Below are 144179 nucleotides of genomic sequence, written 5' to 3'. Positions count from 1 at the left end.
TGGCTGGAGACACGCTTTTTATCGGTGCTTTCGCAAGTGAGAAATTATGATTAATTGATCGCCGCGTACATTGTTTTCAAAGAGCGCTTGTTGGCAGGCTCAGACAAAAAAAAAAAAAAACAGCATGAACGCGAATTCGGTACTCGAAGGCAGAGGCAAGCGACAGGTATATTGAAGGACTTGAGGCGGCACCTCTTGATGTCACTTCCATGTTCAGAGAATGAAGGGTCCAGCCTTCTCGTTGAGAATTGATACGCGTGTACACAGCGACGAGTGCTCCGGGCGCTGGTTGGGGAGCTTCCTTTCCATTTGTGACTGCTCACTTGAAAGGAGCCTATTAAACTCTTTGTGGACAGACTTTTTAGGCGATTCTGCCGGCGCCGTAGTGCCTGTTTTCGGCGCGTTTAGGACGCGTTCTCTACAAAGGCACAAAGCATGCCGCCTTACCCTTTGGCTCCTGCTGACAGCGGTCAGGGGGAGTTCGCTGCTGTGGCGCTGACATCCGAAATCAATGACTTATCTCCCTTTAACGATGATAGGTTTCTTAACGACCTGGATCACTGACGAGAAGCCGAGGCATGCCATTTTTTCGGCAGTTTCCTCTCTCCGCGAGACGAAGAGCGAGGAAATGCCTGACGACTTTTCATGCAGGCGGGCGACATCTCTCCAAGTAAAACTTTGTCTTCTTAATTCCACAGCTAAGCTGTGCAATCCCTAATGCAGTTATCTCCTCTAGCGAATGCGCAGTTTTGAGCTCCCGAAGCGATTGACGTATGTGTTTTCCCTTTATAAGCGCCGAGTGATGGCATTAATGACATATATCTGTTTCTTGAGGCCGACTTGGTTCCGCGATGGCTGCTGCGGCACCGCCAGTTACAAACAGAGGTGCGAGGTGCGAGATACGAGCGGTACGAGATACCTAAAAAAAAAACCGACAACCATCGTTTCAACACGAAAGAGAGAAGAGAGATAAACACTTTCACGAGTTTTGCGAAAAAGCGCGCCGTCACTTTTTCATTCCAGTTTTTTTTTTCTTGCCCCCTTTGACGCACAGAGCGGCGCAGCGCCCCCTGGCCCAGGTTTTCTCCATTATACCTTGGTAAATGAGCGTCCAATCCAGTCCAAGAAAACAACTGAAGGTCAGCGCCGCCTAGACGAGCCAGCCGAAAACAGAAAATCGTCACCATGGCCTCCGAGATCACCTTAGCGCGCTTGTTTCTCTCCGGTCGTTCCAATCGGCGCGCGCCCCAGCCAATTCATTCATTCATAAACCTTTATTCATGAGGATGACCTGAGGCCTAGAGGGGAAGGGGGTGGGTTAGGTGAGGTTGAGGGCGCCAGACTCCGACATGAAGTCTATAGGGCACTAAGCTTGCGCTTGGCGTTGGTGTTGGGGGCTGTCCAGTCTTCGTAGCTCTGAATGTGGTGAGCAGATGTGTAGCGTGCGCGGAGGCCAGCCGTGCCAGGACAGGTCCAGACCAAGTGCTGCAGGTCAACGGAGTCAGCAGGGCAGTTGGGGCAGCTGATCTTGGTTCGGCGCCATTGACTCAGGATGTCCGGTGTGTACGCTGCACCGGCTCGCGCCTTGTGAGTTAGAACTTGGGCTGGACGAGAGAGGCCGGAAGGGATCGGAGGATTAATACCGGGGACAAGGTCCCGCAATAAACCCCTCCGCTCATGTTTAAGCCGCGTGATGACAGAGTCCGTTATGATGAAGGAGACGGGAGAACAGTAAGGGTGGTCCGAGTTGGACGGGCTCACATCAAGGCTATGCCGGCGGTCTTCCTCTAGCTGCGCGCCAGCGGCCTCGTGGGCCATTCTGTTCCCAGTTCCTTGTGCGTGATGTCCAGGTGTCCAATGTATTCGTACCGAGGCTTGTGAGGTCTCTCGCAGGTATTGGCAGCGCTCTTTGATGCTGTGTTGTACCGAGGTCTTGTAAGAACGGGCTTTCAGGGTTTTTATAGCCTCTTGACTGTCGGTGTAGATGTGGATGAAACGATCTGTTCCTTTGGTGCAGTGTTGAAGGGCCTCGTCGATGGCTGTTAATTCGAGTTCAGTTGCGGACCAGTACCTGCGACCACTGTGGCTAGTGGCGTGCAGCTGTGAACCCTCTTGTAGTAAGCAGTGGTTGCAAACGTGATGCCGGTGTCATCGACATGATATAGGGCGGCGTCGGTATAAATGCGGAGACCGATGTGCTGGTCTTGTGTATCAATTATGTGGCGTTGTCGGTGATCTCTTCCTGGTCCTTTGGTGTTGGTTGGAATGGGTTTTGGATCTGTTACCAATGTTTCTGTCCATGGTGCTGTAAGGTGGTCTAATATGGGCAAGTGTAGGTTAGCTTCGTCAAAGATTCGAGTGAGGAGGCGATGCCCGTTGGGTGTGTGACGCAGGCGAGTTTCATGATTGGCTCGGTGCGTAGCAATAAGTGCATCCACTGGTGGGAGCTGAGCGAATCTGTGGAGCTCCGTGATGCGCGTGTGTACGGGTAGACCAGTTATAACCCTCAAGGCAGAGTTATAAAGTAAGCCAAGTGTCTTGTAATTGGCTGCGGTCAAGTCAAAGTAAGGGGCACCGTAGCGGAGCTTAGCGAGCAGAATAGCGACGGTGAGGCGACGCGCTACCTCCGTCCCTGCGCCCCCACTCTTGCTGCTGAGCCGTTTGATTAAGTGGAGCGTTGGCCTCCATTGAGATTTTAGCTGAAGGATCCAATCCTTAGCAGTACCATGCTGATTAATGGGAACGTCAAGTATCCGGAGATAACCTTCGGGGGGTTGTGCGATGTTTTGACCGCCGAAGTGAAGGTTGACGTCCACGCCGCCAGGCGGGGGATGTATGACCAGAAATTTAGTTTTTTTCTGGGGCTGGACGCATGCCTGTAGAATGAAGTTCAATCTCGATTGTATCTAGTGCTAGTTGCAGCGTCTCCGTTTGTTCTCGAGCCGTATTACGGTACGTGGTCCAGAGCGTGATGTCGTCCGCATATATTGTGAACCATAGGCCATCGATTTTGTCTAGTTGCCATGCGATTTTCACTATGACGATATTAAATAAGGTGGGGGAAATGACTGAGCCCTGAGGCACACCCGTGCGGTTTGTAAAATGTTGTGCCGTGTGATTGGTATCGATTTGAATTTCATAGGTTCTATTACTCAGGAAGGATTTCACAAAGTTGATGACGCGGGCTCCAACTCCAGTGTCGATTAGCGCGTCGACAATGGCTTGATGGCTGATGGTATCGAACGCCTTGTGTAAATCGACAGCTACGAGTATGTCAGGACGGCCTTTGCACCATCGGCGTGCTCTGTTCAGGTTGGTGTGTAGAAGATAAAGGCTGTCCTGTGTTCCTAGCTGAGGGCGGAAGCCAGTCTGGAACGGGTGAAAGTAATTTGAGGTCTCAAGGTAATGTGTAAGTCGATTGGTGACCATGCGTTCCATTAGCTTACAGACGGTTGATGTTAGAGAGATCGGTCGCAAGTTGGCAAGTTGCGTGGGGTGTTTTCCAGGCTTGGGAATGGAGACGACTACCGAGTGTTTCCAATGTGGTGGTAGGCAGCCCGTATCCCAGTGCTAGTTGATGAGGTCAAGCAATTTTTCCTTAGTAGGTGTGCTGGAGTTCCGGAGCATGCTCCAAGTGATGCCATCTTTGCCGGGAGCGCTGTTCTTTTTAACTTGTGAAAGAGCATATTCGAATTCAAATGTGTTAAAGGGGGCGTTAATGCCAGTAGAGTCTGTGGATGGAACAGGTGCATAGGTGTCAGGTGGGGGTGGTGAGGCGGGTTGCGGAAAGAAAGTGCGGGCTGCCTCCTGTTCAAGCTCGGTAGCAGTCTGACTAGTGCGGAGGAGAAGGGTTTCTCCGGTATTTGCGGATTTGCTCTTGCCGTTCATGGCCCGGAATACTCTCCACAGCTTGCTGGTGTTGGTCCTATAGGATAAAGTGCTACAAAAGTCAAGCCATCGACTTCTGCTAAGGCGTTTGCTATAGCGGCGTGCCTCAGCAGTGAGGCGACAAAGTTTTAGAAGCTTTTTGTATTCTCTTCCAGATTGGAGATAATCGAGTTCGGCTTGTTTTCTGCTTTCCCATAGATTAAGCAGGTGAGGGACGGGCACAGGAACGTCTTCTGTTACTTGTGTGATTGCAGTTGCTGAATCACGGGCGCGTTGAAGGAGTGTTTCGACTGGCAGTTCGGCGAGATGATCGTCTAAAGCCTGTCGGAAGTTTTTCCAATTGATGGTACGAGTATTTCGTTTGCGGCGGCGTAGATTGGACTGGAGCTGTATCCATATAGGGTTGGTCACTGCCCATTGTTTCAGGGCCACATCGCCAATCTTGGATAATGTTGTTGGTGTGCCAGGTCAGATCCGGAGACGTATCATGTTGACCAGGATGCATGCCTCGTCGTGTCGGATAATCGGTGTCATTGCCAAGGTATAGTCCCGCTACCTCTGTGGATGTGATGTGCAGACGCGTTCCGAGAAGATTGGAGCGTCTGTAACCCCATGTTTGATGCTGCGCGTTGAAGTCCCCGCCAATGAGCATCTCGTCTTTAGGATGAGCGTCGCGAAGTTTCCGTATCCAGTCAAAACTGACTTCATGAGGCTTTGCGTGGGGTCTGACGTATGCGCTGACAACCACAAGATGTTTGCGGTTGTATCGCACTCGCGCTGCTACGATTTTTTGGTGCGATGAGCAGAACGCGGATGTGTCAAGTTGGGCATGGGGAGTATTTTTATGAATAAATATAGCAGCCTGAGCGCGGATTACAGGGGCGTTTTGGTAACGAGGCGTATGTATAATACTTGGAGAATAAAGTGCCTTGTAGTGACGGATTCCAGGGGATGTTCCGTTTGTTTCTTGAAGAAGGAGAATTGGGGGGCAGCCTATGCGCTCAAACAAGAGATTGAGTTCGTGCGCACAGGTTGCTAGGCTTCGGCAGTTCCACTGAAGGACATCAGGTACGGTTTCGATTGAGCCGGTAGCCATGTTAATCGGTGGGGTGAGGCGGATGTTTGTCGACCGCAGCTATGTTGGGACGCTTTGGAGCGGGAGGGCCGTTTTCTAGAGCGTCTAGGCGTTGTGCGAGGTGAGCCTGGTCATTCCGTATAAGCTGTTGTTCGGCTGTGAGTTGCGTTTGAGCATTATTCAGTTGCTTAAGTTGGCTGCTAATAGTGTCGAGGACGGTAAGCTGCGTCATGACAGTTGCAAGTTGTGTTAAAATCTTTTCTTGTGCGGCTTGCTGTGCTTCGTAAGCGTCAACTCGTTTCGTGAGAGCGGCCAGTGCTGCAGATACTGTGTCGACTGATGTGGTGGTGGGCGAATCACAATTGATCTGCGTTGCGGAAAGAGGTGCTGCCTGGTTTTGCGGTGCGCTAGGAGGCGCTGTCTGATTTTGCGGGGCGTCTGGCACTGGAGAGGCTGTTGAAGAAAACTGAGAAGGTGGGGATGTGCCAGTCAAAGGGGCAGATGTTTTAAACCATACTGAGGCTTGACGAAGTTTCGCCTCATTGTCTTTGACCTGTTTGGCCTCGAGGAGCTGTTGGAACGCTAACTGCTTGTCCAGCATGAGGGAACGCGCGCGTTCGAGATCAGCTTGTGCTTTGGCGAGTGCCTTGTCTAGATCAGACGCGACCTGTAGATCCAATTGTTGTAATTTCTGTTGCGAGTTGCTTGAGGCGGATTCTTCGCTGTTTTTTTGAATGTTATGTGACTCTTTGAGAGTTTTTTGGGTGAGTTGTTGTGATGTAGAACAGGTAATCTCAGATGAGCCGGTGTCATTGCCGAGGTTATTGCTGTGTGACCGGGCCTGCGTCGGCGGCGGGACTGACGATTTCTTAGAGGGGCATGTTGTGCTGGTAGCAAGATGACCCTGTACTTTACACCTAACACAGTATGGCAAGGTGCAGGCCGCATGTTGTAAGTTTGTCAGTTCCTCCAGGCGTCACCAGACGGCAGTGCGCACCTAAGCGTCGATGCATCGTCCAGCCCGCTCGCGGCGTATCCATGGCGTATCTCCGCTGGCGGTTCTCTCGTTTTTTGCACGTGTACATTGACGAAAAATTTGTTACGAACGTGTCACGTAGCCTTTCATTTTTAGCTGGTTTTCCAGCAAAGACTGACCGCAAGTTGTGTCCAAAATGCTTCACAATTTAAGTGTTGTGTTTAGTACCGAAACGGAGGGTTGATGTTCTTGCTGCGTTCACATAATGCGTTCCGTTCTACTTATAATTTAAGCATTGTGCTTCTTTGCTTGCGAAACAGTTACTCGTCAAGACTACGTCGTGTAGGCGGTAGTCTTTGAGTGTCTAACGGTCACTCATGAAGCTGGCAGTCAATCAACGTTACGAGCGTATGCTCGAGTGGTCAAAGGCATGCATGTTTCTCAGCTGCAAGGTCTTGTTGCAGTTTGGTGAACTGATGAGACATTCGTTTTCCTCCCCATTTTTAATCCAAAGGCTTCTGAACTTGCTTGCAAATATAACAAATTCCAGTGGCGCGTACATCGCTACATTCCATGTGTAGCGTACATGTCGCTAGCTTATGTTGCTTGCTTCGAGAGGTGCTCTCTTGTAGCTTTGTGCAGCAAGGAAGGACCACGCTACTGAAACAACAAAGATAATCATAGAAAAGTTGCTTAGGCCACAACTTATCAACGCAGGAAAATGATCAAGCAACTTACCTGAAAACAAAAAAAAAAGATGCTGAGCAAGATAGGAGCTGCCTGTTTAGTTTTGCGAGTATTATCTTTGCGAATGGAAAACTACGCAAGTAGTCATCATGTGGTGATTGAACTTTGTGAATAATTAAATGTTTGTGTGTACTTCTTGATTGTGCTTGCCCATATTGTTTTTCTCTTTGTCCACCTCATGAGTTTTGTAAATAAAGAAACATGTCTTTTTTAAATTGCTCAGTGTTTGCCTCGTAGTTTTGTTCAGAAAGTGGCTAGTATCCTTACAATCGGCGGAGGTTTAGTGCCAAAAATGTTCTGATAAGTTTCGCGTATCATTGACAGTTATTGAAAAATTGCTAACTAGTGTGGCAGGCGTGTATGATAGTGCCATTATTCTATAGTCTAATCATAATTCGTTTGAATTAACCCACTTGCTCGGCTTAGCCCTCTGCGTGTATAGGCATAGGAGGAAAAATTAAAAATAAAATAACTGCACTCAGTCTGTAGCATATGCAAACAAGTGAAAACAAGAAATAACTCGCGTGATAATTGCGCACATTTATGTTGTGGCTGACCGCGTATGTTTACAAACGAGGTCATAGCTTCTCCTCACTTTCGATCGTATAAGCTGATCCGTTTTTAACGGGATCACTTCCGAAAACCTCGCATATACTCATATGACGGCAGAGGTGCCTGAACGTGCAACGATTACCATTCACCTCTATCGAACTTGCGTGCTTACGATCTTCCAAGGCTGCTTTGAAACCGTTCGAGAAAAAAAATAGCTATCGTGACATGCATCCGAGTCAGCAATAATATTGTGGCTAGTGGCGGAACCATTTATAGAATTGCATTCATGCGAGGGATGTTTATGTAAGTCGCCACACTCGTAAATACTGTGTTTACAAGTGAATGAACTGGCACATGCACGGCATGTATATACACATTGACACACACACACACACGCACAAAAAAAACGCGGAACTGCAGCAGACAGCGCTAGAGCAGGCATTCATGCTTCAGCCAGGCATGCAACTTCGGGTAGTCGCTGCCTAACATTACGCATGTGGGCCTCATATTGTAACGTAACGTTACACTGAAGGCGCTCTGGCACTCTGGCACCGAAGAACACCAACAGCCAGTCAGGGCAGCACGAAAGCGGAGCACCGTTTCGCTTCGTCGTCTTCTCCGAATCGCCGGTTCAAATCTTCGTCGTCTATGAATGGCATGTGTCATTGCCCCCCTTCTTGGCAGCATCGCCTCGATGCTGCAAATGCTGCTTGATGCGATGAGCTGACAGATGTTATGTTAGGTTGGTGTGGGAGACCACAACACAAAACGGGGCACCATCAGTCTCAAGAATAGTCAGCGGGGCGATCGTGGTAGGGTTTCATCCGGACGACGTGTACAACATCAGTGAACTTGCGTCGTCTGCGGCTTGAGGGATCTAGGGTCGCGGATTCAACTTCGTAAGTAACGTCGCTGAGGCGGCGGAGGACACGATATGGGCCGAAGTACCGGCGCAGCAATTTTTCAGACAGCCCACGATGACGAACTGGCGTCCAAATCCAGACATAGTCTCCAGGCTCGTAGGCAGCGAAGCGCCGTCCCTTGTTGTAACGGTCAGCGTCTAGTTGCTGTTGTAGGTATATGCGCTGCCTTGCCAGCTGCCGTGCTTCTTCCGCACGCTGGGTAAAACTAGCGATGTCCAGGTCAAGCTCATCTTCGTCGTCGGTGTATACGGGCAGCATTGTATCCAGTGGAGTGGTCACTCGACGGCCGAAGACAAGCTCGAAGGGTGTGAGCCGCGTCGTCTCCTAAAGTGCCGTATTATATGCGAACGTGGTATATGGGAGGATTTGATCACAGGTCTTATGCTCTATATCCACGTACATAGACAGCATGTCGGCCAGAGTTCTGTTTAGCCGTTCCACCAAGCCATTAGTTTGCGGGTGGTATGCCGTGGCCCGTCTATGGCTAGTGTGCGTAAGGTTCAGTACAGCCTTAGTCAGGCGGGCCGTAAAAGCTGCCCCGCGATCGGTAATGATAACAGCCGGAGCGCCATGACGCAACACGATGTCGTGGACAAAAAACTCTGCGACTTCGGTGGCAGTTCCATTTGTCAGCGACGCGGTCTCAGCATATCGGGTCAAGTAGTCTGTCGCGACAACAATCCAACGCTTTCCATTACTTGACTTCGGGAAAGGACCAAGAAGATCCATCCCCACTTGTTGGAAAGGAGTTTTCGGTGGAGCGATCGGCTGAAGAAATCCAGCTGGTTTCACGGGTGGAGTCTTTCGGCGTTGACAATCACGGCAGGTTTTTACGTAAGATCGCACTGAAGGTAATAATTTCGGCCAATAGTATTTCTCCCGAATTCTTGCAAGCGTACGACTAACTCACAAGTGGCCGGAGGACGGTTCGTCGTGACAAGCGCTTAAGATGTCAGGCCGTAGGTGCGTAGGCACTACGAGTAGAAATGTCTCTTTGGATCTTTCAAAATTGCGCTTGTAGAGAACTCCACTTCGTAAAGCGTATGACTGCAAGCCACGACGAAAAACAAGCGGTACTCTACCACCGTGTCCTTCCAGATAATCGATGAGCGGCGCCAGCTCCGGGTCCTTGCGTTGAAGGTCAGCCATATGGGATTGGGTAATGGCCCCAATAAAGGGAAAATCGACGGCGTTTTCCACTGCAGTGGAGTCCAATGGCGCGCGTGACAAGCAATCCGCATCTTGGTGTTTATGTCCCGACTTATACACAACAGTGACGTCATACTCTTGAAGACGGAGGCTCCAACGAGCTAAGCGTCCAGACGGGTCTTAAGGCTTGCCAGCCAGCACAAGGAGTGATGGTCGCTGACAATACGGAAGGGTCGTCCATACAAATATGGTCGAAACTTGCTGATGGCCCAGATTACCGCAAGGCACTCCTTCTCCGTTGTCGAATAGTTCGCCTCTGATCGTGAGAGTGTTCGGCTCGCGTAGGCGATGTTCTATTCCGCCTTGCCACTGAATGAGTATCGCGCCGAGGCCAGCGTTGCTGGCATCAGTATGTACGTCGGTTGCGGCGTCTTCATCGAAATGGGCGAGTATTGGGGGTCTGTGTAGGCGGCTTCTAAGCTCCTGGAAGGCTTGTTCTTGATCGTCTCCCCACAGGAAGGGTGTGCCTTCTCTGGTTAGTGCTGTCAGTGATTCAGTTATCTTAGAAAAATCTTGGACGAAGCGTCGGTAGTATGAACAAAGACCTAGAAATCGTCGAAGTGCCTTTTTGTCGGTGGGGCGTGGAAAATTTGACACTGCGGTAGTCTTCTCGGGATCAGGGAGAACGCCCTGTGCACTGACAACATGGCCGAGAAAGCGTAGTTCATTGAAAGCAAAGTGGCATTTCTCAGGCTTGATCGTTAGTTGCGCGCCTTTGAGTGCTTGAAGCACGATGCGCAACCGGTCCAAGTGTTGCTCGAAAGTAGGCGAGAAAATAACATCATCTAAGTACACCAAGCACGACTGCCACTTCAGACCTGATAAAACCGTGTCCATCATACGTTGGAACGTGGCCGGTGCAGAGCAAAGACCAAACGGAAGCACCTTAAACTCGTATAGGCCGTCGGGCGTCACAAATGCAGTCTTCTCTCGGTCTCTCTGATCCACCTCGATTTGCCAGTATCCGCTTTTGATGTCTAATGAGGAGAAGTATCTGGCGTCGCGTAGTCGGTCGAGGGCATCATCAATCCTGGGCAGCGGATAGACGTCCTTTTTAGTCACGTTATTTAACTTTCGGTAATCGACACAGAATCTCAAGGTGCCATCTTTCTTTTTGACAAGGACCACTGGCGATGCCCATGGGCTCGTCGAAGGCTGGATCACGTCGTCCGCAAGCATTTCATCCACTTGCATTTTAATGGCGTCACGTTCCTTAGGAGAAAGCCGGTACGGGCGCTGGCATACCGGTAACGTGGTCTCATCGGTGATGATGCGGTGCTTGGCGACAGGAGTACGACCGACCTTAGAGCCTGTGGCGAAGCAGTCTGCGAAATCGCTCAGAAGAGCCGAGAGAAGATTCCTCTGATCGGGCCTCAAGCCGGGGTTAATTTTAACGGTCTGCAGAGCATGACAAGGTGCGGCCTCTTCTTTAGGGTTCGCTCCGGTGGTGCATAAATGAGGCAAGGCAGTAACATCGTGAAGGACGGCAACAGCCGTGTCCTTGGCGAGATGCCGCATCTCCTTAGCAAAATTTGTCAGGAGGACAGTAGCACAACTGTTCTGTAGTTGTACGAGTCCTCGAGCAACGGCTAATTCCTTCTCGAGTAGTAGCGGAAGGTGCCCATCCGCGATGCCCTCGTAATCGTGGAATAAGTCATGCTTTACAAGAACCAACACACTAGAACGTGCCGGAACCCTCACGTCATCGTCGACTATACGCAAAACGTTCAGACCCGGATCTTCGTTTTCAATGCGCGCCACGGCTCGTTTCGTCGAAAAGGAAACACGCGCTTCTTTCAGGTCAATGACAGCGCCGTTGGTCTGCAGGAAGTCTAGACCAAGGATCAAGTCTTTCGAACACTCAGGAAGCACGATAAATTCTCCGTCATACACAAAACCACGGATGCCGACCCGCGCTGTGCACTTGCCTGCAGGTTCGATCAAGTGACTTCCCGCCGTGCGAATTTTCGGGCCGGACCAATATGTCAAAACTTTCTTCAATTCTCGGGCGAGACCACGGCTCATTACTGAATAATCGGCACCAGTGTCGAGTAACGCGGTGACATCCACTCCATCAATCGTTACACATAAATCGGAGGTAGTGTGCCGGATGCTGTCGCTACCTGACACAAGCGAAATCTCGTCGGGTCGGCCTGACGATGACGGAGGATCTTCACATTTCCCGACATCAGCGACCCTGCCTCCGAAGGCCGCTGGTATTAGTTTTCCCGGCTAGGGCTGGGAGAGGAGCGGCGTCGGGAAGAGTGGGGACTTGTCGAACGGTAGCTCGTCGGGGACGTAGACCGACGCTCTTGGTAACCGGACGTGACGGGATACTGTCGCGCTGCAAGGTCGCTTGCAATCTCAGTAGGCCGTTCGTCATTCCGAGGGTGGAGTTCCTCCGAGGCGAATCCCCGCATGTTGACGCGGCGGTACGGGCACGCCCGGTAAAAGTGACTGGCTTCCCCGCAATGATAGCACAGGGGGCGACGGTCCCGGGGCCGCCATACTTGACGGGGTCGCTGGTAGATTGGCGGAGGGGAGTAGTGAGGCCCCATGCGGCTCCATGCGAGGCCCTCCATGCGAGGACCCCGCGGCTCCATTGCTGGAGCTGCGGTGTTGATACTATGGTCCGGCGGGGGAGCCCTACTTAAGACGGACGCGTAGGTGGGCCTCGCGTCGATCGTCTGGTGGGGAACGCGCTGCTGGGGAACGTCAGCAACTTGCTGAGCTGCCATACGCACCTCGTCCCGGACGACTTCAGCCAGTGAAGGAAAAGCTGTTGTGTTGCAAGGCATCCGGAGCACTTGCAGTTCCTCCCGCACGACAGAACGGATGAGATTTCGTAGTGCGTCCATGTCGCTGCCGATATGCACAGGAGGTGCGTCGGACCCAATGATGTTCACGTCACGGTTGTACTGACGGGCTCGGTGTTGCAGCATTGTCTCCATGGTCGCTGCCTCGCTGAGAAACTCCGCCACAGTGCGCGGTGGACTGCGCACCAGTCCCGCGAAAAGTTCTTGTTTAACGCCCCGCATCAGGTGACGCAGTTTCTTATCTTCAGGCATTTGTGGGTCTGCACGCTTGAAAAGGCGTGTCATGTCCTCAAAGAACATACGCACGCTCTTGTTCTGGCGCTGATTGCGCGAGTGTAGCGCAGCTTCTGCTCGCTCCCGGCGGTCGGCGCTAGGAAAGGTGGCTTTGAAATCACGACAGAAGGCTGCCCAGGATGGGAAGGCAGCCTCATGGTTTTCAAACCATGTCCGTGCAGACTCTTCAAGAGCGAAGTACACGTTGTGGAGCTTGCGCTCATCAGTCCACCCGTTGTAACGAGCAACTCGCTCGTAGTTCTCAAGCCAGTCCTCGGCGTCCTCGAACACATCGCCATGAAAGGAGGGGGGTGTTCGCGGCTGATGACACATGATGACAATATTATTAGTACTTTAACAATCGCGAAATTGTTGGCTACTGTCTTGCCCGTGACATTTTAAAGCTGGCAGCTCAACACTGGTGCGAGCGCAAGATGAGGAAACTCGTGTTTTATAGTTGCACAAAGCTGCGGCGGAACACTTGATGCATAGGTGGCGAGCGCCGCGGTTCGGCGAAAGATGCTGCCACGCCCCTTTTCCAACTTACGCTCTCTCCGGTCGATTGGAACGGCCGGAGGGAAACGTGCGCGCGGAGGTGATCTCGGAGGCCATGTCGTCACGCGCATGTGCCCGCCTCCTGCCGGCGCGACCCTCCCTTTGTTCCGTATGCCTTGTCACTACCCAAGCAAAAAAAGGTGTGTGGCAAAAGGTAGGGCCGACCTTTCTCGCCGACCGAAAAGTGGCCGGCCGACCTTCGGCACCCGAATGAGGGCCGGCGTCGGGGATTGACATTAACCTAACGTCGGCCGATTTTCGGCAATCGACTACGGCCCGACCTTTTGGCCCAACGTGACCGACTACCTGCCGCACATGGGCCGGCCATTTGCCAGCGTTACTGATGGTAGGCCGCTCATCTGCCCCAGCTATTTTGCTGACGAAAGACCGTAAGTCGGCCGGTTGCTTCCCGACGCCGGTTAGTGGCCGGCATCGCCCCTCGTGCAGGTATTCATGCCATGCATTTAATATATCGTGGCCCATGCATATATAACGGGGTAGCACATACAAACTCATCAAGAAAAGCAATAGCTTTTCTGATGCCATGAAGAAACAAAAGCTGCAGTATTTGGTGAAAAATTTATTTGTCAACAGCGTTCAGAAAAAGTTCGCGATTTGCTTTTTAATAAGCGTGGATATATGACTGACTATAGTACACGCGTGTGCCACATATGGAAGATAGGCTTGAGGCTTGGTCTTCTTCTTTTGGCAGCCTGTCGATCACGTGATGTCTGCGACTGGTCGGATCTGCGGCAGGTTCCATCTTGGTCAGCTGTACGAAGACAAGTGTTTTAATTAAATATTTCATTTTCGCCTAGACTTTTACATTGCAGGCAAATATAAGGTGGAAAGGTAAAATAAATAATGCCTGCTCCCTGCCACCAACTGCACTATCACATCACTATATTTTATGCGCCTGAATTTCATGCGACCCTACTGAAAACGCATTAGCGCAAAGCCGCAATAGGTAATCAGGATCCGTGAATCCGCGAAAAAGGCGCGATCACTTCGTTTTGCTGGAGTCATGATGTTGCAATTTGCAACCGTAGCGTACTCAAACCTTATCGTCCCGAAGCGCGTTCTTGCATGCTAATGCTGCAATTTAATAATTCTAGCTAAGCCAAGTGTCCGCGCTTGTCATAGAGCGCGTATGAGGGATTCCAACGCGGCAGAACAAACAGTTTCCGCGATATTTACATGAAACCTACAATAAGTTTATTCCGTAGAATACAGCTTAATTTTCTCAAACTAGATGGAACTTTTACAGAAAAAGCGACCGGATATCTAACAATAAGTCATCTGATATATTTTCGTTATTTAACAACCGAGCATTATTCAAAAAATTGTCTTACCAGCCAAGACGACTATTTAGACAGCCCAACTCGTAGAAGCTTATAGAACCCGTTGTAAATTTTTAAAGCTTGAAAAAAGTTAGCTGAACACCTCATGAGCATGTGAGCACCAGGAAATAATCCGCACGATGAAAATACAACTGCTTGCCCAGAAAGCAAGCGCACAGAGCAAAATCAATGTGAAATGGCTCAGATCTGTGTGCATCACATATATAATTCCAAAATCCACAAAATGAACGCGCTGGCTCACTTACCTTGCCAGCATACCGCATCACTCAATCATCAATTTTCACGTATAGCATCATTACAGCAGCAAAAAATAATAATAATAATAATAAACACGACATAAATCTTGTACTCAGTCCTGGCACGAGCTTGCCTGGCAGCAGCGATGATGCTTCTGATCGCTCCTATGGCGAGGGGTGCTGTTATATTAATATTAGTGATAGCATTTGACATTTAACTGGGTTGCATTCGTCCCATCGATGTGAGTCGGATAATCGAATTTTCCTAACAAAATCAGCGCTAATACCTGTCCGGCAAGTGCACCGCCATAAAGAAGTGAAAGGCCAGCGTTTTAGTGTAGAGGAGACCAAGGACTTCGGGCTTCGGCGAAAAGAGCTTCCACTGTCGCAGCCAGTTTCCAGATCAGCTGATATCGCCTCCCTGTACGATCAGCGCAAGGCCCGCACACCAATTACAAAATATGCATTTACAGTAACAAGATGTGCATAAGTCCCAAACAATACATAATTAGTTGCAGTACATTATCGTATAGAAGAAAATCAGCGCTAATTTGACTTACCTGATCGGTGTACATGTCAGTGCATGCACTTCGATATGAAGAAGTGAAAGACGGGCGTTTTGGGGCAGAGGAGATCGGACCTCAGACTGCAGCGAAAAGAGCTAATTCCACCGCCGCAGCATCGTTTCCGAGTCGGCTCAGCACGTCTTCCTGCGCAATCAGAGCGAAATGCGCACAATAAAAAAATGTACGTAGTAACAAGATGCGCATATATATATGCGCTCCAAAAACAGTTGCAGTATATTGTCGTATCGAACAAAATCTGTGCTAATTGGACTAACCTGATCGGTATAGTGAGTGTCCCTCCATAATAAAAGGCGAGCATTTTGGGGCAGGAGATACCCAAGGACCCAGACTGCAGCAAAATGAGCCAATTCTGCCACCGCAGCCAGCCGCAGCCTTGTTTCTAAACGGCTCAGCAAGTCTTCCTGCGCGATCAGCGCCCACACCAATTATATATATATATATATAAAGAAAGATGCAAGGAGTATATAACAAGATGGACATATGCTCCAAAACAATACGTTATTATGTTTAGTATAATATCGAATCGAGCAAAAAGCTCCTCTGATCAAGACCGAAAGATCATGTACTTACGCATGTTTTGGTGAACTTTGGCACGAAGAATCTGTACAGAGCGGCTGCAATCATCAGCTGCATATGTGGGCTGTTCTTTTCAAACGCTGACTGCCGCAGGAGATTGAGACAGATTGAATTTGCGCGAAATAAAAGCGGACGATAAAATTAGGCAGTAGGCATCGCGCCCACACGGAGGCTGGCCGTCGACTGAGTGGCGCCGCGCATCTTAGCTCGCGTGGGATGTGTTTTCCCGCCATTTGGCCACGTGACCTCAAGAAGGGGGAGGGGGGGGGGAGAAGCTGCAAAAGCAGCGAGAATCTCTCTGTGTGCGGTGCTTGCAATTCTTTTTTTTTTGTTTCTGTTTTCGCCGCTACTTGTCTCCGCTTCGGCATTCCTGTCGCCCCCACGGTAGGGTGCCTGGATGCCTTTCGCCTCCCCGTGGTTCTTTCCGCTTTGCCGCAGGCAGAAGAGATGGACCGATGGGGGGCAGCGGGTCCCGCGCAGCAAGAAGCAGTTTTCTTTCTTCTTTCCTTTCAGCTTTCCTAATCCCGTGTTTTAACTGAGGCGGGCAAATATTTGTCCCAAGCTGTTCCATTTATACTCATGTCGGCAGTATACCCGAGTTTCGTCTATCGAGAGTGCAGCATGTATATATGCGAAGCGTTACAGCTCATTTGGTCCAAACGCCACCTCGCTAACCCGGTTTTCGCTTGAGTATTGTCGAGTTTTGCCTGAAATATTCGGAATGTGGTAGTAAATATGGAGATGCGGTCCAGGTTCCCACCGGGATCTGTGACAGATGATGCGCCTTTACTTTCATATAACCAATTTACAATTAACTGCGGTTGTCCACCGAAATAGAGAGATAGAGAGAAGAATGAGAAGGCGTTGTATCCCGTCAAATGTTAAGGGGAAGCTTGAGCGTCCCTGTTATGACCGCGCATGGTCCCCACTTGCGCGCACTATTGTTCGCCTGTGGGCATGGATATGTGCTGTGGATATGTGCTGTTGGTGCAAGGGCTCTAAGTGAGCCTGTTTCCATGAATCTTTTTGCGTGAGCCTGCTTTGTTTTGTCGAGACCCTGCAAATGCCAAATTGGCCCTGTCAAGGGAACGTCAAGAAAAATACAAAGAAATGTAGCCCTGTGGGAAATAGCCGGAAGTGCTTTTGTTCAACTGTTCACCCTTCCCGTCGAGAAGCGCTATTGTCAAGTGAGGATTCCCTATTGTCCAAAGGAGACGACAGAGTGACACGTCCGCTGACGTACAGGACAAGAAAGGAGCATGACGAATACGGCCATTAGAGGAATTCCCGGGAATGCAGGAAAGATTTGCAATTGCCGGAAAGGGACAATGCTGGGAGCAGTATTCGTGGCGCGCACGTACACTTGGGTTTCTGAGAAGGAAATCCACTTGCCGGAACCACCATATCGGATCTTTGCAGAAGAATAGAAATGTACCTCCTCGCCGTTCCCAACTCTACCCGCCAACAAGCGACCACGCCCGACGAAACAATACCGGACCAGTCAGTGCATCAGACCATCAGTGCAGTGATGTGTTCGATTGGATGCCGATATCTGAGGGGCGTGCCCTGGAACTGGTTGGTCAGCATCTTCAGAGAGGGGCTGGACATAGGGGGTTTTAAGGACGTTGCAGAGCACGAAATGACGCTCTGAGCCCTGGGTAAACGGCTCATCCAGACGCTTCTCACTATGAACTCTTAACGCTTGCCATTTTGCTGATATAACCTTTTTTTTCATGTAAATACGTTTTCTCAAAGTGCCATTAAACCTGCTTGTATATATTTTACCAACTTCGAAGATTCAATCCTTCATCAACCCGGAGACTCTGCACGCTACCAAGTGATGGCCGGGTCAACTTAGTTCCAGCGTCACGACAACTGGTGACCAGCGTTGGGATCTGAATCTACAAACCACAACATCTGGTGTTTGGAGGTGGATCAGAATCTACAAGCCACAACATCTGGTGATCGGAGGTGGCATCTGAAGCTACAAGCCACAACATCTGGTGATCGGAGGTGGCATCTCAAGCAACAAGCAGGTGCAACAATCGGCCAACAAGAGAGCAGCTCGGAACATCGATCGCATGTGTGGGTGAGTGCTTGGCTTTTCTTCTGATGTGGGCCAGGTTCTAGAACAGGGTTAGATTTTAGAACTGGTAAAGAGTGTTGAAACGCCTTTAGGTTTGAGAGTTTGCACAGTTGTTTTGGAAGTAGCCGACACTCGGAGCGATCATGGACCTACAAAAGCTGCAGAACCCGGAACTGTTGCTATTGTGTGAGGAATTGGGAATTGATACAAGTGGTTTGGCACGAAAACCCTTGATTATAAAGGCAATCACTGATTTGGGAACCGATGATGAGGAGCTCAGTGAAGCATGGGACCTCATCGGACAAAAAAAGGAGGAGCAGCTCAGACAGCAGAAAGAGCGGGAAAAAGAGGAAAAGAGGCGTGAAATTGAGAGAGAAGCAAAAAGGCTGGAGCAAGAAACTGAGCTCCGGAAATTAGAATTAGAGTTGAGCAAGAGGTCGGGCAATTGTCCCCAGCTAGCGGTACCTCTTCTCGACAAGGAGGCAGATTTCAAGATGTCAAAGTACATGCAGCCAAATGTGATATCAGGGGATATCGGTCTGTATTTGGCTAACTTTGAGCGAACCTGCGAAAAACTGTCTTTCCAGCGAGACTCTTGGTCTCAGAGATTATTGACGGTTCTGCCCTGCGAGGCAGCGGAGGTTGTCGCGCGGCTAAGCAAGGAGAACGCGGACAACTACGAGAAGGTCAAGGCTTGCCTTCTGAGAAAGTATAGGCTTAGCGCCGAGGCGTTCAGACAAAGTTTTCGGAATGCTACTAAGTCCAGGGACGAGAGTTACCCTGAATTCCTGAACAATTTAAGAGTCAATTTGGGCGAGTGGCTAAAGAGCCCTGATTCCTACAGTGATAGGGACGCTGTAGTCGAGCGAATTCTTTTGGAGCAGTTTTATAACTGCCTCCCAGTAAAAGAAAGAAATTGGTTACAGGACCGAGGCGACATTAAGTCGGCAACTGAAGCTGCCGAACTCATTGAGGAGTACGCTTCGCGCCGACAATTCAGCAACCCAGCAGTGGATAGGCCGCGCAATCCCAAGTTGAGTGTGAATAACCGTCAGGAAAGACACTTTGCTATAAGTTGGAAACGAAGAAAGGAAGGCTTCTTCAGGCAAACTCCCTAGAAAGGACGGCAGTGAGAAAAGTGGGGAAGTGACCAACGCGCAGAACACAAAGAACAAGCTTGAGGCTAGGAAGCCGCTCAAATGCTTTAGGTGTAATGAGCAGGGTCACATAGCTGTGAACTGCCGGAAAGAAAAGATTGCTTTCTCGTATGTCAGTGACTGCGATGAAAACATGAAGCTTTTGGAACCTTACATGCATGACCTAGTAGTCAACGGGAAGCCTTGCAAGGTACTGCGCTATTCGGCCGCAACGATGGATGTTGTCCATCCGGCGTATCTGTCGCCTTCCGACTATACAGGACAGTGTGCATGGATCCGCCAGGTAGTGAAGGAACAGAGTATGTGCTTGCCAATCGCAAACGTGGTCATTGAGGGCCCTTTCGGCGAATTAACAACCGAAGCTGCCGTTTCAGGAAAGCTTCCTAAGTGCTACCCGTAATTGTTTTCCAACAAATCGGACATGTTGCTGCGAAAGAGGGGCATCCTTTTCGGAGACATAGTTGTGCAAGCCTTAACACGTTCAAAGGCGCGAGAACTAGCTACACTGCTCGTTCCAGAAAATTCCACAGCGGAGGTAACAGCAGTTAAAACAGTGGTCGATGCGGAAGATAGCGGGTCAGGAAACTGAGAGCGAGGCATCTCAGATAAGTCAACTTGAAAGTGAGCTTGATGAGACGCGGAATGAGGACGTTCTTGAGAGTAACCTCTTGCCGCCAATGTCTAGTAATCTCACGAGACTTCTAAGTGTAACCCGAGAGGACTTAGCTATGGAGCAAGCCAATGATCCCAAGATACAGGAGATAAGAGAGCGCCACCGCGCCACTAAGACAGCAAAGAATATTTCTTTCGAAATGAGAAAGGGAGTGCTGTATCGCTTATTCAAGGATAAGTGCGGAGTAGAGCGGGACCAATTAGTCGTTCCCCAAAAGTACCGCGAAGACTTACTGCGACTTTCCCATGGCAGCTCGTGGTCATGTCACCTTGGAATAACGAAAACAAAGCAGAGGCTGTTGCAAGAATACTATTGGCCTGGATGTTTTAAGGACACGGAAAATTTTGTACGGTCATGCGACACGTGCAGCGTGTTGGAAAGGCGCAAGATAAGTGTAAAGCTCCGATGGTGTTAGTACCAATCATTACCGAGCCGTTTCACCGGTTAGTAATAGATGTAGTTGGGCCACTTCCTGTGACAGAGTCAGGGTACCGTTATATCCTCACTATGTTATGCCCAGCCACAAAGTTTCCAGAAGCTGTTCCGCTGCGCGAGGTGACGTCCGAGAGTGTAGTGGATTCGCTGCTGTCAGTGTTTGCACGAGTTGGATTCCCTTCCGAGGTCCAAAGTGATCAGGGTAGCGTTTTCACAAGTATCCTCACCACCTCATTTCTCGAGCGATGCGGCATTAAGGTAGTGCATAGCTCGATCCACCATCCGCAGAGCAACAGCGTAGAAAGATGGCATTCTGTTCTCAAACGAGTCCTGAGGGGACTGTGCTATGAAAACAAGCGCGAATGGGATACCTGCCTGCCTGCAGCACTTTTCGCTTTTCGGTCAGTGCCGCACGAATCCACTGGACTTAGCCCAGCCGAGTTGGTGTACGGAAGGTCACTGCGCTCACCTTTGCGAATGGTGCGCGAAGCCTGTGAGGGGCGCGGAGAAGACCCAACAGTAGTAGAATTCATTCTGAAACTCTTGAATCGCTTACGTAACACTAAGGAACTCGTTGAGGCCAGCATGAGGTCAGCCCAGGCTCGTTCCAAAGTGTACTATGATAAGTCAACCCTTCAAAGGACGTTTCGTATCGGGGACCAGGTGATGTTGCTGAGAGGTTCAAGGCAGAATAAGCTCGAAGTACAGTGGGAAGGACCTGCTGAAGTCGTTGCAAAGCTTTCTAACACCCACTACGCAGTGAAAATCCCCGGTAGGAGTAAAGAAGTGCGCATTTATCATTGCAATCTTATGAAGCCTTATATGCAGAGGGAAGCCGTGGTAAATCTAACGTTAAACCTTACCGAGGAGATTGGGGACAACTTGATTTGCCTCAGCGGAAAAGAAAGCAACGCTCAGGAGCTTCTCAAAAAGACGGAGCAGAAAGGAGAACTAAAGAAATCCCAGCTGTCTGATCTGGGCGAGATAATAACAAAGTTTGAGGCCTGCTTCGTGGACAGGCCAGGCAGGACTGATTTGACTGAGCACGATATTGAGCTGACTTCAGACGTGCCAGTGCGATCAAGGTGCTATCGATTTTCTCCAAGGCAAAGAGAAATTCTGGATAAGGAAGTAACTCGCATGCTGGAATTGGGAGTAATAAAATTCTCGGAAAGCGATTATGCTTCGCCTATGATCTTAGTAGAAGCTCCAGGTAAAGACCCTAGGCCTGTGGTAGACTACCGAAAGCTAAATTCTGTCACCAGGGATCAAGTGTATCCTATTCCGAATATCGAGGAGAGAGTAGAACAGGTCAGTAGAGCGGCATATGTGACTACGCTGAACCTTACTCGAGGATACTGGCAAGTACCGCTCACTGAACGCGCCAGCAGATACGCGGCTTTCGTCACTCCGACGGGCAGCTACCAGCCAACAATGATGAGTTTCGGGCTCAAAAATGCTCAATTTTGTTTTTCCCGACTCATGGATAGGGTTTTAAAGGGGTGTGAAACATTCGCGGTGCCTTATTTAGGTGACTGCGGTTTTTTCCGACTCATGGGCGGACCATATGGTACATCTGCTAGCTGTACTGAGCCTTTTGCGTCAAGCTGGGCTAACCGTAAAGGCCGAGAAATGTTGCCTGGCAAGGGCGACCGTGGACTACTTGGGTCACAATGTAGGTCAAGGTTTCAGGAAACCCAGCGAGATTAAGATTTCTGCGGTAGCATACTACCCGCGGCCGGGCACGAAGACGGAAATTCGGGCATTCCTGGGGCTAACGGGATACTACAATCACTACATCCCTAACTATTCAGCTTTGGCTAGCCCTCTGACCGACACTCTCCGCAAGACAGAACCGACAAATGTAGTCTGGGACGAACAAAAGGAAGCCTCCTTCGTAAACCTGAAGGCTGTGCTGATTAGCCGTCCGGTATTGCGAGCTCCAGACTATGACCGAGAATTCACGGTCCAGTGTGATGCAAGTGATCGAGGGCTAGGTGCTGTTCTCTGCCAGAGAGATGACGACGGTAATGAGCACCCCGTGCTCTACCTGAGCAGAAAACTGAGTTCTAGAGAGAGGGCTTATTGCGCGTCAGAGAAAGAGTGCGCTTGCATTGTATGGGCCATTCAAAAATTGCAGTGCTATATTGGAGGGGCCAAATTCACCGTAGAGACGGACCATTGTCCCCTGGATTGGCTGCAAACTGCGACATCGAACAGTCGCCTTCTGAGGTGGAGCTTGATTTTACAGCAGTACAATTTTGAAATAAGATACAAAAAAGGGAAGTTAAATGGGAATGCGGACGCACTTAGCCGCTGTTTCTAAGCGGTCCCAGGTGCTCCTCACCATGTATCCAAATTGATACTCAGGTTCTTTTTTTTCGTGCGCTTGTATATATTGCCACCTGACGGTTCGAGGTAGCGCTTGAACGACGAAGAAGTTAGAGACTCTCGCGCGCTTCGGCTAGCTAAGACTGTGGACTCTTGAGCTTGTGTCTTCGTGTTGCCATTTCCCGGGAACCTCTGTTTGACTGTGTGTATCTGCCCCAGTTGTCGATACCCATAAATCCCTGTCTTCGTGACAGTTTTGGTGGAGGTGCTGGGTGATTGTCCTCTCAATGTCGCACACCCCTCCGCGAACCAACGACACCGAGCTTTTGCCTGTGGACACGCCAGTTCATCGCGTCAGCCGGAGGAACCTGGGCCTTCCTCCCGAACACGGGCCTTTGGAGTCCACTTCAACAACGAGCCTCCGGCCAGCCACGCAAAGCACTATGTCGGTCATGCAAGGTACTCCTGTTTACTTGCAAAACCCCCGAGTGCCGAAATCGTTCCATGGCACTGCGCATGAAGACGTTGAGGATTGGCTAACTCAGTTCTAACGAGTCGCATCCTTTAATCAGTGGGACGGCAACTTAAAGCTACGGAATGCCATTTTCTGCCTGGAAGACCATGCTTTGACATGGTATGAGAACCGAGAAGGCACAATAACATCATGGCCTCAGTTCCGCCGTCTTATCGTAGAGGCGTATATCAGCCTGGATAGGCGCGAACGAGCAGAACGTGCTCTACAATCTCGGAAACAGATGCCAAATGAGTCCGTCATGATGTATGTTGAGGACATGACGAAACTATTTCGACGTGCGGATCCCAACATGTCTGAAGAGAGAAAGCTGCGTCACCTGATGCATGGGGTTAAAGAACAGCTTTTTGCTGGTCTTGTACGTAGCCCACCAAGTACAGTTACCTCATTTTTAACAGAGGCGGTCACCATGGAAAAGATCCTACACCAGCGCGGCTCGGCGGTCTACGACAGCCCAATCCTCGCTACGACTGCTGCCGAGCCTCTTACAGCTGCTGTAAGCAATACTGAACAGCTCCGAGATCTTATTCGTGCAATTGTACGCGAGGAACGTGGCACGTTCCAACCCAGGGGTGATTCTCTCGCACATATGATCCGCGAAGAGATTCAGCAAGTCACGCACCCATCCTCTGCATGTTGCTGAAGCTCAAAGCACCCCTGTTCCTGATTATTCTCGTCCGACTTACGCTGACATTCTCCGACGCCCAGTTCCCGTCCAAGCTCCGTTGTCTACGTTACCACCAACCCAGTGCATGCCCATCCAGCAGCCAACGCAATACATTCCTGTACAGCAGCCAACGCGGTACGTGCGGCCATCGCGATCAAACATTCGACGAACGGACGTCTGGCAGGCCTCACGAAGCCGCCGCCTTTGCTACCACTGTGGGGAACCTGGTCACATTTTCCGGTGGTGCCCTTATCGGGAACTCGGACCGGAGGGTTTTTACACCAACGCACCTAGACGCACGTTAGGACAACTACCTCGTGATATTGGAGACAACCTCGCACAAGAGAGCCTCCGGATGACGCGCCGACAATCCAGGTCTCCATCCCCACGTCGGCAAACCCCTTCAACAACTGGTGACTTTCCGCGAGCACCGCCTGGTCGCTCGCCAAGCCCCCACCGGGAAAACTAAGTAGAGCGACCTCCGGGGGCGGGGCCGCTAAATGTCAGCACAAAGAAGTCCCCCCAATGAGAACAGATATGGATTTTGGAGCAGAAATGACGGCATTTGGTTCACGAGACCGGCTATCGCTGGACATCCCTGTGTGCATCGATGGTCATAATGTCAGCGCTTTAGTGGATACCGGAGCAGACTTTTCGATTTTGAGTGGGAAACTGACAGCGAACCTTAGGAAGGTTATGACACCATGGTGTACGCAAATACGCACGGCTGGGGGTATGTAATTACTCCTATTGGACAGTCCACGGCTAGAATCCAGATTCGTACGTCAACGTTCGTTGTCAGCTGCGTCGTTCTTCGGGAATGTTCTCGTGATTTCATTCTCGGTGTGGATTTCCTGCGGGAATATGGCGCCATCATCGATCTCCGACAGCGAACGGTCTCGTTCTCAACGGAGAAAGCGGCTGCCAGCCCCACCGATGGCCAACGTACGTGCGCCCTACGGGTTTCAGCCGAGTGTGTTTCAGTGCCTCCCCGCTCCAGCGTGTTTGTGAGTGTTGTGTGCGACGGGCTTCGTGACGGGCCGATAATAGCTGAAAGCAACCGTTCGCTTTTATTTTCTCATGGCATCTGTGCAGCTCAAAGCTTAATTATTCTCAGCAATGGTCACTCTGAGCTTCTCGTCACGAACTTCACGAATGAATCTCGCCACCTCTATCGCTCTACTGCCATCGCTTTCGGCGAACTGTTAAAGGAAGTTTCTGAATGTTTTACGTCTGACATTATTGATACTCCCAGTGTTCTAGACCACATCGATGTTAGCAGTGACCTTTCTTTCTGTCAACAACGCGCCCTGCGTGCCTTACTGCTGGAGTACGCCCCGTGCTTTGCCTCATCATCGAAAGTCCGGCAAACTTCTATCACCAAGCATCGCATCTTAACGTCTGACGATGCCCGACCTATTCGACAGCAGCCGTACCGTATTTCGTCCAAAGAACGTGAGGCAATTCGGACTCAAGTCCAGGAAATGCTTAATGATGATGTTATTCAGTCGTCTAAAAGTCCGTGGTCGTCGCCATTCGTGTTGGTTAAGAAAAAGGATGGCACGCTGCGTTTTTGCGTTGATTACAGGAAACTGAATGACATCACAAAAAAAGATGTATATCCGTTGCCCCGTATCGACGATTCACTCGATCGACTTCGCAACGCCAAGTTCTTTTCCTCCATTGATTTAAAAAGTGGTTATTGGCAGATAGAAGTGGATGAGCGCGATCGGGAAAAGACTGCCTTTGTGACACCCGATGGCTTATATGAATTTAAAGTATTGCCTTTCGGTCTGTGTTCAGCGCCAGCGACGTTCCAGAGAATGATGGACACCGTACTTGCTGGTCTTAAATGGCAAACCTGTTTGGTTTATTTGGACGACGTCATCGTGTTTTCAGAAACGTTTGACCAACATCTTAAGCGGCTGCGAACGGTATTGGACGCTCTTCGCTCGGCCGATTTGACACTCAAACCGGAAAAATGTCACTTTGGATATCAGCAGCTAAAATTTCTCGGCCATGTGGTTAGCGCTGACGGTGTCCGGCCTGATCCTGATAAAACAGCCGCTGTAGCCAATTTTCTCATCCCTACCACGAAGAAAGCAGTCCGACGTTTCTTGGGCCTGTGCGCGTACTATCGCCGTTTCATTGCCGATTTTGCCAAGATTGCAGAACCTTTGAAGCGCCTGACACGTGATGACGTCCCGTATGTCTGGTCTTCCGAGCAGCAGGAGGCATTCACCGAGCTGCGCCAACGGCTGCACAACCCTCCCGTTCTTGCACACTTCGATGAGGACGCTGCCACCGAAATTCACACCGATGCCAGCAATGTCGGTCTGGGTGCTGTTCTGGTCCAGCACCAGCAAGGCGAGGAAAAAGTGATCGCTTATGACAGCCGCACACTTTCTCGGGCAGAATCAAACTATTCAACTTCTGAAAAGGAGTGTCTCGCCGTCGTTTGGGCCACAATGAAATTCCGACCTTACCTCTACGGCCGTAAATTTAAAGTTGTGACAGACCATCATGCTTTGTGTTGGCTAGCTAGTCTTCGAGATCCATCAGGACGTCTTGCACGGTGGAGCCTTCGTATGCAGGAGTTTGATTACTCTATCGTTTATAAATCCGGACGTAAACGTTAAGATGCTGACACTGTTTCGATCACCCGTGGAGTTGGCCCATGACAGTACGGATGAAGACGCCCATTTTCTTGGCATTATAAGTTCCTCTGATTTAAAGGCCCGGCAACGGGCCGATCCAGACCTCAAAACTGTGATCGATCATCTGGAGGGTTTCGATCCTACAGTATCTCGACTGTTTGCTAAGAACTTATCATCTTTCTGTACGCGCGACGAAATCCTCTACAAGAAAAGCGCCCTGCAACAGTGACCGAGCCTATCGTCTAGTCATCCCTGCAGATCTCCGCGATGAAATCCTTCATGCTTGCCATGATTAACCCACCGCTGGACACTTGGGCTTTGCACGCACTCTTACCAGAGTGCGCCAGGCCTACTACTGGACCAAACTTACCGCCACTGTTCATCGATATGTTAGAGGTTGCCGCGAGTGCCAACGACGCAAGACACCGCCATTGAAGCCAGCGGGTTTCCTGCAGCCTATTCCCCCACTGCTAGTACCATTCGACCAAATTGGTATGGACTTTCTTGGCCCTTTTCCTCTATCGTCAGCTGGCAATAAGTGGATTATCGTGGCTACAGATTATCTGACACGTTACGCGGAAACTATGGCGGTGCCACGTGCAACATCCTCCGAAGTGGCACAATTTTTCATGACGCAGATTGTCCTCCGCCATGGCGCCCCTTCATACGCCATCACTGATCGTGGCAAGGCATTTACAGCGCGTCTTCTTGAAGAAGTTTTACAACTAAGCCAGACACATCACCGAAAGACTACTGCTCACAATCCTCAGTCTAATGGCCTTACTGAGCGACTAAACAAAGCAATAGCGGACATGCTCGCCATGTATGTCGATGTCCGGCATAAAACATGGGACGAGATATTGCCTTATGTCACATTTGCATATAACACGGCCGTCCAAGAAACAACTCGATTCACTCAGTTTCGCCTAGTATACGGACGCGATGTACAGACCATGCTCGACGCAATGCTGCCATGTGCGGCTGACGACCAGCTGCTTACCGCTGACGCAGAAGAATTCACCAACTACGCTGAGGAAGCTCGCCAACTCGCCTGTAATCACATTACAAAACAGCAAGCAACAGATGCACGCTGATATAACGACCGCCATCGCTATTTCGTGTTCCAGCCTGGTGACAAAGTCTGGGTGTGGACACCTGTCCGGCACCCAGGCCTGTCAGAAAAACTTCTCAATCGTTACTTCGGACCCTACAGAGTGTTGCGTCGCCTCTCAGAAGTTACGTACGAGGTTATTCCAGACGGAACTGTACCGAGTTCTAGTCGTCAGTGCTCGTCTGACCTGGTGCATGTGCGTCGCATGAAGCCGTATTTTACCCGCTGAAAGTCGTATTTGCCATCCGGAGCAGTTTTTTTTTCTGTGAGCTTGCGGTTTTTTTTTTCTAGGGGGGGTGGGGAATAATGCCACCTGACGGTTCGAGGTAGCGCTTGAACGACGAAGAAGTTAGAGACTCTCGCGCGCTTCGGCTAGCTAAGACTGTGGACTCTTGAGCTTGTGTCTTCGTGTTGCCATTTCCCGGGAACCTCTGTTTGACTGTGTGTATCTGCCCCTGTTGCCGATACCCATAAATCCCTGTCCTCGTGACAATATGTTACTATGTAAAGCAGCACGTTTGGTTTTCTAGGCATGGCTCCTGAGCGTCTTGAGTGTGGGCTTTTCTCGGACAACGAAGGCAGTTTTTTTTTACCTGGTCTCTTCAGACGGGAGCCGAGTGCTTGCTTAGACACGTGGTTGAGTTTCAGACAGCTCAAGCAATTTGGCCTACGACAATCAAGACAACGCGACAAGCAACAGCGAGCTTCAAGCGTTCATCTGCAGGCCATTAAGTCGTCTCTTCATGCAGCAGCTGCGACTGCTGCCCTCCGTGACTCTTCTGGTGGGGGAGGAGGCTGTTATGACCGTGCATGGCCCGCACTTGCGCGCACTGTTGTTCGCCTGGGGGCATGGATATGTGCTGTGGATATGTCCTGTTGGTGCAAGGGCTCTATGAGAGCCTGTTTCCATGAATCTTTTGGTGTGAGCCTGCTTTGCTTTGTCCAGACCCTACAAATGCCAAATTGGCCCTGTCAAGGGCACTTCAAGAAAAATACAACGAAAATGTCGCCCTGTGGGAAATAGCCGGAAGTGCTTTTGTTCAACTGTTCACCCTTCCCGTCGAGAAGCGCTATTGTCAAGTGAGGAATGCCTATTGTCCAAAGGAGACGACAGAGTGACACGTCCGCTGACTTACAGGACAAGAAAGGAGCATAACGACTACAGCCATTAGAGGAATTCCCGGGAATGCAGGAAAGATTTGCAATTGCCGGAAAGGGACAATGCTGGGAGCAGTATTCGTGGCGCGCACGTACACTTGGGTTTCTGAGAAGGAAATCCACTTGCCGGAACCACCATATCGGATCTTTGCAGAAGAATAGAAATGTACCTCCTCGCCGTTCCCAAGCTCTCAAATTCAAGCATAAGTTCATGACAACTCGCGATCAACTCCAGAGTGTACCATACCCGCCGCGGCTCAATTAGCGCGCGGTTAAAGCTTTATTTCAAAATATGTATAAATAACAGTTAATTTCACCTTCTGTTGCGCAATGTATAATTCTATCAGCAGGCTCAAATGATATAGTGTCAATATATATCATGCACGCGGTATAATTCAATGTTGCATAAAAATAGCTGTTTCAATGATACGAATTTTCCGCTTTTCTCCTGCTAAGCCGACTGCCTCATGGAACGTATAGGGGAATCCTGCTGTATTGCAGGAGACTTTACTTTGATAGGCACAATGTTATTTAATGATATATTATAGCAGCAGTGAATACGCGGCTGTGGAAAAGGGGATTTGAGGAACTTTATATATATTATGGCATTTCATACCATATTTCTGCGTGTGAGGCTGACGTTGAAGAATTTAACACAATGTAGACCGCCACTGGTGCAGTAGCCGATCGATCCTCGTCATGTTGCGAGGGATTCTCAAAACGCAATCCCTTTGAATTTTCTCAAAAGAACCAAAGGGAACTTCTTGCACAATGCTTGTGTTCGCAGGTAGTTACGTTCGACAGGCGAATCGTCCGGGCGATCGGCTCTTTGCGTGCCTTTCATTTTTATTTGGAAACTATCAGGACCACATTTGTGTTCTGGATAAAGACAGTCGGCCTCGGCATATTGATATATCAGGAATAAAGCTTTCCTAATCCCGTGTTTTAACTGAGGCGGGCAAATATTTGTCCCAAGCTGTTCCATTTATACTCATGTCGGCAATATACCCGAGTTTCGTCTATCGAGAGTGCAGCATGTATATATGCGAAGCGTTACAGCTCATTTGGTCCAAACGCCACCTCGCTAACCCGGTTTTCGCTTGAGTATTGTCAAGTTTTGTCTGAAATATTCGGAATGTGGTAGTAAATATGGAGATGCGGTCCAGGTTCCCACCGGGATCTGTGACAGAAGATGCGCCTTTACTTTCCTATAACCAATTTACAATTAACTGCGGTTGTCCACCGAAATAGAGAGATAGAGAGAAGAATGAGAAGGCGTTGTATCCCGTCAAATGTTAAGGGGAAGCTTGAGCGTCCCTGTTATGACCGTGCATGGTCCGCACTTGCGCGCACTATTGTTGGCCTGTGGGCATGGATATATGCTGTGGATATGTGCTGTTGGTGCAAGGGCTCTAAGTGAGCCTGTTTCCATGAATCTTTTTGTGTGAGCCTGCTTTGCTTTGTCGAGACCCTGCAAATGCCAAATTGGCCCTGTCAAGGAAACATCAAGAAAAATACAACGAAAATGTCGCCATGTGGGAAATAGCCGGAAGTGCTTTTGTTCAACTGTTCACCCTTCCCGTCGAGAAGCGCTATTGTCAATTGAGGAATGCCTATTGTCCAAAGGAGACGACAGAGTGACACGTCCGCTGACGTACAGGACAAGAAAGGAGCATAACGACTACAGCCATTAGAGGAATTCCCGGGAATGCAGGAAAGATTTGCAATTGCCGGAAAGGGACAATGCTGGGAGTAGTATTCGTGGCACGCACGTACACTTGGGTTTCTGAGAAGGAAATCCACTTGCCGGAACCACCATACCGGATCTTTGCAGAAGAATAGAAATGTACCTCCTCGCCGTTCCCAACTCTACCCGCCAACAAGCGACCACGCCCGACGAAACAATACCGGACCAGTCAGTGCATCAGACCATCAGTGCAGTGATGTGTTCGATTGGATGCCGATATCTGAGGGGCGTGCCCTGGAACTGGTTGGTCAGCATCTTCAGAGAGGGGCTGGACATAGGGGGTTTTAAGGACGTTGCAGAGCACAAATGTCGCTCTGAGCCCTGGGTAAACGGCTCATCCAGACTCTTCTCACTATGAACTCTTAACGCTTGCCATTTTGCTGATATAACCTTTTTTTTCATGTAAATACGTTTTCTCAAAGTGCCATTAAACCTGCTTGTATATATTTTACCAACTTCGAAGATTCAATCCTTCATCAACCCGGAGACTCTGCACGCTACCAAGTGAAGGCCGGGACGACTTAGTCCCAGCGTCACGACAGTCCCCCTAATTTTTATTTCCTTCTTTCAGTTATTATTAACGACTCCATCGTACCACTGTGTAAGGTCGTGGAACAATTTACTCTGTGCGCCTGCAGACGTGCGTAAGTGCGTGCGTGCGTACGTGCATGCGTCACACGCGGCTTCGTGCCGATGTCGGGATAGACTATTAACTCAATAACCTCGGACATCTTGTTCATCCTAAAGTTATAGCTAATTAACGTATGCGCGAAACTTCTGATAAAGCCTAGTGCACACAGGTGCCAACTTTCCCACATCTGTGTTCCTTGATTGTTAATTGATACAGCCTCCCAATGATACGACCCTGCATGGCTTAGCACGTGTTTTCTTGTGTATTCCTTTTGCAAAGTCAATCTACTTTGATTATATTTTCGCTGTAGCTAGGTGGTGGCGCCTATTTGGGTTCCGCCTTGTCTTCATTCTGCCCTTTGTTGTGCGCTATTGGGTATCCGAGTTAGTGGATCACATAGGTTACGTTGGGCGGCCTTAACTTTTATACTGGCTTGGAAGTAGAAGGCAGATGTTTGTAGTGCATGGTCAGGGGAAAGACAGGCGCACGTGTTCGCGTAGTTAGAGGAGATGTTTGTAGACGAAGCATGGATAGCCATAGCAGTATCTAATCTCTGCGAAGCGCTCTGCTATTCTGCGCCCCTAGACATATGTGCCAAAGGTATATGCGAAGTGGGAGACGCCTGTTACACCCAACTCCAGCATGCTGTAAAATACTTTCGGTGGCGCACTGAGTGTGGCGTATTCGATCCCCACCAAATTAAGACAGGCTTTACAGCTGGTATATTGATCCGCACTGTATCAACTTTGGTCAGGTCGAGTCTCACACACGTGTCCTTAAGGACTGCGTCGCAGCTTGGAAATTCCGCTGCCTAGCGCCGTGAGCTTTTTGGTCGCACAGTGGAAGGCCGCGCGAAGCGTTCGAACAACGTGTAGTGAAGTCCGTGGGATTGATCATTTGGCAGAATAGGAACGCGGTCGATCGTATTCTTTCGGTGACCCCGTTGTCTACTGTTCCCCATGCTAGTCCGTCTCACCTAGATATAGCCAGCTGTTAGCTCTTGGAGAGCAAAGCGTTATCCGGTGGTTGTTGACGCAGCACATCCACCTCAGGAAGGTCATTTGTACATCGAAGTGATTTGAACTCGGTTCTGGTCTTGAAAGGCGTATATGTGTGAGCACAAATGATCGAGCAATCGACTGTCTGGAAATTTGTTAGATAGTCAGAGCTCCCGAGGGATTCCTGTTGCAGCTGCGCATTATTGATATACAACGTGTGACCAGAAACCCACTGCATTATATATTTCTTGCCGCTACCTTATATGTTCGGTACTGTTTGCTGTTTTACTGAAACATTATTTATTGTCCCAGTGTGCTTTGCTATTTCCATGTTTATCAATAAGATTTCTTTAGTTCCCTGCTATGTAAATGGTTGAAGTTCACGCCTATGACGTCATGATCGTTTCTAGTTTCTTATCCCGGTACTTTTCAAGCAGAAGTCTTAAGTTTCTGGACTTATGCAGCATTCCTTCCATATGCAGGGCTATTATACAAGCGATCTCTCGGCTTAGTACGTACGACAGATAATTCGCTTTAATCACTTCCGATACATGTTCACGCCTTAAAACTAAAAGTTCTCCATATTATTAGTCTGCAAGCCACAACAAAAACCCGAAATTGCGGCAGCTGCTTCAGGAAAGAATTCTTTTCAATTAGCTTCTTTTACTGCGTGTACCTCGTGTAGCTCTCAATAAATATTCCTAATTTTCAATCACTCTGTATAACATAGGGGTCTCAAACTCATATTGATATGCAGGATGAGTTGAGAAAATATAGAAGCAATAATTCAAAACAATCTGTAAAACAAAAGCGAAATACTAATAAAATAAATAAAAATAAACTGTTTCGTTCCTATGGAACCACACTCCCATTATTTGAGCAAAAAGAAATAAAAAACAGGAAATGCGAAGCATCTTCGATTTTTTGTGTCCAAACGTGCCGGAGGAGCGCGTTACTTCAGGATGGCTTGGCGGAGTTACTGAAAGGATAGAGCGGTTGAAAACTACTACAGTCACTTGTCCTGACAGTATATAAATGCGAATGAAAAAGAGGTCTGGTTGTCCAGCGCCTAGTTATTGAAGGTAACAAAGTTGACTGTCTTGTAATTTTAACTAATAACGCGCAACTTTGGAAAACGTGCTTACATTTCCAACATTTCGTAAGCACGTACAGCGTCCTCGCGCTCTCGAGATCGTTTCTTGGTCGCGCTCTACACTTCTGCAATGAACTTGAAAGCACGCACCCACGAGCACAAGCTGCCGAGTCTTCCAAGAACTGTTGACAAGAAGCGGGGGAGGAGAGGGGGTAGTTTCCGGTCCATTGTAGAATCGGACCGCTCGCTGCGAAAATGCACCTCTCCGACTTCCGAAAAAAAATTAAAACAGCCGCCCGTCCCACCCCGGCAGGTCGTAAAAGAGGATGAATGGGCCACAAGCAAAGAAACAAAACCAAATGACAAGGACGCTGGCCCGTTTTCTCGCGGCTCTTAGCTTTACCAGACTGTTCTGAGAAAAAAGTATGCGATTAATAACCTGGACAATAATCATTTTTCTTCGTTTTTTTTTTCTTCATGTATTTGATCGTAAGACAACTTTGTTCGAAAAGAGCTCCTTCAAAAATAGTATACAAATACCACAAAACTGCATGCTCTCTTCAAAGTCGGCGTGTACACATCTCTTCTCTCGCCCAGTCAGGAACGCTCGCCACCAACTTTCGAGCTGCGGGGGTGACCCAGGTGTCCCGCCCTTCCCACCATTTCCCCCCTCTTTTCCGCCCTTCCTCCGAAACGTCCGAGCACGCGGTCGGTTTGTGTCGTCCGGGTCTCGAAACCCAAGCTCAAGTTTCGCCGCGCGATGGCAGCGCCGCATTCCTGGCATGGTGGCGAAATGTGAAACGATGGGACGTCGCCGGAGCAGACGCTCCGCTAGCTTCCTGTGCACGTGCGGCGATTGAGTTGCGCCTGGAGGTTATTTGGCGATACAAAAACGCTTCCGCTGATGCGAAACGGAGGTACTAAGTAGCATTGTGTCATGGGATAGCCACAATAGTAGGCGAAGCGCCAAAAGACTAGGCTCATTTGTGAAACTTTGCAGATTCCTTTGGAAGCATTTCCATAACACCTGTTTCTCAACTGCATGACAGCGTTCTGAGAAGACTCGCACTCTTTGTGGGAACGAAAAGAGCCAATTTCCCCCTTCTCCATAAACTCGGAAATGTGGGCAGTTGACAGAGACGTCTTGGAGAGGCATCAAAAGAGTACAATGGTTTAACACCATGCATACAAAGTGAAGGGGGTGGAGTATTTTCATGCTCTTAGCTCCGCGCGTGTCTTGCTTAGCCGATTTTCTGTGCTATCTCCCTGCTTTGCGAGTGCTCTGAAAGCAACCAAATCAACAGATATCCAGCGTGCGACGTCCGCGATCGACGATGATGTGTGAATGTGCCCTAGGACCAAAAAAATATCTAGGAACGAGGCCTTTTTTTTTCTTTTCGTGGGGGGAGGGGGGGGAGGGTGGAAAACATGCCTTGCTGAGACGCTTTTACAGATTTCCGCATATTGGCCAATAAATGAACCAGCATTATTATTATTATTTATAGCGAAAATATGTTGGAAGGGCAATACAAAAGCAATCCTAGTTACGGCTCGATTGACACCACTCGCACGGAGCACCCTATTCGAGTCACAGGTTTTGTGAATGCAAAACAAATATAAATGAAGCACTACCATTGAACAGGAACCGGAATAAAGCAAGAATGTAGTACAAGCTTGGATTTCACCTGCCTTCCGAGCCAGCGAGCCGGTTATGTCGCGTGCAGCGCGCGGAGCAGGCATGGACTTTTGAGACTGCTAACGTTCATGCCTTTGAAGAAACACCTCCTTCGGACTATAACTTATTTTTCTACTGTAAGATTTGCCTTAGTAACTTGTAATAATAAAAACAAAACCGTTTATAGATCTCATGCTACAGGCCAAAACGATGATCGAGTAAGCCGCTTTATTTCACAGTACTGGTAATTTTTTCATAGGTTTTGAACATATTATATACGACAATATAATTACATAGCAGATTTACCTTGAGATACACTTCCTACGTTTTCGCTAACGTGGGAAACGCATTCACAATCAATATTTACAACATCGCCATCTGTCGTCTGCTGTATACAGTGCAGACGTGAATAAAATTTTTCACGCCTATAACTACGTTTACTCCATGGATATACGCGGCAGGTTATCCAGTATCAAGACGGAATGCGCAGGCGGCATGTCACGATGCGCCTGCGGGGGCGCGTGAGGGCGCGAGCTCATGCGAGAGAAAGCGTGCGGCGCACGCCGCGAAGGCAGCGATCCGAGCCGGCCGCACTCCAGTGTGTGTTTTTCTGCTACAGATGGCGCTGCCCATCAGAAGCCGCAGCGCCGCCCAGCGATGCTTTGGGAGCCTATACGCATTTCTTCTCCGGCTGCGAAGTCGTGTTTTTGGAATTTGTCTCTTTGCTTGCCTGCCGGAGCGTTCGCCGCGGCCAAGGCTTGCCAGTGCCCTACGCATAATGTCTGCCCCCGTGTGCTTTTTCTCTTCTGTCCGCTTCTTTTATTTTACACAATAGCCTTTTCCTCCCTTACAATGCGAAGTTGCGTCTACTCAAGTGCCCTGCCATATAGCGGACGAATTTCAGTGAGTGATACGGGCTGAATGGGGTGTACGGGAGCTTGTGCGCCAAAATATAACTGATGTTACATCACCTACTGCTGCGCTTCGTAACAAGCAAACAGTATAATGACACGATCTACACATGAAATCGCGGTCACCTTGTGGCTTGCTGTTTATCAGAACTCGGTAAATAATTTTACTAACAGCTATAGGGTTCACTAAAAATGTGAGCGACAAGTTAAACAAACAACAGCATTAATTAATGTAACAAAACATTTACACTAAATAGCATGTATCATTTTGTTCCATACTAAGCGCAAATTACATAACATCCCGAAAAACCAAAGCCAAGTAACAGGCAAATTTAAAAAAAAAGTAGCAGTCGTGCTCTTCATAACTTTTTTTCAATGTACCGCCTCAACAGTCGGGCCGACGCATTGCCGCCCTCTTGCCATTAACCTGGCGCCGTGCGCGGCATTTAGTCTGCCCGAAAAATCGGGCCAAATCCCGCTGCGAACTACATGCCGAAATGGCTGGCGGCCACCTCCGGGCCGACCGCTTACCGTGGTTTACTAGCCGGCTAAGTAGGCTGCCGACCATTTTCCGAACGTCGGCCATAGGTCAGCCAAGGATGCTTGGGTATCGCTGTGTCACTGTCGCGATAATGATGATCATGATTGAATGGTCGCGCTCTTCAAGGCGAGCGGGTAGAAGATGCGCGGACGGCTACTTTGAGACAACGTTACTAGAACAAACTCAGTTTTACTAGAGTCTCTAGAAGTATTTGCTAGTCTGCCGTCCGAGCGGGGTTCCCTACGGAACCGGTTGGCCGCTTCCCGGATGAAAGCGCAGGGGGCGCTGCACGCATTCGGAGCGTGGTCGCGTTGTGTACGTGGTGCTGTGGCGGTTGTGCTGTGGCAAGGCTCGTGCACCACGTGCACTTCTTTTCGCTCGCGAACCGAAATGCGCGCAAATTAGCTAGCATGTGTGCAAGTGTGCCTTTTTTATGGATATGTGATCGCGTCATGTCCAAAAAACGGAGTAAGCGTGATAGAACGTGTTTCTTGCCCGGGTTCAAGAGCGGGTAGCGCTCGTGCAAGGTGAAATGCTCTCTCTAAGACGCAGGGAAGAGGCAAGAGTGGGAGCGCAGCATCAAGCGCAGCGGCGAAGGCAATAACATTGTATATTGCCTCAGTTAGGGCATAAAGGAATATGTAAAACGAAAATTAAAAGGCGTAATAAATGAAAGAAAATAGGTTGGCTGTGTTCTAATAAAGTTCAAGAGAGAACGATGATAAGACCCTTGCGTGCAAGCAATGTACGAAGATGGGTTGCTCGGCGAAAGGCCCACTGCCGTCAGGTGCCGATATTATCGGCTTCAGTGGCGGACAAACCCACAAGTGGTGAATATCTTCCTCATTATTTTGTGAGTTGCAGACAGGAAATCCTGGACGTTGATATAAATATCGGTATATATAAATATCGGAGGATCCGGATCGGGGTTGCCCTCACATTACTGTAACACGAACAAACTAGGGTCGACGTTTGTGAGCGACACTTCAAACCCTGCTTTATTGAGCGAAGTTCTAAGACAGGTAAAGGTAACTGAGATTCCCCGGGATATTACGCAACTCACGAAGGATACCATGTCAACGCTGTTTCCTGACACTCCAAAATACTTGTTGAAACCCCTGCCTCTCAAGAGAAAGGAACGCAACTTGTACGAGCAAAAACAGTCAGCAGGGAGACCTGCAGAGAAAGAAAAAAAGCGCACTGATCCTGAAGCATCAGTGGAGCCAATTGAAGAATACAGCGGTGGTGGATCGTGTGACGCGAGCCTGCTCCAGGAATGCAGAAAGGTGCATGCCACCGCCACTGGGGTCAAATGTCGATCTTTCTGATGTTGAGCAATTAACATTCGCATAGTGCCACTCAAGCGAGGACGAATCTCCGGAGGCAATCTATACAAATCGGCGAGTTCTGTTCCATCGCAATGATACAGGTGAAGCTGCCATGAATGTTGCTGTGTGCATTCGAGGAAACAAAGTCATGGAGATAGCTGTAAAGTCGACTGAAGAGGTAATTAATCTTCTTCAGGACATTGCGAAACTCAGCTTGTGTCCTGGCAGCGGATTGAAGCCTATTACCAAGACCTTTGCCTCCTACAATGGGCTTTACTTAATTTACGAAGAACTGTGCCATTATTTCTGATATAGCCTGAAAATACTTGCGAAAGTTTACTCAGAACACCCTGTCAAGAAGAAGAAAAAATCAACAAACAGACTTCTAAGTCTCGAGCAGTTTGTCGTACGAAGGACAAGGTGGCAAAGCTGGTAAAAGCTCTAGGTGAAATGAAAAATGAAAATGAACACCTTTCAAGGACAGAGTTTGAAATAAGTGTTAGTGCCCTTCCTCTCAAAACAGCTGGCTGTTAAATATGTTTTAGAAGTTGCAAAACGCAAGTCAGCAAAAGTGATGGCATACTCTGATGAGTGGCTACTAGGCTTCCTACGCACCAAAGAATGCCTATCAGCAGTTTGCCTGAAGCGCGGTATGATTTGAAGGGCTCAGGTTCTCATCTTTCGTGCTTTAATTGTGCATGCATCCGAAAGTTTCTAGTTCTACGTACGTGTTGTAACTTAGCTAAACGTCCGAAGAAGTTAAGATGAAACTATAGTGTGAATGAAAACGCCGGCGACAGCGCTCTGTTGCTCGCACACATATGGTCCTTGGAGCCTAAAATGTGCGTCTAGTATAGTCCTTCATGCAAGCGCAATTGTTTGCACAAAATCCCCAGAAGTTTTGATTACAATACGGCACGGCGGTAGCTTCAGCAGGATAATAGGGTATAAAAAGCAGCTTCGTTTCTACATCGGCTCAGGGGCATGCGCGCAAAACTTCGCTCACGAAAAAAAAATATTGTATCTGTGGTTATGCCAACAACTCGGCTGCGAATTCAATATTACGACTAAACTGAAATCAATGACTAAAGAGCGGCGTCGCATGTACAAGGCACCTACCTGACAATGAGCATGCAGCGAATGCATTTCGAAACGCACGGGCGCGCGCGTCGTTTGCTCCGTCGGCAGTGGCACTCCGCTTCACCGCAGCGCCACCGCAGCGATCATTCAGCAGCCGCCTCCGTCGCGGCCGGCAGAGCGCGTTGCCAGAGCGATGGTAGCGAAGGGGCACCAATCTCTCTATGGGGGCACCTAGCGATTCCCTAGATCGTCTAGGGACGAAAAAAAACAAGCAAACCCAGGTTTTGATCACGTCACGTCCGGTTAAGCATCGAGCCGACGCAAAAAAACGTCACGCCAGGCCGCGACGTGTCCACCAATCAGCGTTTCCAGCCGAGCTACCCCTAAACGCTTCTAATCATGAGGGCAGTGGAGACGACAAAGCGCCGCCTCGAGGACTGGTGGCGCAACAGAGAAGCCTGTTAAATTTCTTCTTTCTCTCTCTTTCTTACTTCTTCGGACTATTTGACTGGACATTTAGCATAGAAGTTTCTCTCGCTCCTCAATTTTTTCTACCCATTTCTCCTGGCCTGATCCAGGACTTTGTGACCCCCCGATACAAAGGGGAATGGCCGCAGCAGTGTTGCCAATTTAGCTACTTTGTAGCTAGATTTAGCTACTTTTGGACTCAACTAGCTACCAAGAAAGTTAGTTTAGCTACGAGTAGCTGTTTTAGCTCCTTTCTTCAAAATCTAGCTACAAATCTAGCTATTTTGGTGAAATTTAGCTTAAATCTAGCTACATTTTTGAAAATTACTATTCTGGCGTGAAACATTTTCCCACAGACGCTACACATGATGAAACTGACGTCAGGCACATAGCGCCATCTGGTAGTTTTTAAACAAGACACAAACCAGACAAAGATATATTGGATATATTGCGAAAAAGAAGGAAACACTTGAAAAGAGAGAGGAGGAGGATGCAATACAAGGCGCCACTTAGGGGGTGTCGGTATGCCTCCGCCGCTTCTGCTTCCATGGAGCTTCCTCCATGTTTGCCTCAGCGGGAAAAAAAAAAAAAAATCGAAGTGTCTAAAGGTACGTCCGACGTATCCATTCGATTCTCGTAAAGATACGGCGGACGTCGATATACAGGCTCATGGCTATATGCACGTCGAACGCGGCCACATTCCGCTTGCTACGCGTGAATGGATCTCATCCTCTATGATATCAGCTAGCCGCGACTCTCGATGAGGTGCTACGAAGAGTGCATCCGTTCTAACATAGATCACGGTCTTCACTTAGGGTTGTGTACGGCAAACATCGCTGTCAAGCACATAGCCGCAGGCGATATGCTACGTACTGCACCAGCTCCACCAGCTGGCATCGAGATACGCACATTCACGAGCAGCTTTCGCTTCGCACTAAACTATCACCTCGATCTGCCCGTAATGCGAGCGAGCTATTCCTAGCATTTACGCTGTCTTAGGTCCTGCATCGACCTCCGAAGATCTAGCGCCGGCACAACACACACACACCTCGCCGTGCAGCTGAACATTCGGCAGTCCAAAGTATGTATGTGAAATGGCATTATGCTCGTTCCTCACATGCAGACCGAGGAAACAGGATGTTTTTAGCTAAATTCTTCGTTCAAATTCTACCTCAGAGCCGTGGCAGAAGACATGCCGAATCTACTAGAGGCCTGCACATCGACTCGTCGAGGCGAAGACCTACTGCACCGCACCGCAAGAGTGCACAACCGGAAAGCCGGAAGCGTGAATGATCCGAATTCCATATGAACAGCAATGTTCTTTGGTATATAGGGGAAGACTAGACTAAAGTGCTTAGGCTGCATCTTTTTCTTGTCGTTGAAGTTTGCGTACATGTAGTTTAAACCCCCGCATGCTCGAGGTTAGCGTGACCCGACTGAACGGCCGCGCAGCTTTTAAACGATCGGGATGGATATGCATGCATCGCCGGACTTAGGTACGCGGTAGAAAATGTGCGCTGCACATTTTGTTGAAGAAGCTGACTCTTGGAATTTTGCAGAGTGTGCCATGCAAGTGATCGTTGCTACAACCACGCATCCATGTTCCCACGGCTGGCCTACCCCGAGGCGCATAAATGTTCAACCGTGGACGTATCAATGATCGAAGAGAGGACAGATTTTCACAATATTGGGCGTGAAATCGATAGCTACCAGTGCTCAGTGTTAGAGAAATTCTGCCTTGATCATGCGCAATTCAGTGTTTCAGGTGTGGTCAGTAGCTATATAAGTTTGAACAGTTCGCCTTTCAAGTCAGCGGCGCCAGCGATGGATCGGCGGAGCGATTTTCCACGCTACACCGCTGTCTTGCTAGAAAGCCTATCTAGGCGGCGTTTGACATTTACCTGCTTTTTGTTGGCCCCGTAATTGAAAGCAACGCCTTCAGAAACGCGTTAAATGTTCAAAAATGTATTCTCTTCAACAGTTTCACTCCAGGCTGTCAAAGCAGGCGGACGTTGATAAAACAGTTGAGCACTCCAGTCTTTAGAAATCTGTACAATCACCTTCAGCTTGTAAAATTATTGGAATAGGTCACTTTCCGATCGCTACGACATAGACCCTCATGACAGCGCTGTCACGTGAATAAGGACCACACCAGGCCGAAAGCTTGTCTCATATAACATAGCTAACCAAGGTATACCTTACAGCATTGTGTTGATTTTTATGGTGTCTAAGCGACTAATGCTGCCATGCACCAAGAACAAGGTTTAATGTATTTATTTTGTGTGTAATGACAAATGTTCTTTGGGATGTAGCTTGTTTAGGAACATTTTAGGAAACCAAAAATGCAGGAAATTTGCACGTCTCTCCTAGGATCATGCTGGGATGGAAAGGGATCTGTTGCAAATTGTACAAAATGTTTCCTCTTTTCTCGACTCTGGCGCACGTGTAAGATATGGTTTATTGTTAGTTCATCTCCACACTCCTTGCATATTGGTTTGTCCTCTTTCATAAGTATGAAGCTGTGTGTGAGGTTTGGGTATGTGTTTTGTGAAGATGACCTAAAATGTCCTCCATATTGTGTTTTTGATTACTGCATGATTTCCATTCCTTAATGACAGGTTTGACAAGTATAGTTTGTAGTTTATTTCAATGTTTCAAAATTCCTGCCATTTCACTCTCACTTTTCTTTGTACAAGCTTCTTGGTATCTTCATGCAGCATATTCAACCTCTGTAATTTAGCATTGCGTCAAGGTAACCTGGTTATTTCTTTTCATCACCTTTCAAGACTACTGTCCCGATTTCATAAAGTTTCTGACGACAGGAACTCCTTGGAAGTCATAGAAATAAATGAGATCCACAATCATGAGCTATCTAGGGTATGCATATACATGTCCATCGCTCAGTGGAATGGCGTCAGTATGCTGTTAGAACAGGTCTTGAGATAACAACAACCATTGTCTGAGGTGGTCCTTTAATGGGCATTGAAATGCTATGTAACTACAGGTACTGATAGAACTCTTGACCATGTTATGTGATGATGCGATCCTTGCATGAATATAGGTATACATTTCAGAATCTGCAGTGCACCACTTGACCATTTGCCACCAGTTTGTGTGAAAATGTATTTTTCATGCATGTTAACCAGTATTTAACAGATGACCCCTGTGCACAAGCCAAAAGTGCCACGAGCCAAATGTCACGAGGCCACACGACATGGCAGGAGCTGTTAAGCCAAGCTTACAAAGTTATATTTGAAATATTTCAGCTTCAACGTTTCAGCTCCAATTAAGAAAGGTTGAGGCTTACAGAGGTCTATGCCAGGCTGTCTATCACCTAACAGGGCAGCCTACAACCGTATGCTAATGAGTATATCTGAGATAACAGAGACATGAATTAAGGAATTAGTAATAATGTTTGTAGCAAAGGGCATGTAAATTAACGAGAATCCACAGTGGGATCTGCAGACAAGAACCATTAACGCTGGCACACCATACCCTTACAGGTGGAGATTAGAAGTCTCCCTAATTTTTTGTCTGCTCAAAGCTTGTCATTTCCTTCGTTCTTCCAGATGAGGAAGATGTGAAAATGATAGCATCCAAAATGCCATAGACCATCGTTAACAAGGATGCTGATCCCAACAGCGTAAAAAGGAATTTCAGAAAAGATGGGTGACTAGTAATGCTGGCAACAGTTGAAACTAAGTGGAAAGGCATGAAATTGAAATGCAACATATGCAGAGATATGTTGCGAGACGACCAGTCAGTGGTGTGCGACATCTGTCTCCGTTAGTTTCATCAAGTGATTGGCCAAAGCAGATGGGGCTTGTGGTTTTGTGATAAGTGCAGTGTAGTAGCATAGATACAACCTTTCCCATTAATAATTCGAGTGAAGTAAGTGCATTGTTTTGTTTTGTTCATGGTTTCCATGAAAACATTATGAGAAATTTTTTCCTAGAGAATGTTTGCTGAAATGTGAATATAATGTGCAATAAAACTAGTGTTTTCTTGCTGTTTACTTTTCCTTGTATACATTAGTTCTGTGAAGAAAATCACAGGCTAGAAAGAAATGTAATGGCATAAATTTTGATACTTGGCCCCGTTGTGCTGGCTCAGTAGTTAAAGTGCTTGGCTGCTGAACCCAAAGATGCAGATTTGGTTCCAGCCACAGCAGGGGCATTTCAATAGAGGCGAAACAATAGGCCGTCATGCACCGTGAGGTGTCAGTGCATGTAAAAGTACCCCGGATGGTCGAAATTATACCGGAGCCCTCAACTATTGTGTTCCTCATAGCCGTAGTTATTTTGGGATGCTAAACCAGATATATATCACATCATACTCTGAGTAAGATGCTATTCATGGTCAGTTAATCATACACTAAATGATCAATTTTTTTCTGCATGGTACAGCAGCTGTTGTACAATTTTACTTTAGCTTTCATGAAGAATATCACATGGCCTTCTGTTGACCCTTGATATGCGTCACAATCACACACCCGAGTATGTATTTGTCTAAAGGCACCTATGCATGCAAGGAGGGGACCGTTACTTTCCACTTGTCAGAACTGAAATGCATGATCCACATCATTTCTGTAATTCAACTACTTGCTATCTGAACTGTCCAGCATTGATGCAAGTTTCAAAGAACTGCAATTAGCAAATTAATCTAAGCAGCAAACCATGTCAAGGACTGCTTCGGTTTCATCTTTAGCAACTGTTTGGGAACTAAAATTAGCCAAATGTTTCAAAACATAGATGAGAGGTTACAAAATCTAAAAAACAATGCAGCCTACCTGTGGCATGTAGGGTTTCACATCCTAAAGTGACATATGTAGCTATGAAGAATACCGTAGTGGAGAGCTCCAGACTAATTTGACTGCCCGGGCTTTGTACTTTGCATTGACATCTTGCAGAAAACAGAAGCATTTGCTAAAATGGCGAGAATTGGGCCTAGTTGGTTATTCATGTTGGTTTCACCGCGCTAACACATTGAACGACAGAAAAGACCAGTCGCGCTCCGTGGTGTTTGTCTTTTCTGTCGTTCAATGTGTTAGCGCGGTGAAACCAACAAGAAGCATTTGCATTTCACCTGCACCAAAGTGCGACTGCCATCACTGGTATTAAACATCACGACCTTGGGGCAAGTAGCGGAACGTGCCACTAAGAAGTCGCAGCGTCTACGTGCATGCTATACACGTCAACCTTTCTAGCATTAAAGCTGTCACATGCATGGCAGATATTCATGTTCAGCTTTGGACTGACAAGTTTAAAAGTGTACTATTTGTGTTTGTCTAGCATGAAAAACAAAGGAAACTAAGGAAAAACGAAAAAAAAAATGAACATAATATGTTGAAAAAGCACTAGTCATTAACACATAAAGCATATTCGTTCCTTTATTAATGATAAAGTGGCCTTCAACAATAGTACAAAGCCTGAACATTTAGAAAGGTGCTGTGCCAGGCAGCTATTTTACAGAAACCTGAACCATTTCACCTGTAGTAATGCGCATCCCGGCGGTGTGGGCTGGGACTTATTTTTCGGTCCACTCCAACATGCGAAAACTGCATCATGTGCATTCCCATTTTCCGAGTTTTGAGCTCTGTAGTACAGGCTAACAAATTGTCGATGACTTATTTTCGTCTGATTGTTGCACAGCGCGTGTAAATAAATTACCACTGCATCTAATAAACACTGACATGCACGTGCAACATCGCCGATCATAAACGGACACACTGATGTCCGTCCGGACATCGGCGCACTCATCACAGCACTCTTCGTAGTCTCACGCAGCAGTCTAGTAGGACGTAATCCGTAATCACAGCATCTCACGGTAAGCACAAACCACACCTCCAGTTGCACAACAAACACGAATGACGCGATGCTTGGGCTAGAGACACGCCGGCGGTGCCCAGCTTTTTCAGCGCCGCTTGTACTACGTAGAACTTGCAGCACCAAACCTCAATGCGAGCAGAAAGCGATGCGTTACGTGACGCATCTCATCACAGATGGAAGTGAGGAAACTTTGAAGAATCAAAACTACATAATTACATAACGACCGTCGAAGACGTTAATCCACATAATAACGAGGACCAAATGAGCGGGCGTGCGGGCCGCGGGCTGGCCGTCAACACCGCGATTACACGCGCTTGCGACCCTGCCGCGGTCCAACTCACGTAAACCTATCATCATGCCATCAAGTAGTATATCACCCATTCTAGGCACTATTCTTGCCACTGTACTATTCTTTGTAATTTCACATTTCACGCATGCAGTATGTAGTACATACTTCTTGCACCTCGCACGTACACACCTCATACCAACTTCGATTTGGCTACATATGGCTAACATGTTGTTGCTACAACCACATCTGGGGATCTCGGATCCGTCCGGCTTTCCCGACGGATCCCAAGGCCCATATCGGAGAAAAATGCGTTGGGTCCGTCGGAAGATCCCTACCGATCGGGTCCGTCCGCCGTACATCTGAAAAATATTTCCCGGATCCGTCGGACGGATCCCGAAGAAAAACGCACCGGGTCCGTCGGACGTACCTTTAAGACCATTGATCGGGTCCGTCGGACGTACCTTTAGCCACAGCCAAAAAAAAATAGCTCACAAAGTAAAGAGATGCGAGGCCATGCGGCTGATGTGGCGGCGCAGCTTCTGACGGGTGTTGCCCGCAGCGCGGGGGCTCCGATGAGCATCGAAGTCGTGCTCGCGGTACACTATTGTGCATGTGTGTACGCATTCCTATTACTTAAACTCTTAACGTTCCCTGCGAGGCGACCATAAGGCGCCTGGAATCGACTGTCTGATTCGACTCTTTGCGGATCATGTGCGGTCAGCGCCGAGGCCGAGCGGATAAAAGAGGCCCACCGGTCCGAGTTACGCCGAGTCGCGGACTGAAGATATCGCCTGGACAGTCATTAAACTTTTCATAACTCTCCGTTCATAGGCCTCTGTGTGCGCACTAAAAGTAGATAAAAGTCCATTCTTTACATGTTTACAGAGCAGTGGTGCATTCGCAGCTAATCTTTTCTTAGCGCGCAAGCTTTAACGCTTTGCGAAAACTACGTCTGCCTAAATTATCGGAATCGAAACCTGAGCACATTTATCATTCGTTATTCGTTAGCATAAAGGAAGGAAGGGCGGAAGCAAACAAGTTCTTTCCTTCCTCCATGTTCGTTAGTTAGCACTTGCCATGCGTAGTCGCCTGCAGGAAACCATATCTTGATAGCTGCGTTTAATTTTTACGATAATATAGCTGCCAATAAATGCATTATATATCCAAAATATAAAATAAAACTTCTTGGGAAAAAATCTAGCTACTTCTAGCTCCTTGCTAATTTTTTTAGCTACTTTTAGCTACTTTCACTCTGCCATCTAGCTACTTTTGCTCACCGACATTTGGCAACACTGCGCATCAGCATCAGTATCAGAAGATAGACGGCGTGAGCACGCGTCGCGGTGCTTTTCTTCGACGCGGTTTTGCTTCAATCTCAACCGCGTCACCTTGTCGTTTAGAATGACTGCGAGTGACATGGCAGAACTTAATGAGGCACTCTCGGAGCTGAGATCAAAGGAACTACAGCGTCTAGACGAAATTCCGTCGTCGTGGCTTCCGCTCCTGGGAGGTCTGCCTCCCTCCGCCATCCGCAGTACTATCGCTGATGCCGTACTAACTGCTGAAACCGAGGCGAGCCGGCTGCCGCGCATAGCGTGGCTCTACGCCTGGATGTTACCACGACGGTTCGTGCCGGCCTGGATACTGTACCGCACTGGAGCAACGCTGACGCTTGATCAGTGCGGTTCGCTGTTCCAGGACATGGCACTTGCTTTGAGGTACCCCGACGTCGACGTGACACTGGCGTGGAACGCCACGGAACGTGCGGTGCACTCCTGCCTGCTTCTCCTCGCTCCGACACATTCCACTCTTAAACACAGTGTGGCGTACGTAGTCGTCTGGCCTGGAACGCCATTAATTGCTATCCACGCTCCAGAAGGCATCATTATAGACCGCATGATACGTGCTCTTAATGCAGTGTTTCAGGACAACCCTGCAGAACTGCTCCATTATAGCCATAATCTCGAGCGTGCTTTCCTAGCCGGAATGGCTCATGTTTCCAATGTACAGATCATAGAATGAGCGGAGGTGTCGCTGGATTCGTCGCTGCTGTACGATACAACTAAATTCACAGAGCAGGTGGATTTCGGCCTTATGTCACTTGTAGCGGGCAGAACGATCTGTGTTATACGCTGTGTGAAGTGCTGCAGCCATCACTGACGTTGTTCTCGCAACATATAACCTAGTTTCTTTTTATTGCTTTTGTTATTTCACTGCTGTGTTGTGTATGTTTGGTTTTATTATTAATTGTTCAGAAGAGCTTCAACTTCCACTGTAATTATTGTTTATTTTTTGCCTGTTTTGTTAAACTACAGTTTGTATTCCCACCCTGCTAAAATCCCAGCACTGGGATTGCAGTATCAATAAATAAATAAATAAAGTTATGCTGCGATGATTTAGCCCATGCTCTGAGAATGCTTTAGTTCAACAACTGTCGAGTGTGTTTGTTGCTGCTGCCGAGTTTAGTTCATTTGTGGGGCATGTTAGCCAAATAAAGAGCTCATTTAATGCCATGCCTGTCTCCTCGGTTGTTGCCTGTGGCATTGTCACTGTTCAGTGACAATTTAAAGCTTTTGCGTTATCAATCGTCTGACGAGCCTGACGTGCCGTAGCAGTTGCGCGGTGCACCATGCAGGCAACCATGGCGCGCAGGAAGATATTATTTTATTTATTTTTTATTTTGTTTTTATTTCATTGTTTTATCCCACTAAATATAATAGATTATTATTAGTATTTGTTATAGATTACCATTATCACTATCATTTTTGCATACCCTACTAAGGCTTTCGTAAGTAATTGGTTTACAGGAAACGAAAGGCTCAGTATCCGCAGCGCACATCCTGAAGGCCCGGTTGGATCTCGTGAAATATTGCATTCGCAGTATAGGCCGCTGTACGGTTGCTTTTTAGACCCGCTCCGCACGTGTGCGGGCGCACGTTTTCTGTCCGCTTGCAGACGTGGTCCGGAAGGGGTGTTGTACGATCGTTTTTCTGACTGCCGCTCAGCCGGACGGTTCCAGCGTCCCGATTGGCACGCCCGGGCATCGCCTTCGGTCCAATAGCATGCTCCCTCAAATGACATTCAAAACTGGCGCGCAAACCGTGTTGTGGGGTGCTATCGATTTCGGCACCTCGGCGCTATTCTCTTGCCTCAGGATCACCATGGCGTGCTTTTTTCTGTGATCGTGGGCTCTCGTCAGCTGCCAAATGAGTAGCGCTTCACTACAGTTCTTGAGTGCTTACATGGCCACCACTGTAAATTTGAATTGACCTTTGCTCGCACGGTTCGTAGCCGCCGCATCGCCTGTCCATTTTTTGACTTTTCTAGTATGCCTTCGCTGATCTCTTTAGATGTTTCTACGCCGAATTTAAATTGAGCACTGTCGAATGAACGTGCATTCATAGTTCGACGACTGATGAGCACGATTGCTACTATTGATGAAGCTGTTTTGTTTTGTGGGCCCAAGTCAGCCCAGTAAAGATATATATATATATATATGCCAATGTATATGTGTGCAGTAGGGATAAAAGACGAGAATCTGCTATGGGGACATTCACTAGGCGTTAAAATCACAAATGCTGAAAGAAACATTCAAAAAGGAATGATATGATCGACGTTTCCAGCATACAGCTAAAAAAAATGTAGTGAAGACTGAACCAGCGCAACCCAGGAAAGATACCAATTATGGAATAGGATCTAACATTGAATAGCCTCTAGTATGAACAAATGCAAGCTTTCTTACGACTCCCACCCAATCCTCCTAAAGGAAAATTAAAATGAAATATGGGACACAGGTGTGAAAAGGAAATGGAGACTCAACGGCATTACCTGAAGAGAAAAACAGTTCACTCACAACTGATTGATTTCAGCATGAAACATGTGTAGCTATTGATATATGTCGGACTAAAGCCAGGGTAATTATTTCCCAGGATGGCAGTTAATGTATATACATTAGCTGCAGTTTGCCCTGTTGTTACTTCTTGTTACTAGATGTTTGTTCCATAGGGCTCTCTTAGTGCTGCTGCTTTATGAAATCATTGATGTGTGCAAGAGAATACATTCTTTTAATCATAGAGTTCCAGAAACCAGATCCTAGCATATTGTGTTATGTACTTAAAACAGAAGGTGGCTGTGACATTAAAACAACTAAAAAAAAAAGACCATGCAGTGTATTATATACCAGGTGTCCTAGCTTTCAGAAAATCGATGTGCCCTAGCCCAGTGCATTAATCCAGCTGCGAGCTGTTGAGAGTTGCCTGGCCTAGGCTGGTGTTTCATTGTTTAGCCTATAATGATTTAGGCTATATAGTTAACATTTAAACTATTGGCTTCAAGAACAATTAGTATCAATAAGCAAGTAGTAAACTGTCTTCCAAAACAGCTGACAGACATGTTTGCACCAAGGTGCCTTCTATTTTGAATTTTTTTCATTATCTTAAATGGCAACAAGCCCAATAAAGGATGCATCTGCATGACAGCAATTTCACTTCAATGTCCCAAAACATGGCTCAGAGAACAAAATCAGCTTTTGTCAGAATGCTCTCCATGGTGTGACTCTACATAATGTGGGTGAGAGATATGTGTGAGCAGCTAGTCACATGATAGCTCGATTTGGAAGGCAGTGAATAAATCTATGGAAATCATACCGTGATGCAAACATTGTGGGTAGCTGTTTTTCAACACCATCTACAGCTTTAGAACTGATGCTTTGCTCTTGGGGCCAATAAATAAAGAAGTCACTAATTAGTTTTTGCTAACTGCAGAAAAACCACGGCAAATGAAAAGCCACTGGAGACTAGGGCAATCAACTCTGAATAGTTCTTTGTTGGTTTCACAAGCTTAGACCACTCTACCTAATTTAAAGTTTGATTAAATGCAGCAGGGATACTTGGTATGCATGGTTTGCTGGCATAAAGACGGGTAAGCTTTCCTCTTGGGGCCAGCTTCAAGTGAAACAGTCGTGATGCAGCTGTGGAAACTAAATGAGATTCCCCCCCCCCCCCCCCCCCCTTGAAGTCTTCTAGCAAGTAAAATATTCCACTGGTCATTTTTCAAATCAAGATATAAAGACCTTGGAAGCAGAACACTATTATTCAAGCTATAACATTGTAAGCTAAATGTAAAAATGATTATATATGAATATTGCTCTCAGAACCGTTGTATGCAAAGCATGAGTAAGGTTAAAACATTTACTTTGTTTGCCATTTATCGCTCAACAACAAAGCGCATGGTGTTGTTTGACAAATAAAAAGTAAACAAGGAAATTGTTGCTATTCTTTTTTGGTTAAAAGGAAGCCCTTTTGCTCCCCCTAGAACCAAACCCTGGGGCTGCCACCACGTGATATGCAAAAGATTGATTATTCTGCACATATTATATTACATGTTCTGCATGTCATGGACCATGTCATGCTCTGCTAGGTCATATTTACTTGAGGTGTAGCTTTAAGGTTGCTATGCAAGGAAAACAGATGTCCACTTTGGTCACATTGAACATTAGAAACACATACAACAACATGTAACAATGTTCTCCTGAACAAACTAGCGGAAATTCTGCAACCTTTTCATCTACGACAGAACCTTTGCTTCCGGCATCTGCTTCCACTCTAGAGAGAGGCCTCAAGAACTGCCTTCATCAACATTACTGTTTAGAATTTTGTTCAATATGCCTCTTCAGTGATGTGAAGAATGTATATTGCATTTGTCATTGCTGTTACATGGATTCAAGCTATCTCTAGAAATCTACTGCACAACATACATTGTGCCCAATATGAAACGAAGTGCCATCTTTGATTGCCAATGTAACACATTCTTTATACAGGTTGGTAATGCATTGAGACTATACATTGTGCTCAATATGAAATGAAGTGCCATCCTTAACTACCAATGTAATATATTCTTTATGCAGGTTGGTAATGCATTGAGACTACATAAGTAGAGTCAGTATAAATGACGTGTGTGTCATATGCAATGCTCAAATAGTCGTGTAGTCTCTTATCAGATGCTTTGTATTGGAAGGGGGTGCATGCTTTTGAGGTCATAATGAGAATAAGCAGCACTTTGAGGGCAATGTATATGAGGTAGGTAACTACAGTGTGCATAACAAGTACACATACGCATGCTTCCTGTACTTTGTCCTGTTGCCATTTTGCGTAAACTCTAAAAAGCTTGATCCGAGTGCACTGTAGGGATAGCTTGTGGAAGAAGAAAAGAGGAAACTGCATGAAGAAACAAGAACAAGAATCGCTACCTAGTACAATGGTATTTATTCTTTCCTACTGTCCTTGTCCTTTAGCAGTGTTTTTTCAAGCTCCACAAAACCCATTTTAATGTTAAAAGTTTTAAGAGCTGGTTAAGCTGACATATTTTCCACTCATCAAATTTTTGTTCCATGAAACAAAGTGTTGTAATTACCTTGCACACACTTTCCAGACAGAAATGTCCTTCTTGAGTCCCACAGTTTAAAAACACACAAACTGGCTGTTTGTGTCATTACCATCACTAAAAAAATAAATAGGTTAACATATACAGCAATGCCTCGTTAATATGGACCCTGTTAATAGTATGGACATGTACGACTCATATTACAAAAACATTTTCTGCATATGAGCCTTGCAATGCCTTTACACTTCATTGACATGGAAGTTTGGTACTTGGACAATAAACAAGAGCCTATTGGAGCCCTTCCAGTCAAAAAAAATTAATGGGTCCAATTGGGAAAACCAGTCAGATTGAATTGGTTTTGCCAATCCCAAATGGTTTGTCCAATGGGTACTGTCCAACCCAAATGGTTTCTCCACTCCCAATTGGGACGCCCAGTTGATTTCATGACTGCCAACTGGGAATGAAGAAACCATTTGGGGGTCCCAATTGGGATTGAATAAACCCATTGAGCTAATGGGAAGCCCAATGGGTTACTTCAATCCCAATTGGGATTCCTCAGCTCCCAATTGGGACGCCCATTTGAAACGAATTAGGCTTCCAACTGGGCTTCCCATTTGTTCTAATAGGTCCTAAGCAAACATTCCCAATTGGGAAAGTCAAGTCAGTGATATTCTTGACTGAGATGTGCACAGATATACATACCTCTATTAAGAGACAACAGTGAAAAATTTTAGTTCTTATAAAAAGTATATGCCGCTTAATCTTATTAATTAATTATATCATGTTCACTCTAAGTGCAAGCATAATTAAATAAGTTAACTCTGAATAACAAAAATGTGTCACTGGTCCCAGCAGCACTGTTCAAAGAATGGAGTATATAAGTCTGCAACCTGTGAATATATACATTGAATCTGTTTTAGTTCCATGTTTGTGATGCTTGCTTGTCTCATATATGATTTCTGTAAAAAATTGTAATTTCATTCCACTTGTATAGAAGTCGGCTGCCCTATAACTTCTGGACACAACATTGAAATTGCATGTCCATTCTTTTTTTTTCAGCTATGTGAGTTCAAACCATTTGGGCTCAATGGGTATGCCATTTGAGTTCAATTGGTGAACCATTTAGACTTCATGCGTGACCTATTATTTCCAATTGGGAGCACCAATTCATATCAAATGGTCAGGCCCAATGGGTGGCGAAAACACAATTGGTTTCTGACCCATTCATTTCAATTGGGAAATTCCCAATTGGACCCATTGACTTTTTTTGACTGGGCTGTGACCCATGTATTCTTCATTAATATGCGCGGCAATGCTGGCAAATAAAATCGGCACTGTGGTAGCGAGGTTTATATTGTAGAGTGTGAGGTCTTTCAAGGCTCTTTTGTTTCAGTAGGAAAGTAAAACAGAATGAATTACATTGGCTGTTACTCTGTGAAACTGCCATCATACCGTTCCACTATGGACAATATTTTTGTGAACCCATGAACTGTGAGGCACACTGAATCCTTCCAATCACACTGTCTGGCTCCCGAATCACTTCTCACCTAGGCACAGTTCGCTTGCCTCGGGATCACTATGGCATAGTTTTTGTTGTGCTCATGGGGTCTCGTCAGCTACAAAATGAGTAGCGCTTCAGTAGAGTTCTTGAGTGCTTACATATCCACCACAGTAAATTTGAATTGACCTTTGCTCGCACGGTTCGTAGCTGCCGCCGCATCGTCTGTCCACTTTTGTGACGTTTCTAGTATGCCTTCACTGATTTATTTAGATGTTTCTACGCCCAATTTAAATTGAGCACTGTCGAATGAACGTGCATTTATGGTTCGATGACCGATGAGCACGATTGCTACTATTGACGACGCAGTTTTGCTTTATTGTTTTGTGGGCGCAAGTCAGCCCAATAAAGAGCTATTAGTTGCAAAAGTAGCATGCACCGGTCCCTTTGATGCCAAGGTGAGGATAAAAGGTGAGGTGTGCAGTGAGGATAAAAGACGAGAATCTGCAATGGCAACATTCACCAGGCGTTAAAGTCATGAATGCTGAAAGAAACATTCAAAAATGAATGATATGACGGTTTGGGCCTGTATACAATATGAAAAAAGGCTAAAAAAAAATCTAGTGGAGCCTGAATTAGCGCAACACGGTAAAGATAACAATTATGGAAGAGGATCTACTGATGATTAGCCTCAAACAAATGCAAGCTCTCTTTTGCCTTCCACCACATTCCCCTAAAGGAAAATTAAAATGAAATATGGGACAGATGTGTGAAAAGCAAATGGAGACTCAAGGCGTTGCCTGAAGAGAAAAACAGCTCACTCACAACCGCTTGATTTCTTGGATGCAGTTCAGTGCTGTAACATGCAAGCTAAAGCATGATGATTTCGGCACGAAACATGTAGAGCTATTGGCGATTGCTATATGGGGATAGAATGCCAGGGTAATTAGTGCCCAGGACTGCAAGTATTTACATTAGCTGCAGTTTGCCATGTTACTACATGTTTGTTCCACAGGGCTCTCTTTGTGCTGCTGCTTTATAAAAGCATTGATGTTGGGTGAATGTAATTTATTTTCATTTGAGAAATGTTTGTGCAATAAAACTTATTATTTTAATCCTACAGTTCCTGAAATCAGTACTTAGCATATTGTGTGATGTACTTAAAACAGAAGGTGGCTATGACATTAAAACAACTAAAAAAAAAAAGATCATCATGCAGTGTGTTATATACCAGGTGTCCTAGCTTTCAGAAAATCGATGTGCCCTAGCCCAGTGAATTAATCCAGCTGCAGGCTGTTGAGAGTTGCCTGGCCTAGGCTGGTGTTTCATTATTTAACCTTATAATGATTAAGGCTATATAGTTAACATTTCAATTATTGGCTTCAAGAACAATTAGTATCAATAAGCAAGTAGTAAACTGTCTTCCAAAACAGCTGACAGAAATGTTTGCACAAAGGTGCCTTCTATTTTGCATTTTTTTTCTCTGCCTTGAATGGCAACAAACTCAATAAATAAAGTGTCTGCATGACAGCAATTCCTCTGCAATGTCCCAAAATGTGGCTCAGACAATGAAATCGGCTTTTGTCTGAAGTGCTCTCCATGGTGTGACTTTGCATGATGTGGGTGAGAGATATGTGTGAGCAGCTAGTCATATGGTAGCTCGATTTGGAAGCCAGCTAAGGAAATCATACCATGAAGCAAACATTGAGGGTAGCTGTTTTTCAACACTATCTACAACTTCAGAACTAATGCTTTGCTCTTGGGGCCAATAAATAAGTAGTTTTTACTACCTGCAGAAAAACCACGGCAAATGGAAAGCCACTGGAGACTAGGGCAATCAACTCTGAATAGTTATCGGTTGGTTTCACTAGCCTAGACCACTCTACCTAATTTAAGGATTGATTAAATTTAGCCGGGATACTTGGTATGCATGGTTTGCTGGCATATCTTGTTGTCAGCTTCAAATGAAACAGTCGTGACGCTGCTGTGGTTTTAACTGATATGGTGGAAGCTGTCTTGTAGGCTCTTATCAGATGCTTTGTATTGGAAGGGGTTGCATGCTTCTGGGATCATGATGAGAATAAGCAGCACTTTGAAGCCCATGGTTTGATTTGGTTTGTGGGATTTAACGCCCCAAAGCAATTTGGGCTATGAGAGATGCCGTAGAGGAGGACTCCGGAAATTGAGACCACCTGGGATTCTGTAACGTGCACTGATATCGCCCAGCACACGGGTGCCTTTCTTTTCGCCTCCATCCAAAAGCGGCTGCCAAGGCCGAGATTCGATCCCGCATCCTTGGGAACAGCAGTCGAGCGCCGTAACCTCTGCACCACCCCAGCAGGGACTTTGAGGCCAATGTATATGAGATGGCTAAGTATAATGTGCATTACAAGTACACATACACACTGCTTCCTGTACTTTCTCCTGTCGCGACTTTGAGTAAATTGTAAAGGGCTTGATCCCAGTGCACTGTGGGGATAGCTTGTAGGAAAAGAAAAGAGGAAACTGCATGAAGAAACAAGGAGAACAAGAATTGCTACATAGTACAATTGCATTTAGCCTTTCCTACTGTTCTTGTCCTTTAGCAGTGTTTTTGCCAGCTCCACAAGACCCATTTTAATGTGTTCTGTAAAAGTTTCAAGAGCAAGTTAAGCCGACATATTTTCCGCTGAACAAATTTTTGTTCCATGAAACACAGTGTTGTAACTATCTTGCACACTTTCCAAAGAGAAATGTCCTTCTTGAGTCCCACAGTTTAAAAACACACAGCCTGGTGTCATTACTGCAACTAAAAAAGAAATAAGTTCACATATACAGCTACACCTCGTTAAAATGTATTTTTGTGACCCATGTATTTTTCATTAATAAGCACAGCAATGCTTGCAAACAAAACTGCCACTGTGGTACCGAGGTTTATATTATAGTGTGTGAGGGCTTCTAAGGCTCTTTGTATTTGCGTAGGAAAGTAAAAACAGACCTAATTACATGGCTGCTACTCTGTGAAACTGCCATCATGCCGTTCATTGCACTGTGTACAATATTTTTGTGAATTCATGAATTGTGAAGCACACTGAGACCTTCAGCTCACACACTCTGCTTCCCAAATCACTCTTTCTTATGTTGAAATAGTTAGCAGTTAGTCACCACTGCAAGGCTTGGCAGCTCATTTGCTAGTCATTGCACAAAATGAATTAAGCTACCCGCTTAGATTGTAACCATTCTGTTATGACCTTATCCTGCAAAGCTAAGGTAACACTCTGCATAGATGCAAAGCAGAGCAGTGAATCTGTGAATGCAAGCAGCATATCCAATCCAAACAGAAAAGAAATGAATTCAGGTTAAGTTACATGTGATCTCAGTGTCAACAAGTCAGGTTTTACATCCATGCCTCAGAGCTTTCATAGTGGATCAACATCAGCATTATAGAACCAATACGTACCCATGTGATAATGCTTAACACACAATGAAAAAATAAGGTAATTAATCTTTGCAAATGTGGTATGAGACCATGCACATTGGTGGCCATACAGCAAATGTAAACTGATATGTGAGAAAACCCAGTTGATCACTTTGCAAGGTGCAAAAAAGTTTAGGCGAGCAGCAAATGTAACAAGGACTAAAAAATCTGTAATGCATCCTACATTGTTGTAAGGTTCACACACGTACATTTTTGATATCACTCAGTAGGAAAGTAATCATGGGCTTCACAGCAAAATGAAAGCAGCAAATAGGCACGCACATGAGCATCGACGACATCTAATTTTGATGCCATTGGAAATATCTCAATTGGTACCCCTTAGCAAAGAAATGCAGCTGAATAGATACTTAATACCAATGAAACTGAGTTGGCATGCAGTCTGGCGAGAGTAGAGCTGTAGAGCTTATCGTGTACATAGCGCAAATCGGATTTTGATTTGGATCATTATGTGTTCGTCGCATACTAGCAATTCGAAGGAAATTTGAGTGTTTTTGCGACGAGGAAATAGACGAGCCATGAGGGCGAGGAATTTTGCTTCTTGAGAAGACTTTTGTCATTGAGCGGTTGATTGTCACGGTAATGATATGTTGCGCAAAAAGTTCTCATATCATATGTGAATTGAACGTTTATTACAGCTATTCTGAAGCTATGTCAATGAAGCGAAATTGTGCATGGTGCTTCCGACTCAGAGCTAATGAGAAGAGAGGAGACATCATAAGAACTGCAGAGAAATTCCACAAGCAAGATGATCGTAAAAATTAAAATATCTTCAAAATAACTGAGCATGCAGTGTAGAAAACTCAGCGAGCTGCGGCAGCTGACAAGAAAAAGAAAAAAAAGATAATGAATGAATTAAGCCTTTATTTTATTGAATGGATGACTCTCGGCCGATGTTGGGGTAATTATTAGGAGGGATGGGAGTGTAGCTTATCGCTTCTTCAAGCTGTTTCTCGTTGTTAAATGATCACCATCTAAAGAGCTCAGAAGATGATCTAGATCGGCATCTGGAAGCTAGGTCTTCCAGACTTACAATGGCTGGTACAGTCGTGAGCAGCCTTGTCTAGAGCGCGCCGACGGGGGTCTGCGGAGCAAGTCAGCGACATCTAACGTTAGGCTCTGGGTTTGAGCTATGCGTCCCGTGCGCATGCTCGGCAAATGAGAAGGATGCCTGCTCATCACTTCCTCATCCAGCCCCTGCCTTGCGAGTACCTTTCTTGCCGCTAGAGTTGCATTGCCTTCATTTGTGATATGGTGCCTCAATGCGCGCCCGCTCTCCGCATCGAGACACCCTAATTTGTGAGGTGACGGTCGCCAGAGCGTCGCGATGACGCCGTGTTTCTCGAGTGTAACGAGACGGCCAGGCAAGCGCTAGGATAAATGCGTGTTCCAACATACGCACCACTCATCGCCCCTGTATTTTATTGTGGATGAATTCAAGTTCCTATATTTGTAGGGATGCCAAATGCTGTGTCCCTTATAGCTCATAACCCGGCTATAGTGCTTTAGAATATTGGGCAGTGTGATGACCGGCGCCGGAGAGCGGGCCGCTTTTGCGATGACAAGAACCGACTCCCGCGAGACGGCGCGACGTGCAACAGGGGTGTCATGTTTGCCGCTCGGCGCGTAGCGGCCGCGGGATAGCGGGGGTACAGAGGAGGGGTACGGTTCTCTTTGGAGCGATTTTCAGACGCTACGCAATTAGTGGGATAATTAATAAAGAGGCTACTTATTCCAGGTGCTTAAACTGATCCCTGCCATTCTTTTACGTCTATCTGGAGACATCGTGCACGCTTGGGTAGAGCTTCGGAGCAGCGCGCGATGTTTGAATCGCTATCTGAAACTCAACATTTCTTCCCGCGGACAGTTACAAATCGTCCAGATGAGCAATTTGTACTTAATGTTTGCAACGAAGCGTGGTGTTTTGCATTCGTTCTTCCCGTAAGGGAATAAAGACTACTGCCCAGGAGCGCTATTAACACGCGGAGAAAAACAGTGTACATGCGAATCAAAGCTTGTGCTTTGTAAGGCCTCTTTATGAACACTTATTTTTTACAAACCTTATTTATGAACACCTGCTTACATTTTGCAGCTTGCGCTTATTAATACATAACAATGTTTATCTGAAATCGTCAGCAATCTGTAATACATCTCTTTAATCGATGTTCTTTATGTGCCCTAATCACCGCTTATAGAAATTACAGATACAGTGTGTGAGCAAAACACATTTATTCACTACCGTACACGGATTGAAGCACTGTGGTATTTACCGGCAAAAAACTTAAGCAAGGTATACACGACTCAAGCATTTATTCTTTGTTCGTGATTAACATATACGTATATTGCGGACATTTGTTTGCGTGCCACTAACCAAAGGGTGAACCAGCTGTTTAGATAAAAAAAAAAAAAGTCAAGTACAGCTAGGGCATTACTTCAAATAAAATGTGAAAAATTAAACCTATCACATACGTAATACGTTCATAGTGCACTTGAGTGCGGACGCTTTACTGGCATCAAATGGTACAGAGCAAACAAGCAAAAATAAAAGCACTGATAACTGCGCGTCGAATTGGCAGGTATGATGCAGTTCTTGGCGCGCACCGAGAGAAAGCGGAAAAATGCGAAAAAGATGACGAGCACCTAATACGCAAGCAATTAATACAATGCCGAAATCAAATGCGGACATAATGCGTGTTTATTCTTTTAGTGTGTGGTATGAAATATGAGTAATCGACTGGATATACTTGCAACTACTGCTTACCGGACTATATATAATCGGGCTACTTGCCGCGGGTGCTCTTTGCAGTACTAACCAGACTATACTTGTTAACAAGGTTGATATAACACGTGAAATACTTCCAAGGGAATTTAATTATTTTCCCTTTGGGAACTCTTGTCGTGATTCGCTTACTTCGCAAAGAGCGAAGCCGCAAAAACACATTAAATTTCATTGCTTCAAGTGGGAGCTTTTCTGCTGCTCCAAGCGGTTAAACGTTTTGAACCTTCACATCTTACAGGAAGTTTGCAAAATCTGAAGTACAAAGCAGTCGAAAAGGACCACGCATCCGAGCCAAATTTTTTAGTAAATTGCAACCTAGCTTCGAACCCATATGGCGCTATTTTTGTTCGTGGTGAGAAACCGTGCCAGCCTCACAACCTCTCTTTCGCAGAAGGATGATCTATCGGAAGCAAATTAACCGTACCCTATAGCCTCTACGTCCTCTATTTTTAGTCGTTATTTCTTTTTCAAAGCTATTCATTTTTTTTTTATTTTGTGTGTACATAAAACAGGACTAGAGCGATCTTCTGGAGGCAATATACCTTGCATATTACCGGTGGCTTGCGCACCCTAGAATGGAAACATTTTCTGGAACAATTAGGTCATTGTTAAACTATAACGCATTGAGGTTAAATGTCTTAAGTATAGCGCACATCTCTGGGTATTTATAAAGCTACCCGTTACAACAATGTTTCAGCTTATGGAGAGAAAAGAAAATGGTGTGTTCTTAGTTAGTGTACAGTTTCACAAATTGTTGTCTCTTAAATTTCGACACTTATATCTTTATACGCGTTCGATTGCAGCCTGTTTGTGCACTGCTTTCCTCTTTCCGGGCCTTCATTTGGTTCTTATGCTCGGTTGTTTCCTCTTTTTTTATTGTTTTTAATATATCTCCATTTTTCTTCGTCTTTAGCTGCCTGCTTTCTTCGTCGTGCGTTTGCCGTGCCGCACGAAAATTCTGAACCTTTGTTCACATTCGCGGTCGTTCTTTTCACGGCGCTGAGTGCCTTCCACCAACCCCTTTCTCCCTCCCTGGTAGGCGACACGTTTCTTTTTTTTTTCCTGTGCAACCTTTACCTCCCACTTCTTCCACCTTTCCTGACCCACTGTGTTCCGTTATTCAGCAGCCAGTTCCCAAGCAAAAAAAAGTGTGTGGCAAAAGATAGGGCCGACCTTTCTCGCCGACCAAAAAGTGGCCGGCCGACCTTCGGCACCCGAATGAGGGCCGGCGTCGGGGATTGACACTGACCTAACGTTGGCCGATTTTAGGCAATCGACTACGGCCCAACCTTTTGGCCCGACGTGACCGACCACCTGCCGCACGTGGGCCTGCCGTCTGCCAGCGTTACTGAATGGTCGGCCGCTCGTCTGCCCTAGCATTTTGCTGACGAAAGACCATACGTCGGCCGGTTGCATCCCGACGCCGGTTAGTGGCCGGCATCGCCCCTCGTGCAGGTATCATGCCATGCATTTAATATATCGTGGGCCATGCATATATAACGGGGTAGCACATACAAATGCATCAAGAAAAGCAGTAGCTTTTCTGATGCCATGAAGAAACAAAAGCTGCAGTATTTGGTGAAAAATTTATTTGTCAACAGCGTTCAGAAAAAGCTCGCGATTTGCTTTTTAATAAGCGTGGATATATGACTGCGCGTGTGCCACATATGGAAGATGGGCTTGAGGCTTGGTCTCCTTCTTTTGGCAACCTGTCGATCACTTGATGTCTGCGACTGGTCGGATCTGCGGCAGGTTCCATCTTGGTCAGCTGTACGAAGACAAGTGTGTTAATGAAATATTTCCTTTTCGCCTAGACTTTTACATTGCAGGCAAATATAGGGTGAAAGGTAGAAAAAATAATGTCTGCTCACTGCCACCAACTGCACTATCACATCAATATATTTTATGCGCTTGACTTCATGCGACCCTACTGAAAACGCATTAGCGCAAAGCCGCAATAGGTAATCAGGATCCGTGAATCCGCGAGAAAGGCGCGATCACTTCGTTTTGCTGGAGTCATGATGTTGCAATTTGAAACCGTAGCGCAGTCAAACCTTATCCTCCCGAAGCGCGTTCTTGAATGCTAATGCTGCAATTTAATAATTCTAGCAAAACCAAGTGTCCGCGCTTGTCATAGAGCGCGTATGAGGGATTCCAACGCGGCTGAACAAACAGTTTCCGCGATATTTACATGAAACCTACAATAAGTTTATTCCGTAGAATACAGCTTAATTTTCTGAAACTAGATGGAACTTTTACAGCAAAAGCGACCGGATATTTAACGATAAGTCATCTGATTTATTTTCGTTATTTAACAACCGAGCATTATTTTAAAAATTCGGCTATTTAGACAGCCCAACTCTTAGAAGCTTATAGAACCCGTTGTAAATTTTTAGAGCTTGAAACAGGTTAGCTGAACACCTCATGAGCATGTAAGCACCAGGAAATAATCCGCACGATGAAAATACAACTGCTTGCCCAGAAAGCAAGCGCACAGAGCAAAATCAATGTGAAACGGCTCAGATCTGTGTGCATCACATATATAATTCCAAAATCCACAAAATGAACGCACTGGCTCACTTACCTTGCCAGCATACCGCATCACTCAATCATCAATTTTCACGTATATACATCATTACAGCAGCAAAAAAAAAAAAATAATAATAATAAACACGGCATAAACATTGTACTCAGTCCTGGCACGAGCTTGCTTGGCAGCAGCGATGATGCTTGTACAGCTTCTGATCGCTCCTATGGCGAGGGGTGCTGCAATATTTATATCAGTGATAGCATTTGACATTTAACTGGGTTGCATGCGTCCCATCGATGTGAGTCGGATAATCGAATTTTTCAAACAAAATCAGCGCTAATACCTGTCCGGCAAGTGCACCGCCATAAAGAAGTGAAAGGCCAGCGTTTTAGTGTAGAGGAGACCAAGGACTTCGGGCTTCGGCGAAACGAGCTTCCACTGTCGCAGCCAGTTTCCAGATCAGCTGATATCGCCTCCCTGCACGATCAGCGCAAGGCGCGCATACCAATTACAAAATATGCATTTACAGTAACAAGATGCGCATAAGTCTCAAAACAATACATAATTAGTTGCAGTTCATTATCGTATAGAAGAAAATCAGCGCTAATTTGACTTACCTGATGGGTATACATGTCAGTGCATGCACTTCGATATGAAGTGAAAGACGGGCGTTTTGGGGCAGAGGAGATCGGACCTCGGACTGCAGCGAAAAGAGCTAATTCCACCGCCACAGCATCGTTTCCAAGTCGGCTCAGCACGTCTTCCTGCGCAATCAGAGCGAAATGCGCACACATCGATTATAAAAAAAAAAAAAATGCACGTAGTAACAAGATGCGCATATATATACGCGCTCCAGAAACAGTTGCAGTATATTGTCGTATCGAACAAAATATGTGCTAATTGGACTTACCTGATCGGTATAGTGAGTGTCCCTCCATGTTAAAAGGCGAGCATTTTGGGGCAGGAGATACCGAAGGACCCAGACTGCAAAATGAGCCAATTCTGCCACCGCAGCCAGCCGCAGCCTTGTTTCCAAACGACTCAGCAAGTCTTCCTGCGCGATCAGCGCCCACACCAATTATATATATATATATGAAGAAAGATGCAAGGGGTATATAACAAGACGAACATATGCTCCAAAACAATACATTATTATGTTCAGTATAATATCGAATCTAGCAAAAAGCTCCTCTGATCAAGACCGAAAGATCATGTACTTACGCATGTTTTGGTGAACTTCGGCACGAAGAATCTGTACAAGCGGCTGCAATCATCAGCTGCATATATGGGCTGTTCTTTTCAAACGCTGACTGCACCAGGAGGTTGAGACAGATTGAATTTGCGCGAAATAAAAGCGGACGATAAGATTAGGCAGTACGCATCGCGCCCACACGGAGGCTGGCCGTCGACTGAGTGACGCCGCGGCCGCGCATCTTAGCTCGCGCGGGATGTGTTTTCCCGCCATTTGGACATGTGACCTCAAGAAGGGAGGAGGGGGGGAGAGAAGCTGCAAAAAGCAGCGAGAATCTCCCTGTGTGCGGTGCATGCAATTCTTTTTTTTTTTTTTCGCGCTATCTCTCTCTGCTTCGGCATTCCTGTCGCCCCCCGCGGTAGGGTGCCTCGATGCCTTTCGCCTCCCCGTGGTTCTTTCCGCTTTGCCGCAAGGAAAAGAGATGGGCCGATGGGGGGCAGCGGGTCCCGCGCAGCGAGAAGCAGTTTTCTTTCTTTTTCACGTACTCCCCCTCCCCCCCCCCCCCCCCTCCTCGTCGTTCAAGAAGCGTCGAGGTAGTTTCTTTTCTTTTTTCCCGTCTTGATACCAGCGGCTGTAGTTCTTTGCATGAAAAAAATATGGCTTGGAGTGAATGTATGTAATGTTCTTTTAACCGAATATCTTCCACATAAACCAAGTGTGGGGCAGTAGAACACCTGCAGCTTCATTTAGCCAAAATAGCAAGACCTGGCTACGTATATAGTGTTCAGTAACTTTATCGGAACCGTCTTGGAAACTTTTCCAAGACGGTTAAGTTGCAGAACACTGTATATTATGAGTGCTTTTGCAGAGATTACATAGTCCATGCGGATTTATACTTCCCAAAGCAGTACGTGGGTTATTTAGAGTCCCTCGGGCTGTCATATTAATCGCAAACCACATTTCCGTTTTCGCGTTTGGTTTCCATCATAATGCGGCTTCTGCAGCTCGACTAAAGCCCGTGACTTCGAGCTCAAGCTGGTAAATAACGATTGAATCACATAGTAACTGCTGCAAGTTTCTGACAAAAATATATTTTGTCCATTTGTTCTAGGGATGCATGAAAATCAGTAGAAGGTCGCAGGGCGAAGTGCACCGGATCCGGATGAAAGCTCATAAAAGCTCACCGCCTCTTTTCTTGACCCCGTACGAAATGTAAACTCACGGAGGCTGCGAAACGAATTTAAGGGCGTTTAGGATTGATAGGTTTCGAGGGCACTGGCAAAAGTAATTGACGGTTAACATATAAACCTTAAAGGCACGTGATCTCTTCGGTTTACCGTGGGTTTGCTTAGAGTTATGTTATAGGTTAACTTTATGATGAGGTTGTTTAAATTCAGAGGTTACCATTTAACCATAAAAAAAAATGGACAATTACATTCGTAGGTTCATAGCAGTTACCGCGCAAATCTTAGGCACTTAATACTAAGTATGCTTCAAACAGACAATCAGCGCCTACCAGTTCACAAATTCAAGCATAAGTTCATGACAACTCGCGATCAACCACAGAGTGTACCATACCCGCCGCGGCTCAATTAGCGCGCGGTTAAAGCGTTATTTCAAAATATGTATAAATAACAGTTAATTTCACCTCCTGTTGCGCAATGTATATTTCTATCAGCAGGCTCAAATGATATAGTGTCAATATATATCATGCACGCGGTATAACTCAATGTTGCATAAAAATAGCTGTTTCAATGATACGAATTTTCCACTTTTCTCCTGCTAAGCCGACTGCCTCATGGAATGTAGAGGGGAAACCTGCGGTATTGCAGGAGACTTTACTTTGATATGGACAATGTTATTTAATGATATATTATAGCAGCAGTGAATACGCGGCTGGGGAAAAGGGGATTCGAGGAACTTTATATATATTCTGGCATTTCATACCATATTTCTGCGTGTGAGGCTGACGTTGAAGAATTTAACAATGTAGACCGCCACTGGTGCAGGAACCGATCGATCCTCGTCATGTTGCGCGGGATTCTCAAAACGCAATCCCTTTGAATTTTCTCAAAAGAACCAAATGTTACTTTTTGCACAATGCTTGTGTTCGCAGGAAGTTACGTTCGACAGGCGAATCGTCCGGGCGATCGGCTCTTTGCGTGCCTTTCATTTTTATTTGAAAACTATCAGGACCACATTTGTGTTCTGGATAAACACAGTCGGCCTCGGCATATTGATATATAAGGAATAAAGCTTTCCTAATCCCTGTGTTTTAACTGAGGCGGGCAAATATTTGTCCCAAGCTGTTCCATTTATCCTCATGTCGGCAATATACCCGAGTTTCGTCTATCGAGAGTGCAGCATATATATGCGAAGCGTTACAGCTCATTTGGTCCAAAAGCCACCTCGCTAACCCGGTTTTCGCTTGAGTATCGTCGAGTTTTGTCTGAAATATTCGGAATGTGGTAGTAAATATGCAGATGCGGTCCAGGTTCCCACCGGGATCTGTGACAGATGCTGCGCCTTTACTTTCCTATAACCAATTTGCAATTAACTGCGGTTGTCCACCGAAATAGAGAGATAGAGAGAAGAATGAGAAGGCGTTGTATCCCGTCAAACGTTAAGGGGAAGCTTGAGCGTCCCCCTAATTTTTATTTCCTTCTTTCAATTATTATTAACTATTCCATCGTACCACTGTGTAAGGTCGTGGAACAATTTACTCCGTGCGACTGCAGACGTGCGTAAGTGCGTGCGTGCGTACGTGCATGAGTCACAATAGTCACACTAGGGATAGATATTAACTCAATAATCTCGGACATCTTGTTCATCCTAAAGTTATAGCTAATTAACGTATGCGCGAAACTTCTGATAAAGCCTAGTGCACACAGGTGCCAACTTTCCCACATCTGTGTTCCTTGATTGTTTATTGACCCAGCCTCCCAATGATACGACCCTGCATGGCTTAGCACGTGTTTTCTTGTGTATTCCTCTTGCAAAGTCAATCTACTTTGATTATATTTTCACTATAGCTAGGTGGTGGCGCCTATTTGGGTTCCGCCTTGTCTTCATTATGCCCTTTGTTGTGCGCTATTGGGTATCCGAGTTAGTGGATCACATAGGTTACGTTGGGCGGCCTTAACTTTTATACTGGCTTGGAAGTAGAAGGCAGATGTTTGTAGTGCATGGTCAGGGGAAGCAGGCGCACGTGTTCGCATAGTTAGAGGAGATGTTCGTAGACGGAGCATGGATAGCCATAGCAGTATCTAATCTCTGCGAAGCGCTCTGCTATTCTGCGCCCCTACACATATGTGCCAAAGGTATGCGAAGTGGGAGACGCCTGTTGCACCCAATCTCCCGCATGCTGTAAGAGACTTTCGGTGGCGCACTGAGTGTGGCGTATTCGATCCCCACCAAATTAAACAGGCTTTACAGCTGGCATATTGATCTGCACTGTATCAACTTTGGTCAGGTCGAGTCTCACACACGTGTCCTTAAGGACTGTGTCGCAGCTTGGACATTCCGCTGCCTAGCGCCGTGAGCTTTTTCGTCGCACAGTGGAAGGCCGCGCGAAGCGTTCGAACAACGTGTAGTGAAGTCCGTGGGATTGATCATTTGGCAGAATAGGAACGCGGTCGATCGTATTCTTTCGGTGACCCCGTTGTCTACTGTTCCCCATGCTAGTGCGTCTCACCTAGATATAGCCATCTGTTAGCTCTTGGAGAGCAAAGCTTTATCCGGAGGTTGTTGACGCGGCACATCAAACTCAGGAAGGTCACTTGTACATCGAAGTGATTTGAACTCGGTTCTTGTCTTGAAAGACGCAAGCCTGCGGCTCACGCGTATATGTGTGAGCACAAAGGATCGAGCAATCGACTGTCTGGAAATTTGTTAGGTGGTCAGAGCTCCCGAGGGAGTCCTGTTGCAGCTGCGCATTATTGATATACAACGTGTGACCAGAAACTCACTGCATTATATATTTCTTGCCGCTACCTTATATGTTCGGTACTGTTTGCTGTTTTACTGAAACATTATTTATTGTCCCAGTGTGCTTTGCTATTTCCATGTTTATCAATAAGATTTCTTTGGTTCCCTGCTAAGTAAATGGTTGAAGTTCACGCCTATGACGTCATGATCGTTTCTACTCTCTTATCCCGGTACTTTTCAAGCAGAAGTCTTAAGTTTCTGGACCTATGCAGCATTCCTTCCACATGCAGGGCTATTCTACAAGCGATCTCTCGGCTTAGTACGTACGACAGATAATTCGCTTTAATCCCTTCCGATACATGTTCACGCCTTAAAACTAAAAGTTCTCCATATTATTAGTCTGAAGCCACAACAAAAACCCGAAATTGCGGCAGCTGCTTCAGGAAAGAATTCTTTTCAATTAGCTTCTTTTATTGCGCGTACCTCGTGTAGCTCTCAATAAATATTATTAATTTTCAATCACTCTGTATAACATAGGGGTCTCAAACTCATATTGATATGCAGGATGCGTTGAGAAAATATGTCTCTCGCGGACCAGGAGTGGGCAGTAACAAGCAAGAAAATATAGAAGCCATAATTCAAAACAATCTGTAAAACAAAAGCGAAATACTAATAAAATAAATAAAAATCAACTGTATCGTTCCTATGAAACCACACTCCCATTATTGAGCAAAAAGAAAAAAGGAAAAAAGGAAAAAACAAACAAACAGAAAAACAGAAAAAGCGGAGCATCTTCGATTTTTTTTTGTCCAAACGCGCCGGAGGAGCGCGTTACTTCAGGATGGCTTGGCGGAGTTACTGAAAGGATACAGCGGTTGAAAACTATTACAGTCACTTGTCCTGACAATATATAAATGCGAATGAAAAAGAGGTCTGGTTGTCCAGCGCCTAGTTATTGAAGGTAACAAAGTTGACTGTCTTGTAATTTTAACTAATAACGCGCAACTTTGGAAAACGCGCTTGCATTTCCAACATTTCGTTCGCACGTACAGCGTCCTCGCGCGCTCGAGATCGTCTCTTGGTCGCGCTCTACACTTCTGCAACGAACTTGAAAGCACGCACGCACCCACGAGCACAAGCTGCCGAGTCTTCCAAGAACTGTTGACAAGAAGCGGGGGAGGAGAGGGGGTTAGTTTCCGGTGTAGAATCGGACCGCTCGCTGCGAAAATGCGCCCCTCCGACTTCCGAAAAAAAAAAAAAATGAAAACAGCCGCCCGTCCCACCCCGGCAGGTCGTAAAGTCGTAAAAGAGGATGAATGGGCCACACGCAAAGAAACAAAACCAAATGACAAGGACGCTGGCCTGTTTTCTCGCGGCTCTTAGCTTTACCAGACTGTTTTGAGAAAAACAGTATGCGATTAATAACCTGGACAATAATCATTTTCCTTCGTTTTTTTTTTCTTCATGTATTTGATCGTAAGACAACTTTGTTCGAAAAGAGCTCCTTCAAAAATAGTATACAAATACCACAAAACTGCATGCTCTCTTCAAAGTCGGCGTGTGTACATTTCTTCTCTCGCCCAGTCAGGAACGCTCGCCACCAACTTTCGAGCTGCGGGGGTGACACAGTTGCTCCGCCCTTCCCATTTTCCCCCTCTTTTCCGCCCTTCCTTCGAAACGTCCGAGCGTGAGGTCGGTTTTGTTTCGTCCGAGTCTCCCTCCGTGTACGCATTTCTCTTCTCCTGCTGCGAAGTAGTGTTTTTAGAATTTGTCTCTGCTTGCCTGCTGGAGCGTTCGCCGCGGCCAAGGCTTGCCAGTGCCCTACGCATAATTTCTGCCCCCCGTGTGCTTTTTCTCTTCTGTCCGCTTCTTTTATTTTACACAATAGCCTTCTCCTCCCTTACAATGCGAAGTAGCGTCTACTCAAGTGCCCAGCTGCCATATAGCGAATTTCAGTGAGTGATACGGGCTAAATGGGGTGTACGGGAGCTTGTGCGCCAAAAATATAACTGATGTTACATCACCTACAGCTGCGCTTCGTAATAAGCAAACAGTATAATGTATAATGACATGATCTACACATGAAATCGCGGTCACCTTGTGGCGTGCTGTTTATCAGAACTCGGTAAATAATTTTACTAACAGCTATAAGGTTCACTAAAAATGTGAGCGACAAGTTAAACAAACAATAGCATTAATTAATGTAACAAAACATTTACAATAAATAGCATGTATCATTTTGTTCCATACTAAGCGCAAATTACATAACATCGCGAAAAACCAAAGCCGAGTAACAGGCAAATTTAAAAAAAAAAAAAAGTAGCAGTCATGCTCTTCATAACCTTTTTTCAATGTACCGCCTCAACAGTCGGGCCGACGCATTGCCGCACTCTTGCCATTAACCTGGCGCCGTGCCCGGCATTTAGTCCGGCCAAAAAGTCGGGCCAAAGCCCGCTGCGAACTACTTGCCGAAATGGCTGGCGGCTACCTCCGGGCCGACCGCTTGCCGTGGTTTACTAGCCGACTAAGTAGGCTCCCGACCATTTTCCGAACGTCGGCCACACGTAAATGGTCGGCCAAGGATGCTTGGGTTGGCGTTGTGTCATTCGTTTTTCATGTCCTTACTTCACTATATATCTCTACCTCCATGCGGGGTAGTCCACATTAATTTAATTCCAACTGAATGCCGACTTGTGGCTTCAGTGACGTACTGTAGTCGGCATAGTTGGCGTGGGAAACAACGGAATATACAATTTTGGACTGTTTTAAAAATGGGGTTACTGTGACCAGTTTTAGTCAGCGCTCGAACACACGTGTTGTATGTTTCACTTCTTCATACATCCTGCCTCCACACTGCCCTCTTTTCAAAACGACTACATTTCTGGACGTGAATTAGGTGCTTTAGGAATGCTAATGCAAGCTGTACGGCGAGTGAAGCGTGCTGTGCGAGTCGTACGCCGGCCCTCTCCAAGCTGTTTTCTTCGGAGCCAACTGTCATGTTACTTCCCCGAGGTGTTGCCGACGGCCAAAATGGAAAATAAATTAGATGATTGCTAACAGTACTGAGCACCGTTAACCGGCATATTTGTAAAATCTTGTCGCGAACAGCTCGAGACGACGCACAAGCGAACAGGAACGTACAGTACGCGCGGTATCCGCCCCGCCTCACAGCGCGCATACGCGGGCGCTCGGACGGCTGACACACCAGTTGCTGGTGGCGCCCTCTGCGCTGCGGCGCCTCCGTCATCGCAAAAGTACACTGTACCCTCGCTCATGCATTTCGCGGCGCGGTCGACACACTGCCCAATCTTCTAGAGCACTATAACCCGGCCCAAACGCACGCCATCATACGAGACGCCTGCAACGCATGGTGCGTGGTCGTAACCTTATAGATAGATAATTGGTTCACAAGAAAGGAAAGGCGCAGTATACGTCACACTTGCCCTGTGGGCACCTGAACCGCGCCGTAAGGGAAGAGAAGAAGGTGGGAGGGAAAGTGGAAAGAGAGAAAGGGGAGCCGTAATGGAGGGCTGCGTAGTAATTTCGACCACCTGGGGATCTTTAACGTGCGCTGACATCGCACAGCACACGGACGCCACTTCGTTTCGCCTCCATCGAAACGCAGCCGATGGAGGCGAAACGAAGCGGCGTCCATGTGCTGTGCGATGTCAGCGCACGTTAAAGAACCTTATACGAACAGGACGAAAAGAGACACCAAACAGCCAACCAATTCTCGCACTATTTGCTATGGTGTTTGTTTGAAACGCGCGATCATTAGCTATCACTTGCAGTTGCTTTTGAACCGAGCGATAACCAGATATCACATTGCACGTGCTTAGCTGCTTCGTGATTCCGCGAAACGCCTTGGTTTTCAGGCCGCTAGCTGTTACGTATCATTAAGCGCGTGCCTGGCGGCATGAAGCGCAATCACTGAATCGGAATGAGGCCGAGAACCCACGAGCAGCTAGGCACTGGTTTATGCTGGCCGCGCATGCGCACGGGACGCATAACTCTAACACAGAGCCTAACGTTAGATGGCGCTGAGTTGCTCCGCAGAGCACCGTCGGCGCGCTCTACACAAGGCTGCTCACGACTGTACGTCAAGCTCCCCCTATTGAAAAAACTATTTGAGCTGTACAAGAAAGTGTGAGAGTGAATGAGAATGTATAAGAATATGTGAGTTCTTGGGAGATTAAACGTGGATTTATGAGACCACATAGAGCCACTGTGCAGGAACGCATGAGATTGTACAAGTTCTTGTGAGTGTGAATGAGCCCATGAGCAAGCTCACAGAAGCACGCACAGCCACTGTGCAAGATTGAATGAGAATGAGCTGGTCACGTATTTGTGTAGCTTGTAGAAGCACATGGAGCCAGTGTGTGAACAGATGCTCTAAGAGAGCATGCAAACTATGTGGCCATGTACATGCTTGCATGCTAAAAAATTAGTCGTTGAGACTGTGTAGGTCCTTCCAATATGTAAGAAGTCAAAGTTAGAGCTTTCACCTAATGATTACTTCATGACTATTTGCGACAGGTACACTTTTTCATATTTCGCAATTTTGGTCTTGGCTTGCAGCACATTTTCAACATTAGCAGAAAAGTGCTTGCTTCCTTTCATTACGCAGAAATCTTTATATGACAACATTCTCGCTGAGCAACAACTACTCGACATTTCGAGCTCACTGTAAAACAGTGTCAAAAGCGAGATACTTCAACTGGATCTAATAACATCATTTGCTTCTCTTTCAATCATTCGTTTCTGAAAGTTGAATGCAGCCATAGATGCACGACAAAGGCTGTGTGCATAACATTGATGTGTTGCCTGCCAAGTAGATGACGGTCAAACTGGCGATCAAATTCTCCCTTACATTGTGTTTTGCATATGAATGGAGGCAACACACTATAACTGCACACTATTACCACCATCAGGCATCACAAGTTTGTATGAAGAACTGGCTTGAAGTTTCATCTCTAGAAGGAAAAGTAAATGTGATAGCAGAAATGTGAAAGCCAACTCCAGTACTGAACTTCACGAGCTCATATTCACTTTTAAAGACCACAGAGAGACAATTCTCAAACGACTGAACAGCACTAACAGATGGGATGGGAGAGAAGATGACAACAATTCTGCTTCTTTATCTCCCTTACTATCTTAGAGCACTGTTCACTCAATCGACTCTTTATAACCAACCAGCCTGACTCTCGTTTTCAGCACAAGGATAGGCTGAGCAAAACAGCTCCTACAGCCTTTTGAGTTTTGACTTGCACATCTACATCTATATACACCATTTTTAAGTTTCCTGAGACTATAGCAAACATTTGCTGAACTGCACTACTCTGAATTGAAGCTTTCTGCTGCGTAATGACACTTGCAAATGTTGTCCGTCTCATTGTCAAATAAAAAGAAAAAAAGAAAGGATTGAATCGGTGATCTTACACTAATGAAGAGATACACAAATCTTAGTACTTTATGAGAGGTGATACCAACAGTATGTGTTGCGTCTTGAAGCTACGCGCACTATGCACATATATGTTGAATCATCATATTGCAAGGAAATGTCTTTTAGATGCCATATTTTTCAGTGTCACTGTAGGCTGTGTCACGCGAGATGCATTGAGGAAAGCTGCACGTGCAACTCCACGAATATATGTTGTGCAGTTTCCACCAGCAGTGCATAATCATTATGCTGCATGGAAAAAGCAGCTTGGTTGCTTTAGCTTCTTTACTGTATGCTGTAGGACACAGAGATAAGTTGAAATATTTGTATGGTCAGTTTCTTAATTGAAGTAAAGAGCGTGCAAACACCCCACACTGCCTTCACTTGAAGCTTGACTGGTAAGCTATTTTTGCATATCGCATATCTTTTCTGACTGAGAGTTCAGGCTTTCACCCAACTGTCCTTGCGTTTGCTATAAGCTCAGGCATTAAAAAATTTCATCACCATTCAAGAGTTATATATACACTGAAGTAGTGAGGCACATATCAATCAAGAAATGATCGCTCTCAGGTGACCAGTTTGAGCTGACAGCCATAGATGTGGCGCCCATAAAGGAACAGCGGGCGAGCCGAATTGGGCTCGCTCACTGTTCTTTATGAGCGAGCACAATTCAGCATCTTCTGTTTCCAAACAAATCACTTGATCTGTAAAACGCCATATAGTCTTCCAATATTAACAAACAAACAATTGCCACAGTAACTGTTTATGCACAGGAGTTTTCGCAAGGAAATTGGCAATGAATTTGGGCCAAAACCCCGATTCGCCGAACCGCAGACCGCGGTCAACCTAACGTCCATGACAAGCAAAGCACGCAGTTAGTTTGTCCAGCATCGCGAGAAAAGAAGCGAAACTCAAGGTGGTCTTTCGCTAGCACTGCTACATTTCTGAATGTACAAACTACAGGCGCGCATACACGACAAACATGCAGCGTTAGCGCGTAGACGCCCGACATCGTGCTTGCCACTGTTCGGCGAGCAGCAAAGTCGTTAAGTCAGCGACTTCCGAAACCGAAACAAGTCGAAACCAGACGAGGCAGCCGAAGCGGATCGAAGTGCAAGCCGTAGCCATTATGCGTTGGTGTATAGTGCCTGACTAGTGCTGAGCGCGGGCGGCGCGCTCAGCACACTATATTCTAGGCACTATAGCTTCATTCTTTCGAGATATACGAGGCACAGAGCGCAACAAAATAGCTCGTGCGATGTGCAGAAGCGTGGTCAGGTTGTGTGCATACCTGTGCAAAAAGTGTGCTCGCGTGCCCGACAGGTAGTGCGTTTCATTTGTGCGCTCTCACTGCAAACACTACGCTGACGACGGGACTATTGGAGGGCGGCCACCACCCGGCATACATTTGACATCTCGGAGGTAAGTTAATTTCCATCTTCCCTGTACATTCTCCTAAAAACTTTGCGCAGAACTGATGATGCATGCCAACACAGCGCTAGTTCGTAAACATCAAGACGCGCACGTCATTATAACATACGGTAGTTTGCTTTTGACGAGGGAAGGGTGAATGCGTTTGCAGTGTCTTGGAAAAGAGACAGTTAGTGCCAGGGGCTGCACGCTCAGAGTAGAATATGCCGTACAAATCATCACTCGTAAGACCATTGCGGGGTGCACGATGCTGGCGCCTACTGCAATTCAGCCTTCGGCAAGAATTTAGAATGGGCCAGTTCCAAGTGCCTCGACCCGGGCCTTATGTTGCGCTTCAGTTGAAGATCCGGCGCTTGTGCAGTTGCAACTACACAGATTGAATAAGCGGTAAAACCTACCTGCGTTACAACAGGGATAGATCATTATTCTTATGTTCCATAAATATTGCGGATTACGAGATATGAAGCCGGCGAACATGCGACGGCAGTATGATTCAGCAGCAACCGTACTTAAACTCCATTGTCGAGCCTTGGGTAGCAGAAGGGGAAAAAAAAAGTTTTGAGCTATTTTGAATTTTTTCACCTGTATTGGGCTTGACATTTTCTTTTTCATACTTTGGTCGTGACTGAAGTAATCCCCAAAAACTACTAAGCGCATATAAATGACAGAGACCAAACCCACACCTTCAGTCCAGAAATGTCACTAAGGTGTAAAGGTAATTATGCATTGAACAGTACCAATAGTATTAATTTTCATGTTTAAGTATTTACAAATGAAGCGAAAAAAATCTGACTTAGGGCTGAGATGCCCCATTGGCATCTTCTCTGATATGAAATGTGAAGCAAAATGTGTGCAGTTTTTCCGTACAGTATACCACTGATTCATCACAGATGTGGGAATATGAAATTCATGCAGGTTTCAAAATGAAGAGTGCATGCAGAATTCCAAGCAAAACAAGCCTTTGCTTCTTAAAGTATCATTCAGTTGTGGTGTTTTTGTTTAAATTTATGAATGTTTTGTAGAAGCAACGGTAGATGTTGACATGGAATTAGTGTTGTGTCTGGATCTAGATTATGAATGGCTACCACATTTATGAATTGCTTGGTTGCCACATGCACTTCCAGACATTGTTTGAACAGTCACATTGCATTCAGCATTTGGCTTCTTTTTACTTTTTTGCATGGAAGTGTTTCCACTTTAGAGTGCGTAGCCTTTCGCAATTCATAATTGATTGGGTGAGCATGTTTTGGCATGATAAAAGGTTTTGAAGTTCGAGAGCATTGGCCCTTCATGATGCACAAGGGGCAGACTGCTTACTGCACTGGTACCACTATCTTCCTAAATTCCTAGATATCACTCATATTTCTATACAGAATACATATTTTCAGAAATCCATATTTCTGGTCCGACTGCACATTCTTCAGTTGACATAATGGGAGCTAGGGACGAACTTTTGCCTTTCTTGGTGCACTGCTCCTATTTCGTTTAAAGAGCCGCCACATTTTGTGTAACCCAAGTTGGGGTGCAAACACTGAATGTTCATAGGGTGGTGAGGGAGCAAACTTGGTGACACTGTGAAGGCCATGAATAATATGCTGATGATAGGTTTCCTTTAGACTGACTGGCTTGCATTTCTCGGTGTGTTTTGTATGTGCGAGGGTTCCATAAGCTGCCACATATATTGCTTTGATTTGATGTTGAGACGACTGGCATGATTAAAAAGTCAATGTGATGATCGAAGTCTTCAGAACATTCAAGACATGCTGTGATTGTATTCCTGTCTTAAGTTGCAGACATTGTTTGCTGGTTATACCTTTGAGAGGAAATCTAGTAGATGAAGCTATGGGCAAAGTGCTTGCTTGGTATTCCAACCTAACCACCCAAACATCACTGTTTACTGGAAACAGATTGTTCAAGCTTCCAGCCTTCCGCTTGTTTACTCGTACATTGCAGTGAAGTGCATTTACGCCTTGGCGCATGGCAGGCTCAGGGGCTCGTTCATCGCCACTGTACTAGGTTTGACCTCCAGTTGACTCAAAATGCCTTTTGCCATTGCCGTGAAATAGTGTTTAAAAGAAGGTTCAATGACAGAAATACTGTTTGCTCTCTTAGTTGGTAAAGAAGAGTTAGCATAACATTTCTTATGAGTTACATTACCTGGCATCTCTAGATGCACGTTGTGCCTGCTATGGGTACTGAATTCTTGGTGTGAGATCAGAGGTTCCTGCAGAATTGCAGACTTTCATAATGCTACTTAAATTATGAGCAGATCGAGGTGATACATGACAAGACTTTACTAATGGTCAATTCCAATCACAGGGTTTAGGGACTTACAGAACATTGTTTTCTGCTCCTTTTGGAGTAACTGTATTCCAAATGCAGATCCGGAACACAGGTCCCATCTTCCAAATGCAGATGGGGAGCAATTGCTGAGCCAAGATCGGTCCCTGGAGCAGTGGATTGCTCTGCCGAAATCAACAGAACCGGCTAGAAGTTTGCTTGAGTATTTGTTCAGCTGCACCTTCCATTTCCAGTAGCATGCTCTGCTGTGCTGACTGTGCCCTCTGTGCTCCATAATAGATGATCATTACTTGCCGCTGCTATGAATGCAAATTGCTGTCATGAACTAGTGCTCACTCTTGAGGACAGCAAGTCTAAGAGCAGAAGTATTATGCAATAATCTTTTTTAAAGACCTCAGCTCGGAGTGTGACTTGAAGACTTTGTGCGAAAACCATCTTTATGTGCTATTCATGAACTTAAAGCCATTCCTGAACTCTGAAACAGTGAAAATGGTGAACTGCGACTTCCTTTTATTTGAGAATAGTGCCAAAGAAATTTTACCCTGCTTGCCCGCACTCGGCTATACGAAAGAATGGCATAAACTGTTGATGTCAATACCATCCCAAGAAGCAGCGGGAGAAATGCAGACCTGTTACAGGTTTAAAAACAGCTGGCACGTGTAGACGAACCACGGGCTAGCACACATAATATCAGGCAATTCTTCTGTCAGTTCATGGGCACCACCTACTTGCGCTGGCATGAGTTCCAAACGCAGTCGGGACACAATCTGTACTGGATGCAGGTGCTCTTTTGCAGAGCCGGCAGACCACTTCTGGGATTGTATTTCACTATGTGCAGAGGAAAAGCAGGTGAACATGTCTCTGCTGGCATATGTCGCATTGCCTGCTGTCATCCCTTTTACTTTCAATATGTGCTAGTGACAGGAATGCTCATAGCACAAGTAGAGTGAAGACACTGATCTGCGTCATTATGGAAATGCCAAGATGTTAGCATGGGCAAACATCTCTGCATCACCGCGAAGCTTGCTAAGGCTCAGTTCCATGTGCGAGCAAGCTATTACAATGCGGGCATATGTCAGACAGCTCTTTAGGTATGGGCCTACAGCAACTGCTGCCATACCTTTAATGAGAACTCTTCACTAAAAAGGCAACATTTTACAAAGAGCAAAGTAAATGATAAGAATGACGTTTTTTTTTTTCGTTTAACAAAGCTGGTGGTCACAGTGAAGAACTCATGCCACGACTGGTAATATGCCTCTACTGCCCCATTTGTAAAGCAAACATATTGAAATTCTCGAATGAGCATGGTTACAGTCGTGAGCAGCTCTGTTAGATGTGTGTCCATAAGGGTGGCACATTGTTTCATTGTTCAAAAGAATTCTAAACAATAGGTGGTTTGGAACTTGAAGGAGAAAGAACAGAGAAGCTGGCTGTAGAGGCAGAAATACTGCAAATGGTGGGTGGTGGACAGGTGCCAAGCTGTCTTGATCTGCACTTTGCAAGGAGCCCCTTGCTACTCATTAGCCGCAGCTTGGCCATACCCAGCTTATATAAGCTTGGCTTGTACAAAACATGCCTGCAAATGTAACTCTCTTCAAGGCTGCCTACACCCTACTGTGGTGGCTTCAGTATTTAGGGCATTTAACTAGTGAGTTGGGTGATGCGGGCTTGGTCCGAGCCAGGGTGGTTACATTTCGGTGGTAGCAAAACGCTAAGTCCCCATGTGCTGTACAGTGTCAGTGCACATTGAAGAAGTGTAGATAGTCAAAATTATCCAGAGCTACCTACTATTGCTGACCCTCTTTGTCTAAGCTTCTTTGGCATGTTGAACCCTATCATCAAATCAAGGCTACCTGCTGTTAGCGTTAGTAGATGACCTTCGTAATGCCACAAAGTCTGCCCCTCACCACTCTCCGAAATTTCGTTGTTTGCAACTCAACTCAGGTTACTTGCAGTTTGATGACCCCTTTTTCTGAAACACTACCAGTTGACAAACTCACTCCCATGCAGTGAACTCTGAGAAAAGTGCTGATTTGTTCATAAACATTTTTTTTTTCATGAGAATTTGGTCAGTCATATGACCATTGAAAAGTCATCTGCTGAAATGTTCATGTGACAAGCTAGGTAGCTTTATAGATGGCTTGGATATGATATCAGAAGTGCTATGATAGGGAACTATGCTTAGTGTCTGCAATACCTTCATGATGAATGTGGTGATGCAGATGACATTTTGCTCCACTTTTCTTTCACTAGTGGGTGCCTGGTGAGTCGTCAGTGCAAGCTATTGCTAGTTTCACTTTCTTCATGCAGTTTACATAGCTTTGGAATCCTCACAATAGCAGAAGTATTATATTTCTGGTTCACTAACTACTGTTTTTTTTTAATATAAAATAAGTAAATATGCCGTCAGCAACCCTGGAGTGCAGCGTGCTATTCACCTGGACGCCATAGATATTTTAATCATGCCATACCCCTTTGTTACTTTCAGTTTTCAGTTCTACAAGTCTTGATCACGGTAGCACATCACTATACTCGGGGATAAGTGTGGCTATGCAGCTGAAGTTAGGCAGGAAGGAGGAGGCAAGATACCTCTTTCCCCTTGCCATGTAGAGTGGGTTACTTCAGCCCTAGTGACCTTGCATTAACTCTCCAACTTCCTCCCTTCACTTCAACCCAGTACACTTCTAGCCCTAATAGTGAGCAAACCACTCTTCACGGCAAGGGGACAGAAACTTTTCTCCTTTCCTTTCGTACCTAGATTCGGCTGCACAGCCCCAAAACATTGGCCCCATGTACAACAAGATTCAATGCCACATTTCTTCTCTGTGTCAGAGCACCCTCTGCTTGCTCTGTACCACCCTTGCAGCAGCCCAGTGTTTTGTTTACCACAGAAAATCATGTCTGTGCAAGCTGTGTTGGCATGGAGAGCTGCATATCTGAGCCAACTTTCATGCTTTATGATGAGGCTCTCATCGATTGGCTTTAAGTTCCATGAAACGTGGTCATGTGTGTTGATTAGTGTCACATGAAGTAAAATCTCACTGACTGAAATACGATCATAAGGATGGCAATTTGGGTGAGTTGATAAGGTGTCATCGTGAAAGTAGCAGCTCGAAAAAACAAGGACGTGAAAAGAAGCAAGCAGATGCTAACTCGCAACTAAAGTTTATTGATGCAAATAAGAAATATATAATGCCAAGCAACACCACAAACCGCTCAATCACCAATAAGCAGACAGGAAAACATGAATCACTAAAACTTCCGACTGGTTCCATTTGAGTAGATATAGGTAGAGGTCAACTTGGCTGTGCATTGTAAAGAATGCACTGGTTGCTTTCAGTTTCTTTCTGCTGCGCACATTCTGGCTGTCATCCATTGCAAATCAGCTGGGAAATCATTGAAGCTAGACACATTTTACAACTAGGCAATGAATGTGTTAGTGAGCCATCCATCGTGTTACCATGCAGTGAGTTGGGTTATCTAGATAGGGAACTGTTCTTAAATTTTAGTGATTCATGTTTTGCTTTTTGCTTATCAGTGATTGAGTGGTTTGTGTTGTTGCTCGACTTCTTTATATATTTCATGTGTGCTTCAATAAACATTAGTTGTAAGTTAGTGCCCGTTTTGTCTACCTTCATACCCTTGTTTTTTCTTGCTGCTTCTTTCAAGATAAAATACAATCATTGCTACTTCGGTCATAAAATGAATTTTAATGAAGTTCCACATCTCTTAGAAAAGTAGTATTGTAGTTGCAGGCATGTATTAGGCCCTGCAGTACGAATTAATGTGCTCGCTCGATGTAAAGCATAAAGAAAGGGAGGGCTTGTCTGATCTCGAACCTATTGGGAACTGGTGGATTATGGATAGGCTGTTAAAATGCACTTGCAGTTAAAGTCAAGTAAATGCTTTTTTATTTGTAACTAGGGGCACTGTGATGCCTGACTTGCTCTTTTGCCAGGCTGGCAACGAGATGGAGTGAAAGGAGTTATTTTATTTCACTGTTGGTATGTCTCGGGTGATGTCAACATTGTTTCTTCTCTGGCATTGTAGGCAATCGCCCTTCAACTAATTGAATCCCAAAGTGAAATTTTGAATTAAAAAATAATAATTTGAGATTATTTAGCAGGCAGAGGCAAATTTCATGAAGCGACCTGCACCAGCATGTCGTGCATCATTTCAAGAAAAAAAAGACAGTATTGTGGGGTTCCTACTCTGTGGCTTTATTTCTTGCTCACAAAGCCTCTGCATGTACGTGTTGCACTATATTACATTTTCACTAATTTGTTGGGTCATGGTACTTTTTACCTTGCAGCAGTTCCATGTGGCTTCGTAAGCAATGGCGCCTTGAAGCTCTATACCCTTTGCCGGAATTGTGCTGTGCTGTGGTGGGCAAGAAGCAGGACATTGATGTAAGTACTGAAGACATTTTTCAGCATGTGTAGTTTTTTATTTGCTTAACCCACTACGGGATTTGTGACCCCTCATGTTTATTTTGACATTTAGGTTTCTTCCGTGTTTTCTTTGCTTGCTGCCGTTGCTTATTGGCTATGACATTTGGCTGTTTAGTTTGAGAGTGCGGAGGGGAATGGTGCCTGTGGCCTGTTGATAGAGGCAAAATGCAAATTTGCCCACATTTGGTGCCACTGCATAGCTTGAAGAACTTTTGTGGAAGAGGGCTCTGGAAATTAACCCAGAGCTCTCCTTCATGATGTCTCTCATAGCTCATGTTCAGCTTTAGGGAAATAAAAGGACATTGAGGACAAGCTGAAGCTGTCTTTTATAATAAATTACTGCATTCTATTCACTAAAGTGCTACTTACTGAAAATGCAAGTTACATTAAATAGGAAAAGCCAGAAGTTTTGAAGCAGATGTCATTACCAGCTGATTTCATAAGTTTTACATGATGCACCCATACTTTATTGGGCACAGGCCCCAGAGGCTGGACTGGTAAGCCGTTCCCTTCAATATGATGATCATGGAGTGTGGCTTACACAGGCCTTTGATATCATTGAGTACCCTTGGTTTTCAGGAACTATTTCAAGGAGCTTTGGAACTCCTGAAATTATTTGCTTCTTAATATTCTAAAAAAAATTCCATGGTTTTTCTCTAAAAGCGAGCCTACATGAAAACTAAAAGTGCACTTCACAGGGAACAATCGAAGAGAGCATGAGCCTATATAATATGAACCCAAAGTGACAGCCTGGCATGCGTCCAGACCATGGTTACAGGTGGCTCTTTTTCGCAGTTGCCACCTCTCTTGTCCCTATTTAATTTTCTTTTTTTTCAGCATGTCTGTCTTTGTTTTTCTAAATTTCACACAACATTTATGCCAAACTGCTGTGAATAAATTTTTCTCAAATTGGAACTCCTAGAAGACCTTTCTGGAGGGTTATTTTTCTGGTCTTCCTGTCTTCAACTAGACCTGTTGATGGCTGCTTTCTTATAAATCAGCTCCGACAAATTTCCTCTCTAAAAGGCCCCCCTGCACATTTTTGGTAGCTAAACTGAGTGCGAATATAATTTGTATGTAAAGTGAAAAGAGAAAAGAGGGCAGTGTTATCGATAATACTATGCAATATGTAATCATAGACCATGAATGAAGTATGGGGTTTTTCTGGCAGAATATTTCTGCAATGCTTCTCTGCTCAGCGCAAACTTCTTCACTGGCGGCCAAACCTGTTTTGGGGGCAGAAATAGGCGGCTTCCAGGAGACATTTCTTGTGACAATGACCACATCCATTACCTGCTCCACTCAGTAACAAAATTCATAACCGCCCCCCCACCCCACTTCCGCCCCTTCTGGTTTTCAATAGTGAAGGCAAGCTCCTCATCAGATTGGTGGATAACATGAGGTTTGATACAGAAATATTCAGCATTGCACACAACTTCTGCCCCAAAGGGAATTGGGAGGATATTTTTGCATGTCTTCAGTGCACAATCACGTGATACATCAGTGACATAGCCTATATGTTACGTACACATATCTTGTGGAGTTTGTATTCTTTTTTTCCTTGAGAGAGAAGCGCTGCTCAGTCAAAAGGCATGATGCAAAAGAATTTAGAGTGAGCGCCGTTTCTGTGCATTTGCAATCTTTTGCTTAGCTTTCATTCTTTTTCTTTTAGTGGCGTTGCTGGTATTCGAGCAATGCAAGGACACGGAGTCAAGACTCTGCTTCTTCACAGTGCGCTGCAGGGATTGTGCATTTGTTTTCCTCATTGTAATGAAAATATGCAAGGCTAGTGCATGAGTTACTTGCACACACGCACGCTACACATATACTGTTTTGCAGTGGCAGAAAAGAAATAACTGTCAAGACTGAGAGGATCTTCTAAGGGCACATAAACGTTGGTGTTTGAACTTAAGCTGTAAATTCATAAAAGATGTGGCTTAGCTTATGAACCAACAGTTTTCCGGCACTATCGTTTCACACGGTGGGTTTAACTTAAGGTACAAAGGTGGCCGATCGAGTCCTGTGCTCTAACACGCTGCGCACAGAAGCAATCAAGTCTTGAGTGCTCCCTATAATGCTGCTCAAGCCAAAGCAACCCAAACCTCGTTGAAACAAAAGTGACGTGACTATGTCACTCCTGCATGTCCTGCATGGGTTTTTTTTTTCATTCTGCTGGGAGGGAGTGAGAAAAGGGTTGCCTGGTCTGCGCGGGAAGGATGCAAGGGTGCTGGGATGTTGGCCGTCCTTTAAAATGAGTAGCGGGTGGGAAGGGGGAGTGGAGGTAATGGGAGGGGAGTATAGCTGTCCTGCGAGCCAAGCGCACAGCAGTATGCATGCTTTCTTTTTTTTTAGCAGTGTGGAAAAAATAAATTCGGGGGGGGGGGGGGCGGGGGGGGCAGGCTGGCCAACGAAGGCAGCACGATTTCAAGTGAGTGATTGCTTGGAGCTGCCTCGGCAAAGCACAGAGCAGTATGCATGCTTGCTTTTCTTTTTTTTTGTAGCACCGAAGGTTTGACTGCTTCTGTGTCCGCACATGGGCCGGTTTAGTACCTTGAGTTAAGCCCCTCATGTGATACAAGCCTGAGTCGCTTTGGGGTGTTAAACCCCATAAAGCAAACCTTATGTGAAACATCTTGTATAATTCCATTGCTTAATCCAAACGTCAGAGTTTACGTGCCCCTTAGAAGATGCTCTATCTTGACAGAATTACTTTTTTTTGCACCACTAGAAAACTGCATGTGTATGGGCATGTATGGGCGCGTGTGTGTGCAAATAACTCGCACTCTGGTACTCACTATGTATGCAGCCCCGCTCACGGCAAGTACTTTTGCACATTTTTTTTTAGACTGCAGAAAGCAAACGTACCATCCCGGTGGCATGCTGCAAAAAAGCAGACTTACGACTCCAGAATCCCTGCATCGCATTGCATACCAGCCGCCCCACCAAACTATCGGAAGGAACAGAACGAAAACAAAAATTGCAAACGCACAGAATCGGTGTGCACTACACTCCCGCGCATCGCGTCTTTTGACTGAGCAGCATGCCTCTGTAAAAAAAAAATCTTGGAGATATGTGTATGTGACATGTAGGCTACATCACCCATGTGTCACGTGACTGTGCACCCAGGATGTGTAAAAATATTCTCCCACAAGGATTTTGCTATATAAGATAGGTGACTCATTGAGTTTTGCAAAGGGTCCAAGTAGGTCATTGTGCTCCTACTTTCACCTTGGCCAATTCAAGGGGTGAGAGGCACAGAGTACAATTACCTACTATAATCTATATGATCTCGAATGGACCATGTGCAGCAGACAGCTTGTGAGATTGAGTATAGTGACAGGAAATCTTCACTTCATAAGAATATATTCCCTTTAACTCCACGCAGCTCTGAATCTCTGCTTTTCATTTATTGGCAGTTATGTGACCTTGAGGGCTCATAGACTGGCACTCAACTTGTAAACACTTGACATCTTATCATTTGCTTTCTCTGTGGGCTTTGTTCTGTGGGTTTACAAGCTTTTTACTAAAGTGGATACAGTGAGTATGCACAGATCTGTTCTCTGAAGCATTTGCTGAGTGACAGCCCAGGTCAACCCTGGTTAACTTAGAACTTCTGGCACATTATTTTTCCTGGGTATGGCTTTGGCATCCCTCCTGACATCCCAGCTTCTGACACCAAGTATGCATAATCATGGTCTATCACCAACTCCAGTGCTGTAATTGATCATCACATACTTCTGTGGTGCTGCACATTTTAAGTTGTCGCTGTATATGAGCAGTGTTTCAGAACCTACTTAGTGCTGAGCTGCGGTACAAATTTGAGGACTAATAGCAAGTTTGCTCTGCTTGGTGGCTTCCACAGACAAGGACACACTTGTGGGGAAGGCATGTTGCGTACATACCTGCAGCCAACCCTTCCGATTTTCTAGAAGACTTCAGATTTTTGACCAAACTTTCTGATTGCACGATCACTGCCCTAAATCTTCCGATAAGGGGCTTCTGCCTGCAAAGAATGGCTTTTGCAGAACCGGCACCGAGGAATCAGCAGCCGCATAATTTCGAGCATCTCCATCAGACGCCACACTAGCACCATCGGCATCATTGGCTAAGCAGGAAATCAATCAAAGCAGACTTTAGCCGAGCAAGAGTAGCCGCCGTATTCACAAACATGCCTTCACTCGAACTTCTGCTCCAAGCGGCCCTCAAGGCCTGTTTTTCGTTTCAGAAAGCAATCTCCACTCGAATCGCTCCTCCAGCGGCGGGGAAAACTTGAGTTTTCTCAAGAATCTCGAGTCTGCGACGACGCTACCTTGGCCGCTCCTCGACCGCCACTCCGCTTGTAAACATGGCCGACATCGCATCGCTCGCTCGCTGCGTGGAATTCGTTCTACCGGTATACCAAACTTTTCACGGAAGAAGATACGACAAGGATGCACCGAACCTTTCTCTAAAGCATCAGCTGAGAGTGACAGTGACCTGGGAATTCTGGCACATTATCATTTTACGAATGCGGCCATGGCTAGCTTCCGTCCGTCCCTGCCGCTCACGCCGAACATGGATAAACGTGATCAGCCACCGACGTCTGTGCTGTTTGATCTTCGCATCATTGCATTGCGCTTGTGTGGCGCGGGCACATTTCAAGTCGTCACTGGATAAATGGACAACCTTTTCGAAGTTCACCGAGTGCAGAGTTGAGGCGCGAGTTAACTGTAAATGGTGAGCTCGCCCGCGGCCGGAGTTGAGCGGCGGCGGCGCACTCTCCGTGGCTTGCCCTGTGCGCTTCCGGAGACGGCGCCGAACTTGTGGGGGAACAACGTGTTGTATGCAATAAGCTGGCGAGCACCGAAGGCGCGGTGGGACTGTGTGGACATCTGTGCTGCACCCCGCGCATCAATGGCTTGCCTGTCACCTGAGGGTACGTAGTACGTCTTCGGACGCGCGGCGCTATCGAGGGAATGCGCTGGTGTGCTCGTCCTACGGAGTGATATTCCCGGCAGGCGAAGAGAATCCATCGTGTTACCATGCAGTGAGTTGGGTTATCTAGATAGGGAACTGTTCTTAAATTTTAGTGATTCATGTTTTGCTTTTTGCTTATCAGTGATTGAGTGGTGTGTGTTGGTGCTGGACTTCTTTATATATTTCATGTGTGCTTCAATAAACATTAGTTGTAAGTTAGTGCCTGTATTGTCTCCCTTCATACCCTTGTTTTTTCTTGCTGCTTCTTTCAAGATAAAATACAATCATTGCTACTTCGGTCATAAAATGAATTTTAATGAAGTTCCACATCTCTTAGAAAAGTAGTATTGTATTTGCAGGCATGTATTAGGCCCTGCAGTACGAATTAATGTGCTCGCTCGATGTAAAGCATAAAGAAAGGGAGGGCTTGTCTGATCTCGAACCTATTGGGAACTGGTGGATTATGGATAGGCTGTTAAAATGCACTTGCAGTTAAAGTCAAGTAAATGCTTTTTTATTTGTAACTAATGGATCACTGCCTTGTCGTGGCGGAGGGGCTTGCGAAACTCGATGAAGTCGTGAGCTCTGCTGTGTAGGGCCACCCAAGATAGACAGGTCACGGCAGAGAGTTCTGACAAAATGTGATTCACTGGAGAAGGTAATGGCAACCCACTCCAGTATTTCCTGCCAAGAAAACCCTATGGCCAGTCACAATACCATTATCGATATGGCGCCGGAAGATGAGCCCCCCAGGTTGGAAGGCGTCCCACATGTTACTGGGGATGAACAAAGGGCGATTCCTAGTAGCTCCAGGACGAATGAAGCGGCTGGGCTAAAGCCAAAAGGACGCTCAGTTGTGGATGTGTCGGGAAGCGACCGGAAAGTCCGATGTTGCAAGGAGATATATCACATAGCAACATGGAATGTAAGATCTATGACGCAAGGTAAACTGGATATCGTCAAGCGAGAAATGGACAGATTGAACATTGATATCTTGGGTATCAGCGAGCTCAAGTGGACCGGAATGGGAGAATTTAACTCCGGCGACCATTATGTCTTTTATTGTGGGCACGAATCCAAGAGAAGGAATGGGGTCGCTCTCATAGTAAACAGAAGAATGGGCAAAGCAGTGCTAGGGTACAACCCCAAAAACGACCGAATGATTTCACTTCGGATCCAAGGTCACCCTTTCAACATAACAGTTATCCAAGTCTATGCACCGACCACTGCTGCTGAAGAAGCTGACGTTGAGAGATTTTATGCGGACCTACAATGCCTTTTAGACCGCACCCCATCATCAGATGTCGTTTTTCTCATAGGAGACTGGAATGCTAAGGTCGGGAGTGAAGAAATATCCGGAATTACAGGCAAGTTCGGTCTTGGTGAGCCAAATGAAGCTGGGCAGAGGCTAGTAGAGTTCTGTCAAGAAAACAACCTGACCATAGCAAATACTCATTTTCAACAGCACAAGAGGCGCCTGTACACATGGATTTCACCGGACGGTCTGTACAGGAATCAGATCGATTATATTATTTGCCGGCAGAGATGGAGAAGCGCTATACAAGCAGTAAAAACAAGGCCTGGGGCCGATTGTGGCACCGATCATCAGCTTCTTGTTGCCAAAATTAAGCTTCGATTGAGAAAAACGCAGAAAACTAGAAGGCCTTTCAGGTATGATCTGGATCAGATTCCATTAGAATATGCTGTGGAAGTGAGGAATCGATTTCAAGAATTAGATCTAGAAGACAAAGAGCCCGAAGAGATGTGGACTGATGTTCATGATATAATATAAGAAGTTGCTACTAAGGTACCGTAAAAACCCGCGTATAATACGAACCCGAATATAATACGAGGTGAAATTCTGGAGACGCGAAATGGAAAAAAAAAGTTTTTACCGCATATAATACGAGAGAGAAAAAACAAGACATTTATTGAAATCGGACCTCACACTTCAATCACTTTCATCTTCAGCAGCGCTTTCCTCGGAAATTTCTTTGTCGGACAAATCATCCCACAGGTACTCATCTTCTGTGCCATCGAGGGCGTTTGAGATGCCGCACTTCTTAAACGAACGGCGCACAAGCTCCTCTGGGATGCTTGCCCACGCGTCCACAATCCATTTGCACAGCGTGGCTGGCGATGCTCGCTTCAGCCGCCCGGCCGGCGTCACTGCAGGCTCACCTGACCGCATCCATTCCGCGTAGCATCGCTTGACTGCGTCCTTGAAGGGTTTGTTGACACAAACGTCGAGAGGCTGAAGTTGTGAGGTCATCCCACCCGGAATCACAACAAGTTCTGTGCGGCAGTCGCTTAGCAGCCTTTTCACCGAGTCGGCCAAATGGCAACGAAACGCGTCCAGCACGAGGATGGATGGAAAGGACAACAGTGCACCGGGCCGTTTGCACCACACTGACTTCACCCAGTCGAGGACAAGATCCTCGTTCATCCAACCTTTTTCGTGGCATCTCACGATGACATTCTTCGGCAGCTCCTCACCTTTCGGCATTGTCTTGCGCTTGAAGATGACATAGGGCGGGAGCTTGCGGCCGTCTGCCGTGCACGATAGCATGACTGTAACCCGCGTCTTCTCGTTTCCAGTAGACCGGATACAAACTTGTTTAGAGCCTTTCTCATGGACGGTGAGGGGCGATGGCATGTCCAGGTAAACCGGCGTCTGGTCAGCATTGCCTATTTGCCCCAGCTGAAAGTTTTTGGTCTTTCGCAAAGAAATCACGTGGCGCTGAAAAGCCACCAGCAGCTCTTCGAAGGATTCGGGCAGCTTTTGTGAAATCGAGGTTCGCCGGCGTAGCGAGAATCCAGCACGGCACATATAGCGATGTATCCAGTGCTTGCTTGCTTTGAAGGCGGAGCTCGGAATTCCCTTTTCCCTTGCAAGCTCCCTAGCTTTTGCTTGCATAAGCTCTACGCTCACAGCTAGATGCGATGCTCGCTGTTCTCGTACGAACTCCGTCAGAGCGAGTTCAATTTCCGGGAATGCGCCATTCTTTGGCCCGCGAAAGCTTCTTCGCATTCCCTTGCACGCGAAAAGGGCTTCTTTCTGTCGTCGCCATCCGCGAATGCTTCCCTCGGTGACGCCAAACTGCCTCCCGGCCGCACTGTTGCCGATGTTTTCAGCAACTAAAATCACCTTTCTCTTAAAAGCAGCCGAGTACTGTTTCCGAGACCCTGGCATCCTGCTCGTTCACTTAAAGAAAAAAGCGTGCACTTTTTCGCGAACCGTGGTTTGCACGAGAGCACATGCGCTGATGCTGTGCGCACTCGACGACTCAACAACAAAGAGACGACACCTCGACGTCGTGGCCACTGCGGGGTGCGGCCACGTTAGGGCAACGAAGCCAAGCCGTAGCCGCACATCGATAACAAAGCCAAGCCGTAGCCACGCGGCAACAACGAAACCAAAACTTCTCGCAAAACTTTGACATTTTGGTTGGGATCCGCAAATAATACGAGGCGGAAATTTGGAACGCTGAAAGTTGGAAAAAAAACTCGTATTATACGCGGGTTTTTACGGTAGTTCCAAAGCAAAAGAAATGCAAAAAAGCAAACTGGTTATCTGAAGAGGCTTTGCAAATAGCTGAGGAAAGGAGGATGGCAAAAGGAATGGGGGAAAGAGAAAGATACAAGGTTCTCAATGCGGATTTTCAGAAAATAGCAAGGAGAGATAAGAATGCCTTCCTGAACATACAGTGTCAAGCAGTTGAGGACAACAGCCAATTAAGGAACACGAGAGCTCTGTATAAGACAATCAAAGATATCAAAGGAAGCTTCTGTGCTAAGCTGGGCGTGATAAAGGACAAACGAGGCAAGGACCTCACTGAAGCCTCAGAGATAAAGAAGAGGTGGCAGGAATACACAGAAGAACTGTACAAGAAGGACCCGGATGTGCAAACCCAACATAGGACGGTTGTGATTACTGATCTCGAGCCGGGCATCCTGAAGAGTGAAGTTGAATGGGCCTTAGCCAGGCTTGCTAAGAACAAAGCTAGCGGAATTGATGGTATTCCAGCTGAGTTGCTTCAAAACCTCAACCACGACGCTGTTAACACACTGCATACATTATGTCAAAAGATTTGGACAACCCTGCAGTGGCCACAGGATTGGAGGAGGTCAGTTTACATCCCCATTCCAAAGAAAGGCAGTGCCAAAGATTGTTCCAACTACCGCACGATCGCACTTATTTCGCATGCTAGCAAGGTGATGTTAAAAATCCTGCAAGGTAGGCTGCAGCAGTATGTGGATCGGGAGCTTCCGGACGTGCAAGCTGGGTTTCGCAAGGGCAGAGGAACTAGAGACCAAATTGCCAACCTTCGCTGGATCATGGAAAAAGCAAGAGAGTTCCAGAAACCCATTTACTTCTGCTTTATTGATTATGCGAAAGCGTTTGACTGCGTAGATCACAGCAGATTGTGGCAAGCTCTCCAAGAGATGGGAGTTTCAATTCACCTCATCTGTCTCCTCAGGAACCTTTATGAAGGGCAAGAGGCCACAGTCAGAACTGGGCATGGTCTTACTGATTGGTTTCCGATTGAGAAAGGGGTGAGGCAAGGCTGCATACTGTCGCCCTGCCTATTTAACCTATATGCAGAGTGCATCATGAGGAAGGCCGATCTGGACGAGTCTTCAGCTGGAGTGAAGATTGCTGGAAAACGTATCAACAACCTTAGATATGCGGATGATACCACTTTAATGGCAGAAAGTGAAGTGGAACTCAAGAGACTTCTGATGCGCGTAGAAGAAGAGAGTGAGAAGTTTGTGCTTAAACTGAACATTAAAAAGACGAAGATCATGGCGTCTTGCCCTATCAAGTCCTGGAGCATCAATGGACAAGAAGTGGAAGCTGTGACAGATTTTCTGTTCTTGGGCGCCAAGATTACCTCGGAAGGAGACTGCAGCGATGAAATTAGGAGATGCCTGCTTCTGGGAAAGAGAGCAATGGTTAGCCTTGACCGCCTAGTAAAGAGCAGAGACATTAGTCTGCCAACCAAGATCCGCATAACCCGTGCTATGGTCTTTCCAGTTGTGATGTATGGATGCGAGAGTTGGACTGTGAAAAAGGCTGACCGCCGAAGAATTGACGCGTTTGAATTGTGGTGCTGGCGAAGACTCTTAAGAGTTCCTTGGACTGCCAGAAGATCAAATCAGTCGATATTGTCGACCATAAACCCTGACTGCTCATTGGAGGGTCAAATTCTCAAGTTAAAGCTCAGCTACTTTGGTCATCTGATGAGAAGAGAGGAGTCGCTGGAGAAAGATTTGATGTTGGGAAAGGTTGAGGGTCGCCGGAGAAGGGGTAGGCAGCGAACGCGATGGTTAGATGGCATTCTCGAGGCATTGCAGATGAAGCTATGTGATGTTAAGAAGATAGTGAGAGACCGGAAAGCGTGGCGTGACATGGTCCATAGGGTCACGAAGAGTCGGACACGACTGAACGCCTGAACTGAACTGAGGGGCACTGTGATGCCTGACTTGCTCTTTTGCCAGGCTGGCAACGAGATGGAGTGAAAGGAGTTATTTTATTTCACTGTTGGTATGTCTCGGGTGATGTCAACATTGTTTCTTCTCTGGCATTGTAGGCAATCGCCCTTCAACTAATTGAATCCCAAAGTGAAATTTTGAATTAAAAAATAATAATTTGAGATTATTTAGCAGGCAGAGGCAAATTTCATGAAGCGACCTGCACCAGCATGTCGTGCATCATTTCAAGAAAAAAAAGACAGTATTGTGGGGTTCCTACTCTGTGGCTTTATTTCTTGCTCACAAAGCCTCTGCATGTACGTGTTGCACTATATTACATTTTCACTAATTTGTTGGGTCATGGTACTTTTTACCTTGCAGCAGTTCCATGTGGCTTCGTAAGCAATGGCGCCTTGAAGCTCTATACCCTTTGCCGGAATTGTGCTGTGCTGTGGTGGGCAAGAAGCAGGACATTGATGTAAGTACTGAAGACATTTTTCAGCATGTGTAGTTTTTTATTTGCTTAACCCACTACGGGATTTGTGACCCCTCATGTTTATTTTGACATTTAGGTTTCTTCAGTGTTTTCTTTGCTTGCTGCCGTTGCTTATTGGCTATGACATTTGGCTGTTGAGTTTGAGAGTGCGGAGTGGAATGGTGCCTGTGGCCTGTTGATAGAGGCAAAATGCAAATTTGCCCACATTTGGTGCCACTGCATAGCTTGAAGAACTTTTGTGGAAGAGGGCTCTGGAAATTAACCCAGAGCCCTCCTTCATGATGTCTCTCATAGCTCATGTTCAGCTTTAGGGAAATAAAAGGACATTGAGGACAAGCTGAAGCTGTCTTTTATAATAAATTACTGCATTCTATCCACTAAAGTGCTACTTACTGAAAATGCGAGTTACATTAAGATAGGAAAAGCCAGAAGTTTTGAAGCAGATGTCATTACCAGCTGATTTCATAAGTTCTACATGATGCACCCATACTTTATTGGGCACAGGCCCCAGAGGCTGGACTGGTAAGCCGTTCCCTTCAATATGATGATCATGGAGTGTGGTTTACACAGGCCTTTGATATCATTGAGTACCCTTGGTTTTCAGGAACTATTTCAAGGAGCTTTGGAACTCCTGAAATTATTTGCTTCTTAATATTCTAAAAAAAATTGCTTGGTTTTTTCTCTAAAAGCGAGCCTACATGAAAACTAAAAGTGCACTTCAGAAGGAACAATCGAAGAGAGCATGAGCCTATATAATATGAACCCAAAGTGACAGCCTGGCATGCGTCCAGACCATGGTTACAGGTGGCTCTCTTTTTCGCAGTTGCCACCTCTCTTGTCCCTATTTAATTTTCTTTTTTTTCAGCATGTCTGTCTTTGTTTTTCTAGATTTCACACAACATTTATGCCAAACTGCTGTGAATAAATTTTTCTCAAATTGGAACTCCTAGAAGACCTTTCTGGAGGGTTATTTTTCTGGTCTCCCTGTCTTCAACTAGACCTGTTGATGGCTGCTTTCTTATAAATCAGCTCCGACAAATTTCCTCTCTAAAAGACCCCCCTGCACATTTTTGGTAGCTAAACTGAGTGCGAATATAATTTGTATGTAAAGTGAAAAGAGAAAAGAGGGCAGTGTTATCGATAATACTATGCAATATGTAATCATAGACCATGAATGAAGTATGGGGTTTTTCTGGCAGAATATTTCTGCAATGCTTCTCTGCTCAGCGCAAACTTCTTCACTGGCGGCCAAACCTGTTTTGGGGGCAGAAATAGGCGGCTTCCAGGAGACATTTCTTGTGACAATGACCACATCCATTACCTGCTCCACTCAGTAACAAAATTCATAACCCCCCCCCCCCCACCCCACTTCCGCCCCTTCTGGTTTTCAATAGTGAAGGCAAGCTCCTCATCAGATTCGTGCATAACATGAGGTTTGATACAGAAATATTCAGCATTGCACCCAACTTCTGCCCCAAAGGGAATTGGGAGGATATTTTTGCATGTCTTCAGTGCACAATCACGTGATACATCAGTGACATAGCCTATATGTTACGTACACATATCTTGTGGAGTTTGTATTCTTTTTTTCCTTGAGAGAGAAGCGCTGCTCAGTCAAAAGGCATGATGCAAAGGAATTTAGAGTGAGCGCCGTTTCTGTGCATTTGCAATCTTTTGCTTAGCTTTCATTCTTTTTCTTTTAGTGGCGTTGCTGGTATTCGAGCAATGCAAGGACACGGAGTCAAGACTCTGCTTCTTCACAATGCGCTGCAGGGATTGTGCATTTGTTTTCCTCATTGTAATGAAAATATGCAAGGCTAGTGCATGAGTTACTTGCACACACGCACGCTACACATATACTGTTTTGCAGTGGCAGAAAAGAAATAACAGTCAAGAGTGAGAGGATCTTCTAAGGGCACATAAACGTTGGTGTTTGAACTTAAGCTGTAAATTCATAAAAGATGTGGCTTAGCTTATGAACCAACTGTTTTCCGGCACTATCGTTTCACACAATGGGTTTAACTTGAGGGGAGACGCGGGTCGAAAAACGGCGATTTTCAGTAAAAAAGTCACTTTTGTGATTTTGACTGTTTCAGCAACACTGATCCTTCCTCTTTAATATATAAAAAAATCAGAGCCGAAAACAGTCGCGAAATCATTTAAAAAGTCTGTTAAAGCACGCAAGGTGGCTAAAGAAGGGGCAGATACGACCCATGTTCAAGCGCGTGACGCATCAAATCGCGGCGTCGCACGCCACTGAAATTTTGCAAGGCGGCAGGCCTACGCTTTTTCTGCCTAAAGCTGGCTTTGCCGCTTCACAGACCCCCAGCAAGTAATAAAAAAAAAAAGTTTCGCCGCCCAAACCTAGCATTTTCAATGGCCATTTAAATCACGTGGTGCAATTTCGACCACGCCATTGGCTGTCAGTGTGGGAAGCGGCCATAGCTCGTCTGCTCTTCATGCGACGCGTAGCTCGCTGTCACGCTTGCCCGCTAGTTTTCTTTCGGCGTGTTTTCAAAATTTCATGCATCTTCGTGCTCGTCGCTGCGATAGAATCCGAGAAGAAACGTGACTTTCGGTGTCGAAAGTATCGATCAAACCACGCGTTCAAGGGAAGTCACCGGCAAAGTGAAACGGCGTGCAGTGGAGACGTCCGCGGAAGCTAGGCCTAACCTCGGCTGAGGCGACACTTTTGACAGCTTGAAGCCGGCTGGGCACTGAAGTTTCAGTGACAGCTTAGACGATTTCGTCAGTGCATTGGATAAGAAGATAAAGATCTTCGAGCGTTGAGGAGACCTAGTACGGCGAGTGCCTTTATCGGCGAGATCGGTGCCGCGAACGCACTGGCGAGCGAGCAGCATGTCGGGAGCGCGGACGCTCTCTAACTTTCCGTTCGCGAGTTGGCCAAGAAGTGAAAAGGACTCTCGTCGTTTCTAGAGCTGTGTTGCAGCAGTGTAGCGTGTGCCACGTCCGTTGTGTCGCAGTCGTGCGCGGTGTGCAGCTCCGGTGGACGACGCCCTTCAACCAGCCCGAGGGAGATTTTTGCCGTGAACGTCAATGCAGGGGTTGCGGCGCTCGTTATTGGTGCTGGATACAATCAACTTTCCCGATTTTGTGTGGTTCTTGGTTTGCCGAAACAAGTGCACCATAAGGAGTTTAATGCCATAACAAAAAATGTGCACCTTGTGGTTACAAAGCAGTGGCTGACAGAAGCAAGGTCTCAGCATCACTAAATAGCCAAGAAAGCACGCCTTGAGAATGCTGCTCACAATGTCACTGTGGGAGCAACATATGATGCTGGTGAATTCTAAAACTGTGCACTGTATCATAATACCCTGGCCTGCATTGTGTGCAATTTTCATGCAGATAGTGCTGCTACAACAGCAATAAATAGCTTTTGTATCTTTAAATCGCATTTTTCTCGAATTCGTATTTTGGGCCGAATATGAGTTTTGTGCACAATATTTTATGTTGTTATTTTAGTTTAATCAACACCAAATTTGGCATGCATAATCTTTAGGATGTGTAGAATGCAAGTATCTAGGTTTAAATGCAATCAACAGTATTTTTGGGCATGCAAATTAAAAAAATTATTTGGTGCTAGCCACTAAAAACAAGGCACCAGATATAAAATTGTCTCAAAACATTGCATGCCAAGGGAATGTTGCTATGTTGCTTATTTGCACTCAGTGGAGTGTTGGGGACAAGAAGAACTAGTTGGCTCTGCCCTACCATGCTTGCTGCTGTGTACAGCAGCTGCACAAACATGCATTGTTTTTCACTTATGCATGGCATTTAGAATATGAAAACATTAAGCTATTTTAAAACTAAAAGCATATTTAGAAAGAGGAGATCAATCTCTATAAGTGGTGCAATTTTCATTCACCTAGCATCAATATTAAGAAAAAAATGTTTTCGAGTAGCATCTTCCCTTAAGGTACAAAGGTGGCCGATCGAGCCCTGTGCTCTAACACGCTGCGCACAGAAGCAATCAAGTCTTGAGCGCTCCCTATAATGCTGCTCAAGCCAAAGCAACCCAAACCTCGTTGAAACAAAAGTGACGTGACTATGTCACTCCTGCATGTCCTGCATGGGTTTTTTTTTCATTCTGCTGGGAGGGAGTGAGAAAAGGGTTGCCTGGTCTGCGCGGGAAGGATGCAAGGGTGCTGGGATGTTGGCCGTCCTTTAAAATGAGTAGCGGGTGGGAAGGGGGAGTGGAGGTAATGGGAGGGGAGTCTAGCTGTCCTGCGAGCCAAGCGCACAGCAGTATGCATGCTTTCTTTTTTTTTTAGCAGTGTGGAAGAAATAAATCGGGGGGGGGGGGGGCTGGGGGGCAGGCTGGCCAACGAAGGCAGCACGATTTCAAGTGAGTGATTGCTTGGAGCTGCGTCGGCAAAGCACAGAGCAGTGTGCATACTTGCTTTTCTGGCAGTGCGGAAAAAATGAATGAATTGGGGGGGGGGGCAGGCTGGCCAATGCAGGCAGCACAGTTTCAAGTGAGTGATGGCTTGGAGCTGCCTCGGCAAAGCACAGAGCAGTATGCACGCTTGCTTTTTTTTTTTGTGTAGCACCGAAGGTTTGACTGCTTCTGTGTCCGCACATGGGCCGGTTTAGTACCTTGAGTTAAGCCCCTCATGTGATACAAGCCTGAGTCGCTTTGGGGTGTTAAACCCCATAAAGCAAACCTTATGTGAAACATCTTGTATAATTCCATTGCTTAATCCAAACGTCAGAGTTTACGTGCCCTTTAGAAGATGCTCTATCTTGACAGAATTACTTTTTTTTGCACCACTAGAAAACTGCATGTGTATGGGCATGTATGGGGGCGTGTGTGTGCAAATAACTCGCACTCTGGTACTCACTATATATGCAGCCTCGCACACGGCAAGTACTTTTGCACATTTTTTTTTAGACTGCAGAAAGCAAACGCACCATCCCGGTGGCATGCTGCAAAAAAGCAGACTGACGACTCCAGAATCCCCGCATCGCATTGCATACCAGCCGCCCCACCAAACTATCGGAAGGAACAGAACGAAAACAAAAATTGCAAAGGCACAGAATCGGTGTGCACTACACTCCCGCGCATCGAGTCTTTTGACTGAGCAGCATGCCTCTGTAAAAAAAAATCTTGGAGATATGTGTATGTGACATGTAGGCTACATCACCCATGTGTCACGTGACTGTGCACCCAGGATGTGCAAAAATATTCTCCCACAAGGATTTTGCTATATAAGATAGGTGACTCATTGAGTTTTGCAAAGGGTCCAAGTAGGTCATTGTGCTCCTACTTTCACCCTGGCCAATTCAAAGGGTGAGAGGCACAGAGTACAATTACCTACTATAATCTATATGATCTCGAATGGACCAGGTGCAGCAGACAGCTTGTGAGATTGAGTATATTGACAGGAAATCTTCACTTCATAAGAATATATTCTCTTTAACTCCACGCAGCTCTGAATGCCTGCTTTTCATTTATTGGCAGTTATGTGACCTTGAGGGCTCATAGACTGGCACTCAACTTGTAAACACTTGACATCTTATCATTTGCTCTCTCTGTGGGCTTTGTTCTGTGGGTTTACAAGCTTTTTACTAAAGTGGATACAGTGAGTATGCACAGATCTGTTCTCTGAAGCATTGGCTGAGCGACAGCCCAGGTCAACCCTGGTTAACTTAGAACTTCTGGCACATTATTTTTCCTGGGTATGGCTTTAGCATCCCTCCTGACATCCCAGCTTCTGACACCAAGTATGCATCATCATGGTTTATCACCAACACCAGTGCTGTAATTGATCATCACATACTTCTGTGGTGCTGCACATTTTAAGTTGTCGCTGTATATGAGCAGTGTTTCAGAACCTACTTAGTGCTGAGCTGCGGTACAAATTTGAGGACTAATAGCAAGTTTGCTCTGCTTGGTGGCTTCCACAGACAAGGACACACTTGTGGGGAAGGCATGTTGCGTACATACCTGCAGCCAACCCTTCCGATTTTCTAGAAGACTTCAGATTTTTGACCAAACTTTCTGATTGCACGATCACTGCCCTAAATCTTCCGATAAGGGGCTTCTGCCTGCAAAGAATGGCTTTTGCAGAACCGGCACCGAGGAATCAGCAGCCGCATAATTTCGAGCATCTCCATCAGACGCCACACTAGCACCATCGGCATCATTGGCTAAGCAGGAAATCAATCAAAGCAGACTTTAGCCGAGCAAGAGTAGCCGCCGTATTCACAAACATGCCTTCACTCGAACTTCTGCTCCAAGCGGCCCTCAAGGCCTGTTTTTCGTTTCAGAAAGCAATCTCCACTCGAATCGCTCCTCCAGCGGCGGGGAAAACTTGAGTTTTCTCAAGAATCTCGAGTCTGCGACGACGCTACCTTGGCCGCTCCTCGACCGCCACTCCGCTTGTAAACATGGCCGACATCGCATCGCTCGCTCGCTGCGTGGAATTCGTTCTACCGGTATACCAAACTTTTCACGGAAGAAGATACGACAAGGATGCACCGAACCTTTCTCTAAAGCATCAGCTGAGAGTGACAGTGACCTGGGAATTCTGGCACATTATCATTTTACGAATGCGGCCATGGCTAGCTTCCGTCCGTCCCTGCCGCTCACGCCGAACATGGATAAACGTGATCAGCCACCGACGTCTGTGCTGTTTGATCTTCGCATCATTGCATTGCGCTTGTGTGGCGCGGGCACATTTCAAGTCGTCACTGGATAAATGGGCAACCTTTTCGAAGTTCACCGAGTGCAGAGTTGAGGCGCGAGTTAACTGTAAATGGTGAGCTCGCCCGCGGCCGGAGTTGAGCGGCGGCGGCGCACTCTCCGTGGCTTGCCCTGCGCGCTTCCAGAGATGGCGCCGAACTTGTGGGGGAACAACGTGTTGTATGCAATAAGCTGGCGAGCACCGAAGGCGCGGTGGGACTGTGTGGACATCTGTGCTGCACCCCGCGCATCAATGGCTTGCCTGTCACCTGAGGGTACGTAGTACGTCTTCGGACGCGCGGCGCTGTCGAGGGAACGCGCTGGTGTGCTCGTCCTACGGAGTGATATTCCCGACAGGCGAAGAGAATGGCCTTTCAAGCACGTTTTGAATTACGGCTCCCTACTTGTTTGGAAACCGTATGCAGCATTTTCTCTGGAGAGTCGAATTCAGTGTGCATGAGCAGCAATGCGCTGCGAAGCAGCACGCATGTTTAGCAGTTTAGCTCGCCTCTGAGCAGGCCAGAGCCATGCCCGTATGAGTTCGCAGCTTGTATTTTTTTTCCTGCGATATATTTTGACGTCTGTCAAAACCTGGTAAAAAAAGTCTGTCAAAGCCTGGCAATAACAAAAAGGCAAAGCGGCAAAGGCCGAGCATAGATCTCACATGAAAAAATAAACCGAAGTATTCACACCATTTCTCGTAGCCTACGTCACCGCCAACGACTGTTGCCAGATGCAAAAGCCTTTTCGGCCATTTTTCACAGCGGTCCTTTTCATCCCCAGCTCACGAAACAAGTTACAGTATGCTGTTAACGTCGAAGTCGCTTGCGAAGGTTTTTAGAAGACGACATGAAAAACCGAGCATGTTACACAGTTCAGCACGCAGTTTTCGGGCCAAAAGTTCATCTTAATCTCGTCCCCATATGCCACTTGCGCTGCTCCGAGTGGAGGAGGTATTCTCGAGGAGAACTTGTCGGAGGAAATGCCGAGGGGCGTTCATGAATCCGAATCGGCCCTGGAGTGGAGTAGCGGCTGTATACTCCGCTCCAAGGAGTGGAGGTGGAGCTTTGAGTCGAGGCGCGTTTGTGAATACGGGTGTAGGTGTCACTGGCTGCGAAAACAGTTGGTGTACTGCGTTTCTTGTAGGCAGTGATGCACAGCTAATGCAGCCACAGTAGATATAGATGCTCTGCTGGCTTCGCTTTCGATCTCAGCTAAGGGCAGCCAGTCAGTGTACTTGAGGTTAAAGGCTTTGCCCAAATGTCATGTTATCTGATCCTTCTTATTGAGCTCAGCCGCATGCCTTATGTTACCAAGCTGCTCTATGCTCAACAATGGCGTGATTGCTCTTCTTTCGGAACCAACGCAGCCAACAATGGTCGCGGACGAAATTACTTGTAAAAGGGCTAGTTGTGGTTTTGCATTAAAAAACTTAAACAGCGCTCCAATGGTGCTGAGAGAAAACTGGTGGTGGGCATGCAGATCAGTTTTGCGTTGGCCATATAGAGACGCAGTGAGAACGCTCGGTGGCGGCCTGCAGATATCTCGACGGACGCACACCTTTAGACATGCATTGCACGCCTGCTGCTGCATGTGTTTATGCTTAGGATGTTTAGATTAGGACGCATCAGACACTGCCTGAAAGTAACAGCCGCCTCCCCCTTTTGTACACAAACGCTGCCTCCCCCCCATATTTGCAGTCTTCCCATTTTTGGTCTTAGCAAGTATGTATAAAGGAAGTTGGGGCCACTAGTAGTGTGATTGAGCCTTGTGAACAATGTCAACATCTGTGCTACAGGCATCAATGGGTTCCTTGTCACATCAGGGTACTATGTACGTCTTCGGACACACGGTGCTGTCAAAGCGGTTGGTTCACTTGTTCTGTGGAGAGATATTCACGGTAGGCAGAAGGCATGGCTTTTCAAGTGCAGTGACCATTGTGGCTCCCAGCTTTGTTTAGAAACTGAAATCAGCAAGTTGAATTTGTTGGTTTGGGTGTACATGTAGCGAAGAAGCATGCATATTTTCCTCCCTCTCCCCTGAGCCCTGCAAGCTCAAAGATCAAGTGTAGCAGCACCTTCAAACCAAATCTTAATAAACAAATTTGGTCACTAAATTTCACAGCATTTCTCAATGCATATCTCATGTTCTACATGAACAATAGCACAGCGGTAGCGACATTTTGCCTAACATTAAGCATTTTCAGCTGTTTTTCACAGCTGCCTTTTCATGCAGCCTGGGAAACATGTTCTGTTAGCCTGTGAATATAGAGTTTGCTTCTGAATGTTCAGAGGACTTGACATTAGGACATGAGTGTTTTGCGTGTGGAATAGTTAATTCAAATTTTGCCCTTGTGGCCGAGTTCAAAAACATGTCTCCACTCGACGCTACCTCAGCTCCATAAAGTGAAGAAAACAGTCTTTTCTCTACTTAAGGTTCAGGTCAGATTCTTGAATGCTTTTCAGCATTTCCTCCGACTTACCATTCAGAAATATTTCTCCACTCCAGACAGCACAAGTGGCATACGGGGACAAGACAAATGGCGAATTCGAGTGGGAGAGCAGGAGTCCTCGAGAGCACTTCAGACGTGCTCTCAGACAAGCGGGTGTCCTCCAGTGGTAGAGCAGGAGTAAAATCACTGGCTTCCAATGTTAGAGGAGGAGGTCTTTTCCTTTGCTGAGAGCACCTGAATGCACTCCCTGCTGCTCCCTCATCTAAAGCGAGTGTAGAGGAAGTCGCATGGCATAAAGCGTTGTATCCGCGCCATCTTTTTTCTTTTAGTCGGTGACGCTCTAAATGGCGGCTGCAAAGCATTGCTCAGGTTTGAGAGTCACTGCTGTCATCGAAAGGGCCAAAGGAGGCAGATCGCCGCGCTTTGAGAACAAAGGCATGCAAAGCAAGCAGTTCTACACGGAGTGTTTGCTTCTCCTCTGGTTGCAACTGCTGCTACTTCAGGCAGGCGGAGAATGCTGGGGAGGGAAGTGTGGTCACAATGGTTGTGGCGCGCTGCTCTCGACACGCAGACAGCGTTCCCGCGGGAGGACAATTACACCCTCACTCTGCATGCTCCTATACTTCTCTACAGCTCGGCGCCTCTGCTCTCGTCCCCCCAACCGAATGGGCCATAAGACCAAAATTGGCCCGGAAAGTGCATGCCACTACATGTAACATGCTCATTTTCTAATGCCAAGTCCTTGTGAACAGCATCTACAAGCTGCCTCAAGAGTCGCAGGCTAGTAGGCTGTGGCGGCCGCTTTTCGATGGAGACTAAAAGCAAGGCACCCATGTGCGGTGTGACATCAGTGCACGTTAAAGAACACCAGGTGGTTTAAATTTCTGAAGTCCTCCACTACAGCATTTCTCATAGCCTGAGTCGCTTTTGGACGTTAAAAAAAAAGTCACAGCCTAGTAAAATATGTTTTGCAGACTGCATGAACAAGGCAGCTGTGAAAAATGGCTAAAAACAATTCACATCTACCAACATTCACTGCCAGTGACATATGGCTCATGTAGAACAGGATTTAGGCATTGAGAACTGCTCGAACTGCTGTGAACTCTTGTGACCTAGTTGCATATTTGCCCTCTGAGGGCTCAGCGGCGAGCGTTGAGCACATGTGAGGTGCAAAGAAGCATGTTATAGTGCATGCACCCAAGCCAACAAATTTGTTTTTCCAGAAACAAATGCCGCTTCTGTTTCCAAGCAAGCTAGGAGCTATAATTTTAAGTGCACTTGAAAAGCCATGCCTTCCACCAACTGCAAATATGTTTCCACAGCTAAAAAAAACAGAACTGACCCCCCCCCCCCCCCTTCAGCACTGCATCTAGACATACAGGTATATTTGAGGCAATCAGAAAGCCATTGATGTGTGCAGCACAGGTGTTCCATGGCGCAACTGCACCTCTGGTACCTCGCTGTCTTCCTATTTACAATATGACATTCCCCACGATTGCACCACTGTCCACAGTGGTTCACAGAAACCACTGCACATGCTTCATTTGCTGTTAGCCATCAAATGCTTTCTGCAACTTGGCACTCGGCGTGCTCGGAAATGTTGCTAAGGTATCTGGTGATGACTTGAAATGTGCCTGCACCACAGTAGCGTAATGCGATGATCAACTACAGCGTTGAAATCTGCAACTGACGATAGTTATCCATGCTCGTCAGCCGCAGAAACTTAGGAGGCTTTTCTTGGTCGTACTTGAAACGATGTTTCAGTATTTTCGAGTCAGATTGAGGTTCTCGGAGCCAATGCTTCAGAGAGTGGGTCTGTGAATCCTTATTGTATCCACTTTCATGAAAGGCTTGGTATGCAGTAGAACGAAGTCTGCACAGTGTGTGAAAGTTGCGATGCCCCATGTTTGCAAGTGGAAGTCTAGGTGTCCCCGTAGTAGTGTCATTGCCACTTATAGATGCTCTGTTTTCTCATGCACTCGAGGAGCAATTCAAGTGGAGCTTCATTTAAAAAAAAAAGGGGGCCTCGAGGACCGCTTGGAGTAGAGAGGTGCTAGTCAAGGCATGTTTGTGAATATCAGTTAACCTGATCCCTATGCACTGTTTCCACTGCCTCGGGTGGCTAGGGTATTTCTCAAGACCTTATTGGAAGGAAGGCTGAGGGGCCGTCATGAATCCTAACCAAGCTTTTAGTAAACTTGGGGGCAGTTGTGCCACTTCTACATGGCATTCTCGATCACCATTGAAAGATTCCATCATCTTACTGTAAGCTCTTGTACCCCGCTATTGCCATCGATAATTCGCTGCTGGGCTCAAGTAATACTCGTGCACTTTTGGAGATGTGTTATCAACTTCTTTTGTATAAGTTGCAATGATGATATACTTTCTGCACTGTTCTGTGTGCAATTTTGTTTTCCTTCTATGATCATATATGTAGGACTGCATAATCTTTCATTTCAGGTTTGGTTTTTTTCCTTAGCCCTGTGTGCTAAGCCATATCCTAGAATGCACACTTCTATTTCTCAAAGGCTATTTAAATCTCCAGTTTTGCACTGCTCTGTTCACTCTAGTTATTGTAGCTTTCCATGAAGCAGTGCTCAAATGTCTGATTGATAGGATATGGTTCAAAGACCCTTGAAATATCTGTGGCGTGATGCTGAACAGCCTGTATTCTTGTGTCAGTTCCTCATATTTCTGTAGTTCAGAATCGAATCTTTTTGAATTGTTGTCAATAGGGGATATGCAAAATTACTTAGTCATCTGGCAACATGCACACGCCGCCATCTTGTGTTGGGCGAGTACTTCAGACATATCGCCCGCGAACCCGCGGCTAGCCACCATACCGCGGCTGCCTTTGAATCGTCCTGCGTGAACTGGCTGATGGAACCGCGCTATCTTTGCTAATTCTATTTTCTAATTATGCGCTATCTTGCTAATTAGCACTATTTTTGCTAATTATGGCACAAGGGCAGCGTTTTCCCTCAAGCGGCCACGAGAGGTGGCGAAAGAATATGGAGGATTTGCCGCACCTCACTGAGGAAGATTTATCGCATTTCTGCTCGTCGGCAACTCCGTCGATGCGGCAGCAAAAGAAAGCGTATTCCTTCGCCGTCGAGGCCTACGCTGTTCCATCGTCGCTGGCCACTAACATCTGCGATTCGAGGTATGTGGAGTTATCTGTGTTTTTACATATGTTCGTCGCTGATGGACTTTGTTCTGCTGCAGTGTAGTCAAGGCTTTCCCTCACTGCGGTAGGCGCGCAAACACTGGCGGCGCAGGAGCGAGATAGTTTGACTGCTCATATGCGTCAATTCGTATATCGGCTACTATCTATATATGAAGTGCTTTTGGGTGAAGTGAAATCTCGTAGTTGTTTTCCCATGGACATGGCGCTTTCCGATTTGCATGTGTAGTAGGCTGCCTCTGGGCGCAGAATCATGTTAAGCGATGTTTCCCCTCGGAGCGGGAACTCAAAAGACTCGGTAAAAGTAAAGATAACTAAACCTGAGGCGGGAACAGTTAAGATGCCTTCACATTGAGATTAAAAGGCTATGACCCTGCAAAAAACGAAGAATGACTCGGCTATAGTGTAACATCACATGCAATGATTATATTCCCAGAAGTTGTTATTCATTAAAATATTCATTTATTCATCGTTTATTGACCATTAGGGACATAATATGGAGGGGGGGGGGGACACAGAAGCATTCAACAGTCATGCACGATTATAAATATAGAAAAAAAGTGATCAAGGTTACATAAGGGGCATAAAGAATATTTAGCAGTTACACATGAATATGAATATAAAAAGGAAAAACAAAACATATTGTAAAGCTGGGACATAATGCAAAGTATACAAGTGTACAACAACAAGGTATAGCTCCTTTTGAATTTTATTTTGTTTTTCTGCACAACACTGCTTGAGTGCCTTTACATATTTTTTGTAAAGTTGCATACCCAGAGGGATACAAAATTATCCTTAAGTCTTAGGATACCCGAGCCAGTTCATACCTATCCTCTTTTAAGGCTTGGATTTCAACAAATCATAGGATATAGTTTGGAAGCATCACCCTTTATAACAGTTGTCATCGTAGTGGGCCCAAATTTTTGTTTCATACCCTTGTTTGTTCGTGTATTGTAGTGTTCTTTTATTTTCACCTTTTTCTTTCTCATCCTTATGATGGCAACTTTCCTTTTATGTCATTGTGCAGATCTCATCTTAGACAATGGTTATGATCATTGCCATTTTATTCTCCTTGCAGGTTTGACATTGTCTATGCACGAGCGACATGTTTTCGGAGTCAAAAGAAGACTGGGAAACCATACCATGTGCTTCTTGCCTTTCGGCACACAACTGGTGCCATCACTGATGCAACCTGCGAGTGCCCTGCAGGGGCGAGTAGCTCATGCAGCCACATTCTTGCCGTGCTGCGGATGATAATCTTGCTCAAGAAGCAGGGTTTTAAAGAGGCTCCAGCTGAGCTTACTTGCACAGAGCTGCCTCAGCAGTGGAGGCGCCCTAGACGACAGGGAATCAGGGCAATGAATGTTCAGAACATTGATTGGAGGAGCCCACGGGAGAATGGCGTACCAGTGCCTTACCCATTACGGCTGTCTAATGCACCTGCACAGAAGGGGGACGTGCAGCAAAACCTAAATGCCCTACATGCTCTGGGCAAAACACTTGATGACCTTGGCAGCCATGACTTTGCCATGGTGTTTCTGGCTGCTAAAAGGCCTTTCGTGGAAACAAAAAGGGGACCAGCACCACCCGGTTCACCACTTGCCTACCAACAGGCAAAGCTGCCTTCGGGTTTTAGGACATGGCTGTCAGACAACATTTTTTTAGGGTCTGGAAGGGTCACTGTCGTCCCTGACCTTCATCTTTTTGATGAGGTGGCAGACTGTAAATTTCCTGACACCTTATGTTCTGAAGAGCTGAATATATTGAAGGTAAGCACTGCATACTTTAAGCGAAATTCCAAGTTGCAGAAGGGACATGAATGCTTTAATGCCTGCGCTTTCTGCACTGTGGCCTCGAATCGATGTGGGTAATTTTTTTTTTTTTGCAAACAGTAGTGTCATTATTACAAAGTTTGTAATAGTGTAAAGGTATTGTCATAAAATTTCATCTAATGAAGACCACAGTATGTTTGTAAACTACGATAATCAAATCTAAATATGGGATACACAATAGATCATTTGAAACAAATCTAATGTGATGTGCTTGCTTTTTGTTTAGCCGTCAGCACACCGTAACGAATTAATGTGATATACAATGCTAGTCTTTAAAATGTAGACGGAGGCAATAAACATTTCTCATTTAATCACAGGAACTACAGCTGTCACCAGAAGAAGCGAGAGACTTGGAAAAAAATTCAAGGCAGCAGACACACAGTGCGAGGTGGCGAGAAGCTCGTGTGGCCCGATTAACTGCCTCACGTTTTGGGAGAGTCATCAAAAGGAGAGAAGAGTGGACCGATAAAGGAATCGCGAACATAGTTGAAAGTAAGGACCTCTCTCGTGTGCGCGCTGTTCAATACGGACTCCGAAATGAAAGTCTGGCTGCTGACCGGTACAGTGCCGTAATGCAGAGCTATGGACATTCTGTGTCACTTTTACACAGTGGCTTAGCAGTAAATCCAGAGTTTCCATGGCTTGGTGCAAGCCCCGACAGGTTTGTTTTCGACCCAGAAGAGGATACATTCGGGCTATTGGAAATTAAGTGCCCATATTCACTAAAGGACAGTCAACCAGAAGAAGCCATGATAAAGTCATCTTGCCTCACTTTTGGGGAAAATGGCCAACCGAGCCTCAAGAGAGAGCATGATTACTACACACAGGTGCTGGGTCAAATGGCTGTTGCTGGTTGCTTGTGGGCAGACTTCGTTGTGTGCTCAGAGAACTGGATTGCAGTGGAACGCATATGGTTTGACAAGGAAGAATGGCTTCAAATGCGTTCAAAACTTGACGCCTTCTTTTTTTCGCACATGTTACCGTATATCAGGACACGGCATCAATGTCACTAGTGTTTTGTTCATGCCAAGCAAAAGCCTAAAACAGAAATGTGCTTGAAATCAGTGATGCATGTGGGCTCTGTATCAAATATATATGTGGTATGTAAATAAGAGCCAATTTAACTACTGAGCAGAGTTCTGTTGACACTGCTGCTGAATATATAAGATGTTATCACTACTGTTGAGCATTTGGTGGAGACAGCAGCCTCAGGCTGAAGGAGAAAAATATTTTTATTGTCAATATAAAACTAATAATGGTACAATGCATCAAGGAACATGAATGTTGACATTAATATGGAAGTCTATTGCGGCTTCATTTCAGCTTTTTCATCATGAATACTCGACAGACACTTCATATCGTGCATATTATATAATGTACTGCTGCTAGCATTCTTTCCTCTTTTATTATGCACGAATGAGATGCATTCAAGTAACCAAATTACTGTCCCAGTAAGCTTCAAGGGAAAGAAAGAAATTGACAGAGTGATTAAAAATGTTACTTTACTGTCAATATTGCACCACAAACTATATAACGGAAGTAGCTTGCAATAAATGAGTAAAATTCGGCTTAACTTATCAATAGCATAAGTAGCCTGGCTCGCATTTGTACTGCACATGAAAAGAAAATTCAATCAATAAAATTAAAAAGAGGCTTTCTGGCTATATATCATCACACTTAAAATGAGTTGCAGCGATGCTACCCATTTCATTTGCACTGTCTTATTCGAGTGCATCAGTACAGCATGTTCCATGCCTTTATTGAACCTAAAGTAGGTAATATGCAGTCATATGTGGCACCTAAATGTGCGTCAAAAGTGCTCGCAGCCCAATACAAATTGGTGACTTGTTTCAAATGTGTTCACAGCTACATTCCTTTTATGTGTATACATCTGTACATGAAAACAAAATGTCAGTCACGCTACCTTTGTCTTTTATCATGCTAAGCAAAGCCAATCCAGTGATAAAATGGCAATAAATGAGCTGTTCTATACGCACTACACTCAGACTGAATAAAGTTTTAATATATATGCTATACTTGACACTGCAAAGATGGTTTGTAATATTGAAACAAATCCTTGGTTTTTTTAATAATAAAATGGATTGCTAAAGCTATATGTCCTATTTGCCGCCATAGTGGCTCTGGTTATGGCACTTGGCTGCTGACCTGAAAGATGCGAATCTGCGGCAGGGATTTAACCTATTTCGATGAAGGCAAAATGATAGAGGCCCGTATTCTGTGAGCTGTTGTGCACGTCAAAGAACCTAAGGTGACTGAAATTTCCTGAGCCCTACACTATGGTGTCTCTCATAGCCTGAGTGGCTTTGGGACATTAAACCCCAACAACCAAACCTATATATCTTACTTTATGAGCACTTGCTAAGGGCAGTTAGATTTGCTAACTCCGAGGCTTCAGTCGTGGCTATTTTGCTCTAATGGGATTTAAATCTTTAGTCACGAACGTTTGTACTTATTCAGACATTTGCTTCATCAGAAGTAGTTATGCTTCCTCGAGGTTGTATTAGGGGTGACTGGAAATTTGAGAGGATGGCTGTCACAGTCCATATCTGATTGATAAGTGGTGCCAAGCTGACGGGTACTGGTCTGTCAAATATGTGGTATGACTTGATCCTTTGTATTCTGCGCTCAACGTGAATTCTGAGCGAGGCAATTTCTCGAGTTTCTTTCATTTCACTGTTCGTAAACTTCCTATTTATCAGAAATGGAGGAATGTTCAAGTGAACATTTTTTTTGCACAAGAGGTCTTCAACACGGAAGCCTTTATCTGCCATGACAGAATCACCCTCATCAAACTCTAAATCAAGAAAACCACTCTTGATCACACATTCTCTGTCTGAGATGGACCCAGTGAATAGCTCAGACACAAAGGAGAGCAGTCCATTAGGTTGCACACCTATTAGTCCTTTAAAGGTGTTGCAGGACTTATAAACTGAATATGTGCTAGACTGTAGTGACAAAGATGACGGGACTTCACACTGGATCTCAGTTGCATCTAGTATCACTCTTGTTGATGCATACTTTTCAGAAAACTCTGGTGGCATGGTTGCATTCACTACAGCTCGTGGTGCCCACAGGGGTATCATACATAATCTGTCGTACATCAGGTTCAACCAGGTGGTACATATTCTTGAGACAGTGGACTGCGAAACATTAAATCTGTGTGCCAGATCAGTTTCAAACAGGCCAAGGCGAAGCCGCACAAGAACTAAAAACAGCTCATTTTTCCCCGTCAGTTTTCGTTTGCGACCCTTACTGGATTTGGCATCACCCACAGTGTCGGTGCAGAAAGCATCACAGCCATTCTCTTCCGGTTTCAAGAAAAGCAGAAGGCCAATGAAGCGGCTGTAATCGGGCAGACCAGTGTAAAACGTGACATCTTGATCACAGTCCTTAAATGACTCGATGCAGAAGGCGGCTGCCTTACGTCTTTCTTCAGCAAGCTCATTAGCTAGGTCTTCTTTCTCAGCTTGCAGCTGGCGAGCAGCCTCCCTGGCTGCTGTCAGCTGTTCTTCCAGCTCTGTGCACCTATCTTGAAGTCTCCTTATTTCTTTTTCCTGTTCTTCTGCAACGGAAATGACCGGCTCCAAATCTCGTGTCGAACAATCAGTCTTCTGTGGCCGCTCGCATGAGCTTTCGGTGTCCTGTTCATCACTGCACATGGATGCATCCACAGGTATAGCAATGCTGCTACTGCCGGTACTCTCAGTCGACCCTGATGCCTGCACTGTGTGACGTGCTTGCTTCAGAGTTGTGTTTGTTGCTGGTGGCGCACGCTGTTTTGGTGGCTTCCGGATCTTTTTATCTTTAACGAAGCTGAACACTGATGGCACAGCAGTGTCCTGAAGAAGCCTGTAGCCACTTGCCACACCAGGCACATAGTCAGTTTCACGAAAGTGCTTTGAGCAAACTTTTGTTGATTTGCCAACAGTAAAGTTGGCGCCTTCATCTCTGCGGATTGCAATGATCCATTTCTTGTACAATGCTGGATCAGTTGGGAATCCATGAAATAACACCTAAAAAAAAAAAAAGATGGCATTCAACATTTCATGTACCAGACACACACACATATTCCGGAATAAAATCAGAAAAACTTGCCATGGTGCTGCACTAAACAGCAAGGACCTTCGTAAAATGGCCTGAAATAGGCGCTTTGTGGATACTACAGTGGGCAGACACAAAGCGGCAGTCGTAGCGGAAAAGGCTACAGCAGCAGAAGGAACGGCTCAGATTACGCAATGTTGGACGCCACACACGCGTAAACGATGAATGAGGTGTTGCATGGGGGGCGCAGAAAGGGCATAGAGGTGAACTCTAATGGGTTATCTACAGGTCATGCACTGCTAGTGTGAACATATGACCGCATCGGCGGGCTCCATATAATGGGTCACTGCGTGCGGCGCAGCCGTCATCGCATCAAAGTGGCGCAGAGGATTGACGTGGTGCTTCGCGTCATCTGCCACTTCGCTTCGATGCGCGGCCGAGTCGGACGCAGTCGCCCTTCAATGAGCATGGCCATACACTCGCATGTTCACACTAGGAGTGGACAACCTGTACATATAACGAGCTTGGGTCACACTCACCTAACACACTACCAGTTCAATCATCGCAGCTGCAGTGTTTACGACCAGTGGGTAATGCTCAAATTTTGCAAGCCTTTCTCAAGTATTAATGGTACGTCGCTTTAAAGCGTATTGGATTCTGGCTTTAAAATTACTCGCACACTACAGTCAAAACTAGTAATAAATTCAGCTGTTAAACGTCGCTAGCACTGCGCATCAAATGCTAAAAACACGGCGCTTGAAGACGATCGGTTTTGCGTGAAACCATTCACGATTAAAAAGTAATCCCACGAGTCTTACCTTGATTCCACAGTCGTCAATCACTCCCCGTTGTTTGCAGAGTGGAACACAGCAGTGTGCGGGCATTTTGCCGGTAGAAAGCACTATATAGACATTCCGCTTTAACGCGCACGCACGCAGCTCAATCCGTCCGTAAGACACCCAGGCGTATGGGCAGTATGGGTCCCTCGCCCAACACAAGATGGCGTATGTAGTTTCGAACGCGTTCACCAGATGGCGCTACCAATTTTGCATACGGCCTATTAATAATAGAGCACCTACTTATCCTTTTCTCAGAATGTTTTGTAAAGACATGAGCTGAACTTTCGGATTTTAGAATATAGTCCTGCCTTTTTTTTGCATTTTGCAGACGTCGCACAGTGCAAACCTGTATCCAAGCTCAAATACAACAGGCCAAGAGCAGCTGAAGAAGGAAACCTGTATCCAAGCTCGAACCTGGTGGACCAAAAGCAGATGTTTTGTGACCACGGTGTATCAGCCAATAAAGCCAATCCAGGTGACCACATGTATCTTTTGGAAGCTTGCATTCTTTGCACTTGACTCATCTCATGGAGAGCATCATTTCTGCAAAACATTTTGTGTTGTAACTGTAGCAGACACTGATTGAGGCCTTGCACAAGGCCTAAAGCTGGCATATTAGTATTATGCAAAACACAAACATGAGGTGTGATGTAGGAGCCTTGCAACCATGCAGAGTATCACCACAGCATGGTAGCATTCCCATGCCGAATGTCTCATCGTCTGAGATCAGACGATGCACCTTCTTGCACCTTCAGAGTGCGCTCATTCCTTGCACTAAGTGAGTGCCAACATCCATGCACACTGAATGTTGATAGCTATGCACAAATTTTGCCGCACACACACGGGTACAAAAGTCCTCACAGTGTGCATGCCTTCGTGCCGTGAGCACGTTGCACGTTCTCCCACCGTGCACACGTCGCACGTCCTCGCTCCCTTGCACCCTTGCATCGCACATCCTCGCATTGCACAACCTCGCGCTGTGCGGGTCAATAACCACGCACAGATAACCACGTAGAGCCTCGCACAATATTTTCAGTCTTGACTGAGGGATGATATTGCCGCGAAACCTTCAAAACTGTATTTGTTGTTTTTTAACAGCCGCCGGCATGCGGCCTTATCACTGTGATTCTGGCACGCGTATCAATTCTGTATCCCGTGTTTGTTCATGCTCGTTGTAGCAATACGACGTGTTATTTTTTTTTGTCGCGAACGATGCACAGAGATCTGTCTCGTAGATTCCGATCACTTGCATATGTTTCTACAATGTTCCAGGTTGTGCTAGTAGCAGTTTGCGACATTATCTAGATTGTTCTGAGCAGCCTTTAAATTGAGCGTTGACAATTGTGACGGGCATTCTTTGTTCGACGATCGACAAGCACGTTTGTTCTTTCTACTGTCGCTATCGAGCTACCGCCTGCTCGTCAGCCAGCTTACCCTGGGCCCGTGCCGTTTGCCATTGGGTATCGGGAGCGGCAAGTGATGGGCACTCGAGCCCCCCCCCCCCAACTGCCCCACCGACGCCTCCCAAGGCGCGCCGTTTCTTCATAGTGGCTCCGGAAGGAGCTTCGAGTCACGACGTCGTCATTGACGCCGTCGAGGAAGTAACTGGTGCAGACAGCGTGCTATTTCTGCAGCACCTCGGCGGCTTCAAGTACCTCGTGTGCGTGCGGTCCTCAGCACGCGCCACGAAGTTGTCTGCATCTGGAGCTGTACACCTCGGGAATGTGCCGGTAGAACCTGTGGGCCCACCGGTTGTCTTCGTCACAGTCTATCGACTGCACCCTTACGTGTCCGACGATGTCCTGATTGCAGCTCTGGCGCCGTACGGAAAACCCCGTGGTGTTCAGCATGTGCATTTTAAGGACAATCCAAGCAAGTTCACGGGCAAAAGGATGGTTCGGTTAGAAATGCTCACCCCGGTACTTTATGACTATCCAAGGCCACAAAGTTATGATCGAGTACCGTGGTATGAAGCGGGTTTGCGTGAAGTGCAACTTGGCGGGCCACATGGCGGCGGCTTGCAAGACACCGAGATGGGAGCGCTGCGCCGTCTTGGGACACATGACTGAGGGCTGCACAGTGCCATGCCAACGATGCGGTGGGCGACATGCTACCGTCAACTGCACCCAGCACAGGACATATTTGGTGGCGGTACAAGAACGAGTGGTTCGGGACAAGCGCAATATTATAAATGAGCCCAGCAGCGTTTACCTAGCTGACGCCACACGGGCACTAGAGAGAGCCGAAACACCCAGTATTACTTGCTACAACCCACCAGTGGTTCCTGAAATCAACGAACCGGCGGAAGATTCACCCCCGGAATAGCGTCAGCCCCCGAGAGCGCATGACAAGCCGAAGCAAAAGAGCAGCGACAAGAAAAGTCATTGGATGTTTTGCCGGCGTGAATGAGCGATCCACGCACCAATAAAAGCATCGCAACTAGCCCCGGCAACGATCCGATACAGGGTAAAATAACTGATAAAGTTTCACGCTCTTCAGATTTCATGGTTGCTTCGCCGGCTGAGTCTGCAGCTGCAGAAAATGGGTCAAGTCCTGCGAGCATACCGACACCGGGAAAGTGGGCGGATCAGGTGGATAGCGAAGACTTGTCCAAACTCACCAAGCAGCGCGTCCTACGACACAGGGTCACCCGAGACGGACAGTCCATCCTCCTCAGGGTTCACGGACAGCCAGCCTACTTGCAGCCAACGCCAGCGGACGCACCACTCATCAGCCAGTGATAATGATGCTTCTAGAACATTTCGGACTCCAAAAAAAAGCTCGTGTAAACTCGCCCGAGCGGGTCACTGCTGAGGGTGAGTTCTCCGGCAAGATGTATTTTTGAATTTCTAGTGGGCAAGATAGCTGCGCTCATCCTCCTTAAATTCATGTTCCTTAACATATGCACGCTGAACATTCAAGGTTTTCGGAACCCGGACAAACAGCGGGAGGTTGTTCACTTTGCACGATCCCAGAAGATTGACTTACTTTTCCTACAGGAGTGTAATTTACGTAACCAGTGTGAAGTGCATGAGTTTAAGGGGAGACGCGGGTCGAAAAATCGGCATTTCGAAATTTTTTGATTTTCTGTTTTTGCTTGCACTATCATCTTTGAACATCCTACTTTCATGCAGCGAAATATGAAAACTAAATTTGTACGAGAAATTAGTTAAAAACGCGTCCAAATGACTCGCGGTGACCGAAAAAATCGTGAGTGCTGCCAAATTTTGGCGATCTTTGAGCTGCCGCCGCTCAGGGCATCGGTGCTTGCCGCCATTGCGGCCATTTGCAAAATGTTGCCAAAGCCTTCTTCTTTCGACTGGTACATCCATCAGTTTCGTATCTGCACGGGAAAATATAAAAAAAAAATGCTTTTCCCGCGGTCTTCCGAGCGTGTTTTCCGTCACGTGACGCGAACCCGAGACCGCCGTTGGCTGCCGCCGTGTAGTGGAGCCATCCCAGCAGTTTTGTATCCGCTCGCATCGCATCGCCTCTTAGGACTAGCCTACGTTCGTTTTTCTTATCGGAAGTTTTCCGTAATGAACGACGAGAAGAAACGCAGCTTTCGTCTCCGCAAGAACCGGACTGCGTGCCCGTACAGGGGGAAGCGCAAACAGAAGCGTAAGAGAGCCACGAACGCGGCGGACGCTGCAAGCCCCCTACGCCAGCAGAACGGCAGCCCGTCCTGCAGCGCGGCGTCCGATTTCATAACTGACGCTTTCGTTTTCGTGAGCGCGTCGGAGAGGAAGTTGGCAGCGTTCCAGGATGGAGAGCCGGCAGCACCACCACCACCGGCAGCAGAAGCGGTGCAAGCGTCGTTATCTGCGAACTTGAAGAGCTGACCCGACTCGTGCGCGGTGCCTTGTGCGGAACGTGCGGGAAGTCCGAACTCGCGGTGGTAGAGGTCGTGAACAAGCGCAAGGGCCTCGCTTCTCTCCTGGAGCTCAGGTGTACGAATGGTGCATGCCTGGCAGCAGTAGTTTCGGCTGTGTATACGTCGCAACGCACCGATGCCGACGGCCGTGAAGGCTGCGACGCAGAGCGGTCCAGTGGAAGCCCCCGTGATAGCTTCGCGATCAATGTGAAAGCGGTGCTTGGTGCGCGTTCGATTGGTGTCGGACACGACCAACTGACGAGGTTTTGTGGCATTCTTGGGTTAGCAAAGCCACTGCACCACAAGACATTCCACAACATTGCAAAGAAAGTGCATATTGCAGCCACCAAAGCAGCCTCCGACAACCTTGCAGAAGCGAGGCGAATTACTGCATTGCAAGCTGACCACACTGACGTTGCTGTAATGTTTGACGGGACCTGGCAGAAGCGCGGCCACACGAGCCACAATGGTGTTGGCACTGCCATTTCTGTGGACACTGGCCTCTGCCTAGATTTTGAGGTGCTGACAAACTACTGTCAAGGTTGTAGCAGCCACAAAGTACTTGATGATGAAGAGGAGGAAGTATGGCGTGCATTCCATTCTCCTGTGTGTGAAAAAAATGTGGACTGCACGTCGCATGCAATGGAAAGTGAAGCAGCGCTACGTATCTGGAGCAGGACGCAGTCGTACAACATGCAGTTTACAACATTCCTTAGTGACGGCAACAGCAAGGCATATGCTGCAGTCTGTGAAGCGCAGGTTTATGGGTCGAAGGAAGTTACCAAAGAAGACTGTACCAACCACGTTGCCAAACGTCTTGGTACCGCCCTAAGAAAGCTGAAGACGCCGCTCCCACGTGGACAGAAGCTCACTGACAAGTCAATTCAAAAGCTACAAAACTATTATAAAATCGCAATAACAAGCAACCGGGGCAATGTAAGGGACATGTTCTGTGCAATCTGGGCGTCCTACTTCCATTCGTGCTCCACCAATGAAGCGAACAGCCACAAGTTTTGCCCTGATGGGAATGAGTCGTGGTGCAAGCAAAAGAGAGCCCAAGGTCTGGGAGAACCAGCTCCAAACCACACCCCCCTCCTGACCAAAGCGCAAGGAAAGGCAGTGCTGCCAATTTACAAACGTTTGACAGATGCCAAGCTGCTTGCCCGCTGTTTGCAAGGGAAAACTCAGAATGCTGCTGAATCCCTGAACAGCAAGATTTGGATGTTGTGTCCAAAGACTCGGTTTGCCTCACGGACTGCAGTGGAGACTGCCACCGCCATTGCAGTGCTGTGGTTTAATAGGGGTCACTCCAGCTTTGAAAAAGTGCTGGAAGAACTGGGTGTCCTCCCTTCAAAGCAGCTGATGAGACTCAGCTTGGAAAGCGACCAAAAAAGGATCAAGAAGATGTCGACCAAGCTGACTGCTGAAGCGCAGTCTCATCGCCGCAGCCAGGTGAAGCGAGCCCGTACGGAGGACTCAGTTCGCAAGAACCGTGAGGGCAAAACATATGCAGCAGGGGAATTCTAGTGTTTTAGTGCAGTAGTGAACACTTTGAGCTACATTTGCACCAAGTTTGAAGTGATATGAGCGAGAACTTTGGCATTCACATGCAAATAAACTTTCAATTGAGTTTTTCTCAAATTGGTGTTTTTGCCCATTTTTGAAGTTTGTGCACACAATTTTTTCCTCTTGTAGTTCTTGGATCACAATGAAATTTTGCACAGATGTTCCTTGGAGTGTATAGAGTGCTGAAATCTTGTTTATATATCTAGTCTCATCATATATTTATTATAATTTCATAACAAAGTACTGACTAACAAAAGAAAATGACAACCTAATTTCAAAAAATTATTTTGTTAAAAAAGATGCAGATAAAAATTATTTCACCTAGATTTCAACACTCTGTGGCTTGTAATGAACTACACAGGGTATTTTAAAATGCTCTGTCATAATAATTACTAACAAAAATTGCGTGCACAAGAAAGGTGATAATTATAAATTTCATAGAGCATATAAATTGAACTACTATAGCTATCAAGAAACTGATTATATATAGAAACAGGAGCTCAATTTATACCAGCTGTGTGAATTTCAGCCTTCTGACTTCATTATTAAAAAAAAGTTTTTTCGAGGAGCGTCTCCCCTTAATGACCGATTTTCTGTTAAGAGTTTCTTTTCATTTAGTTACTCCCAATGTCGTGGTGGGGGTGGTGGTCACTTTCAGGCACAGTCTGCTGCAGGGTAGTCATTGTGTCTTCGATACAGAGGACAGAGTCATCGCATTTAATTTTTTCTATGGCCAGCGGAAGATTCGTGTCGTTAACCTGTACGCGCCTGTGGACCACTCACAATCGATCGACTTCTACGCATCTCTTTCACCTTTTCTTTTGGCGAGTCACCCATTCTTTCGGAGGTTTTAATTGTATTTTGGACCTGGACAGAAACGCTCACGAAGAGAAGTTCGACGGACAATGATGCACACTGTAGAGTTGCAGCGCATTTTATCACAGTTTGATTTGCATGACGCGTGGTGTAATTTACATGGAGATTCTTTTGGCTTTACTCGGAAGGGCAGGCTAAGTTGCAGCAGACTTGATCGGGCCTATGTTCCTGGCCATAGCCTCCTTTATACACTATGTGCCTGTCAACTCCGCCCTCCGCGGCCGTTGCTGCCGCTCCTCCTCCGTTGTCAAGTCGCGCCGCTGGCTGCCGAGAGATGGCGACAGCGACGTAGGGTCACCCTCGCCAGGCGAGTGACGGGTGCGCCGTGTTGCAAAGCGGTCCGGATAGCCACGTGCTGCCGCTTTCTCGCTGTTTCGTGGATTGTTTAGCAGTGTGCAAGGTCATGCTTCTACTTTTCTCTGCCTTCGGGTGCTGCAGGAATACAGCATTGCACCAACTGGTAAGTGCCAGCTTTGTTTTGTCCATCCGGTGATCGCTGCGAAGTGTTTAGCTGCTTTGAGGCGTGTAAAACATAGTGACAGCATCAAACACTGTGCTTATCAAGCGTTAATACTGCAAGAGTAATGTTAGATGTGCACCTGTGCTTTCTGGACTGCAATGCTAATTGCTTCCCTGCCTAGCTCGTCTGCGTAATATGTTAGATGTGCTCCTGCGAAGTTTTTTTTGCAGTATGCGCTAATTACGAAATTTTGTGATAAAATACAAACAGAATATTTACTTATTGTGAAGATGACTACTTGAAAGTGAGTTAAACTGAACCGTGCAAAGCCTACATTAGTTTCCCTTGTCAACTAAATAGCTGTCCCTCTCTAGCAAACTCCGCAAAACCCGTACTCAAGCGCATTAAGGCCTGTGAAAAATAGTGACAGCACCAGAAGGGTGTTAATTACGCATCAGTAAGGTAATAATAATATTAAATTTGCATACGTATTTTCTGGACTGCGATACTAACTTCTTCCCTGGTTAGCTCGTCTGTGTGGTATGTTCCATGGGCTCCAGCGCAGTTTTTTTTTGTTTCGCTAACTGCGCAATTCTGTGAAAAAGCAAAAACACAAGCTTTGTCTATTGTGACGATTATTTTGGAGTGATCGAAACAGAAATATGCAATGAGTATAATTGTCTTTTTTTGTCTTTCAAGTTAAAAACAAGGTTTGTATGACGTGCCGAATCATTGAAAGTAACAGCTGACACCGAAATTGTTCTCCTTACAGATCTCAATGGCATACTGCGATGCAGTTGTTCCAATTATCTGTAAATCAAGCTGGCTTCTGAAGTGCTATCAGTGAGCAGTCACTGTGAACATTTTTCCCTACATGTGGCAACTGTTCATCACACCACTTCTACATTGTACTTTTGTAGCACTATTGCTGTTGTGAAATGTGTAAATCAATGCTGGTGCCTTTCTCAAATTTTGTTTTATTGCAGCGTAGACTAGCATTGAAATTTTTCTGTTACCATTGGTGCTAGCGGAGCAGTCATGCAGTTTTTCCAACCATGCGCAATTTCTTGAAACTGCCTGACATAAAATGTCATATAGCGTTGGTGTTATTGCCTAACAAGTATCATGGTCACTTGTTATGCTTAGTGGATGTCGTCCTTACAAGTAAATATGCTGAATATGCACGATTCATGCTTAGAACAGTTATCCTGCAAGCAAATAACCGCTCCCGCCCCGAGCCGACTTTCGTACCCGTGCGACCCGTGCGCCTCGACCTCTACATCAGTAGCGCCCTCAGCGAGGGAAGCGGCAGCGCCGCGCAACTTTACTCGACGGCACCGCTCTATTGTTCGCGCGGCGCGTTGACATGCACAGAGAGTATAAAGGAGGCTATGTCCTGGCGAACCTTTGAATGCCGTGGCCCAATGTCGCGTAGTAGACATTCCAGCAGATGCCGGTTACGTTTCAGACCACCGCCCAGTTTCTGTGGGGCTTTACCTACCCGGTCGACCGGGAGAACGTAGCAATATCTGGCGTCTTGATGTTTCAGTTCTGTGAGATATGAAGGCTTCACATGGGGTTAGAGACGCGATCACAGCATCGCTGGCAAAACCTGGACTAGGACCGCGTGACTGGGACACGCTCAAGGAGGAATGGCGTGACGCGTGCGTTAGGGCGGGTCGCCGCAAACGCGAAGCTGTTGTTCTCAAGGACTGTTTAAGGTGCATCCGCATGATTAAGTTAGGTGACTCTAGGACTCCAGAGGCCCCTACTTGCAGTTCCAGCGTGATCGGTACTCGCGTCTGCTGTGCCTACATACACGCACCGCAGAACGCATGGCAGCTCAAAAGCGACCCATCTCCGATCCTGAAGTATTGCACCTAGCATGGAACGCGAATGCGTCCGGAAAGTTGCCGACATATGTTGCTAACGTGTACGTAGAGAATGGCCAAGAGAGCACTCAACGTCGTGACATTGAGTGCATGTTTGTAATTACTTTTCTGATCTGTTCACTTCCGAGCTACAAACTACAAACCAGGAATACAACACGCGTGTCAACATGTTTGGCTCCATCCTCCCGCGACTTAATGAAGACTCGGCCTCTCTCATGCATCCGACCACTACGGGCGAGGTGCTATCCGTTCTGCAGGGCATGAACACGGGAACATCTCCAGGCACTGATGGCATACCTATTGAATTTTACCGCACTTGCTGGGCAGAAATACACCCTATGCTAATTAAGACTCTAAACGACGCACTTTCTCAGGACTTCGTTCCGCGTTCATTCTGGGAGGGTCGGATAGTGTTGCTCCCTAAACTGGACAGGGACGGGTGACAGCCATCCAGCTGGCGCCCCATTACGCTGCTAAATACTGATTACAAAATCCTGACAGCTGTCCTTGTTATGCGCATTAACCCTCTTCTTCCTCAGGTAATTAGCCCCCAGCAGTCTTGCTCAGTTCCCGGACGTAGTATTTTCACATCATTAACACTAGTTCGGGACATCATTGAGTTTACTCATTTACGTGAAGCTACCGGGATTGTAGTTATTCTGGATCAGGAAAAGGCGTTAGATCGTCGAGAACCCTAGTACCTAAATGGGATCCTATGCTGTTACAATTTCCCGGAAGCCTTCACTGAACTCATTCAAATTCTGCACAGCAACATGATTTCTGATGTACTTTTGAATGGAGTTGCTACACCGCCTTTGCTGTAACCCACGGCGTTAGGCTGGGATGCCCGTTATTGCTGGCGCTCTTCGTGCTTGCTATAGACCCTCTGTTGCGACGTGTGGAGGGTTCAGCTTCGGTGAGTAACCTGTCCCTGCCTGGCGTCTCAAGGGTGAAGGTTACGGCATACGCGTATGACTTAATGTTGCTCTTGCATGACTCAGACAACCTGGGGAGCTTTTCTCGACTGTACACTGAGTACACCTCTCTGGCGGAAAGTTGAAAGTAAAAGTCAGGTGCTATGTCTGGGGCGTTCTGCTGATACTCTTCCGGAAATGCCAACGCACTCCAAACATGTCACAATCTTGGGAGTCACATTTTGTGCGAGCGGAATCTCTCCCTGCACATGGCAGAAGATGGTCACAGCAATACAGAAGCAAGTGGCTGCCGTCGCCGCTTCCCCCTTGCCCATGAGAGAGAGGGCATATTTTGTGAAAAACGTGTTATGCAGAAGCTATGGTTTGTTGCATGCGTCGCGTTTCCTCCATCTTCCGTAGTGCGGCAACTACACACTTTGTTGTTTGGCTGGTTCTGGGAGGGCAAAACTGAACTAGTCTCGCGAACCCAGCTTCGTCTTGTGCGCGAACGCGGTGGGTGGAGCATGCCATGCTTGGTAAAGTTCTGCAGAGCAATATACACTAAATGGGTGAAGTCTTGTAGGCGAGGCAGATTACGTAGGAAGGCCTTTGCTCCTGTACCGGCTTGGGAGCCATCGCCATTCCTTGGTGCCCCACGCCCTAGGAAACAGTGTGCCATCAGCAGCCACACCTTTGCCATACTACGCAGCGGCAGCGCGTATGTGCACGCACTTTGAGGAAGCGTTTGCTGGTGAGGACTGGACTGTAATGGCCACCTCCCTATTGTGTGAGACATTGTCTTGCAGGGCTGCCACCGGGTACTGCACCAAGCACAATGCACGACCCTAAATGGAAGGACGCTCACTGCCCCGACCTACTCAATACCGTAAAGGATTTCTGCTGGTGAGTCGAGTGGAGAGTCTTGCCGACGAAAGAACGGCTTCTCCGGTTTGGGATTGTGCCAGACAACACGTGTGTCAATTGCGGTCACATAGAAACACAGCAGCAAGCATTAAACGACCGCTTAATGGGGTGCACATTTCGCCGGTTAGCGATTCTGGCATTTTTTATCCCAGTCTCGCGCACAAGACGACCACGCGGAGCTTTTGAGCTACTAGTTTTAGTCAGTTGGCTTCATACTATGGGAAAAAACGAAATGCAGCCACCTACTATAGGCGACTGCATCGACAAATGTACCCCATCTTTAAACGACTGACGGTGTTGCTGTGGAACTTTTTAGATACTGAGCTGTTCATGCTGGGTGAGCAGGCTTTCCTGTGGAAATGGTCTTCTCGCCACATACATGTATTCAACGGGAGGGTGGTATTTGAAGTTGCATTCTCTTAACATTATGCGCCCAGAAGCGCGCTTGGACCTTTTCTTGAGCCCTTTCTCACCAACATCCCCCCTCCTACGTTTGTGTCCCCTCCCCCTTTTTTTTGTTTCCTTCGCACAAGTGACTACGATTGTCATTGTTCATACGGTGTAAAAGGCCAGCGAACCACTCCCCAGCCGGCTCTGTTAATGCAGAATAGCTGGAGATCCCTGGGGCGCTACATGGGCTGGCCGACACACCCTTTAAAGCTTAGTATGTGCATATAAGCGTAGTCCTAACAACGCACTGTTACCTATAGTTTTACAAAGGGTAAAGTGTTCGGAGGAAAATCGACTTGCATAGCAATTGACTTGAAGTTAATATTATTTCTGGTTTTTATTATGTGTTTGACAGCATCCCTGTTTGTGAAGTATGCATTTGAACAGCATGTATCTTACAGACAAGCTTGCCTCCCTTAATATGTTGTTTGTGTACATCCTGTTCTAAATAAATTTTTCTTTGCTGCTATCGCTGCCGCCGAGTTGCTTAGTTATTTTGCGGGCGCAAGTCGGCCAAATAAAGAGTCAATTTCAGTACCATTAAGCCTGTGTCTTCTTTTGGTGTCAACAGCCTTGTCACCACTATGTGACATCTGGTGGAGGTGCTGCCTTTGGTCCTTCAAACAAAGACCTCAGCCTTGTTCCTGTTACCCTGGAAGACCAGCCAACAGGCCACTGAACCAGTCGCCGACTTCAAGGTCTCCAACCTGAACACGGTCTGCTGCTGGACCCCATTCGATCTCGGAAGGCATCGACGCTGACAATGGCCCAGCCTACAGCACCGGTTGTTTTCGTCCAACCCCGTGAGCCCACCTGCTTCCATGGACGACCGAATGAAGATGCGGAAGACTGGATGGACCTTTTCGACCGTGTAGCAGAATTCACCGGCTGGAACGACGCTGCGAAACTCGGGCAAGTCTACTTTGTTCTTCAAGGACATGCCCGAGTTTGGCTCGAAAATCACGAGACTTCTTTAAAGGAATTGAACGGCGGCTATTCTTCTTTATTCTTCTTTAAAGGATTGGGAGATATTCAAAGCAGAGTTTTTGATGACCGTTGCATGTTCTGTCCGAAAAGAAAGAGCTCTGGCCCTCCTCCAATCAAGACTGCAACTCCCAAACGAGCCCATCCTGGCCTACATAGAGGAGATGAAGCGCCTGTTTCGCCGCGCCGACCCTAACATTATCGAAGGTGAGAGTTAAATTTGTAATGCGTGGCTTTAAAGCGTGGTTATACTCCGACGCAGCGCGCGCGCGCGTGCGCCCGCTGCACGGCGACGTCACGTCGATTAAAACGCGACCTGCTACACTGACGGCGCTCAACGCCGGCGCGTTTGGCGGCTGCCGGTGTGGTCCGGCGGCGCCCGACACCGAATGCAGCCGGATGCATTTCTCCCGGGCCATGCCGAGCCGCGTCGGGTATTGAGAGGGCGTTGGTCGCGGAAGGCCGCACTTGCATTCTCTCCCCTCTTCTCGCCTTCTGCGCATGCGCCTGTCCAGCTGCAGCCGTCTCCGTATGGCGGAACTGGTTTCCCTGCCTTGATATGAAAGTAGGGACTTTCTATGAACTTTACCGCCGCCCCGTGCTCCCTCGCAGATCCTTCTCTCTCAACTCTCCCATCGGCGCTCTTCTCAGCGGTGATTGGCTCCGTGGGCCGTCGCCGGGAAAAGCGCGCGAAAAGTTAGCTGTTTTTGTATTTTCATTTTTAGCTGACGCCATTTTCTTAGGCAGCCGCCGTTGCTAGGAGAGAGCTCCCTATCATTCCGCGCTTGCACTGCGCTCTATTCGCGCTGCTTTAGTGCAGCACTATGCCTAGTTGCTGCGTATTTCATTGCACAAGCTGTCATGAAAAAGGGTTCATTCTTTTCGCAATTCCGAGCGGAAAGGACACCAGTCGAATAAAAACGTGGTTCAACAACATCAGCTGCAAGAACTTCACCACGACGAAGACTAGTTACCTCTGCTGCCCCTGTGACGTACTGTGCATTTGTCCCAAGCGACATGAAACTGCTTGCAAGTGCATCACAAAGCTGACAATCTCACCAGTTTCACTGATCATTTTGCACCGTTATGCGCATTATTGTTTTGACTTCGTGGTTCCGCTCAACATGCTATATAATAGCGACTGCTAATGCATACAATGAGCATACAATATCCGCTTTAATTTCTGAACTATAGGTCTCGCTTTTCAACGCTAACGCATGCATTGAGGGAGACTGTTAATTCATTAATAGGCTTATGTCGCAGGAGCGTGTACAGGACTCTTCCGCAAAACTTGTCCACAGAGTGTATACATATCCGCACATCAAAATTTCTCTTTAGACCCTCGAAATTGGACCTTGTCCTAATCTGGTGAACATTGGCGTCAAACCTAATTTGCATATAGCGAATTTACTGCTTACGTTCATATTTCGGTGGGCCTCCCACAGATTATGTAGCCCCAGGAACCCCCTAAATTTGACCTCATCCGAAGGTGGCGAAATTGGTGACCAACCTCATTTGCGTATGGCGAATTCAGTGGTTACCTCCAAACCTAGGTGGCCTATTCCCAAAATGTAGCTCTCTGGACCCCCTAAATTTGACCTCGTCCAAATTTGACCGAAATTGGTGTCCGACCTATTTGAGTATGGGGAATTCAGTGGTAATCTCCAAATTATGAGGGCCACCCCCAAACTTTGGCCCTCTGAATCACCAAAATGTGACCAGGTCCGAGTCTGACCGGAAATCGGTGTCTATAACCAGATTTGAGTATGGCCAATTCAGTCTTGACGTCCAAATTTAAGTGGGTCTCCTTAATTATGTGCCTAGCTAACAGGCGTCATGTCCATTATCGTAGCGTAGGGCAGCCATCGGCCGTGGACCCGAGAGGTCTAGTTTGTACAAAGAAAACAATGCTGTTTGGTCTTGAGTTGATATAGCAGTATTTTGTACGTGTACACCCTGTCGCAGTTATCGACATAAGGCCTGTACTTCTTCCACATTTGCCACTAGAAGAGGAAAGCATTCTGGGTCACGTTTCTTTAGTCAAAGCAAAAGAAAAAAATATTGGTCATACTAAAATTAGGGTTGACACCAATGTGGCTGAACTTCCGAAAAGGTCAAGTATCGGTGGTCGACAGGGCCAAATTTTGGGGTACGAGTGACACTTCCCTCAAACGGTAGGAAATCGGTGACGTCACTTCAAGGCCGCCGACAGCAGGAGCTAGATCCGTTTCATGCTTAACAGAAAAAAGTTGATATTCGATCGTTTTCAAGCAGCCGCAAAAATTCTTAACTACAAAAACAATTAAGCAGCTGCGTCTGCACTGCGCGGTACCAAACTCACTCTAAACCTTATCGAAAAATTTTAGGATGACCATCAAAGGAAATGTTCCAGCCTGTTGCTAGCAACCATCGCATTTCTGAAACTCCGCTCGTTAACAACTGCATAAACTTTACTTCCGCTAAAATTAGTCTGAGGTGAATCTACATTTAACTGAGCATCTGAATGCTGAGAATATTCCGTAATGTTCAAATATATAGTAAATATTACGCCAAATATGTTATGCAGTGTTGAGCCACACAGTTTTGAAAAGTCAAAAGGAATGTGAGGTGTATGCAGCAAGCAGTTTTTGTTTATGCCACAAGCACTCGTAATTTCCACTTCACTTCACTGCACGTACGATACGCTAATTTATGTGGCTCGCGGTATAATCAAGCGAGTCCTTTTCATGGTCCGGATCTGCGGTTACTACCTGTCCTAAGTAGACATATTCGCCTACTACTTCCAGTACTTTGCTACCTAATGTAAACTGCTGTTCCTTCCCGAGGCTGTTGAACATTACCTTAGTCTTCTGCATATTGATTTTCAAGCCTACCTTTCTACTTTTTCTTTCTGGGTCATCAATCATTATTTGCAGTTCATCCCAACCAGTTGCTTAGCAAGGCAATGTCATCAGCAAATCGCAGATTACTGAGGTATTCTCCATCTACCCTTATCCCTAACTGCTCCCATTCCAAATCTGAATACTTCCTCTAAGCAAGCTGTGAACTGTACTGGGGAGGTTGTGTCTCCTTGCCTAACACCTTTCTTTATTGGAATTTTGTTACTTTCTTTGTGCAGAACTATGGTTGCTCGGCAGCCACTGTATATATCTACCCGCACTTTCACGTACGGCTCGTCTACCTCCTGATTTCGCAATGCCTGCATCACCGCCGAGGTTTCAAGTGAGTCAAATGCTTCGTAATCAATGCTATGTTTAAGGGCTGGTTATATTCCGAGCATTTTTCTATCACCTGATTGATGGTATGGATATGATCGATAGTAGAGTACCGTTTGCAAAACCCTGCTTGATCCTTTGCTTGATTGCAGTCTAAGGTTGTCGTGATTCTATTAGTGATAACCTTAGTAAATACCTTATACGTAACAGACAGTAACCTGATTGGTCTGTAATTTTTAAGGTCCTTAGAGTCCCCTTTCTTATGAATGAGGAGGGTAATGTTTGCATTCTTCCATGGTTCCTCTACCGTCGATGACACCAGGCACTGCGTATACAGGGTGGCCAGTTTTTCTAGTACGATATCCCCTCCGTCCTTCAGCAAATCTGTAGTTATCTGATCCTCTCCAGCTGATTTCCCCCTTTTCATAGTTTCTAGTGCTTTCTTGACCTCGTCCTTCGTCACTGATGGAACATTTAAGTAATGTTTAAATGTAGTAATGTTTAAATATATAGTAAATATTACGCTTAATATATTATGCCATGTTGAGCCACATGGTATTGAAAAGTCAAAAGGAATGTGAGGTGTATGCAGCAAGCAGTTTTTGTTTATGCCACAGGCGCTCGTAATTTGCACTTCACTGCGCGTACGATACGCTAATTTATGTGGCTCGCGGTACAATCAAGCGAGTCGCATGTCTTACTCGTGTGTTTAAGCACTAACCGCATGAGGCGACAATTCACGGCGACATGCCGCGCGACAGACGAGCGGAGGGCCGCCAAAGCATTGCCGCTCGTCGCTGTCGCTCGGTTTCTGGGTTTGTAGAAAACTTCGCCCGTCGCCCGGAAGTGCCTTGCGAGACTAGCCAATGGTTGTTGGCATTGGAGGCATGTAACTTCCGATCCGTTTTGCGCGCCAGAACGGTTCCTTTTTAGCGCGCTTTCAACGGAGCAGCAGCCGACGCGGAGCTGACAATGGCAGCTTCTCAAGAATTTAATGAGCGTCTGATTGACGAAATAGTAGAAGAAAGGGTGTTGTGGGACTTGGGATACACCTTGTACAAGTGCACACCACGCAGGAATGCCGCTTGGCGCCGCGTTGCAGCGTCCCTCGGGTGCACCGGTGAGTCAAAAACATTTCCGCTATCATTCTTCTTTCGCGTACGTATGTGGAGACTAAAAACTTCATGTGCGGATGACAGGCATTCCTGTGCTATGATAAATAGTAGCAGATGAATGTTTTCAGCGTGCTTGCTTCGTGCGGACTGATGCTTGTCGTCATGCGCTTACATGCGCACATGGAAAGATCGATCAGATTTTGCTGCTGGCATTTCGTGAAACATGCATGCATGTGGTAGGAAACCAACAGCAAGTACCGCGCTTATCGCTGTTGTAGTTAAAAGCTGCTCATATTAGGCAAGGTTAGTCGTAAGCATATGATGGACCGGAATGTATGCGGAGCGTGTATGAGTGCTGGGCAAGCACGATTGTATATATGCGCCGAACGGTGGTGCATATATGCGGAGAGCCGTATACGTTTTTGATGCATTTCTAGTTGTAACGCCGCATAAAAGAAATGCATATATTAATACTTCTTTGTTAGCATATGCACGCTTGCACGCATATATATCCCTTTAATTGCTTGATTCATATGCTCGCAGTTGCTGAAGTTAAGGCCCGGTGGAAGAATCTCAGGGACTCGTTCCGGCGGCTCTACAAAGCCCGCAACCCCACACCCAAAAGTGGTGTTGCAGCAGCAGATGATGGTGACTGCATTGACGACAAGGCTGCAGGGAAATGGTTATTTTATGACCGCCTGCTTTTTTTGAGACTCAGTCATGGGCCGTCTGTAAGTATCGCAGTGTTAAGCCTCTAAAAATACATAATGATTGTCATTTACAGAGACGTAAACTACTTATACATCATATATCTGCTGGTGGAAGAGTTGTGAGTGAGACTGGACTCATTTTCAGACCGTGATCTGAGTCAAGTGCGTCCAGACTCACATTCAGCTTATGATCTGAGTTGTCGGGCTCAAACTCAGATTATGATCTTAATTGTGAGACCAGGCTCAGATCATGATCTGTTTTTGTGACGATGGTGTCCATCTGTCTATCTTTTTTTCCCCTCATTGGAGGGAAGGAAAGATTATATTTGTGAGAAAGGGCACTTGTAGGCGTAGCTTATAGCTGTCTCTTGGTGACCACAAGAAAAAATTCTGTGGAATGCCTTCCTGCGTGCTCTCCCTTGCATATTTTGGAGTGATTGCAATAGCCCAAATTACTCCCAAGTTGCCAGGCTCAAACTCTGATCATGATTCTATGTCTCTATGCTATGTCTCTTGGTGACCTAAAGAAAGAATTCTGTGGAACGCCTTCCTGCGTGATCTCTCTTGCATATTTTGAAGTGATTGCAATAGCCCAAATTACTCCTGAGTTGAAATTAGTAAGCCCAAATAAGTGAAGTTCACGTCAGTCGTGAGTCGAAATGAATGCGGGTCCAAATGAGTCTAGTCAAGAGGAGTGAGTGCATGAGCCCAAATGAGTTGTGAATCAAAGTCAGTCATGAATAAAAATGAGTGAGTCCAAATGAGATGTGAGTTGTGATTATTAACTGAGCCCAGATGAGTTTTGAGTCGCAGTGAGTGTGGTGGACTCTGCATGAGTTGTAGGTCAGGGTACAAGTACAAATAAGTTTGAGTTCATGAGTGCATTGAGCCCAAGCGTATATTAGTACGAGTTTTAGTGAGCCCACAAATTTGTCCAAAATTTTATGAGTTAGCCTAAGTGGTCACCCATGATTTTGCCGAGGTATGCCTGTCAGTGAGCAGAAGACATGCACACTGTTTAAAAATGCTAAGGGGCTATTTTGCGTCTTTGTGGGTTGTTTCTTTTTTCAGGACTTCTGGTAACGTCGAACCGCTGCCAGTTACTGACAATAATGGCAATGCTGAGACAGCAGAGCAAATATTGACACACATATATGTTGAGGAGTCAACGTGTGCAAGTGCTGAAAAGACATGGATTCCACAGACTGGTGCTGGAGACAGCGACACACAGGTCCAGCACAATCCACCACTATTTGTGGAGTGTGGTACTGGCCCTAGTGGTGATAGTAATGTCAAAAGAAAGAGGAAAAAAATATGTGACGATGAAATACATGCACTTTCGAAAGTAATTTCAAAAGAAGTAGATGAGGCAGAACATTTTGGTATGCTAACTGCATCGTATGCAAGGCAATATCCGAAAAGGTTACGTGTGCAAATGCATGCACAGGTGCTTGCGGTAGCAGCACAGTATGTGCAGTTTTCCGATTGAACTTTTTTTTATTTTCGTTTCAGCACAGTAGCGAACAAACTTGCTGTTGGCTTCCTTCATATGCATCTTGCGAGTACAAATTACATGAAAATGTTGATGAAATGATGTAATAAGTCAGACCCATAGTCAGATTCATGGAATCATCAGCAAATAAGTTTGTGAATTGAATCAATTATAAACAAGCCATTTAATTTTATGCGACATGATAAAGGATTTTCTTGTTACTGGCATTAATCAGTATGAAGGAGTACTGAACAAGGGTAAAGGGAGGGATGCCTCAGTTCGCAGGTCGAGCAAACATTTCGACAAGTGGACTTGTCTTTGTCTGGGCAAAGCGATCATCACTGGCAGGTGTTTAAATAAGCATTTGCTTTTGAAGAAGAAAAGCCGGGGAAGGGGAAAATGGGTGAGAAGAAAGTAGATCATGGAGGGAAAAAAAACGATTCTTCAGTATGTATTCTCAGCCTGGAACCAGGGATCCTGTGGCCTGCAAAAGAAATAAAAGTAGCAGTACCAGGAAAAACTACAATACCAGGTGGATGATTAGAGCAGGTTTGGTGCAGATACACCTTACAAAGGGACACCCCAAACAACAGCCACACAAGCAGAAGGCAGAGCAGCAACACTAAGTCTTTAAAGGCTTCATCTTTAACACATTATAAAAAAGTGTACCGATTTCTGGTGGCAGCAGTGCTCAGACATTCTCTTTACACTCGTAAACTCAATTGCTCCTCTGATCGTCTTCGTGCTCGGTTGTCGGGCGCAGTACAAGCAAGGAGAGGAAAGCACATGGAGTAGCCATCAAACATTGTTGCAAATGAAAACTGGAAAACGAGTCGGCTTGTCTTAGTTTGTCTTATCAGCACGGGAGAGCAAGAAGCACGGATGTCACCATGTTTTGGGCATTCATACTACGTTCATACCTATGAGACGACCGAAACTCGTTACCACTGCTGGTTTACCTAGAGTTCATCTATGAGTGTCGCATAAAGCAAGAATGTACATAACAAGTGAAACGAAGAGGCGTCCGTGTGCTGTACTACGTCAGTGCACGTTAAGGATCCCCAGGTGGGTGAAATTGCTTCGTAGCTCCCTGCTACGGCTCCACTTTCACTCCCACCTTCCTCCCTTCGCTTACCGTGCGGTTCAGGAACAAGTGTTGACAGACTGTGCTTTTCCTTTCCTGTGAACCAATTATTATTATCCTTATTATTGCATGGGACGCACCAACAAATTATAGTGAGAAAAACTGCACCTTATACACCAGAAAATATAGTAACTGCAATCAAAGGCCCCTTCAGCCCTCATGGCAGCTGGTGCAGCGCTGGCCTCTACTCCAGGCTGGCTCCATTGCCAAGGTACCTGGCCCTCATTAGAAAAAAAATTAATAAAACTCCTCCGAACATTAGCGGCAACTTGCGAGCTTTTGCGGGCCCTTGCTCCTTGCAGCTCAAATATAGCTGCACTGCCCTGCACCTCACTCCTCCATGCCCCCTCTGACACATTACCAAACACATCTATTGAGTCTGCATGGCCAACAGGGCAGTAACTCGACCTTGCTTCAGACTCTGTGGATAAGAAATTGTGCAATACACACGTTGCTTTCACAACCTTGTCCACATTTGTCGGCTTGAGGTGGATTGTTCGGTCGTAAATCTTCCACCGGGAAGCGAGAATGCCGAACGCATTCTCAGCACACCTCCTGCAAAACACAAAGCCAGATTTTTTTTTTATAGCACCGCTTAAACAAGACAAGCATACTCATTCTGCATTGCAGTAAAACTTTCTCTTTGCCAGAAACAGCACTGTGAAAACAAGAGAATAGACATCTCACTTCTATCATTACAAAAGAGAGACTGCAGTCAGTTGATGCAAAAAGATTGTGATCATGACAAAATGACACTTGTAGGTACATCTCTCTTTACATTTGTGTTCTTTCTGCTGTCATTTAAGAGTAATCTCTGGCATAACAAGCTTGAGCAGCATCAAAGTAGTGACGTTTTTACTGTGCAGTACATACCTTGCACGGCTTAAGCGGTAGTTAAAAACTACTTCTTCATTCTTTGTTCGGCTTCCTGGCAGTGGACGCATAAAGTCTGGGCGGAGCTGAAATGCCTCATCCCCGACAAACACATGAGGCACAGTTGTGTCAGAGCCTGGCAGTTGGGCTGCCCTTGGCAAGTTTAGCTTTCCCTTTTCTAGCCTCTTGCCAATCGGCGAGTCCTTAAATATCCCTCCGTCGCTGAGGCGTCCAGGGTCACCAATATCTACCAGCCGAAACTGGTATTTACTATCCACGACGGCCATTAGCACAATGGAATAGGTTTTCTGTAAAAAAGCATATAGCCATTAAGTGAGTGTAGCATATTGCACATGATGATACGGCCACAAAGATGCAAGTTCCTTAAGTATTGTACTAAATAAAACGCAGCCAACGCTGTCATACCTTGTAGTTGTAGTACAGGCTTCCAGAATTCTTGGGCCGCTTAATTTGAACATGTTTCCCGTCAACTGCACCTAAGCAGTTGGAAAACTGCCACTGATGCCAAAATCCTGCAGCAGTCTCTCTCCATTCATGCTCTGTTGGAGGCTGTAATAAGGAAGACATTCTGTACTGCTGCAATACATATTAAAATGCATTATGAATGCTAATATGTTTATCATACAAGTCCTGTTGCATTGCTTTGCCTTCTGTTGTTTGAACACTGCAATATAGTAGCTAGATGACATTATGCTAAAAGTGCTTAGCATAAAACTATATCACATATATGTCCTTGTGAAAAAATGCTGGAATGTCAACCATATATAACATAACTGGAGTCTGTGGAGTGTAGGCAAACAAGTAAAAATATCACACAGTGCAGTTCAATATGCATATGATTGAGTCTAGTTAAAGAAATGCTCATTGACTGAAAAGGCAGGTTTTGCTGCGATAACGCGTGGGGTCCTGTATTATAAGTGCAGGGGTTCCCACGGGCGCACAATCTAATATTTTTCTGTGCCTTATGTTATATATAATGTATCAATTGCACCTTTACCTTCATGTAAAGTGGTGTGAGCACGTCCCATAGTACTTGGCAAGTTAGGTGTATCGCCTCTCTTGCTGTTTCTATGCCAACCCGGAATGCCATGGCGACATCCGGTATCGTCATTCCGTACGAGAGGTACCTGTGAATATGAAGTCAATTCTTGCATATGTTCACGTAAATCAGGGGAGAAATTGTTGCGCGCAAGCCACACACGCTAGGAAACTTGCTCAACTCAAATGCCATCGCCGAACAGCAGTGCATATAAATGGCACCGAACGTGACGGATATGATCACGATCGATACTACGCATCGCAGTGTCAACGCAAGTCGTTCCCCCGATGAGATCGGGTCCCTGCAAAGCCACTGCTTTGTTAGCCGGTCGGCTACCATATTTTGCAGCATATTGAATGTATCCGGCGACATTCTGTAATATTTGTGGAATAGCATAGGATCCCCATCCTTTATGACTTGCATCTGAAAAGTTTAAAGCGGCAATTAACCTTGTTGCCTTATCTGCAGCAGATCCTGACTTACCGCTGTGAAGTACTCGCTCTCTTCTGAGCGGCTTTGCCACACAGGCCGAACCCAGTGCGTGCGCGTTCCGGCTTGCAATTGCTTCAGGACAAGCAATGTCCTGAACATCGCAATTTTTCGCCTGCGTTCCATGGCGGACGACGGCGCTTGAAAGTTGAAACCCAATAGCAGACGAGAAAAGCGCGCGCTTCTGTGTCACGTTACTACATGTATAGTGGACTAAAAATAAACTTTATTGCCGCAATATACTTCTTGAATGATTTTATTGTTTTATTTTTTGTATTGAGGCTTGAAAACTATGCTCTGCTGGTTTATTAACGCGAGATGATTGAACCGTGGCTGATTATTAATCGAGCAACACTGAAAACGCGCCGCTCTGTCGCCTTGTCTGTCGCCGAGTCCCGTCGCTTCGTGCGGTGTGCACCAGCGGCAACGACAGGCGTTGGCGGCGGCGTCGCGCGACGGATCGCCGAGGTTTGTCGCCTCATGCGGTTACCGCTTTATTCGATAACAGAGCTTGGAAAAAGCGCGAACTTAAGAGCGCGCGTGCGTGCCAGCCAGCTTTCTGGATGGCGAAGGAGCGCTGCCCCAAAAAGCGTGCCGTGTGCAGCGCGCGCAGCCGGCGGGCGAGAATATTCGAGGAGGAAAGCGCCGGAGTGGAGGAGAGTGTCGCTACTTTCAAATTATAGAGGGGTTTTAGTAGATGGCCGGTTACGCGCGTGGAGCCAAGGTTGTGTGGAGCGGCGTCGCCGACATGACGTATCCGACTTCGACCACCGCTCGCCTGCGCACCAAAAACGTCGGAGTATAAACACGCCTTTAGAGTTGCAGGATTTGTCCGGAACCCGCCGAAAATTGTGGACGAATTTGAAAGTAAAACATTGACCATCGAGAAGACGTTGGACACCCGGATGCGCCACTACGAGCGACCACTCCAACTAGACTAGTTAAGCCACTACCCCAGCGTATCTGCGAGTAGAGACGACCTTCGGGACCTCATCCGGGAGATCGTTCGAGAAGAGCTCTGACGATTGCTGCCACCATCCCAACGACCCCAGGTGGCGACGCTCGCGGACGTCGTCCGTGAAGAAGTCCAGCAGGCACTGGGCGCTCCCCAAGCGACGGCTGGGACTGTTCCAGCACAAGAGGTGACAGCGGTGAACTACGCTGCGGCATTACGTCACCCTGCACCCCGACGTGATGACTTTCCAAGCCCTCGCCGCTACCGTCCTGTTCCTGAAAGGTCCCCTGAAAGGGGTCACCAAGAAGGGTAAACGCCATAACACTGATAGTTATTGAACCACCCATCATTCTCCCGCAAAAATTTTCGATCTAGCTTCTGCAATACCAGGATATCGGCGATTAAAAATGACCCTTCCAATTTTCCCTCTCAACTCGTACTGCTCGTACGCCGAAGGGAGCAATAAAAAAATAAAGAATACAAGCAAGTTCAAAGCTCCGCCCAGACATACATCACTTCGATGAACTTCCGGTTGCCGCGCGCTCGCTCGCTGGCGTAACTCGCGTCAACCCGTCCTCGCTCGCACACGCCTGAGGAGTTCGCCAGTTCGCGCAGCGACGGTTATTGTAACTGCGAACCCGTGGTTACCCTATGTTACACGGCGGACCAAACCATGGTTACACCACTAACAACCGAGCTTGATGACCTCGGTTTGCGTCGTTTAACCGAGGTTATGACGGCGTCTGTTGACGGAAGCTACTCGCCGGCGCCCGAGTGCGGGAAAAGTACGAGCGGGTCTGCTTCACAAAGTTATTCATTTCCCCACTGCATCACGTTTAAAGATTGATATATAGAATATGGTGCCGCCCGACGTCTTCGATCACGGCCGACAGCGCAGCGACTGTGTACTGAAGCCTTGTCTTGCCTGCAGTATCGTTTGAACGGCTTGTTGCTGTGCAGAACGTCAAAAAATGCGCGGCCTTAGCTATGAAAGTACACGAGTTTGCAACGTTTGCAGCACGGGATGCCGCGAGCAGGCTGAGGTACGTTACACAATTACCGCGGGGGCGGGGCGCGCGAGCGCGGCGAACGACGGCGCCGTGCGTGACCGTCCCTAGTCATCGCTGGGCCTAAATTGTATCGCTTCGAAGCCGCGGCGGTCGACGCTTTGGGACATGATCAATGCTGTCGTAAATCGTCTACTTATGAAACTGCCTTATAGTGAATCCTATCCTGCCATAGTAAAATAATTATAGGATCAACTCTGCCGACGCATTAATCGCAGAGCTAGTACGAGCAGATCGAATCAGCCGAAATGCACCAGCGGCAGCTGGCTTGAGCAGAAACTAGCTCGTATCACGGCTATCGCTCTTACCAGCAATTTGCTGCTGGTCAGCAATCCTTACGAAGGCTTCATATTTGATATTCGGCTCAATATTCCAGACGCCAACAAATTTTGGCACGCTTTATTTCGGACATCGGTGCTAACAATCCGCCGTGTCGTTCGCGAACGGTTTGCGGGAGGAGGGGGGACAGAAGTAAACGCACGGCGGAGGTATGTATACCTTGGTAAATGAGCGTCCAATCCAGTCCAAGAAAACAACTGAAAGTCAGCGCCGCCTAGACGAGCCAGCCGAAAGCAGAAAATCGTCACCATGGCCTCCGAGATCACCTTAGCGCGCTTGTTTCTCTCCGGCCGTTCCAATCGGCGCTAGCCCCAGCCAAATGTTGTAGGTTTGTCAGTTCCTCCAGGCGGCAGTGCGCACCTAGGCGTCGATGCATCGTCCAGCCCGCTCGCGGCGTATCCAAGGTCCATGGCGTATCTCCGCTGGTGGTTCTCTCGTTTTTTGCACGTGTACATTGACGAAAAATTTGTTGCAAGCCTGTCACGTAGCCTTTCATTTTTAGCTGGTTTTCCAGCAAAGACTGACCGCAAGTTGTGCCCGAAATGTTTCACAATTTAAGTGTTGTGTTTACTACCGAAGCGGAGTGTTCTACTTATAATTTACATATTGTACTCGTGTAGATAGTTTTCTTTGCTTGCGAAACAGTTACTCGTCAAGACTACCTCGTGTAGGTGGTAGTCTTTGAGTGTCTAACGGTCACTCGTGAAGCTGGCAGTCAATCAACGTTACGAGCGTATGCTCGAGTTCTCAAAGGCATGCATGTTTCTCATCTGCAAGGTCTTGTTGCAGTTTGGTGAACTGATGAGACATTCGCTTTCCTCCCCATTTTTATTCCTAAGGCTTCTGAACTTGCTTGCAAATATAACAAATTCCTGTGGCGCGTACATCGCTACATTCCATGTGTAGCGTACATGTCGCTAGCTTATGTTGCTTACTTCGAGAGGTGCTCTCTTGTAGCTTTGTGCAGCAAGGAAGGACTACGCTACTGAAACAACAAAGATAATCATAGAAAAGTTGCTTAGGCCACAACTTATCTACGCAGGAAAATGATCAAGCAGCTTACCTGAAAAAAAAAAAACAAAACAAAAAAGCTGCTGAGCAAGATAGGAGCTGCCTGTTTAGTTTTGCAAGTATTATCTTTGCGAATGGAAAACTATGCAAGTAGTCATCATGGGGTGATTGAACTTTGTAAATAACGAAATGTTTGTGTGTACTTCTTGATTGTGCTTGCCCATATTGTTTTTCTCTTTGTCCACCTCATGAGTTTTGTAAATAAAGAAACATGTCTTTTTTAAATTGCTCAGTGTTTGCCTCGTAGTTTTGTTCAGAAAGTGGCTAGTATCCTTACAATCGGCGGAGGTTTAGTGCCAAAAATGTTCTGATAAGTTTCGCGTATCATTGACAGTTATTGAAAAATTGCTAACTAGTGTGGCAGGCGTGTATGATAGTGCCATTATTCTATAGTCTAATCATAATTCGTTTGAATCAACCCACTTGCTCGGCTTGGCCCTCTGCGTGTATAGGCGTAGGAGGAAAAATTAAAAATAAAATAACTGCACCCAGTCTGTAGCATATGCAAACAAGTGAAAACAAGAAATAACTCGCGTGATAATTGCGCACATTTATGTTATGGCTGACCGCGTATGTTTACAAAAGAGGTCATAGCTTCTCCTCACTTTCGATCGTATAAGCTGATCTGTTTTTAACGGGATCACTTCCGAAAACCTCGCATATACTCATATGACTGCAGAGGTGCCTGAACGTGCCACGATTACCATTCACCTCTATCGAACTTGCGTGCTTACGATCTTCCAAGGCTGCTTTGAAACCGTGCGAGAAAAAAAAATAGCTATCGTGACATGCATCCAAGTCAGCAATGATCTTGTGGCTAGTGGCGGAACCATTTATAGAATTGCATTCATGCGATGGATGTTTATGTAAGTCGCCACATTTGTAAATACTGTGTTTACGAGTGCATGAACTGGCACATGCACGGCATGTATATACACATTGACACACCCACACACGCACAAAAAAAAACACGCGGAACTGCAGTAGACAGCGCTAGAGCAGGCATTCATGCTTCGGCCAGGCATGTAACTTCGGGTAGTCGCTGCTTAACATTACGCATGTGGGCCTCATATTATTAGTACTTTAACAATCGCGAAATTGTTGGCTACTGTCTTGTCCGTGACATTTTAAAGCTGGCAGCTCAACACTGGTGCGAGCGCAAGATGAGGAAACTCGTGTTTTATAGTTTGCGCAAAGCTACGGCGGAACACTTGATGCATAGGTGGGGAGCGCCGCGGTGCGGCGAAAGATGCTGCCACGCCCCTTTTCCAACTTACGCTCTCTCCGGTGGATTGGAACGTGCGGAGAGAAACGTGCGCGCGGAGGTGATCTCGGAGGCCATGTCGTCACGCGCATGTGCCCGCCTCCTGCCGGCTAGACCCTCCATTTGTTTCGTATACCTTGTCACTATCGCTGTGTCACTGTTGCGATAATGATGATCATGATTGAATGGTCGCGCTCTTCAAGGCGGGCGGGCAGAAGATGCGCTGACGGCTACCTTGAGACAACGTTACCAGAACAAACTCAGTTTAACTAGAGTCCCTAGAAGTATTTGCTAGTCTGCCGACTGAGCGGGGTTCCCTCTGGAACCGGTTGGCCGCTTCCCGGATGAAAGCGCAGGGGGCGCTGCACGCATTCGGAGCCAACACTAATAGAACTAAGATAACGTTGTTCGGAGCGTGGTCGGTTTGTGTACGTGGTGCTGTGGCGGTTGTGCTGTGGCAAGGCTCGTGCACCACGTGCACTTCTTTTCGCTCGCGAACCGGAATGCGCGCAAGTTAGCTAGCATGAGTGCAAGTGTGCCTTTATTATGGATGTGTGATTGCGTCATGTCCAAAAAACGGTTTAAGCGTGATAGCACGTGTTTCTGGCCCGGGTGCAAGAGCGGGTAGCGCTCGTGCAATGTGAAATGGTCTCTCTTCAGGACACCGAAAGACGCAGGGAAGAGGCAAGAGTGGGAGCGCAACATCAAGCGCAGCGGCAAAGGCAATAACATTGTTTATTGCCTCAGTTAGGGCATAAAGAAATATGTAAAACGAACATTAAAAGGCGTAATAAATGAAAGAAAATAGGTTGGTTGTGTTCTAATTAAGTTCAAGAGAGAACGATGATAAGGCCCTTGCGTGCAAGCAATGTACGAAGATGGGTTGCTCGGCGAAAGGCCCATTGCCGTCAGGTGCCGATATTATCGGCTTCAGGGGCGGACAAACCCGCAATTGGTGAATGTCTTCATTATTTTGTGAGTCGCAGACAGGAAATCCTGGACGTTGATATAAATATCGGTATATATATATATCGGAGGATCCGGATCGGGGTTGCCCTCACATTACTGTAACACGAACAAGCTAGGGTCGACGTTTGTGAGCGACACTTCAAACCCTGCTTTATTGAGCGAAGTTTTAAGACAGGTAAAGGTAACTGAGATTCCCCGGGATGTTACGCAACTCACGAAGGATACCACGTCAACGCTGTTTCCTGACACTCCAAAATATTTGTTGAAACCCCTGCCTCTCAAGAGAAAAAAGGAGCGCAACTTGTACGAGCAAAAACAGTCAGCAGGGAGACCTGCAGAGAAAGAAAAAAAGCACACTGATCCTGAAGCATCAGTGGAGCCAGTTGAAGAATACAGCGGTGGTGGATCGTGTGACGCGAGCCTGCTCCAGGAATGCAGAAAGGTGCATGCCACCGCCACTGGGGACAAATGTCGATCTTTCTGATGTTGAGCAATTAACATTCGCATAGTGCCACTCAAGCGAGGACGAATCTCCGGAGACAATCTACACAAATCGGCGAGTTCTGTTCCATCACAATGATACAGGTGAAGCTGCCATGAATGCTGCTGTGTGCATTCGAGGAAAAAAATTCAAGTAGATAGCTGTAAAGTCGACAGAAGAGGTAATTAATCTCCTTCAGGACATTGCGAAACTCGGCTTGTGTCCTGGCAGCGGATTGAAGCCTATTACCAAGACCTTTCACTCCTACAATGGGCTTTACTTATTTTACGACAAACTGTGCCATTATTTCTGATATAGCTTGCAAATACTTGTGAAAGTTTACTCAGAACACCCTGTCAAGAAGAAGAAAAAATCAAGAAACAGACTTCCACGTCTCGAGCAGTTTGTCGTACGAAGGACAAGGTGGCAAAGCTGGTAAAAGCTCTAGGCGAAATGAAAATGAACACCTTTCAAGGACAGAGTTTGAAATAAGTGTTAGTGCCCTTCATCTCAACTAACAGCTGGCTGTTAAATATGTTTTAGAGGTTGCAAAACGCAAGTCAACAAAAGTGATGGCATACTCTGATGAGTGGCTACTAGTTCCTAAGCACCAAAGAATGCCTATCATCAGTTTGCCTGAAGCGCGGTGCAATTTGAAGGGCTCGGGTTCCCATCTTGCGTGCTTTAATTCTGCATGCATCCGAAAGTTTCTAGTTCTACATACGTGCTGTAACTTAGCTAAACGTCCGAAGAAGTTCAGATGAAGCTATAGCGTGAATGAAAACGCCGGCGACAGCGCTCTGTTGCTCGCACACATATGGTCCTTGGAGCCTAGAATGTGCGTCTAGTATAATCCTCCATGCAAGTGCAATTGTTTGCACAAAATCCTCAGAAGTTTTCATTACAGTACGGCACGGTGGTAGCTTCAGCAGGATAATAGGGTATAAAAAGCAGCTTCGTTTCTACATCGGCTCAGAGACATGCGCGCAAAACTTCGCTCAAGAAAAAAAAATCGTATCTGTGGTTATGCCAACAACTTGGCTGCGAATTCAATATTACGACTAAACTGAAATCAAAGACTAAAGAGTGGCGTCGCATGTGCAAGGCACCTGACAATAAGCATGCAGCGAATGCATTTCGAAGCGCACTGGCGCGCGCGTCGTCTGCTCCGTTGGCAGTGGCACTCCGCTTCACCGCAGCGCCACCGCAGCGATCATTCAGCAGCCGCATCCGTCGCGGCCGGCGGACGAGAAAGTAGCAATATTTCTAGGGACCCTAGTTTTTACGATGAGAGTGTCCCAAGTGGCGGTCGTGAGAACTAGCGTAGTGAGAACCACGGCCGGTCTCGAAGGAGAGAGCGCGCGCTCTTTCTTACGGCCTTCTCAATCGCCGAGGGAACAATGGGAACTTTTCTCCTTGAGTTACGCTCTCCGCCACCGCAAGGGGCGCGACCTGCTCATTGTTCGCTCCGCGTCTGCTTCAGCGGCGGCGGGAGGCTTTTGCCTGGCTTCGCGCTGTCGCTCGCGAGTTTCGTGGTGAGTGCAGCCCCGAAATTAAAAAGCACAGATGGTAGATGCTGCAGCGGCATGTCGTCAACGTACCACACGTGAATGGATATAAAAAACACTGTCGTTCAGCAAACGCTCGACAAGCATAGCATACGTTGCGGCACGGTAGCTACTTTTGTCCATTTTAATCCAAATTTTCCCCAAGCCTGTACAAGAATAGGAACAAAAAGAAAACTGAATGAACAGTGATCACATCGAAGCTTCTTCAAGGCTAACATGACAGCAACTCGTCTGCAACAGCAAAACGGTCTTTCAGCGCTAGATACGAAACCATTCATGTAGCACCGAAGATGAAAATAATTTCATAAAAATGTAATGTAAATTGCGAAATGCTTACATGATATAAAGTATTAGTATAACAGTCAAAGTAAACGTTGTAGGGTTGAGTTTTGAATGTTATTACAATTCATATATTAGGCAGTGTGTGGTATTATAAACAATATTTTAATTTTGCAAATAAACATTGTTTTAATGAAATTTTTGCATGATATGCTTATTATGAAAACAAAAAATGGTTTGATATACATGACACCACTTGTGCTCGAAGGGGTAAAAAATGCCAATAAATGATGAAGGTGATACTCGATGCAGTGACTTACAAATGAGCTCACCTGCTATATCGAAAGTATGCAAGAAACTTCTCAAGCGTTAAAGAAGGACACTCTCACTGAAGACTCATTTCAAGCCTTATTTAGCGATTCATTGAGACTCTTCGGGAAAGTATAGGTTAATGTGCGGAAGTGAATGACATATGCTAGATGCGAGGGCCGTAACAGTTAACGGCACATGACTACATTGTCAAGACGGGCGTTTCATCTGAGAGCAAAATCAAGGCACTGAAGGAAGTGATGGCATCTCCTACCATCCCATTTCCCACTGTCACATATTCCGGTTCACCTTATACGTCGCTGGACATATCGTTTAGTTAATCAACTTCGGGTGTGACGCTTGCGCTATTCTTCTTGAAACTAGGGAAAGAAGCAGCCCCATGTAGTACGCTGTTCTACGAGGACAGTGTTCTAGTGGACTGCATTATCCGAAACCAGAGCTTAATTGTTGCCCTATTGGACAAGCTTTCTTTTTTTGAAAAAGCTGCCGTGAACCTACTACACACAAATGTCCTCGAAGTACTTAAGATCCTGATTCAGTCAGCATTTCAGAACTCAACACTGAGTTGCCCGAAAGGAATTGACAACAGATAGGTTATTAAGTCCGCTTCTTTGATATTTGAAAAATTTCTCAGAATTCGTCTTCTCAATTAATTATACCAGGAAAGTGACAGAGAAGACCGAGAGGCTAACTCCTTGGTCAAATATTTAGAGGAATCCCCCAAGGTGGAGTAGATCTGTAATAAGGGAGTAATTACTAAAAAACTACGAAGTTTCTGAGAAAGCTGTATAGCTTTCCTTTGTAGCCGTATGGCTGCGCTTGGGTGGATGCAATGAGTAATTACTCCCTTATTACAAATCTACTCCACCTTGGGGGATTCCCCTAAATATTTGACCAACACCATTCCCACTTCGAGTTATAGATCAATTCGCTCTCGCCCTACCATTTACCCCGCCGGGGTGGCGCAGTGGTTACGGCGCTCGACTACTGTTCCCAAGGACGCGGGATCGAATCCCGGCCTCGGCGGCAGCTTTTCGATGGAGGCGAAAAGCAAGGCGCCCGTGTGCTGTGCGATGTCAGTGCACGTTAAAGAACCCCAGGTGGTCGAAATTACTGGAGTCCTCCACTACGGCGTCTCTCATAGCCTGAGTTGCTTTGGGACGTAAAACCCCACAAACCAACCAACCAACCTACCATCTGATCTGCTGACCGTCCTGGTTAGCTCAGTCGGTAGAGCGACTGCCCCGAAAAGGCGGTGGTGCCGAGTTCGATTCCCGGATCAGGACGAATTTTTCTTTAACTACGAAGTTTCTGAGAAAGCTGTATAGCTTTCCTTTGTAGCCGTAAGGCTAACTCCTTATGTGTACAAGCCGTGCAGGAAGATTTTGAGCCTGAATTTTTCCAGACGCAGGTCGCATTTTGATGAATTGATGAGTATATAGTGCAATGTGTAACTTTGAAGGACAATTTTTTTATTGTTTGCCGCTCTTTTCGATTCTGCTCAACTGTTTATGCACATTTCCTTGATTAATAGTAGTCGCGACTCGCGAGACTACATATACATCTTCTGTCTTTCAACCGACTGATATATGTTTTGAACGAAGCTAGAACAGCCCACTCCACTAGACAATAGAAATTTTTACTATACGAGTAAATTTTTGTTCTTTACTCTGAATCTGAGACGCGCCATGATTTTTTGCCGGTGCCTCTTCTGATCTAAACGAAAACGGTAGCGGTTGACAGAATCTCCACCCAACAGTTCACCACGCACTCACGTCAGGTCGCGCTACACCTGCTTAAAACATTCAAAGGCAGATTACATAGCCTGGTAAATTTATTTTTGTACAAAACTTAGGGGTAAGAAATGTTGAAGTGTTCCTGAAGCTTCATTCGACCGTGCAAGGCCGCACTGACGAAGGAGCGCGCGCGTGAGCGGATTGTTGACTGTATTTTATTCCTCGTACAAGATAAATATTCGATGTTGATTACGGATTTTGCATAAACCATGAGGGGCGAAATGTCAGGACCTGCCGGTTGCAACTGACGCGGGCGAAGCTAAAAGCGAGCGCGCGTTTCCCTTGCGCGTGAACGGCTGTAGCGGAGGAGCAGCAGTGGGGCGGTGGCGACCCCACCGAGGCGCGGCGGCCGGTAGAAACAGACCCCATTGGAGAGGCCGTAAGAGAAGAGAAGCGCTCTCTCCCTCGAGGCCGGCCGTGTGAGAACACGGCCGGTCTCGAGGGAGAGCGCGTTTCTCTCTTCTCTTACGGCCTCTCCAATGGGGTCTGTTTGCACCGCCCGCCGCGCCTCGGTGGGGTCCCCACCGCCCCACTGCTGCTCCTCTGCTACAGCCGTTCACGCGCAAGGGAAACGCGTGCTCGCTCTTCGCTCCGCCCGCATCGGTTGCAACCGGCAGGTCCTGATATTTCACCCCTTATGGCTTATAGAAAGAAGCCGTAATCAGCGTCTGATTTATCGTGTATGAGCAATAAAATAGTCAATAATGCGCGTGCGCGCGAGAGCGCGCGCGCCTTCGTCAGTGCTGTCGCGCACGGTCGAATGAAGTTTCGGGTGCACTTACATCAACACTTTTTGCCCCTAAAATTTTCACAGAACTATATGTACCATTTTTGGCAATGTGCCTTTGAAAGCTGTAAGCAGGTATAACGCGACCTGACGCTAGTCTGCATGGCAAACTGTTCGGTGGATATTCAAAGTATTCTGTCAACCGCTGCCGTTTTCGTTTAGAGCAAAACAGGCACTGACGAAAATTCATAGCACGTCTCAGATTCAGAGTAAGGAACAAAAATTTACGCATACAGTTAAAATTTCAGTTGTCTAGTGGAGTGAGCTGTTCTAGCTTCGCTTAAAATAAATCAGTAGGTTGAAAGACAGCAGATGTATACGTAGTCTCGCGACTGACGCACACGTAGACAGTCGTAGTCAGTTTAATACCAGTAGTAAAAAAAAACATTCAATCAAGGAAATATGGGCATAAACAGATATGCATAATTGAAAAGAGCAGCAAGCAATAAAAAAACTATCCTTCAAAGTTAACACATTGCACTCATTCATCAAAACGGTGCATGCGGCTAGAAAATTAAAGACTCAAAATCTTTTTGGACGGTTTGTGCACATAAAGAGCTGGCCTTTCGTTCCTGTCTGTCACATTCTTAGCATAATTGAGAAGAAGGAGTCTGAGAAATTTCTCACATATTAAAGAAGCGGACCTTGGCTATTGTCA

The 144179-nt window shown here is 46.5% G+C and overlaps 2 protein-coding genes and 1 long non-coding RNA gene across 8 annotated transcripts; 1 reads left to right on the top strand and 2 right to left on the bottom strand.

The window, feature by feature from the left end:
* Positions 1–60798: 60798 nt before the first annotated feature.
* LOC146206134 (uncharacterized) lies at positions 60799–62862 on the bottom strand. The gene is made up of 4 exons (XR_014704356.1): positions 62744–62862; positions 62451–62597; positions 62177–62310; positions 60799–61071 (listed from the first exon to the last, which is right to left on the bottom strand). It is a non-coding gene; the product is annotated as an uncharacterized LOC146206134 (long non-coding RNA).
* Positions 62863–73537: 10675 nt separating this feature from the next.
* On the top strand, positions 73538–126145 carry LOC146206132 (uncharacterized). 6 transcript variants are annotated; one of them, XR_014704353.1, is made up of 5 exons: positions 73538–73814; positions 76206–76326; positions 80437–80533; positions 91388–91484; positions 125636–126145. XR_014704353.1 is itself a non-coding variant. In XM_084590761.1 (4 exons), the coding sequence occupies exons 1-4, from the start codon at positions 103618–103620 to the stop codon at positions 111094–111096; spliced, it is 1263 nt and encodes a 420-aa protein (XP_084446887.1). In that variant the 5' UTR covers positions 103570–103617; the 3' UTR covers positions 111097–111179. The 6 variants fall into 6 exon arrangements, 2 of the variants coding, with proteins under 2 accessions (XP_084446887.1, XP_084446885.1); XR_014704354.1 differs by lacking the exon at positions 125636–126145 and adding an exon at positions 110906–111045 and having other exon boundaries at positions 76239–76326; XR_014704352.1 differs by lacking the exon at positions 125636–126145 and adding an exon at positions 110906–111045.
* Positions 108148–110622, bottom strand: LOC146206133 (uncharacterized). Its single transcript, XM_084587556.1, has 2 exons — positions 110557–110622; positions 108148–109710 (listed from the first exon to the last, which is right to left on the bottom strand). The coding sequence occupies exons 1-2, from the start codon at positions 110620–110622 to the stop codon at positions 108151–108153; spliced, it is 1626 nt and encodes a 541-aa protein (XP_084443682.1). The 3' UTR covers positions 108148–108150.
* Positions 126146–144179: the final 18034 nt, after the last annotated feature.

Source organism: Amblyomma maculatum, chromosome 1 (genome assembly GCF_055883805.1).
Source record: "Amblyomma maculatum isolate TAMU_Amacu chromosome 1, ASM5588380v1, whole genome shotgun sequence".
In the NCBI taxonomy this organism is placed as follows: domain Eukaryota; kingdom Metazoa; phylum Arthropoda; class Arachnida; order Ixodida; family Ixodidae; genus Amblyomma; species Amblyomma maculatum.
Note: the sequence above shows the minus strand (reverse complement) of the source record. Positions and strands in the feature narration are given on the sequence as shown.

Coding starts and splice junctions, on each gene's coding strand:
- LOC146206132 (XM_084590759.1), top strand. CDS start 103,618: ATGGCACAAGGGCAGCGTTTTCCCTCAAGCGGCCACGAGAGGTGGCGA. Junction 103,824..104,922: donor ACTAACATCTGCGATTCGAG/GTATGTGGAGTT, acceptor TTCTCCTTGCAG/GTTTGACATTGTCTATGCAC. Junction 105,614..105,993: donor AAGAGCTGAATATATTGAAG/GTAAGCACTGCA, acceptor ATTTAATCACAG/GAACTACAGCTGTCACCAGA.
- LOC146206133 (XM_084587556.1), bottom strand. CDS start 110,622: ATGCCCGCACACTGCTGTGTTCCACTCTGCAAACAACGGGGAGTGATT. Junction 109,711..110,556: donor TTGACGACTGTGGAATCAAG/GTAAGACTCGTG, acceptor TTTTTTTTTTAG/GTGTTATTTCATGGATTCCC.